At 39.3% G+C, this 130527-nt stretch overlaps 51 protein-coding genes across 51 annotated transcripts in view; 31 read left to right on the top strand and 20 right to left on the bottom strand.

The window, feature by feature from the left end:
* Positions 1-833, bottom strand: part of BATDEDRAFT_89569 (uncharacterized protein) — a 3259-nt gene extending 2426 nt beyond the window's left edge. The window contains exons 1-5 of the mRNA XM_006680011.1: positions 806-833; positions 581-653; positions 333-414; positions 224-242; positions 75-84 (exon numbers count right to left, since the gene is read on the bottom strand). Of these exons, the coding sequence (XP_006680074.1) occupies positions 75-84; positions 224-242; positions 333-414; positions 581-653; positions 806-818 (197 nt within the window). The 5' untranslated portion in view covers positions 819-833. The remainder of the gene's footprint in view (positions 1-74; positions 85-223; positions 243-332; positions 415-580; positions 654-805) is intronic.
* A 274-nt stretch (positions 834-1107) lies between these two features.
* On the top strand, positions 1108-6722 carry BATDEDRAFT_25875 (uncharacterized protein; the record flags this gene model as incomplete). The annotated part of the gene is made up of 17 exons (XM_006679841.1): positions 1108-1290; positions 1469-1625; positions 1735-1769; positions 1886-1993; positions 2136-2354; positions 2421-2523; positions 2617-2889; positions 2961-3073; positions 3175-3312; positions 3472-3557; positions 3621-3805; positions 4133-4267; positions 4358-4489; positions 4559-5046; positions 5081-5317; positions 5383-5550; positions 5655-6722. 17 exons carry the CDS (start codon positions 1108-1110, stop codon positions 6720-6722), a joined length of 3828 nt encoding a protein of 1275 aa, XP_006679904.1.
* Positions 6723-6844: 122 nt separating this feature from the next.
* Positions 6845-11189, bottom strand: BATDEDRAFT_25874 (uncharacterized protein; the record flags this gene model as incomplete). The annotated part of the gene is made up of 15 exons (XM_006679840.1): positions 6845-6910; positions 6993-7583; positions 7661-7953; positions 8031-8366; positions 8437-8516; positions 8592-8713; positions 8782-8987; positions 9042-9085; positions 9162-9639; positions 9706-9825; positions 9902-10278; positions 10340-10455; positions 10565-10709; positions 10805-10958; positions 11045-11189. The coding sequence occupies 15 exons, from the start codon at positions 11187-11189 to the stop codon at positions 6845-6847; spliced, it is 3273 nt and encodes a 1090-aa protein (XP_006679903.1).
* Positions 11190-11877: 688 nt separating this feature from the next.
* On the bottom strand, positions 11878-13300 carry BATDEDRAFT_25873 (uncharacterized protein; the record flags this gene model as incomplete). The annotated part of the gene is made up of 3 exons (XM_006679839.1): positions 11878-12303; positions 12373-12774; positions 12839-13300. The coding sequence occupies 3 exons, from the start codon at positions 13298-13300 to the stop codon at positions 11878-11880; spliced, it is 1290 nt and encodes a 429-aa protein (XP_006679902.1).
* A 559-nt stretch (positions 13301-13859) lies between these two features.
* Positions 13860-14838, bottom strand: BATDEDRAFT_25872 (uncharacterized protein; the record flags this gene model as incomplete). Its single annotated transcript, XM_006679838.1, has 2 exons — positions 13860-14231; positions 14290-14838. The coding sequence occupies 2 exons, from the start codon at positions 14836-14838 to the stop codon at positions 13860-13862; spliced, it is 921 nt and encodes a 306-aa protein (XP_006679901.1).
* A 950-nt stretch (positions 14839-15788) lies between these two features.
* Positions 15789-18299, bottom strand: BATDEDRAFT_12499 (uncharacterized protein; the record flags this gene model as incomplete). The annotated part of the gene is made up of 1 exon (XM_006679754.1): positions 15789-18299. A coding segment is annotated over one exon (2511 nt), but the record flags the coding sequence as incomplete, so codon positions are not given.
* Positions 18300-19865: 1566 nt separating this feature from the next.
* On the top strand, positions 19866-29485 carry BATDEDRAFT_33391 (isocitrate dehydrogenase (NAD(+)) IDH2; the record flags this gene model as incomplete). Its single annotated transcript, XM_006679904.1, has 6 exons — positions 19866-19886; positions 28046-28135; positions 28235-28346; positions 28451-28772; positions 28853-29108; positions 29228-29485. 6 exons carry the CDS (start codon positions 19866-19868, stop codon positions 29459-29461), a joined length of 1035 nt encoding a protein of 344 aa, XP_006679967.1. The 3' UTR covers positions 29462-29485.
* A 425-nt stretch (positions 29486-29910) lies between these two features.
* BATDEDRAFT_89566 (uncharacterized protein) lies at positions 29911-31479 on the bottom strand. Its single transcript, XM_006680010.1, has 6 exons — positions 31415-31479; positions 31136-31225; positions 30784-30911; positions 30462-30673; positions 30299-30386; positions 29911-30162 (listed from the first exon to the last, which is right to left on the bottom strand). The coding sequence occupies exons 1-6, from the start codon at positions 31473-31475 to the stop codon at positions 30013-30015; spliced, it is 729 nt and encodes a 242-aa protein (XP_006680073.1). The 5' UTR covers positions 31476-31479; the 3' UTR covers positions 29911-30012.
* Positions 31480-31713: 234 nt separating this feature from the next.
* Positions 31714-33096, bottom strand: BATDEDRAFT_89902 (uncharacterized protein; the record flags this gene model as incomplete). The annotated part of the gene is made up of 4 exons (XM_006680009.1): positions 31714-32097; positions 32187-32366; positions 32475-32576; positions 32770-33096. 4 exons carry the CDS (start codon positions 33094-33096, stop codon positions 31714-31716), a joined length of 993 nt encoding a protein of 330 aa, XP_006680072.1.
* An 853-nt stretch (positions 33097-33949) lies between these two features.
* BATDEDRAFT_33390 (uncharacterized protein) lies at positions 33950-35783 on the top strand. The gene is made up of 5 exons (XM_006679903.1): positions 33950-33985; positions 34050-34255; positions 34340-34439; positions 34735-35448; positions 35514-35783. Exons 2-5 carry the CDS (start codon positions 34094-34096, stop codon positions 35696-35698), a joined length of 1161 nt encoding a protein of 386 aa, XP_006679966.1. The 5' UTR covers positions 33950-33985; positions 34050-34093; the 3' UTR covers positions 35699-35783.
* A 1617-nt stretch (positions 35784-37400) lies between these two features.
* Positions 37401-38958, top strand: BATDEDRAFT_19977 (uncharacterized protein). The gene is made up of 4 exons (XM_006679768.1): positions 37401-37587; positions 37680-37779; positions 37944-38651; positions 38732-38958. The coding sequence occupies exons 1-4, from the start codon at positions 37441-37443 to the stop codon at positions 38914-38916; spliced, it is 1140 nt and encodes a 379-aa protein (XP_006679831.1). The 5' UTR covers positions 37401-37440; the 3' UTR covers positions 38917-38958.
* Positions 38959-39404: 446 nt separating this feature from the next.
* Positions 39405-41696, top strand: BATDEDRAFT_89563 (uncharacterized protein). Its single transcript, XM_006680113.1, has 3 exons — positions 39405-39460; positions 39826-40062; positions 40470-41696. Exons 1-3 carry the CDS (start codon positions 39422-39424, stop codon positions 41490-41492), a joined length of 1299 nt encoding a protein of 432 aa, XP_006680176.1. The 5' UTR covers positions 39405-39421; the 3' UTR covers positions 41493-41696.
* Positions 41697-42172: 476 nt separating this feature from the next.
* Positions 42173-43231, top strand: BATDEDRAFT_89753 (uncharacterized protein; the record flags this gene model as incomplete). Its single annotated transcript, XM_006680112.1, has 1 exon — positions 42173-43231. The coding sequence occupies one exon, from the start codon at positions 42173-42175 to the stop codon at positions 43229-43231; it is 1059 nt and encodes a 352-aa protein (XP_006680175.1).
* A 1094-nt stretch (positions 43232-44325) lies between these two features.
* BATDEDRAFT_1949 (phosphatidylinositol-3-phosphatase YMR1) lies at positions 44326-46165 on the top strand (the record flags this gene model as incomplete). The annotated part of the gene is made up of 6 exons (XM_006679703.1): positions 44326-44490; positions 44586-45003; positions 45074-45221; positions 45298-45444; positions 45628-45965; positions 46104-46165. Coding segments are annotated over 6 exons (1278 nt in total), but the record flags the coding sequence as incomplete, so codon positions are not given.
* A 1607-nt stretch (positions 46166-47772) lies between these two features.
* Positions 47773-51179, top strand: BATDEDRAFT_25860 (uncharacterized protein; the record flags this gene model as incomplete). The annotated part of the gene is made up of 2 exons (XM_006679837.1): positions 47773-48070; positions 48184-51179. The coding sequence occupies 2 exons, from the start codon at positions 47773-47775 to the stop codon at positions 51177-51179; spliced, it is 3294 nt and encodes a 1097-aa protein (XP_006679900.1).
* An 83-nt stretch (positions 51180-51262) lies between these two features.
* On the bottom strand, positions 51263-53409 carry BATDEDRAFT_35401 (uncharacterized protein). The gene is made up of 5 exons (XM_006679926.1): positions 52653-53409; positions 52363-52554; positions 52192-52293; positions 52043-52115; positions 51263-51963 (listed from the first exon to the last, which is right to left on the bottom strand). The coding sequence occupies exons 1-5, from the start codon at positions 53397-53399 to the stop codon at positions 51281-51283; spliced, it is 1797 nt and encodes a 598-aa protein (XP_006679989.1). The 5' UTR covers positions 53400-53409; the 3' UTR covers positions 51263-51280.
* A 215-nt stretch (positions 53410-53624) lies between these two features.
* Positions 53625-54472, bottom strand: BATDEDRAFT_17007 (uncharacterized protein). The gene is made up of 2 exons (XM_006679756.1): positions 54446-54472; positions 53625-54283 (listed from the first exon to the last, which is right to left on the bottom strand). The coding sequence occupies exon 2, from the start codon at positions 54225-54227 to the stop codon at positions 53679-53681; it is 549 nt and encodes a 182-aa protein (XP_006679819.1). The 5' UTR covers positions 54228-54283; positions 54446-54472; the 3' UTR covers positions 53625-53678.
* A 149-nt stretch (positions 54473-54621) lies between these two features.
* Positions 54622-55527, top strand: BATDEDRAFT_89756 (uncharacterized protein; the record flags this gene model as incomplete). Its single annotated transcript, XM_006680111.1, has 2 exons — positions 54622-54769; positions 54944-55527. The coding sequence occupies 2 exons, from the start codon at positions 54622-54624 to the stop codon at positions 55525-55527; spliced, it is 732 nt and encodes a 243-aa protein (XP_006680174.1).
* Positions 55528-55789: 262 nt separating this feature from the next.
* Positions 55790-57056, top strand: BATDEDRAFT_89757 (uncharacterized protein; the record flags this gene model as incomplete). The annotated part of the gene is made up of 4 exons (XM_006680110.1): positions 55790-56215; positions 56285-56355; positions 56464-56884; positions 56979-57056. The coding sequence occupies 4 exons, from the start codon at positions 55790-55792 to the stop codon at positions 57054-57056; spliced, it is 996 nt and encodes a 331-aa protein (XP_006680173.1).
* Positions 57057-57801: 745 nt separating this feature from the next.
* On the top strand, positions 57802-62047 carry BATDEDRAFT_35399 (uncharacterized protein; the record flags this gene model as incomplete). Its single annotated transcript, XM_006679925.1, has 5 exons — positions 57802-57923; positions 58444-58619; positions 58719-60975; positions 61059-61752; positions 61821-62047. 5 exons carry the CDS (start codon positions 57802-57804, stop codon positions 62019-62021), a joined length of 3450 nt encoding a protein of 1149 aa, XP_006679988.1. The 3' UTR covers positions 62022-62047.
* Positions 62048-62460: 413 nt separating this feature from the next.
* Positions 62461-64959, top strand: BATDEDRAFT_25854 (uncharacterized protein; the record flags this gene model as incomplete). The annotated part of the gene is made up of 3 exons (XM_006679836.1): positions 62461-62851; positions 63006-63294; positions 63390-64959. The coding sequence occupies 3 exons, from the start codon at positions 62461-62463 to the stop codon at positions 64957-64959; spliced, it is 2250 nt and encodes a 749-aa protein (XP_006679899.1).
* A 155-nt stretch (positions 64960-65114) lies between these two features.
* Positions 65115-66328, bottom strand: BATDEDRAFT_89901 (ESCRT-II subunit protein SNF8; the record flags this gene model as incomplete). The annotated part of the gene is made up of 6 exons (XM_006680008.1): positions 65115-65198; positions 65292-65366; positions 65465-65606; positions 65693-66009; positions 66145-66195; positions 66275-66328. The coding sequence occupies 6 exons, from the start codon at positions 66326-66328 to the stop codon at positions 65115-65117; spliced, it is 723 nt and encodes a 240-aa protein (XP_006680071.1).
* Positions 66329-66483: 155 nt separating this feature from the next.
* On the top strand, positions 66484-68030 carry BATDEDRAFT_30256 (uncharacterized protein; the record flags this gene model as incomplete). The annotated part of the gene is made up of 5 exons (XM_006679891.1): positions 66484-66647; positions 66739-67064; positions 67169-67225; positions 67327-67643; positions 68007-68030. 5 exons carry the CDS (start codon positions 66484-66486, stop codon positions 68028-68030), a joined length of 888 nt encoding a protein of 295 aa, XP_006679954.1.
* Positions 68031-69481: 1451 nt separating this feature from the next.
* BATDEDRAFT_30255 (uncharacterized protein) lies at positions 69482-70717 on the bottom strand (the record flags this gene model as incomplete). Its single annotated transcript, XM_006679890.1, has 6 exons — positions 69482-69690; positions 69840-69876; positions 69963-69989; positions 70068-70222; positions 70484-70487; positions 70550-70717. The coding sequence occupies 6 exons, from the start codon at positions 70715-70717 to the stop codon at positions 69482-69484; spliced, it is 600 nt and encodes a 199-aa protein (XP_006679953.1).
* A 1302-nt stretch (positions 70718-72019) lies between these two features.
* BATDEDRAFT_1998 (uncharacterized protein) lies at positions 72020-73495 on the top strand (the record flags this gene model as incomplete). Its single annotated transcript, XM_006679704.1, has 5 exons — positions 72020-72306; positions 72395-72517; positions 72587-72690; positions 72877-73103; positions 73199-73495. Coding segments are annotated over 5 exons (1038 nt in total), but the record flags the coding sequence as incomplete, so codon positions are not given.
* A 121-nt stretch (positions 73496-73616) lies between these two features.
* Positions 73617-75493, bottom strand: BATDEDRAFT_12346 (uncharacterized protein; the record flags this gene model as incomplete). Its single annotated transcript, XM_006679737.1, has 4 exons — positions 73617-74158; positions 74239-74625; positions 74695-75087; positions 75208-75493. The coding sequence occupies 4 exons, from the start codon at positions 75491-75493 to the stop codon at positions 73617-73619; spliced, it is 1608 nt and encodes a 535-aa protein (XP_006679800.1).
* Positions 75494-75812: 319 nt separating this feature from the next.
* BATDEDRAFT_25848 (phosphatidylglycerophosphatase) lies at positions 75813-76902 on the top strand (the record flags this gene model as incomplete). Its single annotated transcript, XM_006679835.1, has 7 exons — positions 75813-75903; positions 75969-76084; positions 76161-76256; positions 76323-76347; positions 76427-76455; positions 76539-76712; positions 76810-76902. 7 exons carry the CDS (start codon positions 75813-75815, stop codon positions 76900-76902), a joined length of 624 nt encoding a protein of 207 aa, XP_006679898.1.
* Positions 76903-79183: 2281 nt separating this feature from the next.
* BATDEDRAFT_89557 (uncharacterized protein) lies at positions 79184-80695 on the top strand (the record flags this gene model as incomplete). Its single annotated transcript, XM_006680109.1, has 6 exons — positions 79184-79289; positions 79360-79456; positions 80054-80166; positions 80247-80342; positions 80416-80421; positions 80530-80695. 6 exons carry the CDS (start codon positions 79184-79186, stop codon positions 80643-80645), a joined length of 534 nt encoding a protein of 177 aa, XP_006680172.1. The 3' UTR covers positions 80646-80695.
* On the bottom strand, positions 80647-83115 carry BATDEDRAFT_35397 (uncharacterized protein; the record flags this gene model as incomplete). The annotated part of the gene is made up of 13 exons (XM_006679924.1): positions 80647-80723; positions 80807-80876; positions 80953-80986; positions 81082-81280; positions 81369-81563; positions 81660-81727; positions 81795-81906; positions 81980-82055; positions 82118-82199; positions 82284-82349; positions 82434-82524; positions 82583-82924; positions 83014-83115. 13 exons carry the CDS (start codon positions 83113-83115, stop codon positions 80715-80717), a joined length of 1446 nt encoding a protein of 481 aa, XP_006679987.1. The 3' UTR covers positions 80647-80714.
* A 100-nt stretch (positions 83116-83215) lies between these two features.
* Positions 83216-83954, bottom strand: BATDEDRAFT_89898 (uncharacterized protein; the record flags this gene model as incomplete). Its single annotated transcript, XM_006680007.1, has 4 exons — positions 83216-83336; positions 83408-83562; positions 83668-83736; positions 83811-83954. The coding sequence occupies 4 exons, from the start codon at positions 83952-83954 to the stop codon at positions 83216-83218; spliced, it is 489 nt and encodes a 162-aa protein (XP_006680070.1).
* A 461-nt stretch (positions 83955-84415) lies between these two features.
* On the top strand, positions 84416-86785 carry BATDEDRAFT_89555 (uncharacterized protein). The gene is made up of 8 exons (XM_006680108.1): positions 84416-84569; positions 84705-84873; positions 85010-85117; positions 85240-85375; positions 85473-85587; positions 85658-85727; positions 85809-85882; positions 85960-86785. Exons 1-8 carry the CDS (start codon positions 84493-84495, stop codon positions 86522-86524), a joined length of 1314 nt encoding a protein of 437 aa, XP_006680171.1. The 5' UTR covers positions 84416-84492; the 3' UTR covers positions 86525-86785.
* A 345-nt stretch (positions 86786-87130) lies between these two features.
* Positions 87131-88890, top strand: BATDEDRAFT_35395 (uncharacterized protein). The gene has a single exon (XM_006679923.1). The coding sequence runs from the start codon at positions 87192-87194 to the stop codon at positions 88827-88829; it is 1638 nt and encodes a 545-aa protein (XP_006679986.1). The 5' UTR covers positions 87131-87191; the 3' UTR covers positions 88830-88890.
* A 436-nt stretch (positions 88891-89326) lies between these two features.
* Positions 89327-91884, bottom strand: BATDEDRAFT_19968 (dolichyl-diphosphooligosaccharide--protein glycotransferase subunit OST1). The gene is made up of 6 exons (XM_006679767.1): positions 91505-91884; positions 91205-91402; positions 90825-91073; positions 90344-90718; positions 89895-90153; positions 89327-89802 (listed from the first exon to the last, which is right to left on the bottom strand). The coding sequence occupies exons 1-6, from the start codon at positions 91864-91866 to the stop codon at positions 89350-89352; spliced, it is 1896 nt and encodes a 631-aa protein (XP_006679830.1). The 5' UTR covers positions 91867-91884; the 3' UTR covers positions 89327-89349.
* A 341-nt stretch (positions 91885-92225) lies between these two features.
* BATDEDRAFT_12422 (pre-rRNA-processing protein ESF1) lies at positions 92226-94777 on the top strand (the record flags this gene model as incomplete). The annotated part of the gene is made up of 5 exons (XM_006679742.1): positions 92226-92448; positions 92608-92690; positions 92808-93848; positions 93988-94066; positions 94308-94777. 5 exons carry the CDS (start codon positions 92226-92228, stop codon positions 94775-94777), a joined length of 1896 nt encoding a protein of 631 aa, XP_006679805.1.
* A 569-nt stretch (positions 94778-95346) lies between these two features.
* On the top strand, positions 95347-98919 carry BATDEDRAFT_89551 (uncharacterized protein; the record flags this gene model as incomplete). The annotated part of the gene is made up of 10 exons (XM_006680107.1): positions 95347-95596; positions 95691-95779; positions 95915-96066; positions 96182-96842; positions 96923-97027; positions 97102-97622; positions 97712-97974; positions 98069-98188; positions 98255-98329; positions 98436-98919. 10 exons carry the CDS (start codon positions 95347-95349, stop codon positions 98849-98851), a joined length of 2652 nt encoding a protein of 883 aa, XP_006680170.1. The 3' UTR covers positions 98852-98919.
* A 710-nt stretch (positions 98920-99629) lies between these two features.
* BATDEDRAFT_89762 (uncharacterized protein) lies at positions 99630-100474 on the top strand (the record flags this gene model as incomplete). The annotated part of the gene is made up of 2 exons (XM_006680106.1): positions 99630-100021; positions 100138-100474. The coding sequence occupies 2 exons, from the start codon at positions 99630-99632 to the stop codon at positions 100472-100474; spliced, it is 729 nt and encodes a 242-aa protein (XP_006680169.1).
* Positions 100475-100536: 62 nt separating this feature from the next.
* BATDEDRAFT_35392 (uncharacterized protein) lies at positions 100537-103246 on the bottom strand. The gene is made up of 3 exons (XM_006679922.1): positions 102998-103246; positions 102237-102681; positions 100537-102162 (listed from the first exon to the last, which is right to left on the bottom strand). Exons 1-3 carry the CDS (start codon positions 103228-103230, stop codon positions 100897-100899), a joined length of 1944 nt encoding a protein of 647 aa, XP_006679985.1. The 5' UTR covers positions 103231-103246; the 3' UTR covers positions 100537-100896.
* A 925-nt stretch (positions 103247-104171) lies between these two features.
* On the top strand, positions 104172-104921 carry BATDEDRAFT_89763 (uncharacterized protein; the record flags this gene model as incomplete). The annotated part of the gene is made up of 5 exons (XM_006680105.1): positions 104172-104234; positions 104316-104380; positions 104463-104571; positions 104664-104720; positions 104817-104921. 5 exons carry the CDS (start codon positions 104172-104174, stop codon positions 104919-104921), a joined length of 399 nt encoding a protein of 132 aa, XP_006680168.1.
* Positions 104922-110503: 5582 nt separating this feature from the next.
* Positions 110504-112521, bottom strand: BATDEDRAFT_35391 (uncharacterized protein). The gene is made up of 10 exons (XM_006679921.1): positions 112479-112521; positions 112347-112406; positions 112160-112259; positions 111928-112074; positions 111712-111827; positions 111538-111619; positions 111361-111443; positions 111113-111280; positions 110934-111046; positions 110504-110786 (listed from the first exon to the last, which is right to left on the bottom strand). Exons 1-10 carry the CDS (start codon positions 112500-112502, stop codon positions 110738-110740), a joined length of 942 nt encoding a protein of 313 aa, XP_006679984.1. The 5' UTR covers positions 112503-112521; the 3' UTR covers positions 110504-110737.
* Positions 112522-113156: 635 nt separating this feature from the next.
* BATDEDRAFT_30250 (homoserine O-acetyltransferase) lies at positions 113157-114938 on the top strand (the record flags this gene model as incomplete). Its single annotated transcript, XM_006679889.1, has 6 exons — positions 113157-113359; positions 113523-113914; positions 114005-114030; positions 114108-114386; positions 114558-114639; positions 114718-114938. The coding sequence occupies 6 exons, from the start codon at positions 113157-113159 to the stop codon at positions 114936-114938; spliced, it is 1203 nt and encodes a 400-aa protein (XP_006679952.1).
* A 70-nt stretch (positions 114939-115008) lies between these two features.
* Positions 115009-115402, bottom strand: BATDEDRAFT_89897 (mitochondrial 54S ribosomal protein YmL39; the record flags this gene model as incomplete). Its single annotated transcript, XM_006680006.1, has 3 exons — positions 115009-115046; positions 115114-115220; positions 115329-115402. The coding sequence occupies 3 exons, from the start codon at positions 115400-115402 to the stop codon at positions 115009-115011; spliced, it is 219 nt and encodes a 72-aa protein (XP_006680069.1).
* Positions 115403-115491: 89 nt separating this feature from the next.
* BATDEDRAFT_89766 (uncharacterized protein) lies at positions 115492-116429 on the top strand (the record flags this gene model as incomplete). Its single annotated transcript, XM_006680104.1, has 5 exons — positions 115492-115523; positions 115601-115635; positions 115699-115793; positions 115867-116181; positions 116292-116429. The coding sequence occupies 5 exons, from the start codon at positions 115492-115494 to the stop codon at positions 116427-116429; spliced, it is 615 nt and encodes a 204-aa protein (XP_006680167.1).
* A 318-nt stretch (positions 116430-116747) lies between these two features.
* On the top strand, positions 116748-117364 carry BATDEDRAFT_89767 (uncharacterized protein; the record flags this gene model as incomplete). The annotated part of the gene is made up of 4 exons (XM_006680103.1): positions 116748-116822; positions 116949-117011; positions 117088-117196; positions 117282-117364. The coding sequence occupies 4 exons, from the start codon at positions 116748-116750 to the stop codon at positions 117362-117364; spliced, it is 330 nt and encodes a 109-aa protein (XP_006680166.1).
* Positions 117365-117515: 151 nt separating this feature from the next.
* BATDEDRAFT_25830 (uncharacterized protein) lies at positions 117516-118746 on the top strand (the record flags this gene model as incomplete). Its single annotated transcript, XM_006679834.1, has 6 exons — positions 117516-117817; positions 117864-117955; positions 118017-118121; positions 118204-118312; positions 118386-118564; positions 118649-118746. 6 exons carry the CDS (start codon positions 117516-117518, stop codon positions 118744-118746), a joined length of 885 nt encoding a protein of 294 aa, XP_006679897.1.
* Positions 118747-119004: 258 nt separating this feature from the next.
* BATDEDRAFT_89769 (uncharacterized protein) lies at positions 119005-120555 on the top strand (the record flags this gene model as incomplete). The annotated part of the gene is made up of 1 exon (XM_006680102.1): positions 119005-120555. One exon carries the CDS (start codon positions 119005-119007, stop codon positions 120553-120555), a length of 1551 nt encoding a protein of 516 aa, XP_006680165.1.
* A 492-nt stretch (positions 120556-121047) lies between these two features.
* BATDEDRAFT_25828 (uncharacterized protein) lies at positions 121048-122602 on the top strand (the record flags this gene model as incomplete). The annotated part of the gene is made up of 3 exons (XM_006679833.1): positions 121048-121726; positions 121870-122081; positions 122171-122602. The coding sequence occupies 3 exons, from the start codon at positions 121048-121050 to the stop codon at positions 122600-122602; spliced, it is 1323 nt and encodes a 440-aa protein (XP_006679896.1).
* A 185-nt stretch (positions 122603-122787) lies between these two features.
* Positions 122788-125369, top strand: BATDEDRAFT_89770 (uncharacterized protein; the record flags this gene model as incomplete). Its single annotated transcript, XM_006680101.1, has 12 exons — positions 122788-123204; positions 123351-123538; positions 123630-123783; positions 123837-123950; positions 124052-124132; positions 124243-124305; positions 124438-124549; positions 124670-124697; positions 124771-124843; positions 124916-124994; positions 125078-125207; positions 125300-125369. 12 exons carry the CDS (start codon positions 122788-122790, stop codon positions 125367-125369), a joined length of 1509 nt encoding a protein of 502 aa, XP_006680164.1.
* A 139-nt stretch (positions 125370-125508) lies between these two features.
* On the bottom strand, positions 125509-127250 carry BATDEDRAFT_37113 (uncharacterized protein). Its single transcript, XM_006679959.1, has 3 exons — positions 126909-127250; positions 126223-126482; positions 125509-126116 (listed from the first exon to the last, which is right to left on the bottom strand). Exons 1-3 carry the CDS (start codon positions 127175-127177, stop codon positions 125614-125616), a joined length of 1032 nt encoding a protein of 343 aa, XP_006680022.1. The 5' UTR covers positions 127178-127250; the 3' UTR covers positions 125509-125613.
* Positions 127251-127824: 574 nt separating this feature from the next.
* BATDEDRAFT_89771 (uncharacterized protein) lies at positions 127825-129358 on the top strand (the record flags this gene model as incomplete). Its single annotated transcript, XM_006680100.1, has 4 exons — positions 127825-128025; positions 128379-128498; positions 128566-128628; positions 128759-129358. 4 exons carry the CDS (start codon positions 127825-127827, stop codon positions 129356-129358), a joined length of 984 nt encoding a protein of 327 aa, XP_006680163.1.
* Positions 129359-129467: 109 nt separating this feature from the next.
* BATDEDRAFT_89896 (uncharacterized protein) lies at positions 129468-129909 on the bottom strand (the record flags this gene model as incomplete). Its single annotated transcript, XM_006680005.1, has 3 exons — positions 129468-129624; positions 129687-129793; positions 129868-129909. The coding sequence occupies 3 exons, from the start codon at positions 129907-129909 to the stop codon at positions 129468-129470; spliced, it is 306 nt and encodes a 101-aa protein (XP_006680068.1).
* Positions 129910-130181: 272 nt separating this feature from the next.
* The window catches only part of BATDEDRAFT_89772 (uncharacterized protein), a gene marked incomplete at both ends in the record, with an annotated part of 1081 nt that continues 735 nt past the window's right edge, over positions 130182-130527 (top strand). Inside the window, 2 exons of the mRNA XM_006680099.1 lie at positions 130182-130267; positions 130331-130502. Coding sequence (XP_006680162.1) covers positions 130182-130267; positions 130331-130502 — 258 coding nt within the window. The remainder of the gene's footprint in view (positions 130268-130330; positions 130503-130527) is intronic.

The raw sequence follows: 130527 nt of genomic DNA, 5'->3' as shown, positions 1-130527 counted from the left end.
CGGATTTAAAAAAGTACAAAAGCTGGACTTAAAGATTGGTACTCGACTCATATATTTCATTAATCAATACTTACCAACCAGGGCCTATACAAATGTATCCCAAGCCAAGTTAAGAGTTATATGATGAATTAGTTTGCAATATCATGTCGCAAAAAATTGGTGACCACAGGCTGGCTGAGATAATACACCAATGGTATTCTAATCTAGAACATATAAAACATACCACCATTTAGCCAGACAACCTGAAAACCAAAAATCAAGTGTCAATAATCCCATTAATTAGGCTGTATTCAAAACAGTCGAGGCTACAACATTTGAAATGGAAACCCTACCAATTTGTCCTTTGATGGATTATGCTGCGACTGAAGTAGCCAAAAAAATGTCTGTGTATTATTAGACACTCCTGGAAGATGACTAATGAATATTTACAAGTTTTTCAAACAAATGACCATGAGCAAGTGAAAGTGGAATGCCGTGCAGTAGCATGTTTCCAAATGAAAGTCGTTGGTGCGAATTTGCAACCATTTCGAAATGAATAGCTGAAGGAATAATGCATTTTGATGTTCAACATGACCATTACCCTGCATGCATTTTGAATAGTTCAGCATCATCATCCGATAATCCCGGTATGGTAGGAACATAAAGGTCTGCAGCTATATTATGTCAAATACAACAAGATGGCTCAGCAAAAAGTTCACTCGAATCGATTATCTATGGCTTAATGATAAATATGAACCAACACAATGGCATGCATATTTATAGCTACCAAATAGCCTGCATAGTATCACAGCAAACACTATCTTACCGCTAATATTCATGGCTTTACAATAATAGTAACAAGGTTTGCAAAGTTGGTGGGGAGGTGAAGGATCTGAAACGACACGCTTTGACAAGGCTAAAACCTTGGAGAGCAAATCTACGAAGCTGATGAGCAGATACTAGATTGCTACTAACACTCGATTCGGATCTATTTTGACACACTATAAAAGTATTGACTTTCTAATCTTATCTTCCCAAGCACGTGATGTGAGTTGGAAACATTGCTGAATATTTGAATTGTAGATATGCTTTCATCATTCCAATACAATAGATCTTGAAGCAAAATCAATGTCGGTGCCAACACCAAGACAGAGTTTTGACTTGCCTAAAAATGTAGTAGAGTTTGAGCATCAACCTAAGCAATGTCACAGTGTAAGAGCAAAGTCTGCTTCATATGCGGATTTGTCGCCTTTTTTAAAGAAACCCTCACCAGACTCGTCTAGAATATATACACCTTCCATACCATTCAAGGTTGGTAAAAGTCATGTTGTTACTGATGCTTGACCAGTATATTGATTCGACTTTCTCATAGACCAAAAGATTTTATTCAATTATAATGCAAATCTTGGATATTAACGCCATTCATGGACATACTGATGGGGATAATTGCCAACACGAATATACTATTCATGTTAAACGCGCGTATTAGACTGAAGACTTGCTATCTTTAGCCATACCACAAAGTATATCACCATGTGGATTTTTACAGTCTTTAAATGGGATTGCACAACATCCTACAAAAAGAGCTGAATCAAAACAGGAACGACTGCTATATACTCGACAAGCATTTACTCCAACCACTCAATGTAAGATTCATTGGTGGGTGACTTTATACTTTATTGCCAAAAAATTCCAGACCAAATCAAATATTTTTCAATCCCAATGTTTATATATATTCTATTTTAATGGCTATAGATTCAAAAAAAAATGATGCGCCAATCATTACAGAGGTAACCATAAGTCGATAAAGTAGTGTCTATATAGTAATATTCAACAGTCAGATTGGACTTGCATTTCAACAGCTGAGTTGTGTCAAATTGAATTAAAATGGTTAATCATTCAATAGTATACCCCACAGATACCATCCAAATCTACTACAAGCAAACACGTTTTCGGGAAACGATCAGGAAAACTCAAATCCGCACGATTATCAGTATTTCGAGGAAAACCAACTGTAAGCATAATAATTTCAAACTACAATTTATTGATGGATACAAATGATGTTTGTATTTGAACTGGAAATCTATCAATTGAAAAACCACAAGTGTCAAAATCATAAAGCAAACATTTAATATTCATATCTCATGGGATGCTAGGAACTACACCAGAGTTTTGATCAAGAAGTTTTGACACCAAATACAAACCAATTCGCCAGTTTTAAACCAGAATCAACTCTTAAGCTTAAAAATAAACGAGCTATGACGGTTCCTGCTGCCATACCCCATAACACGGTTAATTCACTTATCAAAGAATCATTTTTGGTTCGAGCAAAAACAGCAGATCCAAATGATACTCAAAAGCAACTTAAACTCAAGGTGATATTGAGTAAACCGATTTAAAAGTGCGATTTGAAACCTCAACTCTAAATTTCATTTAAACAGGAAATTCGGGAAGGTGCTATTTTAAACAAACTTTTTTCGGATGGCGGCAGGTCTAAACTACCTGAACTTGGACTAGATTCTTTTAATCTGATTTTATCACAAGGTAGTATAATTTATCCTTAAACTACAAAAAACAATTTGTCATGTACATAGTAGTTGAATTTGCTTGTATTTATTCAATATTTGATTATTGCAGATGCGTTACAAAATGCTCCAACACCATGCCCATCCAACTATATTGCTCCAGAGTTGCCCAATATCCAGTGCAAAACTTTTGTAAAATTTAAATCATCTGAAGAATGCAACAATCAGTTAAAATCACACAAGCAGTTCATTATCAGCATGGGTCGAGTTACAAAATCAAGCGAGGCATACATGCATTTTTTTCAAGTCGTATCTAGTTTAATTCCAGATACACTGATATACTATTTCATTGACAGACTGGAGCATTTTTGTTTGGATTTTTTTGGTGGGATTAAAACACTAAAGTTTGGAATGTATGTGATATAGGATCGATTTATGACTGACATACAATTTTAGTTCAATGGGCAGAATGTAGTATAGAGAAAATTATTCAAATGTTGACAAGACCAAGAATACAATTTCATTTTTTGAACTCTGAACTGATGGATTGCATTACAAACTATAACGAAGTAAGTGACCAGCCAGTGCTTTTGTATTTTTAATCACCATGAAAAAAACCAGTCTTTTTTTCATACAAGTAATTTACCAAATGGCACGTTAAACAATACAGGTCAATTCAATCGTATCGGCTGTTGGGCAGCGATATAAAGGTCAAAATGCAAAATATGCTGCCGCATGCAAAGTTCAAGCAACATGGAAAATGTATATTGTTCGACGTGACTATTTAAACTTTATTAAACGAATTCGAGTAGGTAGAAGAATACTGCGAATGTGGAAAATTAGTCAATGCAAAGAAAGGTTCAAACAATTGTTCAAGGTATCTATAGTCAATATTGTATGTTGGCGGGTTACGATTGATTTCACTAACATCAAACGTTTGGGTACAAACTAAACTTTTCGAGCTTAGAAACGAATAGAAGAAAATATTTTACTGCATAACCAGCGTATTAAAGAGTTTAAATCAAACTGGGCTCAGATTAAAGCGCAAAAAAGGTTTGTGGCTAAAGTTATTTTTTACAATTTTGGTATGCACCATCTAATCTGATGCGTGCATAGAGTCATCGTGCATTTGCCATCCATGAGCTTTGGAACTTCATGTAATTCCAAGCACAATAATATGAGTGCGTGGCAAACAAGACAACTGGGACGATTAGTAGATATACTGGATCCAAATGTATCGGTTGTATATGTAACAACACTGATGCCAACTGAAGTAGAAAAGTTTTTTAAACAAGCAATTGGTAAATGTATTGATAGATATGTTCAAACCTATGCTGGTTAATATTTGCTAACCAAAGCAGATTTATTCAGAATATACTTTTAATTTGGCCGAGCTGGTGCGATCAAAGCGATTACTTTTGATATCACTCAAAAAACCAAACCATTTTTCAAATACTGTGTCGTTATCGACCATTCTAATGTGTAATCCAACGGCACTTTCCAAAATATCTGCATTCATCAAGGATATACCTGCATATATTGTTCCGGGGATATTTAGCTGGCAAGAGGCAGAACTGTCCAATGTAAACCAACATTTTTATTTCTACTGGCTGTGATTTAACTTGTAGCTTACACGCACTTTTCATTGTTCAAGTACCTTGATATTCCAGTATTTGGTTCACTGGAAGTATTTGCCGAGTTTTCTCACAAGCGCTCTACTCAACGAGATTTTATTTCCAAATGTCCACTTCTTTCTCCACCAGGTAATACTTTATAAAGTCGTATTCAAGTACAATCCAAAAGTAGAACACCATATGTTATAAAAGCTACTTAAATGCAATTTTATAATCCAGGTCTCAGTCATTTCAATGATGAATTGGACTTTTACAACAAAGTAAATGATCTGATGACTCAAAACCCATCAATATCTCGTTGGATTCTTAAAATCGACCACGAAATGGAAGGACGAGGATTGGCTTATTTCGGTAATTTTAAAGACTGCATCCTGTTGATGCAAGCTTAATTTTTGAACTACTCACAATTTGATCATGTAGATGTTGAAGATGTATTAGCACAAAATGAATTTCAAGCAGACGAGGATCCTGAAGAGTCTGAAACTCGTCGTTGGCTAACCACAAAAAACAAGGACTGTTTTAAACATTTTTTGAAGCCCAAGCTTTCTAATTGTGTTCGTATTTGTCGAAAGGATTTATGGGTGTCTTGGAATTGTTACGTTCAAGCTTTGATTTCATGTGGTGGCATAATTGAAGCGTGTCCTGTTACTGTCAATCCAGAGATAAACTGCATTGATTACCCCATTGTGCATGTTGTTATTGAGCCAGACAAGAACGTGAGGCTTGTTTCTTCGTCCTTATTGCTGGCTACTAATCCTTTTACGCAGTGGGGATCGATATTTCCACAGTATTCAGTTGGGCACCAAACGCTCATGACACATGTTGATCAGATCGCTCATGAATGTGCTGAACAAGGAATTTTGGGCCATGTAACTTTTGAGTTTGTTTTATGGAGGCATCCTATATCGGTAAGTGTCGTGCATTGAAATGATGCAGCTGTAGGCTTTGAACAAATTCCTTGGACTTATGGCTACAATGCTAACAGTATTTCAGTATGAACGAGCCATATGGTGTATAGCGGTAAAGCCATATTTTACTGAAAATCTATCACAGGCATACTATATGCTGTTCATGTCGTGCTGCTTGGCTGCTCATACTGATGGAAAAATATACTTTAATTTGAATTCGGCAAGATATTTGAACCTTCGTTACATTTCAAAAGTGCCATTTGTTGATATGGTCAGTATAGTGATTTATTGAAACTAGCTGTATATTTCAAATACTAATCAATTTTCAACTAATAGGATCAAGTTCGAAAAGCATCACATACAGAACATCTTGATGACGATTCAAATTACGAAGAGCGAGTTGGTATTTACACGTGCAGGTTTTCGCATCAGAATTTTGAGATCATGAGTACCCAACTATTTCAAAGCATGTGTATTGAATCGGGTATGACATTTGACAGCAAGGTAATCGTACCTGATCTAACCATTTGTTCAAGGTTTTATGTTAAAAAAATTGTTGATCGATACAAGTTAACACATTGATAAATTTTCGATATTACAAACTTTAGTGGAAAATTGGAACCCAGATTCCCTTGATTGAATCGCTTGGAAATCAAAGTTATCCCATGGTATGTATCAACAGAAGCCTTGAAACAGCACTCGAAACCATACTCCAAAATTATGTTATTATTGAAAGACGTCTATCAGGCACTGTAAAAGTAAAAAGCAATTTTATGGAAGCCTCGAATTTTTTGGCTACACTTTTGTCGAATATCCGGCCATACAAGTATGCTCACAAGCCTGCAATCATAAAAAACCTTGCCCAGTTAAGCGATCTTGAAGTGGTATTGAATCAGCATATTTTGCTTCCGTTGAGTCGCATGGTTGGAGTGATTAGCGATGAAATGAGTCTGACTCCTAAAAAATCATCAGCAAAAGGTGGTATGTCGTCAACAACCATCAATTTATTGAATGCTGGAGTTCCTTCCAAAGCGCTGGCTGGGTTTTATACAGATTTTGGACGCGAAAAACTAGACATCTCGGACAAGTCGAGTTTGCGAAATGCTACTCGAATCCCACCTGGATTACCAATGGATGAGTATATGGCAATCATGGAACATCTTGCTGGTATAGATGATGTATTTGATTCATCTATTACAATACCACTTGATCTGACCACACATGATATACGTCCTGCATCGGCGCAATCCAACCCACAAAACGTGCGTCCCTTTTCTGCAAATACTATGTCTGATTCATTCAATATCCCGACAATTCAACTTCAGTCGGTTCAAAGTGAAGACGTGAAACAAGTCGAATCAAACGTATCACAACCTCTTTCCCAAACTACTAATGATTCTATATTGCATCCAGCTTTTTCGGAAAGTCCAAAGAAATTGGCTATACATCCACACATAGTTTCACGCCAGCATGGTGGATCCAAAACAAACTCGCCAAAATTGACTCAACGAAAAAATCGCACTTTGGAGGTCGGAAGCCCAATGTCGCAGTTATCTACCACACTCCCTATTTTAAACTCGAATGAAAACAATGAATCCACTTTTAAACCCAAATCAAGCCAACGATCTATTCATAAAACAGACACTGTAATGCATACCAAGGCAAGCAAAAAATAAAATAGGTTTCTTACTGGCTCGAGTCAAAAAATAAAACAATTTCATTTAAAGCTTTGCACTCAGTTGTAAATTAGTCAAAGGTGTTTCTAATTTTTGTAAAGTAGATTGTTTTTTTAGTTTGATCAGGCGGGTGGCCATTTTATAAAGACGCATATACCATTCCGCAGTATAAACTCTTCGAGTATAGTCTATCATAGTATCACCTGATACAGTTTTAAACAACGATTGCCACAGTGGAGATTCTAGCAACGATACACAATCCATACTCACGTCAATGCTTTCAATAAATAAATCAGATATATGCTGCATGAGTCCAGGAAGCATGGCCAAGGAAACAGTATGCAACTGATCCAACAAAAGCATAATCAGTTGATTCCGTTGTAAAAACATTGCAGTTGGTTTGCTAGTAGCAAGAATACTTTCAAGTCGTGACTGGCTGGATTTAGACTTGGCATCGCAGGCCGTTGGTGAATCAGTATGTAAAGCATTGGGAGAATCTTGATGAATTTCGGTCAGTTGATGTATTGCATCAAGAAGCAAAGATATACATTTTCGAGATGCCGTTTCAGCCTGTGTCTCTAGTGCATATCTAGTAGGTAAATCTATACATCCTACATTGTACTTTGAAAAGTTTTTAGTATCTTTAAAATGTTCAACTTGTGTGTCACTTGCTGTTTTGAGATCCGTTTGTCCCGTATTATTTATCGGCATTTCAATGTGCAAATCGTGCTTGAACTCGTCCTTGTTTGTATAATTTCCGGTATGCATTGCTGGATTAGCGAAAAACGTTTCACCAAATCCTTTCATAGTAACATTGAAGCACAAGCACAATGCTTCATAGTCCATAAACTTTGGAAACAGCTACGCTCAATTTAAAAAAGACAGTTGGCTCACATATAATCTTCACCATTCGAATACAGCTTCAAAAATATGGATACCTTTAACAGAATGTCCGCGTAATCTGGAGCAATTTGACATACAAGCGACCGATGCAAAAAGGAACATTCAAACAATTTTAAATAGACCGAATGTGCTGAATCAAAAAGATCAAGTGCGCTTGCCGTAGACTCAAGTTCAGTAAAAGGCGGTGTATTCTTTTCTTGAAAAATATATGAATGCGCAATTGGGAGGATGCACGTGGAGATATAATCACCATCTAATGCTTTTATCAGTCGTCCGGCTAGCAGCAAATAAAACAATGACTGAGATTGTTCTATTGGAGATAGATTGGCTGTGATTGATAAATGGTATGTTGGTGAGAATTAAATGCAAGACAGCGTGTTTAACTAAACAATAGTGATGATTTACCTAAATTAGCTTTAGATTTAGGCGCACATATTTCCAAGGTTTGAATCGATTTGAATTGCGAGTATGACAGAATATCACAAAAAGTATCCATCAACTGAACCCACAAACTTACGCCATCGATTCCAAATTGCGAAATGATAAAATGTAAATTTGACATTGCTTGCACAGATACAGCAACTGTATCCAGTAAAACGTTGGGTATTGGTGTTTGATGCAGCATCCGATTTTGAAGGTATTCAGCAGAAATTGACCCAATTCCACCAAATAACGCTAGCATCAACATAATCGATCGCTGAAACTTTTTAAATATTATATCATAAGCTGCATTGCATTCCGCTTTACAATAAGAAACAAGTTAGTGTATGCAAATGTTCAAAGTGCAATGGTCAATAGAATCAAACCTTACCAGGTACTGTTTCTAATGTGTATTGGGAAAGTGGAAACTTTTTCCAATGTTCAAAACAATCTTTAGTTTGTACAAAAACTCTACATATTCAGATTTGAATTAAAATAAATAGTTACAAAATCAGATGTTTTGATTCAAGTGAAAACAGTAAATACCTGCTATAAAAATCCGACACTGTCTTTGTATCGCCATTTTTCCAGAGTAAACAAACACTCATACTCAAAGCTTTTGAAAGAGTTGAAGCATTAGACGCAGTGATTGTGCTATTTGAAGTTACCTATGTTTTAACCACATTAGCGATTGATATTACAAACAATCCCAATCAGATCCAAAATGATTGTCTACCTTTGAATCACCGACCATTTCTGTATAAACAGGCATGCATTCAGAATGTGTCAGTAGCATATCTAATGATAGCACTACCACTTGCTTAAAATTGGCATCAATACACATAGACTGTGCTAAGCCCAAAATGTCTTGAGATGTCGAGCCTCCAAACGCATTCATAGCTCTTGAAAATGCAAAAGATACTTTTTCGAGATTCGATTGGTCTACAAAATGTAGATTAAGTATGATCCATTTGGCTATTTCGTGAATATACATACTTGGAATACTTTCCCCGTTATTCTTGCCACAAACTAAAGCTTCCCTAAAAACGCATTTTATTTCACGTCATAAAATAAGTAACATCTCACAAATATGAATTTGATAAATTGTAAACTTACAGTAGACCAACCACAGCAAATAGTTCTCGTTCATGTAGCAGAAAACCAAGAGTATCGTCAGTTGGAGTCGCGTCGAGTTTACGGCAATCAATTGCAAGAACTGCTTCAATAATATCCAATGTCCATTCTAATGACAATTTTGGCTTGCACATTAACCAGCTTGTCCATCCATAATGTATATTAGATATTCGACACAATTCTGCTTCAAATACTTTTGTAATCGCCAACTCGGAAGACGTGAGCAATCTAACAAGTAGAACCAGTTCCTCAAACGATGGATTTTCGATAGAATCTAATGTAGAATGGTCTGAATGCAAAGAGCAAAAAAGTGATTTGAATATCTGTCGTTTGGATGGTTGATCACACTTGGGTATGAGAAGTACAAGTTCACTGAGCATTTCCTCGGTAGTATAAGCGTGTTTCAATACAATTGTTAGATCGTGTATTGCATTGAGTGAGATTGACTGTTTAGTTCGAGCTACATTAGAAATGATTTAGAAATTAAAAGTTGTAAATGAATAGCAATATGACATACTCAAATTACCTAAAAGTGCAATATATACTAAAGCAGCTCTACTGGCCAACACATCGAGTTGACGAGATTGTAGTTTTTGTATGCATGAATATAAAATTTGTCGTGCTTGATCAAACAACTCGTCAATATCTAATTCAAAACACAGCTCAAAATAAGTAAAAAATAGTGCTTAAATGCTTCATACGCAATTCAGTCTATTGCTTACCGGATCTACGCAATACGGTAAGAAATAGTATTAAAGACTGCTTTATATATCCAATTGTTTGATTGCTAGGGGAATTGATACCAGCCAAATGATCAAGAGTTTTAATCAAAATTTGAACAAAATGTGGATTCAGCCATACTACTGGTAGATCGTTTGAAAGTATTGCCAGAAACTCCAAGTTGGTATATGCTATAGCTGGATGAACATTAGCGTATTGTAAAACGGTGTAGTATGATGTAGCAAGAGCTTGACTGATTGTTTTGGCTGATTTTGGGTCCTTGTTTAAAAACAAACTAAGCTTTTCCAAGTTCAAGAATCCTTGCTGCTCATAGTAAGATGTGCGTATATTGTCTAATGCTGCATGTATGAATAGTTCCCTAAAAAAGAATCAGTATAAAATGTTGCCAAGTGGAAAGTACAAAATCCAACACAAACTACCATTCGTAAACTATAGTCGCGAAAAGTGTGTCTGGGCTCAGTCTTAGAGATCGGTTAGAAAAAGTCGACTTCCATGCACCAGGAGATAGTTTTGAGCATCGTATAATGGGTAAATCCTATAATCAAATCAATGGTTTGTAAAAACAAATGTATACCATATTCATCCTGGTAAGCTCTCGCAACTTACAGCCAATGCATCAAGATATATAATCGAGATAAACTTACGCTGTTGTTTATTCTTGATAATAGTTGAGATCGAATGGAATCGTCTAATCCGGATGATTTACCCTCATTGTGATGTATCATCAAGAATAAACTAATCAATATAAACTGCTCTGCAATAATCTGCGAATCTAGTGGAAGATTATTCCTAATCAAATAGTTTAGCAGACCAGAAACCAACTCTTTACAAGTATGCGGCAGTTGCACTCGGCCTAAATGCATTATCAATTCTCGGTATTTTACCATTTATCTATAGGCATTCCGTTTAAGATCATGATGGACACATTGGTAGCACTTGATAGCTGGTTCCAATCCAATGCTAGCAAAATCCTGCTGAATTGTGAAATTCGAAATGGGTTGGTCAGATACAAGACTCCTGGTGATCTGACATTGGCAACTGTTGTATTTCATCAGCAGTGAATGGTTAGTTTTTTGTAATTACAATTGTGTTTAGCAATATAGTCAATGGCAATTCTTTGAAACCTTCAATGGATGGAAATTGGATAGCAGTTTTTTGAGCATGACATATCAATGGCACAATCCGAACAAGTCGAGACCAAGTTCCGCTGGATAAAGCATCTAGTAACTGTTCTGGTAGTTTCTGTTTGAATAATTCATTTGTTGCCATGTATTGCTGTTATTTTACAACTGTATTCATGTAAAATGAACCATTTGTATTTATCTTGCAATCATTTTTGCTTCCAAATAAACAATTGGGTTTTCTATTACTAATTGGATTGCTTATTCCATTCTTCAAACATAGCGATCATCATATAACACACTCAAACTATAGTTTTCAACGAGATAATCCTACTTTTGTATAATCATATATCTATACTACTATTGTACAATCACTAGATTCATCCAGATGTTCTTGAACTTTGTTGTATTCTAAAAACTCGAATACGCTTGCAATTCAATCCAATCGACAAAGATGCATGTTTAGAAATATAACTATTGTTTCCATGCCATAATGTTTGATCTGAATGAAAGGAGAATTCAAGATTGACCGAGACTGATATAAATATGTTTTGTATATCGGTACCAATCCAACATGAAACTGGCCATTTATTAGACACTTATTTTACGTGAATACGGCTGTAAAATAAACCAAAAATACTATTGAAGCAATCAAGGAAATATATTTTATTGTTATGATAAACCTTATTGATAAGCTCCACAGATGGAGATGAAATAAGATTATTTTATATATGCTTTTTAAAATAAAATCATTTGATTTCCGCCAAATCTGCAAAGTTCAAATCTAGTGGGATATAAGTATATAAAGTTAAAGGATGCAAGAGATATTGAACAGGTTATTTAGATGAACGACCCTTGGAAAGACGTCGACTCTGTAGTGTACGAGTAGATGGTGTTGATGCATGACTAGCGCGAGTACTGCGAATGTGATTTATAGAGGGGACAAGAACACTCATGTTAGTCTCTGAACGAGCCTGTAAAGTGTTGCGCTGTGACGGTTGTAGTATAAATCTTGCCGGTGTAGATAGCTCTTCATTGGCAAGTTCAAGCGTCTCTGGAGTGACAACACCGCTACTAACCTCTGTGCTTTCACTTCTCTTTCGCTTGCTTGGTATTTGTGTAGTGATGGTATTTGCAAGCGTTGATGATGCGTCGGTCATTTCATCTTCCAGATCAGTATCTTGTTCGTCTAGCAAAGCCATATTTCGATCAAGCATGCGTTCAGCAATTCCAATATTATAATCCTGATTCTCGGTCAATATCTGGATAGTAGTGTCATTAGCGCATTCTACAAAGTTGACAGCTCAACAAGCACATCAAGCACATCATACCTCATATCGACAACTAGGACAAGTACAGCTTGTCTTGAGCCATGTGGAGATACAGTCTTGATGGAAGATGTGTCTGCAAGGCATACGAATGAATAGAGGTTTTTCAGACAGCTTAAAAGAAGGGTCATTCAAACCAGGCAGTAAATCTAAAGTGTGGCTTTCTTTCTGAACATCAAATGGCTCAGATTGGGATTCAGTCACTGGGGGAGTGGTAGATGATCGAGGAAAGTCTTCTTGACAAACAGCACATAGTTTATGCTTTAAACGACGTTTTTCTGATAGCGAGTGTAGAATGGGTAGAGCCAGGATTGAAGATTCAGCAGCTGGAGGCTGGCCTTGCAAATGCGGCTGATGACCTAATAGTCCAGCACCTTCCTGTACCATACGAGTCAGCAGCATGTTCTAGCGAATCAAGACATGCAGGTTAATCCAACTGCCTGATATAGGAATTCATTCAAATACTTACATAGAGTAAAGGAGCCATACTTTCTAGTGATTCTGAAATGAAAGCAGTCAAAAGAGCTCGTCTCCTATGTGGAAGTGGACGAAGGTTTGGCATATAAGGCATTCGACTCGTTTCTCTAACTGATCCCAATGAGAATGTAAATGGTCTTTCATGACCCAGAAAGTTGTCCAGCAGTCCTATAGTCAGTGGATTAGTAGCAGCAGTTTCTTCTTGAACAAGAGTACTGGCATCCAGACTAGTGGCAGGCCCTGTATCCAGTGTCGGAGTGTTGACATCTCCAAGCGCAGCAAGGTCTGTGACAGTCATATCTGCAAGAGTGTTGGCAGTGGTCTCTGTGGAAACAACAGGACCATGAATGAGCTCACCCAACGGCCCAGTGCGGACTATAAAAGAAATGGTCAATAGTAATGGCTCGTCAGAGTTTGCATCAGCCAGGTCGGCCAAGGCATTGTTGAAAGACATGACCAACTTGTTGCAACTTTTCGGTTAACGATAAAGAGCATAATTATGGCTGTAAATGAGAAATTGTCAGCAACCGTCAGTGCATCATGTTTTTTAGAAAGTATTTACAATCCATTCAATTACACTTTTGTGTAGTTTTACAACAATCAAGTTCAGCGTCTTGTAAAGGCTGGCAAGAGTTTTGCAAGTGCAAGTTTACATTTTACTGGTTTGCATTTCATCAAAAATGAGATGCAAGACTTTCCATATAATCCTGACTCGTGTAGAATGCAATGTGTAGTCAAGCGTACACGCACTCTCAACATCTGACTGATGGTTTACTCTTGCTGATGCATATTCTTTTTGGAAGAGCAACAAGATGAGTTGAGATGGTTAATGCGCTACACAAGACACGATTAGTAGATATTCTTGCTATTCCATCAGCAGACAATCTACCAATATTCGTAAAACATCCATCCCAAAATGGGGTTGAATTTTATGTCATTACACTCTCATGACTGTCGACAATCTCTTTATTTCATCTTCCTTCTCATTGTCGCTAGCCATGAATCATGCATTCTTAATCATGACTGTTTTTCCCAAAATATTCTTTAAATAGCTCATACACTGTCACACTAATCGCCATGCTAGGAGTTACCCATAGGATTCGTGCCCACATTCCTTTGGTAAATGCCAATGGACCTCGCTCTCGAGTCCATAATGTATGAATGACCTTCCATGCTGATTGTGCAGATGTAACCTGCACTCTGGTTTTCACAACATCCATTATATTGGAAACCCCGCCTGCAACTGCCCCTGCTGTAGAAGCACAGAGCAAATACCCACTAAACGATATGTCTGGGTTGGAACTAGTATCATCTGTCAAGGATTTCGTGCTAAACAACCGACACCAAGTTTGCTTGAATTGCTCATACGTTACAAAGTAGATCATCTATAAACCAGAGTTAAAACAAGGTTCCTTGTAGTCTAAACACCAACATCTCACTTACAGTATATGGAATAAATACAGCCTGAGATAGCAGGTATCCTCGATAGAACCCACGCATGCCAAATGTCTGGTAGATATCTTTAGCAAGTCTTAGGGTTCGACTTCCTTCTGATCGCCTTTTCTCATTCAACACATCATAACTAGCTCCAGTAGCACCTACTCCCATTTGAAGTTTGGTTTTGAGAACTTCCATAGGAGTCCAAAAGACACTTGAAATGCATTCGGCACCTGCACCTGCTAATGCATGTGTCCAGAGCGAGCTACTTCCACCCAATAATTCAGTTTCCCCCAATCGCAACTTCAATTCATCATATGTAGCGAGGTAAAGAGACATTCCAGGAACACTAAAACAGAGAGTCACTCCAATACCTCGAAAGAACACTGAAGGATGCTCAGAACCAAGAATCGAGGTTGCCGTACGCCAATAGGTGGAATGACTCGGTGAGTTTTGGATTCTTGTTTTGAGAGTATCAAGTGGATGAGTGATTGTTCTTGCGACAAGTGCTGATAGTGACGCATATAATAAATTGCTAAATGCATCGGATGACATGGGTAATCTTTGAGAGTATAAGACTGTATGGATCAAGAGCTAAACTTACAACCGTATTCACGTAAAATAAAATATCAAAATACATGATAAGCAAGTCATGTTTGATTGGTGCCAATTTTACTGGACAATATTGTTTTATAAACTTTAATTCACTAATTGTTGTGCTCATTCTTGTACAGAAATACAGAGCGAATGTTTACATTTCTGTTCCAACACATTCCACACATTCCACATCTTTTCAACCTTCAAACATTGGGTGATTGCATAAAACAGTTGCATTCCTGAAATGTTTTCTTGAATTGAAACGTATTTGCAAGTTTTTAGAATACAACAGAACTTGATAAAAAACAATCAATTTCCAGTAGTAAAATACAAGTATTCAACCATTATATATCCCAAGATAAATATAGAAAGGTGCTTCATTTTACGTGAATACGACTGTAAAAAGCTTAAACTCTAAGTTGGACAGTGCGTTTTTGAGGAAATCTTCTCATAAAATATCTTCTCACTGGGCCAAGTATGACAATACCCTCCCAGCACATCAATAACACCAGATTAATGACCGCCAATCCCCATACAACCATTCTAAAACTAAAGGGCATGACATTGTGTCCTGCCAGGGCAAAATACTGTTCGGGAAGCTGGAAATTAACAGTGTATCCAATTTCTGCAATCGCATCCTTGGTTCCACAGTTGATGTGAAACACACATCCAAGCCAGTTGGGATTTGCCAAGGTAATGTAAGATATCACGCCAAACACCAGACCGTAGACCATGAAAAATGGACGATTCATCATGAATCCATTTCGATATTTAGATCCAAGATTAAACGCTGCTGATGCATGAATGATTTGAAATGCTGTGATAAGACCAGTTACTTCGCCCTCAAAATTGTCTGCAAGCTCCCACCATCTACGCATATCGGCCTTGTTTCCGTCAAACTCGCTACATTTTAAAAACGATTGTTTGAAAAGTAAAGCAGTTGCAATCACCAAAATGATAATGTTGATGAAAATTTGACCAACAATTGATGCAATGGTTTCAAATCCAAGTAGACGTGCTGTTGGGCGAGAGTTTACCAATCGACGAGAGGGTTTGGACATGGTGAGTGCCCAACTGATGGGAATGGTGATACCATCAATCAAGATCCACATGGCTTGACTCATATTGACTACAAAGTAATACTGAATCAACCCAACAAATGCCAAAATTTCACCATACATGATCAAGTACTTGTACGAGGCAAAAGAAACATCCAGTGAACAACGAGCTTCTTTGAGGAGATTGACACACGAATGAATTGAGCGGTTACGAGATGAGAAATGGGAGACAACTGATGATTTTGCCTCGGAAAGTGAAACACCAGCATGAGAAGCCTTGAGTGCACCTGCATCGTTACCTCCGTCACCACACATGGCTGTAATGCAATGGGTCATATGCAGACGAACACATTGAACTTTATCTTCAGGGCTCATACGAGCAAAAACACGCGTTTCAAAGAGGTACTCGTTCATGAATCCATCGCGGACAAGCATATTGAATGCTTTGCCCGTGACAGCAAGTTCAACGGGCTGAAGACCAGATCTGGACTGACCAAGCATGTTTTCAAGCTCAGACCTACTAATACGCTTGTCACTGCCTACCAGTGTCCAGTGAACAGTGTCCTGACTCTTGTCAACATCACCAAGAGCAACAATAGGGTCTACTCCTTGCCAATCTTGACAAATCATGCCACTAGTTTGAGCAATATGAATGCCAGTATTGACATGATCACCTGTAATCATAACAACACGACAGCCACCTCCACGCAGTTCTTCCAAGGCAGTGACAGTATCTGGTTTAAGTTGGTTACGAAACAGCAAAAGTCCAACCATATCTGCACCATACTCAAACTGCTCACGAGTCCACGTATGCAAGTCTGCAGCAAGTGTTCCTTCTGGTAATTCACGTCTAGCAATTGCAAGAACATAGCATCCTGTACTCGAGTGACTCTTGGAAACCGCTTCAAAGTTGGCAGGAAGTGTAAATGGGTTGACTAATTCCTGCACCTTTTCAAACGATCCCTTGATATACACTGTGATTCTGTTGGTAACGGTATTCATTGCAACAACAGACATGTAGGCGTGCGAGTGAACAAATTCAAACCGTTTAAGAATATGCATGGTGTTGATGTTGTCGGAAATTCTATTGGGAATAATCATAGTTGTACTACCAGATCGTGTATCCAACACAGCTGCAGTAGCCTTGAACATTTCAATATCAACAAAATTTCCAACGTGCTGAGATCCAACCATTGATAGGGAATGACAGCAGAGCATGGCTTGTTTCATCTCATCGTCAAATGACTCAAACTCGGTTTTGACTACTTTAAACTCGGCCTTGTCTTTGTCAATTGCATGAGTGCCAAGGAAATCCAAACCTTCTTTGGTGAGCGTGCCAGTCTTGTCAAAACAAAACACCTTGACTTTTCCAGCAAGCGTAATGCGAGCAAGATCAACACACATGATGCCTTGGGCACGTAGACGATCCGCTGCAATGCTTTGACCAATAACAAGAACAGCAGGTAGCAATGGAGATAGAATTTGAGAAATTGTAATCATTCCATAAAACCAGGCATCGGCAGTGGCTGAACCTAGCATTGCCATGGACAAGAAAAGCATCACCACACCCCAAATAGCAAGCATGGGGATAACAATCTTTAGGTGCTCTAGAAAAATAAACGAAATGGGCATAGGATAAAGAATGTCCTTGACAAGACTGCCTTTGGAGGTGGAGGCACCAGTAGCAAGAATAATTGCCATGACCGATTCGCCTTCGACATCTGGACGAGCCTCTAGAATATGGCAGCCAGCAATCAATGTGTTGGTTTTTTCAGACTCTTCGCGATTATAGACTCGATCTATGTTTTTGATGGGAAACTTGGCAACAGGAAGAGCCTCGCCAGTCAAAGAAGACTCGTCAGCAACAACTTGTCCCTTGACAAGTACACAATCGACTGATAATTCGTTATGGGACGCTTCAATTTCAATCACATCACCAGGAACCAAGTTTGAGCAATCTACCCGAGTCCATATGCCGTCGCGGAAGACTTTTGCACGGCCATGAAAAGTGGCCATTTCAAGAACTCGTTGTTGTGACTTTGTGGATACAATAATCTTGACAATACCAGATGCAATAATAACAATGGTAAGAACAATGCCCATGTAATAGTAGGCATAGTAATACCAAATAAGAAGCATCATCAGCTGGTAAATGTAGAAAATGCCAGTAAACTCCTTGATGAGACCACGAGCAAATGTGTCGATTTTAAACACAATTTCGTTGGGTCCACAAAGCTCCACTCGACGCTCTGCCTCTGTAGATGGCAATCCATTTGCTTGTTCTTTTCCAAACACCAAGTCAGAACACTTTGGTCCGATATTAAATGAATATGGCTCAAATGATCCAGTAGCTGAATCCATGACATATCGAACACATTCAAACTCGATGTATTTACGACCATTGGTAGTGTATTTGACACGAGTGAGTTTGATGGCCCGATCGGTTTTTGTCATTCTCTGAAGGGTTTTTTCAAATCGTTGCATAAGAAGTACCCATTTTCCAGCGTCACTAAACTGAACAGCACAAGGAATTTCCTTTTCTACCAGCACATGGGTAGCACGAGTAAGTGGTGCACGAGTCTTGAAGTAAGTCTGAAGCCATGCAGAGTTGATTTGAAGGGTAACATACCAAATGGTCATGATATGCCATAATACGATAAAAATACGAGACAGATTATCGTGGTCTCCAAAAATCATTTGAGTGCCGCGATAACTGTACCCAGAAAATACTTGGTAATAGTCTCCAATGATGATTGACATTATTCCTAGCCATACAAAGCTTGAGATGACCACAGTAGCCAAAACCAAAGTGCCTAGCGGATCGTGCCGGTAGCCAGAAAACTTGATATTGCTAGGAGCGAGTTTAGCAGTTGACTTGAAAGAGGGAATTACGCTCTCCATTTCCAAACCGCTTTCAAACACTGTAGTTTGCTTGCTGCTACCAGATGTAGATATATGTGACGACTATTGCGTATAAATAGCAGTTCAAGTTAATATTGGACATTAGCCAAATAGTCGATCCAAAACGTGTATTTGCTTACAGTCGAACGAACGCTACGATAAATCTGAAACAAGACCAATATGATCGACTGAACAACAATAAAGCCAAAGAAAATAACAAACTCGGGTTCGTTCATGGCCAAAACCTTTGCAGTGAGCAGACACTGCTTGAAGAATGGGGTTGTGATGTTGGCAGGAATACTTCCAGTGTCCAAGCCAAGAGCAGTCGCACAGGCCAGTGCAAGGTCAGTGTCCCCAGCGGGGTTTTCATCCATTGTAGCAGAAGAGTTTGACCAGACCTTGACATTGACTCTGGGCTGGGTCGGAGAGCATGGAAACAAAGTGCTGCCAGAGGATTGCACAGGAGAGATGACTGATGCAAATGCATCGCTGCCGCAACTACAGACTGACGCCATAGATGCAGGACAGGCAGCAGAAAGTGAATTGCCAGCATGGCATTGGCCGTCTTGACAATAGAATTGACCAGAAGGACATGCTGCAGGCTGCACCAAGGCTGGACATAGAGCAATATCCTTGACACAGAGTACAGGACACAACTGCGAGTATCTAAGTGGCAATGGACAGACATTGCCGTTGAGATCGAATTGATTCACTAATTACAAGCAAATGCATCAGTAACTGATATATGCAATGGGTATATACCATGCTCGAGTCTAGCACATATTGATAAATGCCTGTCCATCAGCGAGGCTGATTTCTGGCAATTACAGTCGCGTGGATATTTACAAGTGGAGTCGATCACTAATCCAACGAATGGCTAGTCATTGCACTCTAAACGTAGTGGTATTGAATGCAACATGACAGTATACTATAGACTTACCAGCATGTAAAGGTTTGGCTTCTACATGCATAAAACCACTACCCAGTAAATCACAAACGAGCACAGTGAATATATAGGCGGTAGTAATGGATGACCCAAACCAGGCGGTGGCAGAGTTACCCATCAGCATATAGTCGATTATTAGTTTATTCTGGATATAAAAAGTAGCTGCGATAAATCAAAATAAGCGTTGGTTGTATTGGTCTACGAATCAATGATGGCGTCTAATTGTAGCCGTATTCATATAGAATGAAGTAATAAACAAGTGTCAAAATCCATAATAAGCCATCAGTCTCATGCTTGATTGGTTCCGATTCCCATCAATCTTACTGGACAATATTGAACCCCTTAAAAAAGTTCACTGGTCCTTTTCCTCCATGCTGATTCTTGCACAAAAATACAGAGCGAATGTTTACATCTGTTTCAATAATTCCACATTTTTCAAACTCCAGAACTAATATTTCAAGTGGACATTGCATGGCCGGCATAGAAACAGTTGTTGTATTCTTGAGACGTACGATCTTTGTTCTCTTGAACTAGAACACGAACGTATCTGATATTAGAATACAGCAGAGTTTTCAATAAAAGGAGTAGTCAATATCCAATAACAACGAATATGTAATGATTATTCTGGAACAAAATAGAGTTATTTAGCGTTTCGCAAAAACTTTGCGAAATATGCGAAATGAAATGGATTTTGGGATTGCAAAATAATTATTTTTTCGCAATCCTGTTTCTGAGATCACCTTAAATTACCATTCTATCACAAAAAGTAACTTCCTCTATGGGTGTGTATGAGCTGTCGTCAACGTCAATCGATCGACACGAGAATGCAAGCAAAGGGAAAAGGAAACCCGACGACAGTCATGACCATGCGTCGTCCTCCTTACCCTCAATCCCATGCTCTATTCCTTTAACAACCACACGTTTGTCTAAAGTCTCAAAGGCCAGTTTGGTGTGGCAGTTCTTTGACAAACCTGATGATATAAATGACCTTGACAAGGCGAGAATTCCCTGTAAAATTTGTCAGCAGCTCGTCAAGACAAATTCAAGAACCAACTTCAATCTTGTTGCCCATTTGGTGACCAAACATCGCGACGCTCTATCAGATGCAATGGATCAGTATTCCAAAGACTCCACAAGTATAAATTTGAAGGGTACAAAACTACAAAGTAAGATTCAAGACTGCTTTGAAAAAGGTAATCATTACATACTCGTATGATGCGTCATTATTTCTGCTGTCTGGAATATTAATATTGTATTTTTTGATGTAATCTATTTTCTTGTACTGACAGGGTTTACCCAAACAGAATTTCAAAACAAGCTACAGCGGTGGATCGTTGGTGACCATCAATCGCTTTTGATTGTTGAGAATCCCTATTTTCAACAAATGATGTTGTACATCAACAAGCATATCATTTTCAAGTCCGCCGATACTATATCACAAACTGTGAATCGTGATTTCGAAATTGCAAAAGCTGACGTTTATGCTCTTATCAAAGAAAACACATCCAAGATCTCGTTTACGACCGACATATGGACATCGCCAGACAATGTTGCTTACACGGCTGTCACTGCCCATTTTATTGACAAAAATTGGAAACTGAAATGCATTCTTGTGTTTAATGACAGCCACAGCGGCCAGAACATTGCGGCATTATTCAAGCAGATTGTGGAACCCATATGCGGTGATAGGAAATCGCTCATTTTAGGAATCTGCACTGACAATGCGTCCAACAATGAGGTTTTCATTCAAGAGCTCATCAATTCTGGTTATTTGGAATCTCCCGAATGTCATCATCGTTGCTTTGCACATGTTCTTGATCTTGCCGCCCAAGATGCACATCAAGAGATCAAGACATCAATCGAGACACTGAGGGAAGGGATTAAATTGCTACAATGTTGCCCCGCATCGATGGAACAACTGAAAAAGATCATGGGAGAATCTTAAAGCCAATCCTTGATGTCGCCACGAAATGGAACTCTACATTCGATATGCTGGTCACATCTTTGAAAATGCGAGGTACGTCAAGGATCTAGAGCTGAACTTCAAGAGCACTTTATGTATGCCAACTTGCAGTTAAATTTGCAATAACATGTTGTCTTTAAATTTGTTAATTAGGACCACTCATTCAAATCTTGGATCAATTGTACATGGAAAAGAAGATCCCTGACGTGCCGTCAGCGGGAGATTGGGACGACTTGACTGAATTAGTGCATTTCTTTCAACCATTTAAACAAGCCACAATGGAATGCAGCAGCAACAAGCATCAAACGCTGTCATACGTTATACCATGGTACAACGTGTTATTGGACCATTGTGAAAATGTCGTCAATGATTATGGGCAAAGATTAGACGCTTCGATTTCTGGAACTCCAGCAAGTCGTCGGATAATTGCCAATGAATCGCTTGCAATTAATGCATCCCAAATGAAGCTTGACAAGTATTTTAATGTTTCCAATAACCATTGTGTGATCGCTGTGGTACTTGATCCTCGACACAAACTTGAGTTTTACGACGACGAAAATCAGAATGCCCAAGAAAATGCTTCTCAGAAAGAAAAAATCAAAAAGGCAAATCCAAAGCGTCTATGCCGAGTACCACAATCAAAGTGGCTTGATGCAATTAGAGGTATTCAAAACGGCATTGGACTTGTCAGATAATCACATGCGTAATTACTTGTATTTAAACTTTGTCACGCTCATTTCATTAGAATTCGGATGCACTTACTCCAGCAAGTAGGGTTTTTAAAAAGAAAAAGTTGGCTCCTACTTTGCAACTCGAAGAGTATTTGAATATCCCAGTGGTGGATCCTAGGCAAGACCCATTGGAGTGGTGGAAACGTCGTGAATCGGATTTCCCCTTGCTTGCAAAAATGGCAAGGGATTATCTAGCAATTCCAGCCACATCTGCGTCCTCGGAGCACGCCTTTTCAAAGGCAAGGCATTTAATTACTGATTCGCGGACTAGACTGAGCGATCAGACAATCAGGGCTAGTATCTGCTTGGAAAATTGGAGTGAGGTGGAATTTGGTGATTTGAGTTATTCAATGGTACAGAACTTACATATGCAGATGGATTAAAAGGAGAAATGTTGGGTTACATATGAATTTATTATAATTGCAGGAGACGGTTTCCAAAGGATGGAGATTTGGAATAGGATACTCGTCTCGTTTTTAAAAAACGATATATGTGCGTAGTTTTTGCACGCATTCCGTAGATGTGGTCGTTGTTGATATTGTTTTTACCTCGGACTGTCGAAATATAGTATGATATATGTATTGTTTAGCATATTATTAAGCGAATTTTATGTAAACTTCACAAATTTGCAGTGAAATGAGTGTTTTGTATTGAATTGAATGCATCAAGCCAGACTGTCGTTGCGGACACAAACCAAAATATTTGTCAAATCAACAATCCTCACAAGAGAAACCCAAAAACAGTCGAATGAAATTTACGAGCATTTGACGCTGACTGCCAACAATTTCTTATTTTATCTCTCCATTCTCATTCTCATTGTCGCTAGCCGTAAACTGCAACATTCTACCATGACTAGCACTTTGACCATGAATGGTTCTGATAAAAACGGTGCTTTTCCTTCAGAACTGTTCGAGTCTGAAGTCGAAGTATCCCCTGGAATATTCTTAATAAAGCGCAAGACTCAATCTCCTCCTGCAGCCATTGCTGCCCAACTGCCTCATGTCTCTGGTACTGGATCTGTTGCTGGAGGTGTTATGCATGGCATTGTTACCCAGACGGACAATCTTGAGTTTCTGGCGCAAGAAGCTGACAGACTCAAGCATTCTGTCGAGCTATTATTAAAAACTAATGCTGAACTGAGAGAATACAGCTCAACTGATCCTGATTGTGCAGAGGCAAGCATGAATGGTCTCGATTCTTGTGTATTGTCACATCTCAGTCTTTACATGTTTATTGCATCTGGTTTTTTTAGAGTTGTTTCATCTATATAGCTTTCAAGCTAAACCAAAACTATTTCTAATCTATTCTATTGCACCACCAAACATAATCTGATTATCAGGCAATTCAAGAAAATGTTACAGTTATTGACAGACAAATGCGGATGATCAAAGCAATCAATAACCGATCCCAGCAGCTTATGGATATGCTGGAATCTGCAGACTCTAAAGCCACACCCCAGTCTTGCTTTACCTCGACACTTGGACAATCATCAACTGGACCTCAATTAACACCTGAAAATATGATGGATGAGCAACTTGATGCTACTGTACAGGATGACGATGAGGGTGTATATTTATAGTTTACTCTGTTTCACTGGCTCTAGCTTATGGAGCGGATCACCACAAAAATGATCAACAAATAAAGTGCCAGGAATTATTTCAGTAACCATGCTTGGAGTACTGTCAGAACCAACTTTTGACTATATCAGCATGGAGTCACATGAAAATTTGAAGCATTTATTCAAGCAGGTTTAATCCATTTCGGTAATTTGGTTTTGCTGCGCTTGTCCAGACGGTGGGCCTGCAAATAGACCTTTCATCATATTCATCAATGGATTGTCCTGCTTCTTGCGTGGTCCTTGATCAAAGTATGCTGCTGCAATAGTCTCTGCAATCTAAATCGCAACAGTCAAAAACTATACAAGATATGCAGACATACAACTCATGGCAAAGGATTTAAACTCATACCGTAAGCATGTATCCATCTTCACCAAGAACAGTTGTATAAAAGTGCACTAAATTCATATATAGATCGCCTGCTTGGCGATCGATGCATTCAATAGTCAGTTGTGCAAAATTCAGATATGCAGATGTGAATACTGGTAAATCTCGTCCAGACAGTCGCTGTGTTGATACAATCGCATTTGGATGATCCTCTACAAATATTTTCAAAAATGTAGACAGTGCTATTTTGGCATCGTCTATTTTCCCCATTACCAAAAGTCTACAACAAAACATTAGAATCGATGTTCAATACAGTTGAGCTGTTCTAATCTGGCAACTCACTGAAGAACTGCACGCGCAATTGGATAGCCTTGATCCATAGCCTCATCAACATGAACCCATTCAGCAGCCATGACTCCCAGGGCTTTTGCACTGTCTATATTTCCATGAACAAAGTGCGATTCGGCATCATAGTATCTGTAGTCTATTTACGAAATAGTAAGTAAAGCAGATTGCCATGTATACTAGATTGAATAAAGTCGATTACATAGTTACATACGCTGAAAATATTTAGATCCAAACATGTGATGAATCTGTGGATCTCCAAATGGATTGTCCTGGTGTTTGATTGACCATCTAAACCCACAACACTAGTAATATGAGTGTACGAATCGTACCAGTATGGGATAGCACTAATCAAAGAATAGAAAATAAACCCAACCTGGTGCAGAGTTTGGTGAATTGATCGCATTCAACGGCATCTAGTGGGAATGCTGCAAACACACTCAATATACAAGCTGAAACCATAGTATTGTTGCACATGAGTTAACACAATGTCCAAGCTCAAACCATTTCAAATACTGTAAACTCCTACCTCGATGAGCACTTGAAAGTGCTGGAGTCTGCTTGTCGAATACATCCAAAAGTCGTTCAAATAGATCAAGAGCACTGCCTGTCTGCTTGTGCTCCAGCATATTAAAAATGCCATTATGAAGCAATTCAATCGCTTCTGCAGTCTTCTTTTGCTTGAGATACCGCTGACAGATTGAATGATACATTTGATGGGCTTCATAATAGTTTCCCTCTGAAATTGTTGATCATGTAATGAGTAGCATGAAAACCAAATATGTTGGACACTACAAGTTGGTATAAGAGTATTGTATCATCAATGCTAGTTCACCTTGAACAGACTTGCTCAGTTTAAGCAGAACCTTTTGCACACCAACACTTCCTGACATTAGAGCGAGTAGATTGTTGCAGATGGGTAAAGTGATGTCAGCAATCAATATTCGCGAAAACTCGATCGACTTGCCATTCCAACAGACCAGCGTATGACGTATCAAACCTCGATAGTTTACTCAAAATAATCGATTGCATTCATTCATCACTAACTTGGTATGCATAATCCATAAATCAACAATCATATTAATGAAAATATCAATTGACAAAAACACACTCGATGATTGTTTATTTAACAAACCGCATATAGCCTATACAAAAGTTTAAAAACAGTTGGTTTAAACATCAATTCTTGCAATCGATTTACTAGCCAGTAAAATAACCTACTGAAAAACAGAGCTCCAGCGGCGCAAAACAAAGCTAATGCATTCCAAAAAGTTTAAAATGAGTAAAGGTCAATCTTGATAAAATACACTCGAGCAATACACATACGAAAAAGTGTCTTGAAAAGCTCCCATTGGATCGTCTCCATTTGTGTCTTGACAATAGACACTTCTGTATCTATTTTGGAATCTGCCTCTTTGATTCTAATTTCTTTGGCAGCCTGCTCATCTCGAATCCTGCCTTTATCCAAACTAAGTTCTAAACGAATACTTGATTGCATACGGCGAAGATCTTCAGCCATACGAACACGTAGTTTCTCTACCTCGATGTTTACCCGTCCAATATCTGCTCGAAGTAGAGCAAACTCGTTCTTTTCAATCAATTGAATTTCAGATCGTAGTTGGTTAAAGTCGACTCTGCTCATGTAGACCGACTTTTCAAATTCGGTTTTTGTGACGGATGTTTTGGACATGTTGTTGACACTAGTAAAAACAGTTGAGTTTTGACATGGCACTTGTATAAATGTTTAATCAGGATAGATACTTGCCTTTCGCCCACAACCTCTGAAAGTGAGCCCATGACAGCTTCAGCTGAATTCCTACGAAACCCATCTGCCTCGAGCCGTTGTACAAATTTATAAGTATCAAAATTGTGATAACTGCAATGAATGCGAGATGAGTGGATGGTTCTGGATTGGATGGTGTTGATACTGGAAAGTGTACTGTCGATATGAGGCTGCAACAAAGGAAAGGCTACGGCTCTACGGTTAGTAAAAGTGATTGACTGAGAGAATTTTCTGATGAATCTGGTCTGCATGGATGAATGTTGTAGCGAGTTGATTATAGTTGAATGTATTCATGTAAAACAGACCACTTGTTTTTATCTTGCAGTAACTGCTTTGAAATCAACAATGGCTAAATGTTTTTTGTTAGAAATTGGCTTGAATCGACTCGATTCTTTTAAACATTCATTATATGATGCATACAAACTAGCCATCTCATTCTTTACTTTTAGTATAATCATACATTGTACAATTGACAGATTCATCACGATGCTCATCAAAATCTTGCACTCTAAAATTTCAGATATGTTCTAGTTCAAAAAACCAGTGATTGCAGGAATGAATAGCTGTTTCCATGACAATTATCAAGACACAATGTTGTCCAGTCAATGGGGTTCCAATCATCATGAGACTGACTGTTGATCATGCATTTTGGCAACTGTTCGAGTCCATTTACGTGAATATAGTAGTAAAGGTTAGTAAATTCCTAGTCTGAATATTTTACGATAAGCCATACAATATCTGTGCATTGATGTAGCTTCTCTTGTGTAAATCGTACCAAATATATGAAACTCAAAATCTACAATAAATTGAGTGACTATCAAGAAATCCTTGTTCAAGACTCGTTCTAATCAGCAACAACTTTGAATTCAGGGTTTTCCATTTACTTTACAAATGTTTTGCCGATCTCTCAAGGTGCATTTTGCTGTTACTGTCCAGGCTTGAATGAATTCAATGCTTTAGAATGATAGGCTCACTTTTTTGAATTGGGCTGTATATCATTACAGCATTGAATAGAATTCAAACTAACCAACCACTTGTATTGGATTTACCATTTTCAACTTTGAATCATCCTATGTTATTGCATTCTAATCCTGACCTGAAAGCTTGCTTCCCAGCAGCCATTCCTGAAGAAAAGTCTCTGTCGCTCCCTTGCTACATCTGTAGAGGGTTCTTTCACTGCAGTAAGTTCATGTATTAGAAATTTATATCAACCAGGCCATGCTTGCACAATCTACAATTTCAGCAAGCAAAAAAACTTGCAAAACCTTGATTCCACTCTTGGCAATGTGTTGTAGTAATCCAATAGGAATATTTAACAAAGCTGGCTATAGTTGAAGAGTAAAGATGTGTGTATATCAAAGCGACGTGAATTTTCTGCCAGATGAGCTAGAAAGCGCATGGCCTGTATCTAGATGAAGATGAATTTATATACATCTCGACCCAATTGCAACTTTTAAGCTAGCTACTAATCCAGCTATTTTTGAATGTTATATAGGATGGAAAGCGTATTGTTACCATTATTCCAGGTGATGGTATTGGCCCAGAGATCTCTCGTTCTGTTCAGCAAATTTTTGATGCCGACAAGGTGGGCTTTCATGATTTCAAATTAAAAACTATGAATCTATATTTGATATTTATCTTTGTTTAAAACACCAATGTGGGTTTATCAAATGGCCATACCAAGGTTCCAATTGCATGGGAATCTGTCAATGTCACACCTATTCTCAAGGATGGCAAAACTACTATTCCTGAAGAGGCTTTGCATTCTATCAATCGCAACAAGGTTGCTCTTAAAGGTAAACTATGCTACAATTATTAATATCGAAGCTCCACATTTTGAGCCAACAGTTGTTTATATTTTTCATCCAACATCGACTGTTGCCTATCCAATGCAACATAGGTCCACTTGAAACACCTATTGGAAAAGGTCACGTTTCACTCAATTTAACTCTTCGTCGAACATTTGATCTGTATGCCAATGTTCGTCCCTGCAAATCCATTGTTGGATACAAGACCCCCTTTGACAACGTCAATACTGTGCTCATTCGTGAAAATACCGAGGGAGAATACTCTGGAATTGAGCACGAAGTTGTTGACGGTGTTGTGCAGTCCATTAAGCTGATCACTGAAGAAGCTTGTCGCCGCGTTGCTACGTATGCGTTTGAATATGCCAAGTCTATTGGTCGAAAACGTGTTACTGTTGTTCACAAGGCCACTGTTCAGTAAGCGAGTTGTCATTTCATACTAGAGCATTTCTAGTCTTTTGATCATCATTCTGACTCGGGATTTAAATCTATATTAGGAAACTCTCGGACGGTCTTTTTTTATCAGTCTCGCTTGATATTTCCAAGAAATACCCTGAAATCGTTGTTGATGATATTTTGCTGGATCGTATTTGTTTGCAGATTGTCCAGGATCCTACCCAGTTCAATGATACCGTCATGGTCATGCCCAACTTGTACGGCGATATTCTTAGTGATCTTGGCGCAGGTTTAATTGGTGGCCTTGGTCTTACTCCTAGTGGTAACATTGGTCAAAAGGCCAGCATTTTTGAATCAGTACGTTTTAAATTTGACGAGGAATTTATGTTTGCAAGCAAATGTCGTGTATTGACATGTGCTTTCTATGTTCAACTTTTGCTCCATGCACTTGAATACACATTCTGGTGTGATGTTAGGTTCACGGAACTGCTCCTGATATTGCTGGAAAAGACTTGGCCAATCCCACTGCGCTACTGCTCTCCTCTGTCATGATGCTTCGACATCTTAAGCTCAACAACCATGCCGATAACATTGAGCGCGCTGTTCTCAAAACCATTGCTAGTGGCATTGCTCGCACAGGTGATTTGGGTGGAAAAGCTACCAATTCTCAGTTTACTCAAGCTGTGATTGACAATCTCCAGCAGCTATAATAAAGTACTTGATTAGTCCTTGTCAATATCTTTTTTGTAAACTGAGATTGCTCGTTAAATGCGTCAACATTTTTAAAGCAGGTACACATTCTAATCAACCCATTTCATAATAGGGTATGGTTGATGTTGCTTTGGAATCAACAAGGGTTGGATGTGTTGCACTTTCTATTACAATTTGACTGCTTATCCAACCCAAAATAAACACACCATCCATCATATGATGCTTGCAACCAACCCATTCCTTTTCTTTCAAAATAGCCATATACTATGATCATCAGATTGATTCCTAATGCTCTCCATCAAACTCTACAAACCTCTGTATCCTAAAACTTGGATGCGTTCTAGTTCAAAAAACAATTATTGCACATGTCATGAATGCAACTATACATGACAATCACTGGGAGAAAAACCAATAAACCGACACATTATTTCGCGATATTGACTATGAATTTGGAATCTTATTTAGCGGTTTATTTTACGTGAATACGAGTGTATTCCATAAACAAAACTACTTGAATACCAGCCATAGCGTTTCCTTTTTTGTAGAAATCTTACTTGCGCTTCTTAATTTTGGGGGTTGAAACCTTGGTGTCCTTTTGAAGCGTATGACCAGAAATCCACTCGGGATCAAGCTCGGTGGAAAGATCAGACTTGGACTGAGATGGAGATGGAGCAGGACGTGGCTTTTTGGTCTTGACAATCTAGATCAATGTACCGGATTGAATATAATACAGTATTTTCAACAAGACATAGCATTGGATTCAGTATGCAATGGGTGTAGATGACTCGTTCAACACACTGATATAACATTACAGCAATCCAGCATCAATATTATACCTTGGAAGTGTCTTTATAAAAGAAAACAGTGTAAAATAGGTACGAAACCAAACCAAAGAGAGTTGTGCTGAAAATATACATCATAATACTGCAAAAACAAAGATTAAGTCTTGAACATCCAATCAAAATATGCTAGCTCCGTTCATATTACATCAAGCCACACCTTTTCAAATCAAACAACGAATCACTAAAGATAACCTCGACGGGAGTGTTCATGGCAATGATACGATAAGGATCATCAGAGCCGTGGAAATCATCGCAATCGAAAGCAATCTGAAGATTGGCTTTTTGTGCCTCGATGTCGGTAGCAAATACGTGGTTGTATGTAATGGGTTTGTTTGGCACAAGCGTAAAGGACAGATCCATAGAAGGAGACTGATCATACCAAAAAATTAAACCAGTCAATATCATGACTTGTTAGCAATAATCCACAGTTGATACTTGACTAGAAAGAAAATCTAATGAGATACAAGCACATCACATACCAGGGATACTTTTTTAGTAAAATCCTTGGGCTTAGTGTAAGTAGTAGTAACCTTGAATACAGTAATCTTTTCCTTGCTCAGGTTGGTCAAGGTGAACTTGACTTTTCCAGTTTTTCCAGAAGGAAAAACTGTAGATATATTGATTAAAATAGCAGGTTAATAAACACTCGGGCAGGATATATTCAAACCAAAAGTGTATTGATGGGAATTTCCAACATTGCTCAAGATACCAGGACATATGGAGTAAAGTCTGCAATGCAAGATAACCAATAGATGGCTCATTGTGAATCATGACAGTCTGACTCTATTCAAACATAGAGCATGCATAGTATCAAACAAATTCAAAACTTACTGAGCAGTTCATTATCTGGAAACTTGTAATCGATCTTGATGTCATGTTTTTCTCTGATCTCAGGATGAGTTTGTTTAACAGCAGAAACGCCTAGTCATGGAATGGAATAAGTGATGAGTAAGCATAATTTGGTAGTGATGCAAGTGGCTGTTGAAGAGTTGGCCATGGTGATGAGAGGCAGACAACCGACAAGATCGTCCATCTTTTATAGCTGGAGCAGCGCCTCAAGACGAATGCAAGACTATCCATTCAAAACAGTAGACAAAAGACAACACCTACAGGTAGACAAGGCAAGCAAAACAGCCACCAATGCAGTGGGCAATGAGCTAGAGAGAAGCATTGTCGTTTAGTTGGTCAAATCTAAAACTCGAATTCAACATTTGATTTATTCGGCCATCAAGTCTCAAAAATGATTCTTAATATTATTGTAAACAAAACTTTAATCGGGTTTGGTTGGAATCAAAGTTTGTCAGAATATGAAAGTCAAAAGACTTGAAATACTAAAACAGTGTCGGTCGATATAAAGCAAAAAACTAAATCCAATTGGGTTGCACTGTGATGAATAAAAGTGCAATCCATCACAGCTTGGAGCTGCAGTCAATGGTGTGACGATCAACAATATGGATCGCCTTGTGGAAAAGTGTATCCAAAAATTCATCATGCTCTAGAGTGCCAATGTCATTGAGTTTATGGTATACAGAAAACAGTATTTGCTTTTCTCGCTCAGAAAGAACAGTGTTCTTCAAGCTACGCTTTTTGGCAAGAAGATGAAGATAGTGAACTGCTTTTGTAGATTTAGGCTTTGGGGTTGCTGCTGCATGTTCCCATTGAATACGACGTGCTTCAGTGAGCAATCGATTCATTATTTCTTCTCCATCAACAGCACGACTACCATTAAAAACTGCATACACGTCTTGTACGGTCCTCGTGTCGTCAGAAACTGGTGCCAATTGCTCATCAATCTAACCCATAATTCATTGAAATATTAGATTCATCCATGAATAACGATAAAACAGAGAATAAAATAAGCTAGACTACAAAGATGGCAAACCTGAGCAAACACCGCCTTGGTAAGCGAGTTCATTTTTTCAATGTTACTCTGTTCCAAGAGAACAGATTCAAGCAGTTGCTCATTGTTTCTAATGGCTTGAGAGGAATAGCTGGAGATTGGAACAGTTGCAGTGGTATGTTGTACTTTTACTGGCGCTTGGTTAGAAGATTGAGCGGCAGTCTAGTATCAGATTCAACAGATTACAGCATTTAAATATCAACTATCCAAATCACAAAAACAACCTCGATCATCAGGTTTTTCAATGTGCAAGCATCAATCTATATCTACCTCGACTTGCATAGCGTAATCTAGCTCTCGATCCATCAACTGGGGATTACTAGGTCCTTCGTAGGCATAAAGTTCCAGCAATTCGGCAGGAGCCTCAACTTGCTAAAATGAGAATCGATTCATGGCACACGTTAGTAAGTCGACAATGTCAAGTCAATATACATTTGAACCGGGTTTTGCAACTATTGTACTGACAACCCTGAATTTCAAACTTGCTCGTTCACAAAGAAGGGAACAAAATAGGCTTGATGGATTTGAGTAACCACAATATCCAGAAGAGTGCACAAGAACTAACCAGGTCTAAAAGATGAGCCAAAGGCTCTTGGCTGTATGAAGAAGAATCCGATGCAGGGTACATATCTGCACTGTGAGAGATTTCCTCGGCAGTAGCTAGCTCGACAAACTCTCTATCAGCGGGTTTACCAATGTGAATGCTGTTGGCTGCAAAGTTATTTTTGGATAGCTGACTGTTAGAGTGGTGAGGAGTGGCAGCCATGATTGCATCCAAAGTAGAATCGTCTTGAGGAACAAACCATTGAGTTCCAATATCCTCGTGAATGCCAGTTACCCACTCCTCAGCAGCAGCAGCAGTGATGGTTGTCTTTGAATGTTCAGCAAGCATTGCTAAAAGTTGTGCAAAGTTATTTTGCTTTTCAAAGCAGTTTAGATTGGTGCAAAAATTTGTTGGTTTTCAGCAGCTGTCATTTCGAATTGCGATTGCAAAAACAACTGCTGTCTGTCTTGATATGAACAAGATTTGTTTTAATAATTCAACTCAAATAATGTATTTTCTCTTGACTGTTGATATAGTTTCTAATAAATCATCACCGTATTCACGTAAAGTAAGATTCCAAATCCATACAGTCAATATCGCGAAATAATGTGTCGGTTTATTGGTCTTTCTCCCAGTGATTGTCATGTATAGTTGCATTCATGACATGTGCAATAATTGCTTTTTGAACTAGAACGCATCCAAGTTTTAGGATACAGAAGTTTGTAGAGTTTGATGAAGAACATCAGGAATCAATCTGATGATCGTAGTATATAGCTATTTTGAAAGAAAAAGGAATGGGTTGGTTGCAAGCATCATATGATGGATGGTGTGTTTATTTTGGGTTGGATAAGCAGTCAAATTGTAATAGAAAAGTGCAACACATCCAACCCTTGTTGATTCCAAAGCAACATCAATCACTACAAAATAGTGTTCCATTTTACGTGAATATGGCTTGCTAATACTCCAAGATATCCATCAACTCCTGTATGTTTGATGAAATGCTGGGACAAAGTAGTTCATGAGAGTTTTTCGAGTATTATTTCAAATAGGGTTACATTAAAAGCTATCCATGTGCGATAAAGCCTAAACATTTAAATCTCCGCCAGCAGCACGTTGGGTCTGCTGGTCACGTATCACTGTCGTCATAACAAATACGAACTCATCAACAAAGTTTCCCTCATTGTCATTACCTTGGTTGAACCTTTGATATTGTCTATAACCTTTTCGTCTATACTAGGTGTGTTTTGCATCTATCCACCATGATTGCTTGAATTCACTAACATAGAGCATGAATTTCATAGCTACTACTGTCAAGTAACCTTTTAAACTGAATTATACAAGAATTATGCGCCTTGCTACTCTCTCTGCCGCCTCGATTCTTGCCTTTAGCCTGTCTGTTTTAGCTGTTCCATTTCAGCAAGACCAGGATCTCCTGCAGAATGACCCATTTGCTCGTCGTCTTATCTCCTTTTCCGAAGGACAATCACAATGGATGAACGAAGAGCAGGTATTGTATTTTCTAGCCTGGCAAATAAGCTTACGGAATATTCCAAAATGTATGGTTTGACTGATTTGATGGTTGTGCAAACAGATATTTGGTCTGTATAGATCCAATACCAAGTTTATTGATATCACTGATGGTGACATGGACAGCATCACCTTTTTCCAAGCCAGTACCACAACTAAAAAAGGTAGGTTTGTTGATGATAATTGTTTACATGTTCGAGGCCATATATCAAAAATGAGATGGATGCTGCTGGGCAGTGAATTTATTGACTGGGTGGAGCAGCCATGTAACACCAACCCCTCGACAGAAAGCCTATTTTCGGGTGACTGGCTTTTTGTCCATTCCCGACGGTGCTGGGCTGTGATGACTGCTTCTTGGTATCAGACCCTGGATTATCCTCCTTGCTGCCAATGTTGCCGTTGATGACACCAAGGGTTGCAAATCTAACTTTGCTAGTTCATTACCAATAATACTTTTAGACTATCCCTCGCTCCTTTCCCAACAGAGCAAGGTCACCCCGATCATCGATGCTATTTCACAGGATGGTATGAAGCAGTTTTTGACCAGCTTCAGTGGATTCAAAACCAGGTACTTTAGGTCATCTAGTGGTATTGAATCATCCAAGTGGCTACAAACGCAAGTCCAGGACCTGGCCGATAGTCATGGCCGAAACGATGTATCTCTTTCTGTAAAACAGTTTAAGCACTCGTGGGGCCAAGCATCGATTATTGCCAGATTTGAAGCAACTGGCTCAGCAAAAGATGAAAATGCTCAAGATATCATTGTTATATCTGCTCATCAAGACTCGGTAAACCAGTTTAATCCGTGGTTTGGTCGTAGTCCTGGTGCTGACGATGATGGATCTGGCAGTACTACTATATTTGAAGTATTGACTCGCCTTCTCAAGTCTGATTTTGTTCCCAATCGTCCAGTCGAATTCCACTGGTACAGTGGTGAAGAAGGCGGTCTGCTTGGTTCACAAAAAGTAGTTGCCGATTACATGAAGCGCAAAGTAGATGTCTACGCCAACTTCCATAATGACATGACTGGATACCAGCCAAAAAACAAAAAGCCTGTGATTGGTATCTCGACCGATTTTGTAGATCCAAAACTGTCTACTTTTCTCCAGCATATTGTCGAGGGATATTCCAGCATTAGCTGGGCTCCCACCAAGTGTGGATATGCTTGCTCTGGTAAGAGTCTATTCTGTGGAATTTCAAGATATGGCTGCCTTGTACTGATTGTTTTAAAACTATAGATCATGCTACGTGGAACAAGGCCGGAGTTCCCACTGTATTTACATTTGAAGCTCCCTTTGCCGATCACAGTCCATACATTCATACTTCTGATGATACTGTTGAACATATTGATTTTGGCCACATGGCTGAGTTTGTCAAAAGTGTGATTGGGTTCACTGTCGAGCTATCTCTATATGGTAAATAGTAGCGATCCGAATTTTTGTTACGACCATCTGTCAAGATCGAGTTTGGTTGGTGATATAGGGATAAATGAAAAAATGTCAATAACTATCACATTGGTGTATATTGGGTGTTTGAAAAAGGATTCATTTCATTCAACCACTTTCGGGCTCGGTCACTTCTTTTGCAGATATCGGTGGATTGTTGATTTGAATGATATGGGCATTTATTACTCATATTTTACATGCCACGGTAACAATCCGACTTGTCGGCGCGGCCAGTTTGCTAAATGATGTAATGCTCTCTTCAACTTGACAAAACGTCATTCATTGGATCTAACGGCAGTTGCTTGGTCTTGTTCTAATATGAGTTTTAATGTTCCATCTAGAGTATGATACTAACATAAAACAAGCGTGTACCAATTCTGCGGATAATTCATGTTTTGGAAATACTGCAACAGTAACTTGTTAATGTTATCCAAATGGTTTCAAAGCATGACGAAGTTGGAGTTTTCTGTACAACTCGAGAATAGACTCTCATTCTCGCTAGCTATATCAAAAGATACAGGGTCTATACTCGAGCCATTTTAATCACCTGTTCCAAACTGAACAAGCAACCAAGCAGTAGCATAGCCAATAGTAAAATGAACAAATGATTAGCACGCCAGCAAAAGTGCGATAAAGGCAATATTCTGGATAGTCTATTCACAGCCGATGGACAGCACAATGAAAGTTTTTATGCCAGTAAATTTTAATGCCTAGATTTAGTCCAAGCCATATATATTTGTAATGGACGCTGACCGGAGTCGAGGGTTTTTCTTGTGGTTGCATCAGTATTTGAATAATTTAAAGCAATGAAATTAACCCAAGCAGCTTTATCAAACAGCATGAACTGAATCGAGCCCTTGTATTAAAAATCACATGTAGAATAGCATATCGAAAATGAGTGTGTTCCTACTTTTTGTAGCATGGCATGTGCCAAAAAAAGCTTTTAAACATGCTCTAAATTACCATAGTTACATGCAGGTGAACTGGCATGTGCATCCATCTCGGAAGCTCTCGTAATATTAACGACATGATAATAAAAGAAAAGTCTGGGGTTTGCTTGATTTTTGGGGGTACTTGGACAGTTCATATCATCCTAGTAGTCAATGCTCTTGCATTTGTGCTATGTTGTGGATAAATGGCAGTATACTGCATTAATCTAATCCACTCAATCTCGAAACACGAAAAAGTGGACGGATCAATACCACACAAAGTACCCTATTATCTCCACTTGATAAATTTATCATTTGCAAATCAGTAGTCTATATGATGATCAGTGTATTTTAGTACTATTATTGTAGATATGCAATGCATGTCTTGAGCCAAAAATTAAAAGGGTATTTCCAGTGGCAAATAAACTGGACTGGAGCCTAAGAGATTTAATTAGTGGCTCCATGTGACGACCGTATACTACTGCTAAGAATACTGCTTGGATGATATCACATGTAGCCCCTAAAAATTATTACACTCTTTACTGATTGCTTATATCTATGAATCACAAGTAAAGCTTGATGTAGTATTGTCATACATGCGAAAAATACTCGGGATCCTGCATGAGCATGAATTCAATCCAAACCCACATCAAATATCAAGATATGACAAATTGGAGATGCCACAGTGGACTCGAAACTATAAATTGACATGCATTTACTTCAAAATATAGGACAAGTTTGTTTTATTACCTTTGAAATAGTATTTGTATCAAGTATTGAACATTCGTAAAATGGGATTTATAAATTTGATCAATCTGTCGCTTGCCTCTGTACTCGCATTCGGCATTGCTTGTGGATCTCCTATTAATGTCCAAAAATCTACCCAGCGTCTTATTTCTACTTCAGAAGGCCATTCTGAATGGATGACACGAGAGCAGGTAAGGAAACGATTGATTCTATTCATTGCCAATTTTGCTCAAATTTATACTGATGGTTTGCACAATTCATTTGGCCTATTTTGGTTTGATAGATTGGTAAACTGTATTTAGACCATACTCATTTCAAGGACGTCACTGATGGAGGTGTTAGTTATTTGAAGGGCAGTTCTCTTTTGGCTGCGGCTCCAAAAGGTTTGTAATGCTTGATTTGTTTTTGATACCAGTTGAATCTGTTGGCATTGTTGCTATTTAGTTTATCGAGATAAACTTTTGGCATTGTCTAATGGGAAGTTTTGTCCGCGTTAATAACATGGGCTCTCCCGTATTTACCCATTGATTGTGCTTGGTTTTTATAGTTTTCCCTAAAGAAACGGTTGAACAAGAAAAGGTCAAACCAATGATTGATGCCATCTCGCAGAGCTCAATGAAGGAATTCCTGACCAAATTCAGCTCATTCCACACACGGTATTACGAGTCCGAATCGGGTGCCGAGTCATCCAAATGGCTATTAGGACAAGTCGAAGCCATTGCCAACAGTAGCAAACGCGACAATATATTGACTACTGTCAAGGCATTTGAACATTCTTGGGGTCAATCCTCTGTGATTGCTAGGATAGAGGCTGCTGGCGCAAATAGCACTGACAAAGATATCCTGGTCTTTTCTGCCCATCAAGATTCAATCAATGTCAGGGATCCTTTAGAAGGTCGCAGTCCTGGTGCTGACGATGATGGATCTGGCAGTGCTAGTATACTTGAAGCATATACTCGCCTTCTCAAGTCCGATTTTGTTCCTAATCGTCCAATCGAATTCCACTGGTACAGTGGTGAAGAAGCTGGTCTGCTTGGTTCACAAGAAATAGTTGCCGATTACATGAAGCGCCAAGTAGATGTCTACGCCAACTTCAATGTTGATATGACTGGTTTCACTGCAGAGGGAGATACCCCCGTTATTGCCATCACTACTGATTTTGTTAGTACCGATCTCAATGTTTTCCTCCGAAAGACTATCGAGACATACGCTTCCATTAAGTGGGTCGATACCAAGTGCGGTTATTCTTGCTCTGGTAAGATGTAATTTTGGGCTGCTGCCTTTTGGTTTATCTGTCGTTTGATTCTTTTCTAACTTGCTCCATTATACCTTTAGATCACGCTGCGTGGAATGATGCTGGTATTCCAGCAGTTTTCCCCTTTGAAGCTCCTATGGGAAGGCATAACAGAGATATTCATTCAGACCGTGATACCGTTGACAAGGTTGATTTTGGCCATACTGCAGAGTTTACAAAGGTTGTACTTGGATTCGCTGTTGAGATGTCTTTAGCAAAGGTTTAGGATAAATGATTAGACCTGTCAAATGAATTGAGCTTGTATTTGATTTTGCTGTGCTTCAAGTGTTGGGTTTTACTAGTGATATACTGGGCGGTATCAATCCCATACAATGTAGGGGTTGACTTCACGATGGAGTTCCAGAAAAAATAGAAACAGGCAAACGTAGCCTGTTTGGCCCATAAAGCGAATGCTTGAATTAAACATGAAGCGTTGGTTGCAAACTTTCTGTAAATACATTGACAATATTGCTAGTCGCATCAGAAACCATTAGCATTACCAATATTATATCCAAACAAGTACAGCATGCTTGCATGAACCTTTCTCATTTCATGCACTCGAGTTTATAAAGTCCATTTAAAATCATCTGCGAGTGCAGGACTGGCCTGATGAAGTTCCCAAACAACTTGCTCTGGTGATGGCTTAACGCGACCACGTGATTACGCAGTATTTTGAATGCTGTTTTTAGAAACTTTTTATTCCAAAAAAAGGCGAAATTATTTAAAACTCTATGGGCCACTTGGAATGGATGCCAGCAACGACTGCTATGGTAGGACTATGCATTTGTGACTGTTTCTATCACCAATGTGTATGTTTTAGTCTTGGGCAGATGGTGTGTTATGGGTGGTTGAAACAAGGGTGAACTAAAGTTTAGTTGCCAAACTCCACACGGGCTCACAAGGCGGTATTTTCCCCATGGCTGCCAGTTTAAACCATTAGTTTATTGCTGCTTCTATGGTCTGGATTAGATTGGAGGTCATAGAGCCTTGTTTATATGCAACAAGGCTGGATATACCGTTGACCTCGCCAACTGCAACTAAATCATCCTAAATTGCTGATATGAATTTTTGAGCTGAATCAATAATTGTCAATTCATGATTTAAACCAACCATTATTCGTCTTCAACTATTGTAGCCGCAGTCTGTACGAAAACCTGGCCGCCGAGGTAGAAAACCACACTCATCATTAGCCTCAACTTTTGGTCCACAAATTACCTCGGACTCCAATCCAGCTGTTTCTGGTGCAAATTCCAATGCTTCTACATCAACTGCAGTATCTCCATCCCCATCAACGCCCTCAATGGCTGATACCATTGCAGTTCGCGAGAGCAGCCATGCAATTCAACCACCTGCTGCTCACATGCCTTTGGTGGTGAGTTTTTGTTTTTTGTTGATGTTTAACGAGCCCACTCTTGTACGCACTTATTCCTTCCCTAGCCCATTGCTTTTTGGGTAGTGACTGCTCTTTCACTTATCAACTCGTTACTGAGCCAGGGGTCTATTGATATACTATTATACACCCTATCTATTATAATCCTCAGCTATACTTGCTAGGAATAGGTTTACCATGAGCTCATTGACAGCCTGGTTTTGGGATAAAATTATTCGGGCTTGAACCGCCACAATGGGATTTCGGGCTTGATTTATGCACAATAATATGTATTGGCATGGCTTATTCCGAATCATTTTATCTGCTTGATCCTCTTGCATTTTTACCACTTCAAACATCCCATATGAGAAATCTATATTTACCCTTATTCACAAATGTCTTGTTTGTAGCCTGAATCTGCATGCGTGCCCCAGGGACTATCGCCTCCAGTTACTCCTCCTCCAAGCCATCTCAGTGATCAGTCTCGAGTGCAATCTTTGGACAGCAGCTTTCATCTCACTGTAATGGATAATGATGTCTTTGCATTCTATCAAGATCGTCCCCGCTCACTCTCTATTTGCACAACGGCATCAGATGTGGTTGATCCAACCATTGTATCTCCTTTGATGAACTCGCTCCCGGGGGCTCCAATGAATTCACTTTCGGATCATTATGCAGCGCTCTCCATTTCCTTGCTGAAACAAAAGCAAATTTCCTTGGGGTCACAAGATGCTCCAACCATTCGTATTTTGAAGGTGGATGCAGAACAGTCAAATCCAATCTCTACGTTGCCGATAGCCATTGGATCTACCGATGAGAGTTTATCGAGATCGTCGTCCATTGCTATTTCTGCACCCTCTTTTCGTCGTCGAAGTCGATCCATTCTTTCTACAAGCCCTTATCCTATTCATTCCCCACTTGCTGCTAGTCTTTCCATTCAGCCCAGATCTCCAAAACTATCTCACCTCAGCTCTCCACAGTCGCTACTTGCTGCACCAGCTGGAATGGTTCATAAAGCTTCTGTTGCAGCATCCGCCCCAACTCAAAAAACCCCATATATTTGTGTGTCTTGCGGGAAAAAGTACAAACATCCCAACTGCCTAGCAAAACATAAATGGGAGCATACGGACTATTGGAAAGAAACATCCAAATTGTCTATTTCCAAACATCAACAGGTGCAGCTTTTGGAAGCCGCGTCGGTGTTGATTGGGTTTGCAGTCGACCCTTTGCAGTCTTCTAATAGTGTTGATTCAAAACAAACAATGGAGCACGGAATGGGCAGTCCATTTGCTACTGCTAGCAATGATGACATGGACGATGAAACACTAGATGGAGATATGGATGAAGCGTCATCTTCGCTTGATATTGATATCGAGAAACTATCAGATGATGGAAATGATGGACTTGCTGCACAAGCACTAAATATAGTATAATAGCAAATGCGTTTTCAAACCACACTTGCTTTTCATATATCACACACCCCACCATTCCTATTATTATTACTCGACTATTTGCCTTTTTCATTTGTGAATTCTTTTACCCACTGGGCTACTTGAATGTTTTACACAAGTCTTGATTGAACATTTTGACCAACTCATGTGAAATCATTCCACCTTAATAAATCGTTTGTTTATCTGGAGATTGAAACTCGTTAGGTTTTCAATGATTGGAATGTAATTCAGTTTTTGGTGCTTGCATAAAATCGATTCAATCGCGCTTTCGGGCTTGGTTCTTGTTTGATCATGTTCTTTTACATACATTAGTAGATTGCTGATTTGAATGGTAGGAGCATTTATTGTTTATATCTTTTGTATGACAGCGACAAACTGATGTGTTGGCACAACCAGTTTTCAGAACAGTCTAATCTTGTTAATTAAATGTAGGACAATGACACTCGTTTGGTCTTGACACAATCTTTAGCATTTCATTTATAGTGTATTGCTAACCTAAACCCATTATGCAGTTTTACAAAGAATTCACGTTTTGAAAATGCTGCAATCGGAATGTTTCAAACTGAAAAAGTTGGTTAAAATGTAACCAGAAAAATAATTTTTCTCCTGTTTTCATCTCATTGTCGCTAGTTGTAAAATTCAAATTCCAAAGCTGACTTCAAATGAAAATAAACTCAGTGGCAAGCTGGACGGATGAAAACAAGAGTGCTTTAGCTTCGGTTGCAAAAGCGGAGCATATCATGAAGATGGCAACTGGAGCAGGAGGGTTTAAAAAGGAAGGCTGGGTAATGATTGTAGACGAATTCAACAAACTTACAGGCAACAATTACGATTATGGCCAATTGAAAAACCAATTCAATGCATTACGAGCTAAATACAAGCTGTTGAGGGCGATTAAAGATAATTCCAACTTTGGATGGGATGAAGAGTCCAAACTTCCAACTGCTTCGGATCAAGTCTGGGCCGACTTTATCAGTGTGTACCCTAGAGCTGCAGATTTGCGAACTCATCCACTCTACTGTTATGACGATCTGCATGTGATTTTTGCAGATGTCAAGTTGCCCGACAATTTGGCATCGTCGTCTCCAACACCTTCAATCGCTGGATCGCAACAGCCGACTCCGTATCATCACTCACCAGATCTGATGGTGTCTGATGCAGGCGATAAGGTGCTTGCATCGCCTTTAATGCTAAAAAGTACACCCAAAGCAGCCCAAATACCATCTCAGATCGTTACACCTGCTGGATTACCCAGCGCTGCTACCAAGACCACATCCAAACGCCGTTTAGAGTCTACATCTTCGTCAAAATCTCATACGCACGCCGCAGTGGAACAGTCTGCACGGAATCCAACTAGCAATGGCAGCATTCAGGATCAAGAAAACAATCCAGATCTCAATGATCATGACACATATTTTAACAAGCACAAACGGCATCAGTTTACATCTTCCTTGGTCAATGCTTTGCTTGAGCTCGCTCAAAAATCCGGCAGTATCTCTGAATCACTAAACTCTGATTCTTCACCACAAAAGCCAAGCGAGTTGCAACAGGCCATCATAAGTTTTGAAAAAGCATTCCAGACAGAGGTAGACGCATTAACTCGGTGCACCTTTATCCAACATTTGCGCGAAGAGAATGCAGCTGAAATGTACAATGCAATGCTGCCGGATACTCGTCGCGCCTATGTCATGTCCGTCTGTGATCTTCAGTTGCCTTTGTAATAACTGTAAGAACTATACTTTATTTTGGGTTTTTAAAATTGCAGCCCTATCGGATGTTTCAACAATGAATGCAACTATTACTGTTTTGTCGAATTTTAATCTAATGAATGGGTTTGAAACAATATTTAATTTCTTGTAGGAAAAGCATTAGAATCGATTCGTTTAGTAAAAGAATTGCTAATTAGAATCAATTCATTTAGTAAAGAATACAATTTCAGTTGAAACTTCAATTTTCAAAAACCAACATCGAGTTGATAGTTGAAGCTTTCTCAATGACTTCAACTACAAAAGTGGTGGGTATCTCGTACTAGACTGTAATACTGTTGAGATATTTAATAAACCCCACTTTGTCAGTCTCTTTAGTCAACTCTACAGAGTGCTTGTATTGATCCACTTTCAACATTTACTGCTATATTGGACTAGACTAATGGTCGCTCTTTTATCAATTATAAACCCTTTCTAGGAGATAGCCAATGTGCGTATTGAAAAGGGAAGGTCTCCTACAGCCTTTACTGGAGGAATCACCCTTACTCCCCATGTAATGCTGTTCAACCCATCCGCCACCAGTCTCGTCGATAAGGATCTGCAAACGGTACAGTGTCTTGGCATATCCTGTATGCTAGTTTTTAAATCTGTCTATATCTGAAAAGAGTATATTCAGTCAGTGGTAAAATAGTACTGGCATAAGGAGATACATTATAACTTGGATATACACAAGTGTTGATATGCTCAGCTGCGTTTGAAGGAATGCAGTGTTTGGTCAGATTCTTGATAACATCCAAAGTTATAAATCGCTTTTTAATCCAATGTGGCAATTTGCATATTTGGTTAGATCTGGCTGTCTACTATTGTATCCATAGATCGCAAATTTCCAACACCCGACGGTCTATATCCAATCTATATCACCCTTAGATATTTCCTGGCTCTCAAAATATATTTTGCACAAGATTTGGATGCTGCAACGGCATATACAGCAATGCAACGAGGCATGAACATAAGTAGGTATTTGTGGCTTTGTTGGGATTAGCCGTTTGACGTTTATCATCATTACCAGTTTTTAAAATATCAATCTTTGGAATTTACCTTGTTAAGCTTCATTGAATCAGGTGTTTGCATTTACATACAAAAAGGAACTTTCAGAACCACTTCCTTCTCGTGGTTGGTCCGTTTTTGATCCTAACATCGAGTATGCCAGTCGCATGGGAGTTGGGTCTACTTGCGCTTCATGGAGACTATCGACAATCAACCAAAATTATCATGTGTGTACTTTTGCCGTAATAGTGTTTGGTTCAGATTAATACCTGCCCAATGCAAATTTTATACTTGAAGGCTGACTGTGATTGCTGTTTGATAGTATTCACCCACATATCCAGCAATATTAGCCGTTCCATCTCGAATCAGCGACAATGTATTGAAGCATATAGGAAAGTTTCGAAGCAAAAGTCGAATTCCAGCACTAAGCTATATTCATCGCACAAACCAAATGTCTATTACTCGCTCAAGTCAGCCCATGATTGGATTAAAACATGCTCGATCTATTCAAGATGAAAAGCTTGTCGAAGCTATTTTTGCCAGTGCATCAACAGTCCCAAAGCCTGGGTTTACTAATCTTATTATTGATGCTCGACCAACCACAAACGCAATCGCTCAAACTGCAATGGGTGCAGGAACTGAAAGCTCTGAAAACTACAAGGGATGCCGAATTTCGTATCTTGGAATCGATAATATTCACGTTGTACGCGATAGTTTTAATAAGCTATTTGATGGTATGTGTTGTATCTGCTTTTCTAGTGCTTTATATATGCTCCAACTAAATATTTAACAACTTTGCAACGTGTTTAGCTTTTGTATCCCCTGAAACCACACATATTTCCAAATCTGCGTTGGATCGATCAGGATGGCTTAAACATATTCGCAATATTTTGGATGGCACACTACAAATTGTCCAAAGCGTCCACCTTCACAATGCACATGTTCTTGTTCATTGCAGGTATTATAGCAATTCTTTGTTATTTATTTTGTATTTTCAGGGTTTAATAAATCTACTGATTTCATGGGACTACCAGTGACGGATGGGATCGGACTGCTCAGCTTTCGTCATTGGCACAATTATGCCTAGATCCTTATTATCGCACTATTGATGGTTTACAGGTTCTTCTTGAAAAAGAATGGGTTTCCTTTGGACACAAATTCAAAGATCGCTGTGGACATCTGTGCCACGATTCACCATCACTATCTGCAGAAAGTGGTGTCAGTACTTATGGATCAAATACAAGCGCCGGTTCTGTTGGATCCGTCGCAAACAGTACCACGCAGATCATGGCCACTCAATTCCAAGTCGCCAGTAAAAGCGTATCGGCATCATTTTCAAGTGCCGCCAAGTCTTTTCTTGACAGTGGGAAAAAAAGCTTTTTTGGGATTTCATCTGGCTCGACATCTTTAGACTCTACTCAAAATATATCATCTGTATACTCATCCGCTGTGAGCCAACCGTCCATATTGGCATCTTCAGAAACTTTGACTCCAAATAATGTAGCTCCGAGAGAAATTTCTCCCGTGTTTCCACAATTTCTCGACTGTTTATATCAACTCTGGACACAATTTCCGAATCATTTTGAATTTGACGAGCGGCTTCTTGGATTTTTGTTTATCCATCTATACTCTTGCCAGTTTGGTACATTTTTGTTTAATAATGAGCGCGAGCGTCGAGAATTTACCTTGAATACAAGCAAGGGTGCTTCAAATGGCATGAATGACGGTTCTAAGAACGTTTTGTTGGGAAATAGTATAGGTGTTTCAGGAGTGGCATCCGAGCCAGGTGTAAACACTTCAAGCGAAGGGAACGACAATGCATGTATTCAAAACGCTACAGTGTCCATTTGGGACCACATTGCTGTTAATCGCGAATCTTTTTTGAATCCTCTGTACACTCCACCACTTGAAACATCACCGTCTGCTCATCCCAACTCTACGCAAACAGTAGATAAATCAGATCCCACCTGTCAGTCTCTCACTGCCACTCTCAATGCCACAACTCTTGACAATTCCAACTCTGGAGAGTCTTCTAGTGTCGATCCTTTATCGTGCGGATCAGGTACTGGACGCGTTAGTATGCTAGGTGTACCAGGCGCAATTAGTCAAGATCACAGTATTCTTTTCCCTTCCACATCCAACTTGAGGTTTTGGACTTCATTCTACATCAAAAATGGCCCGTTTCCTGTCAATCGTGCTAATCAGTCACAGCAATTAGCAAAACCTAAAACTGATGATCCGTTAGATATCAGCGTATCAAAATCCTCTGCAGGTTCCAGTGCTTTTACTAAACCTTATTTTTCATTAGATAGACCGTCTGCGTCCAGTGCGTCAATCCAATCATCTGGCCTTCTTGAAAGCATTGATACAGCTTCTAACGACCCCTTGTTTTCACCACTGATTCCTACATTGAAATCAGTGCGTCCAACCACTAGCTCACAGTTTGATGAATTGCCTATAACAATGGAACATCCCTATACGATGGGTTCTACTTCACTATCATCAACAGGATCAAAGCGAGTAAGCAGGCCGACCTTGTCTAATCCTTGGGCATCATCTACCAGGACAGAAAGCAACGATAATGGAACGCCGCTACAAACTGTTGATCCGACATCCGACATACCATCCAACTTTGTTTAGCCGTCTTAGTTTGGTTTATTTACAATCGTATTCACGTAAAATGGAACACTTTTGCAGTGACTTTAATTTTGCTTTGAAATAAAAAGTGGTTAAATATTTGTTGCGCTTTCCACTAGAAATTGACCGCACTGTTTCCTCAATAGAATTCTCAATTGAATAAACACACCGCCCATCATATGATGCTCACGCAATCCAACGGTAGTTTTGAACTGAGATTGTTTTTTGGCATAGCCATACATTGTACGATCACCAGATTCATCCATCACAATATTGGACTGGATTATTTTGATGTTGTGAATAAAGCACATGTTGTATTCTAAAAACTCGGACATATTTGTGTCCTAATAGTCAGTTTGTGGAAAGGGAGAATTGAAGATCGAGCAGGTGTAGAACTGACTTGAACTGCAATATAAACATTCGCGCAGTTATTTAATGTTCCACTTTACGTGAATACGGCTGCGAATACGATTTGTTTGGAAACGTGTCATCGAGTTTTAGGGTTGACTTGTCAAGGTATAGTTTCTATTAGCTTGGTGATTAAGCAAAGCATTAAATCCATTGCTAGTGCAAGTGACAAAGCTGTCATCAACTGATACAGTGCATACTTGACGAATACTGCTACCCTCAAAGGCAGGTCTTGAAGGTACGCAGTGAATTGCACAACGTTTTACTGATATAACAAGTCAGGCTTTTTAAACGCCGAATTTATCTGATTTTGGGCTGATTTCCATATGAAAATTACGATCAAAGCGGAGTTGAGTTTTCCGCTTCAAGTCAAGGTGCCACTATTTAACAGTTTTACTGTATTGAATTATGAATTTTGTAGATTGAAAGCAAACCATTGAATCTAGAAATACTACATTATACCAATGGCCAATGTGTCCTTCTATTCTGTCGATGCTGCAGTGGTGATGCTGAATAACACTCTGTTTATACAAGGAGAGTTTGCCGCACTGGACAATCTACCTGTTCGCGACCAAATTAAACATGACATTCAAGTTGATAGACGAAACAGTATTCCATCATCCATTATACTGCAAAATGTACCTCAAAATAGTTCAATTCCAAAAGTGCCTTTTAAAGATATTTCAAACTTGACCAGTACTCTGTCACTAGCACCTGTTCAGACAAACATACAAGAAGTTGTGTCTTTGGATATCTTTAGCAGTAAGTTTGTCATGGTTCTTGTGCTGATAGTCTATGATTTGGCAAGACATAGATCCTGAAAGACCAGTCTTGAACATTTGACTCTGTTTTTATGTAAATCTTGTTGTTGATAGATCGATTAAACTCTCGTAAACAAACACCACCAAGAGCGTTTCCAGTCCAATCACAATTTGGAATCAAGCCTGGTGTTGCTCAGTGTCGGTTAACCAAAAATACTACATGGAGTGTAGTGTGTTTACAGGTGAAACTCCCCGTTGAGTACACCCCTAGGATCGGCTGCACAATGCATCTTGTTGCCTCAATGTTAATATCAATCATGGGATGCGTGGTTCCATCTATAGAATCAGGCGGGCAAATAGTCTCGAGCAATAATTCCAGCATTATGCATCCGCAAACCAATACAAGCAACTTGAGTGTAGGTCAAGTATTGCAGTTTGTGAACTCTTCGGCGTACTCGCTTTCAGTCACTGCATCGACAGACTCAATGCCAATGATCGGTTCCAGTCAACCGTCATTACAACCCACATTTAATAGCACTCATTTGCATAGGTATCGACACTCGAGTGTTTGGGATCCGATTGACAATCGTGGAATTGTTTTTGGTGGAATAGGACCAACTGGTCCCGAAAACTCGATTCTGCTTTATGATCTAGCCACACAAGCATGGTCAATTCTACAGCCCATAAACGCAACATTACCCATATCTGATCATGCTTCATTTCTTGTTCATCCATACCTAATTTCATGCTTTGGTCAAGTTTATACTACTGTAGACAATCAACTATTGCCATCAGTCACAAATGCGTGTACAGTAACCGATATCAATACATGGATAATATCATATCCAGCAGTGCAATCCAACTCTCAATCATCTCACAATTTCACTGAAATAGATCTGATAAATACCACACCATCAGCACGAACTGGAGTCCGAAACGCAATGGTATTTATCCCCATACTCGACGCCTACCTCGTTTTTGGCGGTGGTGTATTGAGCACCAATTATACTGTCACCTCGGTGTTTAACGATGTCTGGTCGCTTCATATTCAAGACTTACCCGATACAATCTTATGGATTAAGCACATTCCAGATGGCGATGGTCCATCTCCTAGGCTCTATCATTCTGTTGCGCTCCTTGACAACGAAACCATCATGGTATGGGGTGGGATTGACCTACAATCTCGAGTTTTGACTGATGGAGCTTATTTTCTTAATTTTAAATCCTGGACATGGAGCGCGTCACCTATTCTCACTTTTCAAGAACCACTCACACCTGACAATACAACTCTACCTCGATCTACTAAAACTAATCTTTCATTATGGGCATTTCCGGGGTCTGCTGGGTATATTGCATTTGCAATTTTCCTCGGATTATTTGCAGTTATTATGGTAAAACTGGCCATCAACACAGCACAGAAATATAGCTCAAAAAACGTTCATTCCCAACCACTTCAGCGCCGATTGCGCAGTGTAAGCCGTGAAAGTGTGATCAGTTACAGCAGTATAAATAGTCAATTACACACTCGATTCTCTTCACAAAACGCAGAAACCGGTAGTTTACCGAGTGAGCCAACAAGGCCATTACGAGCACATGTTCAAAGCTGGTGTTTGGAAAACACGGCTCGAAATATTGTTGGTGTGATTGCTGGTGATGACGAACAAAGGTTGAAATCAGTCAATGAAAGTACACTAACGATCCCACCTCCATCTTTTTGTTGCGATAAGGAGCGACCCCACAGTTTGATCCAACTTGAAGACTGGCCGTTGGTAAAAATTAGTATTCCAAACTCTACTTCACTTTGTAGCAAAGAGAGTTTGGATAAAACACAACACATGATGGCTTCTAAATCAAAGGCAATTGCGTATCCATGTCCTGGAACATCACCTACTTCCGTTCCAGTGACTCCATTTGATAGTTTACAAAATTTACCCCCGCTGGTGTTTTCCGACGAATCTCGACGAGTATCGACTATTTTGCCATGTTCCGAATCATCACTTTCAAGTAAAGATTTCAGTGATAAATCAACTCCTGCTAAACCAAATACACTAGCCAGTTCAAACATACAAATTACTTCTGACAGTTCAATTGATTTAGCAATCCCGTGTTTACAAGATATGCTTAATACATCCCGCAACCATTGCCTTACAAAACCAACATACCATAGCCAAACTGAAGACGCTACGCCATCCGTTCGATCTATGCAATGGATTCCGTTTGAATATGGCAAGGAAAGCGGATTTCAAGATTTTGGTCATTTATCTACTCCAGCTGAATTTCCAGCAATTACCAATACTGAAACTCACTCTCCAGCCGTGGTTTCTCCTGAAAAGCGTCTAATTCAAACAGCATTGAAGCGTCTTAGTACTGTATTTAGCATTTCTTCATTTTCAAAAAAAAGTATGCCATTGCCATCTTTTGAAACTCTTCCCTTTCATGCAAATTCATCACCTAAATCAAAAGAAACTTCAGTTTGCTTTTCAAGCACTCAGCTTGCTACAGATTCAAATTTGAGTAGTCTTGAACCAGAGTTACAGCATATCTCATTACTCAATACCAACACGACAAATCTTGATCGAAAGCGACGGTTTAAAAAACCATTGCATATTCAAACTCAAGGACTTTTTAAAGATGAATCACTCGACAAATACACTCCCACAGATGCCACATCTCGAGCAACATCATTTTGGCAACACAAATCTAAACTTGTTTCGCATCATTCCACTATATTGATGTCCCCTTTTAGCGGACCCCAACGATCAAAGTCTACTGTATCATTGGTATCGCCTCATACACCGAAACATCCATTGTCCATGCTTTTTTCAATACCGCCCAGCTCGTTTGTGAGTAAACCAGAGTCAATAGCATCCACTTCGCCCCACTCAATGTTATTGTCCCCTTCAGTAGCTTCAATTGAAGTAGATGTAAATGATATACACGATGGAATTGGTCATGGACCCATGGTGATTACCACTGAACAGATGAAAGATGTACCTTGCAAAGGAATCATCACTGTGCTTGAGCCTCACGATTGCATCCATCAGCTACCTCATCAAAGACCTTATGTACGAGATACGTTGACCATTAGAAACACAGGTGTAGATCCATAGCTTGGCGTATACCACCTCAATATAGTCGTTTTATTAAATATATATTTGAATTTCACATTAAATATTTTCAGTTCATAACATATACGAGTGATTCATAACATTTATTTATGTACGTTTTCATCTGACAATGACATACGTGAAAAATCCGTTCCTGCACCCGACAAATTGAGCATGGGAACACCAGGACGAGAATATCCAACATGTTTAGGAGATGTATGCATGGAATTTCCCGACTGATTTGATACATGGATTGAAGTATGCAACATTGGGTTAGTTTGTGAAAAAAACAGGGGTTGAATAGGTTCCGATTCAGACAATTGTTCCAAGTCTGAAATCCCCTTATTGTCATGCATAGTGCCAGGTTCTAATGATGAAATCTGGTGTGAAAAGTTTGGAATCGTATGGGCTCCCAATGAACCACCCAATAAACTAGATGTGCGATCCATAGCCATGTATGATGTAGCAGGTACCATGGTATGCGTACGATCAGAAATCATACTTGACATACTGGATATGCTAGATCCGCTTCCTGATCGTGAACGTCCCATGTGTCCTACCTGACCATGAATCATAGATGTGAAAAGTCCATTGAGATGGGCGTTGGAGGGTAGACATGCTGGACGCACAGGCGCAGGTGCGTTGGGAATAACATGCGAACCCGATGAGCATAGAGATATGGTCGAAGGAGAAACAAGAGTACGCGGTGAGGAAGGAAGACGATGGTAAGCACGTTTAACTGAACGTGTTCCTTCAATTCGATCCAAAACAAACTCTGTTGTCGATACTAAGGTTGTTTAAGCAAATCCAAAACAATGGTTTAGTGATACGGGTATAGTATACTGATAGGGTGACAAATGGCTTACGTTTCCGTTTACTTCTTGTGCAAAGGAGCAGCGGAGATGATGGTGAGGTAGATTGCTCTCGCCTTGATAAAAACTAATTGAAATATAAAGGTTTAGAAAAGCACCATTGATGATAAAATAATATTTGATTAATACATGACAAAACATACGCTGCTTTCTGGATTAAGTTTTGATGTTTGAGAGTAATAAATTAGCGGATCTTTTAGTTGGGATACTGGTATAGGGGTACGAGGAGTAATAGATACGGTTTCCTAATCAAATTAAACGCAGATGAGCAAATCAAGCAGCAGCCTTGGACAATTTAAACATTTACACCATACCCCTTCAATGTAAATAGAAGATCCAGGAATATCTGGTGGAGTGACAGAACCCATTTGCATAGGTGATTGTGGATCTGCGAATATCTTGGCAACTTCAGTGTTTGTCACTCGTTCGTGTTCAATCTCGGATTCAAATGGCCTGGATTCTTTTTTAAGACTGTCCAAGATACGGTGAATGCTTTTAGGTGCAGGCTATATATGATTTGATATAATTTGAGAGATTTTAAATAAGCTTTTCAAAACATTCATGCCAATCAAATAGACATACAAGAGTCAATGCAAGGATTTACCGTAGATAGAATGCCGTTATTAGCAAGGCCGTCACCGAAATCTAGACTCATACGACGGTTTGCAGTAGGGGTAGTAGGGGCCGATGTTCTACTGAACAGAGCATATGATGTTTGACGACGGATTTGACTTTTGCGATTGATGCTAAACGGAGATTCATCCATTGAACCAATGCTCATGGGACTTCCTAGATCGCTACCTCCACTCATACTCTCACATCCAAATCCCACCATTTTAGAATATACAGGAGCCTCACAGCCAGCGTCAGTAGCAGAGGCATCAGTGATGTTCATACTCATATTTAATCTCAATCCACTTTGCTTCCCAGGAGTGCTATATGCACTGGTGGTGTTGCCATCAGCTTTGTATGAGTGGAATCTAGTTGATGCAATAGACAGATTGCTGGGAGGTAGCGGTGGTCTGTCGCAGTTTCCAAGGTGTATACTTTTACTTGAAGCAAACGGACTTGCTACAAGACTTGATGCCATGGACGACAAAGTCTGCAAGGAAGCAGACGACCCAGGACAGTTGAAGGTATTGCTGGATAGTTTAGTAGTTGATTGGTTAAGAGGGAGTCCAAGTGGAGTGAGCCCATTGTCGATGCTGCCTACAGACATGGCAGATGGCATTGGTGCAGCACTGCCGTCACCAAAAACAGACGATAGCTGTGTGTTCCCATACTGTTCTCTAAACCCTCTATCACCATCATCACTGCTACTACTGCTACTACTGCTGCTGCTAGAATTCATTGCTGTCAATATATCAAACAGTAAGAGCAGTATAACAATACTGGAATTCTTCAAGATGGATGAAACCAGTCGACTGCAGCCGATTGGTAGATCTTGAATCCAACTGTTTTATAGTCATGCATGTGCCACCATGGCATTCAAATCCAGTGTTGAGGATTTATTAGCCAATACGCTGCAGTAGGAATGCATTCGATGCAGTTCTATCAAGTGACTGCAAGTCAATGTCACATAACAGATACATACAGCACAGAAGCTAAATCGAGTATTTACTATAGATCTTCATTTCTTTCCTCCTCGTGCGACATTCACTAGCCAGTCTAGACCCTCTGTCAGTCCATCTCCTGTCTTGGCACTGCATTTAAAGATGGTCCAAGTCCTTGTTTTCAAGGCAGTTAGACCAAGAAATTCAGATACTTCTGTGACACTCATAGCACCCTCCATGTCTTGTTTGTTGGCAAACACAAGTAGCGCTGCATCCTTGAGCTCCTCTTCTTCCAGCATGGCCATCAACTCTTCTTTACTGGTACTAATACGGTCTCTATCTGCAGAGTCAATGACGTATATAATGGCGTCGGTATTCGCATAATAGCATCGCCAATAAGGTCGAATGGAGGTTTGACCACCCAGGTCCCATACTTGGAATTTGATGTTTTTATAAGTGACAGTTTCAACATTGAAGCCGATTGTGGGGATAGTAGTGACCACTTCACCGATTTGCAGTCGGTAGAGGATCGTTGTCTTGCCTGCACCATCCAGTCCAAGAATAAGTATTCGAACGTCTTTAGAGCCCCATAGCCGCGAGAGAAGACTGGAGAATATGCCACCCATAAAATATTATTTTCAAAATAGTTCTGGAGCTTGATTACGCTGACGAATGCCAAAGACTAGTAGTGTTGGTTAATAGACATGTCAAGGGTTAGTATTCCTTTTGTCTTGGCTGTCAGATGGTTCATTGATACTCGATAGTCCAGTCCAAATCATCAATGGTCTGTATATCTGCTGACAGCACATGCGTCAACCGTCTCCAATGGCAATCATAGACTTACCACAACCGATTAATGACAACCAACAACAATTTACAGCCAGGAGCCACTTGTCTTGAACTCGTTTTGTTTTTATACTTTCAAATAGACACGTGATTTATTGTGAAAATGGATTTGTTGGTTTTTTGTTGGTTTTTGAGCATCTTTTATACTGACTGGTGATATCTTGAGACCTCCAGATGCTTTCACAAGTAGCTAGAAGATGCCACAATGAAATATACAGATCAGTAACATTACAAGTCGGATACACCAACTCAGTGTTTTTTACTGCTATTACTAGTCAATTGGTAGGTGTTCGCAAGTATGCAGCTCCTAACCAACCAGAAGGTAACTCGATCAGCTATTCCCATCAACTCAGCCATTGTTATGCTCGTTAATTCATCCCGTCTGTTGATACAGTTGAATATCCATTTAATATGCTTGAATTTTACTGATCCTAGCAACTTTTGACAACCAAATCAAATTGGATTTGGTATCCATTACCCAATACCAATGTATTAGATTTAGAAAATGCTGAGCCGCTTTCACATTTCACCATCAAGCCAGCTCTCAAAAAACTGCCAGATGTGAGAGGTGTTCTACCCAAAGATATTGAACTTCCAAATGATCCGGGGGCAAATAAGACATTTCGAGTGATGATGCGAGCCATCGATCTAGAACACAGAGTTCGTCACGATCACGACGGACGAACCCAGCTTATAAGCAAATCCTCACCCAATGCTATTGTTCCTGGATCAATTGTTTTGATTGAATATGTTGCTTCTCGGACCATGGCTAAAAAACAGTATTTTGCTGGTGTACTGATGGCTATTCGTCGCAAAGGAATCATGTCAAGCGTAGTAGTACGTAACTATGTCATTGGAACGGGTGTGACTCTTCAGTTTCCTGTTTACTCTCCAATGGTACAGAAGATCAAGGTGCTTCAGCAGGCTGCTCCTGAATTTTTAGAAGAGCGATCAGATGATATTAGCTGGATCTTAAAAAAGCCGTGTCCTGGAGTAGACTATACAAAGATTGATGAAATGGTGGCTCGATATCGATCTGCTGAAGATCGTCTTATAAAACGTCAGCAACAGCATATGTAACCTGCTATAGTTGTGTGCTACTGACTTGTGATGTTTTGACTTGTAGTCAAACTCTTGAATAAATAAAGATGATTGAAGTTTAAAGCAAACCAATCGACTTTTTTCAATTCTTTACCGAATCTATTCGAGTGACTGTCATTGAATACTGATTGCAGGACTATTAGTGAGCAGCTGGTAAGCCAATACACGTGATTTGACTAATGAAGCGATTCCCAAAAAACTTTGAAAAAAAGACCATCCATCACTACACTCGGTCTGTTGAATGCCATCACAGATTGACGGATTAGTTGAGCAAGCTCAAAAGGCACTCGAGTCATGCGAGCCAGGACTAGCAATAAAGTTTCTTCAAAGAGCAATCCAAGTCATTGGCACGCCTAGTCCATCACATTCCATCCAGTCTATCGACCATGCAAAAATATACCAGCTTCTTGGTTGGGCACATATGGAAATTGTCAATACACTGACAAACGATACTCCAGATTGTGTAGATGTTCCCACAGAAATGGATTCAGCTAAACAGGCATTTCTTCATGCGATTAAACTTGCACCCAATCAGGACTATTCGACCTATTTATATCTTGGCCAATTGTCGATTGGTAAAGAGTCGATTGCATTTTATGAGCTAGGCGTTCGGCTGCTTGATTCTAAAATCATCGAGTGTAAAGATCAACAAGGGAATGATGATCATGTAGGTAGAATTGCTGTAGACATTGCTGATGCAAACTGATTCTAAATTTTATATCTTTGCAATCCTAAGCTGCAATCATTACAAAACAAGATGGGGTCTGCACTATGCTCCATGATTGAGATTTACATGACAGATTGCTGGTAAACTACTTTTTAGATTCAACTGTGTTCAGCACAATGCAGTTCTTTTATGTCGTGACTTTGCAACATTGTCTTACACAACTGCATGCAAACCAATTTTGAATATAGTGATGAGCCAGAGGCAGAGGAGAAATGTGAAGAGTATATACAGTATGCAATCGAAAAGAACCCAACTAATCCAGAAGTGTTCCAGACACTAGCATCTATCCGATTGTCGCAATCTAGACCTGATGAGGCCAAAGTATGTCTTGAAAAAAGCATGGATTTGTGGTATGTTGAACCCAATGACGACGAGCCTTTTGTTGCGGATCCTAATTGGCCAGCACATCCACTACGAATCTCATTGTCTAAATTACTGATGGAAACCAATCTTCACGAACGAGCCCTTGCAGTGTTACAAACGTGTCAAGTGGAGGATGATGAAGAGCCAGAAACATGGTATTTGTTTGGATGGTGTTATCGACAATTGTCTGAAAACCAGCCAGAGCTTATAGAAGACTCTAGTGCATGCTTTGATAGTGTTATTGGGGTATGTGATTCATTGTTGGATTGGTTTATTCAACGACTATTGTTTTTCAAGACCAGAATACTAACAGATATTAATGAAATTAAACCGACTTTAGCTAGAGAAAAGGTATCCAGGATCAGTGGATCCTGCTATGCTACAACATATTTCAGAGTTAATGAATGCAAGGGTTTAAATAGCAATGATATTGAAATAAAGGATTAAAGTAGTTTGCCATCAAGTGATGCTGCTAGCAATTCGGTGACTGGAAATACCCGAATTCAAAACGCGATCATGACTTTTCGAGTCTTGACAAAAGATTTGGGCTTGAAATATTTAAACGACGCCAATGTTGCAGTGATGCATGCCTTGAGAAGCTCATACAGATGGACACAGATGGACACAAGAAGAGTAACAAGACAATGGACAGTGCGTGATCGAGTCGAGTTTCTTTGATTCAACGATGCCAAGAAAACTTTGCATTTTGAGCGTGTCGCAGACGAATTGGGCAACAGTAAGCCAGCATCCAGACAGTCAATCAACATGAACATCACCATGACATCGCAACAGCACACCAATCAACTTGCAAACTGAAAGCACAATCAACTTTGTTCTTTTCCTTCCTACTTTCCGCTTTCAATTCCACTTTATACTTCAAGTCTGATATTCGGGCGGAGCTGACTGACCCTCTCTTATACGTTAGACCTAAACTCTGCTCTAACCTTGCCAACTAGAACAAAATATCTCCTTGACTCAACAGATCCTTTTTCTCTGGTCACATCAAAGACTACTTGGCTCTTTTGAAGATAGCCTTCATATTGGCCTTGCATCGAATACACATCAGTTCGTCAGTCTAAAACCATCTTCGCATACTTTTATATCGGCCCCATTGTGGCAAGGACAGTATTGAGCAACAATCTCGCTTCTAGCAGCACAAATCCATGCCACATATCAAGAGAACCCCAGTGGAATGCACTCCCCTTCCTCCTGCAGAGCTTCTCGCCGACTCAGATGCACCTGTGTTTTACATTGACTATACAGGAGAGGTTTTTTTAAACTACGAGTGAGTGTTCAGATTTGTATAATGGCTGCTATACCATGAGTGGTGGACTGAGGTCGTTGGCCTAGTCTGTCCATCGTATATTGGATTGCTGGATCATGGTTTCAGTCTCGATCATATCCTCTATTTCTTGCTATTCTTTACCACAATTTATGAAAATACTCTTTTTTTACTTTATCCTCCCAACATCCAAAGCCTTTAGATTCATGTATCAATCCAATATCGACTGTTTGCATCTATTCGCTCAGGGTTGTCTCGGTCTTGTGATCATCTTATATTAAACACTTTGTGTGGATTTGACAAACCCATGCCTTTGAAGTCAAAACATCCAATGCTCACGTCGAATCAATTGTGATCTTTTCCAACTAACTTTGGGCATCCTAAAACGTGATCTACAATTTTCTTTTTGCTTTCTCTCCATCGGCTCAGTCCTGACATCTTGCGATCCGTTGAATGTCTTGTCTTTCTTCCTTTTAATCTTCAGCGACTTTATTAATCCCATTTAAACTTTTTGCTATTTTAGTGATTATTTTGCCCGTATTAGTCTCTATCGCAAAAAAATTTGGTCATGCGAATTCACTGGAAAAAATAATCTAACGTTTAGTGAAGCTGTTGACTCGGAACGCAAATCAAAGCAAAGGGTAGAAGAGCGATTTCCGCGTGTATGGAATCAACCGGCTCTTGCTCTTATTCATTTCAGTATGTACAGTTGCTTAATTCTATCAACTAGAATATTCAACTCATTTAATCTAACACTGTCAATTGATTCTATCAAATCTTGCGATGGGCTATGCAAAGATCAAGCTGCACTTAATGAGCTCATTGATGAGCTATACGAACTATTCAAAGCAAATTTTTTTGTGGGTGAAACTGTTTTCATCTCCACAACCATTGATAAAGCAGTGTCTGAACGTGCCACTATTATAAGTGTATTGCCAGACTTGACACAATCTTCTCATACAAAGCCCAATGTAGAGGAATATGACAAGCCTATTGTTTTGAAAAAAGAATCATTTGCCGACACAGACTCGATAGCTACATCTACTGCAATATCCGCTACTACAGAATCTCCTATTCCAACTCAAGAAAGTGATGCGGCCGATCTTGCTTACCGTTCCCAATTCAAAGACCCTAGAACTGGAGTAATCCCTGATATAGTCGACATTGTTCCTGGAGAAAAAGCTTACTATCTTCTTGTTTCTAGCACACCCCAAAAAACTGCTGCAGTCTCAGTATCTCATTTCCGACGCGATCGATTAGCATTGTCAAAACAAACCTTTAAAAAATATATTCGGGAGGTTGCCATTAAAGATAAATGGATTGGAGCACCTTGGGTTGTTCGTCCAGAACTTGTTCAAAAGTTTAAACTTCGCACCACTCCGCCTAAAGAATTGCAACACGCTCTAGATAGACGTAATACCAAAGGCGACTCCAAAGTAGTGTACATGGGCAAGCAAGATCTCAAGCATAAATCTCTGCGAGAAGTAGCAGTTTCACTCCCTATTGATGATTTGGAGCTTTATCGCTATCGACTATTCCGCCAGCCTGCAGAAGACAATACTAAACTTCCAGTACGTCCTGCTCCGTCGTATGATTTTGGCACTATTCCGAGTTCTCATGTGCTACAACTTATTACTGTGTGGAACTTTACTTCTGCCTATGGTCCCTATCTGCATCTCTATCCATTCACATTTGATGCATTTCTTCAAGCCATCTCGACCACCAATACACAGAATACTCCTCCACTTCTCGAAGAACTTTTTTCCAGCTTAATCCATCTTGTTTGTGAAGAATGGTGCAAAGGAATAGACCCAAACACTGGAATCCACCCTGCAGTAAAACCATTTCCTGTACTTTCAGAAGAGTTCATGACGCCCAATGCAGCGGTTTCACTATCTTCAACAAATGCGCTCATGACGTCTACCATCATTGCATATCAGGCTTTAAATCCTGACGAACGTATTGCAATCGACCAGTGGTTTAAATGGCAGCCTGGAAATTGGTCTACATCTATCCCTACAAAACGACAACGCACAACTCCTGTTAGATCTGCACATACGCCTTCATATTCATCATCTGCAGAAAAATCTACAGACCGCCTTAAAGCATGGGAGGTAGCGCTAGCCGGTATTATCAAGGATTGCATGCACTCTGACACCGAGGAAATAGAAGCCCTCAAATGGCGCACACTTTCGTTGCTTTTGACAACTAAACCCTCAACATCCAAGTTAGATCGCAGTGATGTTGGTATCAATGGCCATAGCTTGTCTGATCCACTAGGAGATGTAGCTGATTCTGTTGTAACAGACCCCAATGATGTTGCAAATGATAATACGAGTGTCGTGGAATCTACCGATGACGTAAAGCAGAATGGTGCTAGCTCGGTTGAAACCAACGGCAATCTGGAAGATGTCGAAGACGATACATTAGATGATACGCTAGATGATATTGTATCGTACCCCGATATGGAATCCCTTAATGATACATATGTAGATGAAGGCGGCTCAGGCGATGATATTAGTCATAGAGTACGCAATGGTGGTTCATCTGACTATCGCAAACATCGTAAGATTTATGAATCTGACGAAGAGGATTGGACACCAGATGGCCGACCTGTATCTGCAACACGAAAGGGACGACATACTAGGCAAACAAAGTCCAAAAAAGTCCATGCAGAACGCTCCTCGCCATCAAGATTGGCTGCTTCCGGTCGACATCCTCGTACAAGTAGCGGACTACATCACTCTCCATCCAGTGTATCTACTCCACCAAAACCAACAACCAATGGCTCAGCAAAAAAATCAAAAAATAAGCGAAAGAATAAGGCATCGAGCGTTGTTGAAACCGACACTACAGCTTTTGAAGAGCTGTGTTGTGCAAGCCGTTGTGGTTTTGGTACACTTTCTGCTGCTGATAAGATTGCGATTTTGGCATATTTGATTGACGTTTGTCTCGTGGACTGCGAGCTTCTTAGGCAGTGTCGCGACAAGGCGATTGATGAGGCGATTGAACTGCGCAAGGAAAAGCGTGATATTGTCCGTGATCGAAAGGCAGTGTACGTTGTCTTGTATGATTTGGTCTAGAGAAGCACTGATTCAACTTTGATGTTTGTACTGATTTTTCTTTATAAATGTTTAGTGCGCAAAGTATATTAGAACTCGGCTTTTTGGCTGGTGAAACCTCGGTTGCGTTGACGTCTGAATCAACAGCCAAACTGGACGATGCAGATGATCTTGAATCAGAACATAGTGGCTCAGACACCGAAAAGTCATCAAGACAGCTTTCTCGTGTCCAAAAGCTTCGTGCCGAGCAGCTCAGGCGTGATAATGAAGAAAAACGACGTCAAGACGAAATCCAGCGCCAAAAAGAGCAATCCAAAGAACTCAAAGCCAAACAAGATGGGCGTCGCAAGCTGGAAGACAAGGACCGCCAACTTCATTGTCGCCAGCGAATCATTGATCATTTGCTGCGCATTCAGTATGCCATTGTAAGAATCAAACCCTTGGGACGCGATCGATATCATAATCGGTATTGGTGGTTTGATGGCGGATATGGAGCGTACCCGTTTTTTACTGTGACTCAAGGAGTAGAAACTTCCAAGGGCTCTGCTGATAGTGAAGCGGGTGTTTTGGATTTTGCTTCTGGATGTCTTTTTGTAGAAGAGTTTGGTGTGGAAAATATGATTGATGATAAATGGATCAAACACTGGAACGAAACCAGGGCCGAAAGCGAAGATCTTAAAAGTGCACGGCCGAGTGAAGGCGGTGTGATGCTGGATGCAAGGCTTGGTCTGTTGAATGGCAAATGGGGATACTATTCCACTCCAGAACAGGTGTGTTGGTTTTGTTTTTATCTTGTCAAACTGTTTGCTAATTTGGCTTGTGTTTGTGTTTTCGGTAGATTGATCAATTACTGGCATGGCTTGACCCACGTGGCATTCGAGAGCTCCACCTTTCTTCAAATATTAGCCATCTTAGCGATTTTATTACAGAAAGTATGCTTAAACGATCAGAGACACTCGCAACAGCAATATCGCTGGAAGTCAATGGCTCTGGCAGACATATGCGGCCCGAGTATGAAAATATATGGGCACAAGAATAAGTTGAATGAATAAGCAGAATTTATACATTTGGTCTATTGGTTACTGTTGGAGTATTGATTTTTGGTGGGCTTCTACTACTAAGCCTGGATTGGCATGATTATGAATGGGTCGACCCATCACTCAGCTATTTGATAATTGGAATGGGTAGATGCCCAAGGATTTGGTGCTTACATGATAGCTATAGCGTAGGAGTATATTTGTGTAGCACCCATCATGCTTGATATATTTTATAACATTGCTCATCCTATTCCTTACAAACACCAGATACCCCCCATCGCTATTGACAACATAGTGCGACGCGGTCCATGCTTGAAACGTGGCCCTACTTGGGCCAAGGTTTAATTGTTATTTTCAACAAAGACAATAGATTCAATAAATATCGCAATGACCTAAAGTTCCAGCCCTGTCCATTCAACTACACCATAACAAGAAACAATCATGTCAGATTGGCACTCAAATCCACTTCCAGGAGCTCGCCAAAGTCGCACCTATGCCGATACTTCGGATTCCATTGATGAAGATTGTGACACTACAACAAGTAGTCCTCATAGAATTTCGTCTCAACTTCAGCAAGATGGCAAAGCAAGCCTCACTCCACGCCAGCTTTCTGAATTTGTTATATCTAACCCTGTATCAAAGATACCACCATTTGAGTACTATCCGCGCCAAGTGCGCTCATCGTTGAAACACATCTCGACAAATGTGTCGCTGTCCAAAACATTGTTTACAACAGGCGAGGCAGTTACTGGCAAAATTGAGGTGTCTTGCACCAAGGAGAATGAACACACAAAAATAGGAAAAATTCATGTCTATCTTATTGGCATTGAAGGTAATATCTTGTGGTTCATGTAGCAGTCTATGTTTATATGTATCTAGCACAAGATATATGCATGCATGTTTCAAAAGTGCACGTTCTATCTAGTTTAGACATGCTTATTGTTTTATCGAGTCTATTAACACGCAAATGCACTGTAAACTCGTAGAAACATTCCCCCAAAAAACCAACAAACCCAATCAACGTTTGTTTTTATCGAAACGGCTTTTATTACAAGATGTGACACGTGCTCCAACGGATGCCGTGTATGCCAGCTCGCCTGATGAGAATGGCATGTGGAGAGCTAAAAAAGGCACAACAGTTCTCAATTTTTCAATCGAGATACAATCCGACACAACCAGTAACCCCTGGATCTATACTGAGCAAAATGCTGGTGTTATTTTGCCTAGCTCATACTGGAACAAAAGGCTAGGTGGAATTCGATACATTGTTGCCGGGTATGTCCAGCTTATATTGATCAAAACGTGTAGTACCCAACCTATTGAGTTGATGATGAACTCACATTTTTACTAAAATGATATTGCATATTTAGAGTTGTGTACCCAAAAGTTGAATCTAAAGATTGCTTCCCAATCGCTTCGTATCGCGATGTGAATGTAGTGGAATCAGCACATTTTCAGCTCCAAACACAATTCTCGTCCATGCTTCCACCAACATCTCCATTATTCAAGGAAATCAGCAGTGAAGTTAAACCCAATCTACTCAATATTGGAAAAAAGGGGAATGTCAAATTGGCAGCTTCTATTCGAGTACCACAAGCTGATAACTCTATTGACACGGGAACTTGGCTAAGTGGTGGAATTGGGTTTGTAGGGATTGATATTCAAAACGGTTCGGCTAAGCCTGTTACCAAATTGAGTGTGTCGCTTATTAGGCGTGTCAAGACCTTTTCTTACGTTGCTGCTCCCTCAAACAATCATGATCCTAATAGGCATATTGATGATGATAGAGGATCGATTACTATGCTTTCATTTGTTCGTACGGTAGTTTCACGCCGTAAGCTTGAAACGGCCAGCATTCCCTTAAACTCAGGTATTGCTACGCTTTCTAGTAAATTCCAAGGAGGCGGTTTCGTAGACGATAACGTCAAAAACGCACAAAACACAAAAGGATTCGAGATCTGGAGTGGTGTCAAACCTGGCGCATCGACATCTTTTGTACTTGATATAAATGTTCCCACAATCTCACGGTCTATTTCAAATGGTCGATTGATTGATGTGTCGTTCTTTGTTCAGGTAAAAGTCACGCTTAAAGGACAAAGCAAGATTCGGCTAGATTTTCCAATTACCATTCTTCATCCTGCTTCATTTTACACAAAAATGCCTGCTGTTGAACTGAATATTGCAGATATTGTTTCAAATGATGAATCAGCACAACAAGCACTTAAGCCTGAACAAAACCATTCAAAGTCTATAGAAATGAGTAAGGCTGAAGATACGCGCAACTGTGACTTGAATCAATTTGACGACCGTCAAGATACGTTTGTGACATCCTCTCGACAAAGCATTAGCGATGGATCTATACCCTCTGCACCACCCATTGCTGTTGCAGCGGATGAAAAACCATGTCTTCCCAACTCTCCCACCCACGGCAGTATTTACTCCATGCTGGATAGGGTCGATCACCCACGTTCTCGCGATGATATGCTCAAAACAAAGTCGTACACGACCAGCAAGGCTGCCACATTTGGTTATAGCTCAAACACACAATCGCCAGTTTCACTCAAATATCCTTCTTATACACCCACCGCATCAAAGTCGGGAACAATTTCGTCGCAGAGAGGAAGCAAATTCTCTCCAACTTCACTGTCCCGAATGAATGATTTCGACGGACTTGGACTAAACAGTGTTCCACTTCCTCCTTCCAACCCACCCATGCTGTCCATTATTAAGCAACAGAGAATTGGAGCAAATCAAACCGCTGCACTCGTCAAAGGTCCATCGGAACCTGCACCAACTCGTCGTCTTCCACCGCCGCCACCTCCCACTGTGCGTATCCCTGTCAATAATGATTTAAACAATGTACATTCGTTGGAAGGTGTACCGCGACTGGATCTTGTTCAGGAAATCGATAAACTGTTCGCGTGTGTGGCAGTCGAGTGAATGGCATCATTAAAAAATAGTCAACTACAGATATTGTTGATAGGAAGTGGATGAAAAGTATTGGAACCCACAATTCAAGCCTAAACATTATTTTTTATTAAAATTGAACATATTTAATCTTTGTCAAAGTGCATTGTATCCACAAGTTTATACATTCAGCCAAAAAACCCGGATACCCAATATGTATGAACTCGATCCTGTGTATCAATCCAACATATTCCATCTTTAAGCATGGTTTGCTGATTCAAAGATTTAAGCACAAGTGTTAGTTGTATTGAATGACTGTTGGCAGATAAGCTGCTACAGACTGTTTAATGAATACAATGACATACCAGTACTTTTGAAATGCGTTCATCTTCCCAGCCAAGATCGGATTTGACCATCTGCACACTAACATATCCTTTACTCTAAAAAATAAAGTTGGTAGTTTAGAATGGATTCAATCATATTTAGCCAATATTGTTGTGAAAGCGCATTGGATAGATGACATTTGGAAATAGCGTACCTCGGCAAGCGAGAGTACTTTTGTTGAATCACCATCCAACTCTCGAGGAACTGATTGTACCATACTTCGACTTCCGATTGTGACAATATCAAATCCGTTTCCAAGTGGTTTGAGTGCCTTGATACTCCGTATAATATCATCCCTGCGTGTATTCATAAAATTAGCTGTTTATATAAACTTATAAGCTGATCCAATACATGCTAAATCGATGAAACCAATCCAACATACATGGAAATGGCTTGAGCAGTCTTGCCTCGCATTTTAGTTACCAATTGCATGAGCTCGCCCAGATCGATCAGTCCTCCATTTCGTTCACGAGTAGCTAGACAAACCTCTGCAATCTGGACACCCAATTCATAGTAAAAGTCGCCAAACCCAAGAATGTCGGACCAAAAGCCTTTATTAGAAGCCAGCGGATTTACACCCACATTATTGCACATGCGTTGGAAATGCATGCGGAATACTGGATCTCTCTTGATGTCCTTTTTGTGTTTGGTAGCAAATTCCTCCAGATTAGTCTTGAATGTAGCCAACAGATTCTTCATCTAAGTATATGCAAGCAATGCCGACATAGTGAGTTCAACATGCAGCATCATAAAACAATCCGGTTTAAACGAAATAACTTGTCATCACAAGAACCGACTAGAAATACTTTATGCAAACAGCTGCATGAAATATACCTGCTCTAGTTGCTGTATGGCCAATGCCTCTCCTGCTTTTTGAAACTCTTCCTGTTTGTGTTCAATTGCACAAGTTGTATCAATAATAAATACATGGAGCTTAATTCATCCGTGCATAGCTTGCAAATACCTTGTTTCTAGTCTGCTGCTGCAGTCCATGAATTCCCACTCTTCTATAAGCCATTTAAAATCAAGTAATGTGCCAGCCAATTCAAGTCACTGATAATGGTCAGAGTCGAGTTAAACTTGATTATCGAAAATCTTGTTTGATTTCAACTTGCCATATTTGATTTCAACTCTATTCGCTTGGATTTACTATCAATCGTGTAAAGTTGGGTCATGGCATGGGATTTGGAAGAATGCATTAGTCGTGCACAGAAACGAGAACTTTTGCCAGAGAATTACATCAAAGAGTTGTGTGCCAAGGCCAAAGAAGTTCTAGTTCAGGAAGGCAATGTGCGCGAGGTTCAGGCTCCAGTCACCATTGTAGGAGATGTTCATGGGTAAATACTCTTTGTATGAATTCATCAAGTGGTGTGTCTGACCGTTTGATTGCACTTGAACTCACTATTCTATTCGATCCACTGACTGCAGGCAGTTTTATGACCTGTTGGAGATCTTCCGCATTGGGGGGTTTTGTCCAAACACAAACTATGTCTTTCTGGGTGATTATGTGGATCGTGGTTATTATTCTGTCGAAACCATCACATTACTGATGTGTTTGAAGCTCAGATATCCAGATCGAGTCACTCTTGTTAGAGGAAATCATGAAAGTCGCACTGTTACTCAGACATATGGCTTTTATACTGAATGCTTGGAAAAGTATGGTAGTGCCAATGTATGGTCGTATTTCACCGATTTGTTTGATTACTTGGTACTTGCTGTTGTTATTAGCGACTCTATTCTGTGTGTTCATGGAGGTAATTCCGTCACTATTCAGTATCAATGATTTGGAGTGTCTTGTCTTTAATAGTCTTGATTTACTTGAAAGCATACTAACCGGAAAACACTCTTTAAATCCCAGGTCTTAGTCCATCCCTTCATACATTGGATCAAATTAGAGTAATTGATAGATTCAGAGGTAGTGTTTACTGAAACTATTACATTTGAATAGATCTACACTACAATCATTTGACTTTGGTTAATCTAACTGACAAATCACAATTTATTGGAAAAACTTAGAAATACCACATGATGGACCCATGGCAGATTTGGTTTGGTCAGACCCATTTCAGTCTAGCAAACTTGATGACAGCGGTGGTTTTGCTATATCTCCACGAGGAGCTGGCTACGTATTTGGAGAAGATATCACACGTCGATTTTTGGAAATCAATTCTCTTGGACATATTTGCAGAGCACACCAGCTTTGTATGGAAGGATACCAAATACTATTTGACGACATGCTTTCAACTGTTTGGTCAGCACCCAACTACTGTTATAGAGTGGGGAATATGGCATCGGTACTGGAAGTAGGACCAAATTTGGAGCGCTTTTTTAATGTATTTTCTGCATGTCCCGAAGATCAACGCCATCCTGATGGAACCAAGCCAAAGGAAACATACGAGAGCTGGTTGCAAGACTTACTTTTGGATGAAAACGACAAAAAGCGACAAGACTTTCAAAAGACGTTTGATTCGGTCTCGCAAACACTTGCATTGGATGTTAATGACGTTGGTTTGGTGTCTGAATTCAGTGTTTCAAAGGCAAGTTTGGATCGTGTATTTAAAGCATATCTTAAAATCTGTATTTACTAATCCATCAACTTTGTGTGGAATAACATTGTAATTAATGCTGGGAATCTCGTTGGTGCATTGGATTGTCAAAATTTATTCTTGGGTTTCTGAATCATTACTCATCTACAGACACTTGCACAATATTTCACATAAATCTTTTTGAAACGAGTGTCTCAATTTGAAGTGAACTACTAGTGTTCAATAGTATTGACATTGTACGACAAGAAACCAAATGCATGAGTTTAGTTAGAAAAGTGGCTAAACCATCATTTAGTCACTACGTCCATCATCGTAATTTGGCATGTTCATGGGATGGAAATTTGATTGTCCTCCGCCGGATCCTTTGATTAAGATGCTCGCGTTTGGCTGAATACTTGGCATAGGAATCTTTGGAAAACTTATAGTGGATTGTGTTTGAGTTGGTTTCTTTTTTCCTATGTTGGGATTGCCAGGCATTTGAGATACTAGTCCTAATCCTGTTCCACTCACGACACTGCCGCCACCTGATGGAATGTTACCACCTTGACTGCTGGCTATACCGCCCGTTATTGGAAATGTGTTTCCGTGCTGTCCCATGCTAGATTGCATAGAAAACCCGCCCAAGTGACTTACATGGCTGGTTCCCATACCAGTAGTCATGTTGTTTCCGCAATTTGATGCTATGGGAAATCCAGAATTAAAATAGTGGGGTTTTGACTGCTGGTGAATGGGTGGAATTGTATTTGACATGCCATTTCTGTCGTTACAGTATATAAATTGCATACCAAGGAGTACTTTGTTTAGTACGCTGTATAACTATTAGGAAACTTCAAACTTAGCCAAGAGATTGGGTGTATTTGATACAGATACTATTGAATCATTCAAAGATACAAAGCCATCAGATTTAATACCTTTCATCTTCCAAAATATTTCGTTTTCCAGAAACTTGGCCATCGCCATCTTCTGGTTGAAAACGATCGCTTTTTCTTGACTGGGTGGTGCGTTGCTGGTCTGAATATTGCAAAGAAGGGTGCTGATGGTAATATACATTTAGTCGTGGTTGCAAATAAAAACAAATTTTCAAGCATCGTTTAAACTCGAGACAACAGTCCAAAGCATACCTTTTTGCTTCTTTTTTTACGTAACCGTTCCGACTGATCTTTGTCTTTTTCCATATCAATCACTTGCCGAATCTCTGCCTCGAATCTGTTTGAAAAGTTATCTTCTTGAAAATATGGATGTGCCATGAGCTGTTTGGTAGTGGCACGTTCGTCCGGGTCATAAATCAATGTTTGCTATTTACAAGTTCAAAATACATTGATTTTAGAGTATAGTTTGTATAGATTCTATCCATACAAGTTATATTTTCACCTGCAACCATGACATGGCCAATGAGGAAATATGTGGAAGTTTGGAAGAAAGCGGTGTCATTTTACCAATCTCTGGGATTCTGACGCCAACAAAAAGTGGATTTTTTAAAAAGATCTCCGTGTGTCGTTTGGTTAGTTGCCCTATGAAATTTAAAAATGCAAGGGTTTAGACCAATGTTTTGAATAACCGAGACTGGATGTTGTAGATACTAGATAGATAGTCTCGAGTGAATTACAAATAGTTTGAATGCATATTTACTTGCCAAGGCATTTCATGATTCGATAGAGTTGATCAATATCAGTGTCACCAGGATACAACGGTTGTCCAGTCAAAATCTCTGCAAAAATGCACCCGGTTGCCCAGATATCCACGGCTTTGCCATACTCTGTATCACCTACTAAGAGTTCTGGTGCTCGATACCATCGCGTCGCCACATAATCAGTATATTTGGCTCCGGGTCCAGCTAATATTAAACATAGTAATGAGTGCCATTTAAGTATGTTTAGACTTTTATCTTGACATAGTCAACATTGAATGGTTTTCCAAAGTGGTAAAGCACAATTTGTAAAGCATCAAATATCTCGCCTAATGTCCGAGCAAATCCAAAATCACAAAGTTTGACCACTCCATTAATCGACACTAGAATGTTCTATCATGATCCATTTAAAATCACAATTAGCTTGAATCGTATCTAGTATACAAAAAGCACTGTGCTGTCACCATAAGTGAATTCACCTCTGGTTTGATATCTCTGTGAATAACCTGTCATGCAATCAGTTTGAATTAAAATCGACCAAATCTACAAATTAAACAAATTTAAAATCAATTCGATACACTTACATTGTGTGAATGTAAAAAATCCATTGCTTTAAGTAGCTGCCACATGCATTTTCGAACAGTTCCATGATTACGATCATCCGAGAGGCCATTTGGATGCCGATCTAGATCTTCAAGAATCGTGTGATCTACATGTTCAAAAACCAGATATAATTTCCCTTTGCGTCGAAACACTTCAATCAAATTGACAATGTTTTCATTTTTGAGTTGCTTTACAGATTGAACCCAACGTATTCAACAATTTATAAAAACATGAAACACTACATGGTTAGATTTATATTTTTTAAAGCAGACAATGGATGTCTTGGTACAAATGAATGGTTTCAAACTTTTGTCAAGCTACTCGAGTATATAGTCCAGTTTTCTCGGTATGGGTAGAGATCCAAAAACAGTACATGTAGAATTTAAACCAACTCCACATTGCTAAAATATTTGATGACAACGATTCATAGTAATGAGCCATGTTTGAAATACGATGGGTTTACCTTGAGCATGCGAACTTCTCTCAATGCTGTTTTCCGAATCTGCAAGTCATCCTCGCTTTCTTTAAACTTTTTGATTGCAACAACTTGGCCAGTTTCTTTATGTCGGCATTTCATGACCATTCCATATGTACCTTCACCAATGGGTCCTATTTTCTCATAGTGCTCCATGATCTGAAAGGAATACAGGACAGTGTAATGTTAGATGTTGATAAATATGCTACAATACGAACAATATATAACTGCTGATAAAGTGTTTTATACGTGAAAACAAAGTTTTTAACTGAATATTTGCGAGTCGAGAGTAATATGGTGAATACCTCGATAATCCAGCTATCTCGAGTCGTATTTGTTGGTCAGACGCGACTTGATGCCTTGACAACTGTGTAGAATCCAATTATAAGGTGTAGCTACTATTGCTTTGATAGTTAGTTTACTGCGAGACTAAACAATAAAAACAGTCAATAACCTACTTGATATTGAATTTCAAACCGATTAAATTTTGGGTGTTTTTCAGAAATAAACTATGAATTGTCGGCTACTTTACCTGAGGAACTGGCAATCATGCTGGCAAAATTGCTGTTGTCCAGACGGCAATGTTTTCTCGAGATTTCTCAAGAAAACCTTGCATATCTCGATCGTTATTGTGTGGTGGCATTTGATGCCTATTAGCATTATACATACTTTAATATGGCTGGAAAGGCAACAAAGAAACAACCCAAGCAGCTGGCATTGAATCAACAGCAAAAGCTGCAACGGATGTCAGTGCAGTCGCTTTTTATAAAAACAATGTCGCCAAAGCCAACAGCTACTGTAACTGAAGACACCAGTATATATCCTGTTGAAGATATTCTTACTACAAACACTGGTTTATTCAATACTGAAAGTGTTCATAACAACCTTGTTCCGATTGGCTCTGCCTCGTCGTTTGGACATAGTCCATTGCATTCATTATCCAAAACTTCAATGGAAACACAAGACTCTGTTGAAATACTCCAAGATTTTGCAAGATTTGATTCGGACAATAATGACACTACTATGCAGTCAGCGGCTTTCCCCAATAACTGGCAGATAGTAAACGACCAATCGACTTGTCCGGTTTGCTTACAATTACAACCTAATTTATGTCTGGCAGAGCTTGAACAACATGTAAATGCATGTCTGGATGCACTTCAAAACATAAATGAACAGAGCGTGTCTGGCAATTCATATGTTACTATGCACGGATCAAATCCCTGTGCGACATCCAGCAATGAATCTGATCGTCATTTTGTATCATCTGTAAACACAGACGATACTCTGCCATCATTCAAGCAAAATCATGCATCAAGCAATTCGCCAGACCAAAACTCCACAACCTCATTCGCCACATCTACAAAAGCCTTTTCATTATCCTCTCAAATGCATCAACCATCTCCAATTCTTGAGCCAGTCAAACAGAAACAATCCGTGTCCCAATATGCTTTGGGTTCAAGCAAATGCCCGTGGTATAAACACATTTCAGAAACCAGTTTTACTGTGGACGCATTTTGCTATGGCGTTATTCCTGGATGCACAGCGTATTTTTTAACCCATTTTCACTCCGATCACTATGGCGGACTAAAGAAATCCTTCAACAGCGGACCAATTTACTGTTCACATATTACTGCAAATCTTGTTGCCCAGCAACTTGGTGTTGATCGATCAATGTTGCATACGATCCCTTTGAACACACGGACAGAGATTCAAGGAATTCAAGTAACGTTTATTGATGCGAATCAGTAAGTTTTACTATTATATTGTGTTGTAGATTTTAAATAGTTTTTGGGTTATCTTGACTGTATTGACAATGATACTATTTTCTACTAGCTGTCCTGGGTCAGTCATAATTTTGTTTGAGATCCCATCAGTTGATGCAATGCAAAACAATCGCAATGTTCTTCATACTGGCGATTTTCGTGTGCATTCGTCTCATTTTACACATCCATCATTGTGCGTGAATTCGGATTCGCCCATGATCATTAATCCTTCCCGAAAATCTAAATCAATACCAGATTGTAGTCTTTCCAAACCTTTGATCAGGCTTGATGAGATTTATCTTGACACGACTTATTGTAACCCAAAATACATATTTCCATTACAGGATGCGGTTATTGCATCCATATGTGAGCTTATCCAAGGTGCTGTATCTGGAAAATCAATCCAGTCCCTTGTGAATCGTTCTACCATGACAAAGTTTCTCAGTCCAGCATCAAAACATTCAAACTCGAGTTCAGAATTTTTAAGAAATTGGTTGACTGGTGACAATCTCCATCAATGTTCTGGAACAAACTCACACTACTTGACACGAGTGCGACCACCGCTTTGCAAAATACTCGTGGTTGTTGGGACATACACCATTGGCAAGGAAAAAGTGTTTCTCGCCATGTCCAAGGCTATATCTAGCAAGATTTATGCTGATGCGACTAAACGACGAGTACTGGCTTGTTTAGAGGATCCTGATCTTGACAGACTGGTTGTTTCTCAACCAGAGGAAGCCAATGTTCATCTATGCACCATGATGCAGCTTAACAAAACGGTAAGCTTTTGGTCAATTGTGCTGACATTGCTATTCGTAATTTGCTAATAGTGTATTGGTTTGATTTGATTATTGACCACTTTATGTGGATTTAGAGCTTAGAAGGAATGCTGGATAAATATAAAGGTAGGTTTACTAGCATTATTGCTGTTCGTCCAACGGGCTGGACTTTTCAAAAACTCAAATCGCCATCGCAATTTTCTATTGCATCTCTTAAACCACGATGGTTGTCGCCCAACATCACGCTTATTCCATTACCCTATTCTGAGCACTCTTCGTTTGAGGAATTAAAGTGCTTTGTACAAAAAATGAATGTCGACAAGGTCATTCCAACTGTAGGAATGGGAAGCGCAACCACTCGACACGCTACCTACCAATGGATTGAACAATGGATGAAAAAATGACTAAAAAGCTGGTATATCTAGAAATGACTGCCACGCATAGTATTGGAATAAATGAACTAACACGTAGACACCACTTGGATAAAACAATGAAAATGAAAATTGTAGTGTATTACTGAAAAAGGCGTTTCTCAAATGAATGCAGACCATGAACACCACCCTCGAGTTGGGCTGAAGGGCTACGCCTTTCAAATCTAATAATATCCTGAGATACATGCTCTTGAAGGACTTTGATTGATTTGACACCAATATCTTGAAGGCCATGTTGAAGACCGGCGTAGAGGTATTCAACAAACTTTTTGACACTACCCTTGTCAACAACAGCACCGGCGACACCTTGTGCAACCTTGACCTTGTCTTTTTCTGAAAAGTAGCGTTTTCCAGCGGCATCACCCTTGTCCATAGCATCAAGAGAACCCATACCACGATATTTTTTAAGTCGCTGGCCGTCATTATAAAAGTATTCGCCTGGCGACTCGGTGGTGCCAGCAAGAAGAGATCCCATCATGACAGCAGAAGCACCAAGAGAAATGGCTTTGATAATGTGACCAACATTTGAAATGCCGCCATCTGCAATAACAGGTATGCCAAATTGACGTGCATATTGTGCAACGCGATATACAGCTGTTCCCTGTGGACGACCGCAAGCCATGACTAAGAAATATACATGTCGTTATTTAGAGTGCATCAAACTAGATGCGTAGTTTTAAAATTGGCACTGTTAGATAGTTTACCTTCTTGAGTAATGCAGATGGATCCAGATCCCATGCCAATACGAAGAGCATCTGCACCAGCAAGAATGAGGTTACGGGCTTGCTCTGTAGTAACAACGTTGCCAGCAATGACGTCAATTTGAGGATGTGTTTTTTTGATATATTTGATCATTTCAATTTGAAACGACGAGTTGCCTTGACTCGAGTCAAGAACAACAATGTCTAAGCCAACAGCAACAAGTGCTGCCAGACGAATCTTGTCTTCATTGTGGGTAGAAATGGCAGCAGCACAAAGGAGCTGGCGGGAATCACGCTTGGATGCAAGAGGATGATCACGAGTCTTGATCAGATCAGATCGAGCAAGAAGAGCAGTAAGGTGGCCATTTGCATCAACAATGAGTAATTTTCCTAATATCCAGTCAATATTGTGAGCCAAATAGATTCAAGACATGCCAGCACATAAATACAAGCAATTACCTTTACGGGATTCTGACAAAATTCTATTTGCCTCTACTAAAGAGATTCCCTGATTTGCAGTAACCAAATCGGTAGTCATGATGTCTTTGAGAAGTTTTTGCTGGTCATTGTCACTCTGAAGAAAATCAATATCGCGAGAAGTGACGATGCCGAGAAGAAGAGAACCCATTTTGCCATCGGCAGTAATGGGGATGCCACAAAAGCCAAACTTGCGCTTGATATCGAGAACATCCTGAACATTGTGAGAGGGAGAAAGACACTTGGGATCAGTGATAAAGCCGTTTTCGAATTTCTTGACCTTGCGCACCATATCGCATTGCTCTTCTATAGGGCAGTTGTGATGAATGACACCAAGACCACCATTGAGTGCCATGTGGATTGCCATGTTGGTTTCTAAAATCCATATGCAAAATTAAAAGTAGATGCATGATCAGAAAGTCCAGTTTATAATAAAATTGAATTCAGCAGCCACATGTCATGAATTCCAAATGGCTGAAAAAATGAAAAAAATACCAGTGACAGTGTCCATGGGAGAAGACATGAATGGAGTTTTGAGAGTGAAACGACGAGTAATTCGAGTTTCTAAAGACACAGCAGAAGCGGGAAAGTCAATGTATCCAGGCAGAATAAGAAAGTCGTTGTAAGTTAGACCACCAGAAATCCTGACATCAAACAACTCCTTGGCAGACAAGCCATCTATAGTGGGCTGATTGATATCAATCTCAGTTTTTGATTTTTTAACATCTTTAACAACGGGATCCAATGCCTGTCTTTTGTTAACGGAGTTGTCACTGGCCATTGGCATTATTAATTGGTACGGCAAATGAAAACTAAAAAAAATATTGAATTTCAAGATTTGAGCTCAAGGAAAGCCGAAATTTAAACCAGTCTTCACGTGACACATATCTAGCCAATGAGCGTAGATGTTGATTCCACCAACCACAGACTGCAGTGAGATCTGGCTTGCATGAATATTGGCCAAGATTGGCAGCAGTAGAGATGCAGCTACTTTAGCTTTGAAACTTAGTACTACAGCTAAGCATTCGTACCATCGTGGCTTTATTAGTTTAGTCTGGAGTTCATTTCCCAGCTCCCGAGTGTAAACCACCACTAAATATATGGTTCAGAGCATCAATTTTGCTGGGCTGCGAGGTGTATTCTCGCTGCTGCGTCGGCCCTCCATGGCCATGCCCCACTTGGTTGTAGACGGTATGTTTTTTTTAGTGTAACCTAGGCAATAATGAATGCTAATTAACCCATCTGAATCTTGTTAGATATAAACTCGATTCCCTTTTCCAGTCTAAAACAAGCTGGATTCAAGGCTATTGCATTTGATAAAGACAATACTCTTGCTGCACCTTATGTGAACCAAATCCATCCACCTTTGCAGGTTTGTGTTCAAGTCAATCATGTCAATGTAATTTTCTTGATTATACTGTATGTTTACACTCGAACAATGTGTGTAGGATTCATGGTCGGATTGTCTATATACGTTTGGCTCAGTCAATGTAGCAATAGTATCCAACTCTGCTGGTAGCTCTGACGACAAGGATTACGTAGAGGTAGGCGATGTATTTGCATTATTTTGCGAAAGCGGATCTTAAATATGCATTTTCTTTATTATTTAGGCCAGTAAAGTAGAACAGGCTTTTGGTAGGTTTGATTGTGAACTAGACAATATACATCACTTGTATGATGGACACTAAGTGTTTTTACGATTGCTCAATGACAGGTGTACGGGTTCTTCGTCATGCAGAAAAGGTAATGTCTTGGCCAGTCCACAGACCCTATTCTGCTTGTGTTCCTCAACATTGGCATTAAATATAAAAATTTATTGTTTCTAGAAACCAGCCGGCGGTCAGGAACTAGTCGCTCACTTTAGATGCCAGCCACACGAGATTATATTCGTTGGAGATCGCATTTCTACCGATATTTTGTATGCAACTCGTATGGGTGCATATGCAATTTTGATTAACAGGATAGTCACCGAAAAGAATGATAATTGGATGGCAAAACATGTTAGTAATGTATCCAGCTGATGTTTCCATTGCTTGTCTTTTCCAAATGTCTACTATAGTCAATACTAATCAAACTGGGGAAATTGTTGATTATTAGATTCGCAAATTGGAACGTTTATTGCTCAACACACTTGAAAAAGGTGGATACAAGCCCAATCCGCATATACTGGTGGAACAACAAAATGGCTAAGTATTGAAATTGTAGAAATAAAACATCTAGTTGTAGTAATGTAGTTGACAAAGTTTACTGGTGTTTCTCCTGGTTATTGCAATGGGCAAGTCTGGTGCTCGTACAATGTATGGTTATATCAAAAAAAGCAGGTTTGAAACTATAGTTTGTATCTGCGATGAATGTTGTGTCTATTGAAGCAGTCAATCTCCAACAAGTGCAGCAAGTATTGAACCATTGTTTATTCCAAAGCAAAATCAAGGCGGTCACTGCAAGATACAAGTGTCCCATTTTACGTGAATACGGCTGTAAGTAAAGAATTAGGTAGCTTGTTTGAGCTTTTGCAGATCGCTCTCTTTTGAGCATACCAAAGCACGCAAGGTTTCCAGTTCTCGCTCCTTTACTTCTACTTCCCGTTTTAAGGAATTAAGCTCGTCCTCCTTGATCTATGAATTAAACCGTGAATGTGTCAAAATGCCCATCCTAATAAAAAATTACCGTTTAAGCAAATTCAAAGCTGACAACACATACCAAAACAAGCTGCGAGCTTGATCGGGATAAGATGGCTTCCGGAGTGCTCAGATTGGCAGTTTCAGTGGAATTTTCGCAAGAAAGAGCTTCCAGACGCTTTGCCACATCAGTAACAGAGGATCCTGATGCTGCAAGGGTTTCTGCAGCAGTTGGTAGCCCAGTTGAAGGTTGGGGCTGGGTTTGTGTATTTTCACTAACAGCGGGTAAAGCCTCAGTAACCTCTGGAATAGTAGGACTGTTATCTGCACTAGACTGAACTACGTTGGCAGCTTTATTAGCAGAAGCTGGAGATGAACTATCCTGTGATTGCCCACGAGATGGATGCCATGTCATTGGACGTGGACGACTTGAACTATCCGGTGTTCCGGGAGGCTAAACCCAACAGCAAAGTTAAAATCAACGAGCATAATTAACCAAAACAATATTTTCGGTCTAAATTTGGTATGCAATGTTTGAATATGCGTACTATTGGAGTCTTTGTATTGGCCACATGACTGTGAAAGGTTTGAGCCAACAAAAAGTAAAATAGTTTTATATCAAATGAGTACTGACCGATGAGTTGGTGCCTTCACTCGCCTTGAATCCATCCGAGTAATTTCCTTTGAGAGCAAACAACTGCTTAAAATGAGGTTTGCAATAAAACACTCCGTTTAAAGCAGCGTAGTTTCCCAACTATACAGATATTGCCATACAAAAGTTATGAATTCATTAGTTTTCACACTGATCAATCTGCTAGAAATAAAGCGTTTACACACGCCACCAATTATTACAGTCGTATTCACGTAAAATGAAAGGCATGGTAAACAGCCAGTCTTATGGAATGATTGGTGTCAGCTTACTGAACAAAAATGGGTGTGTACAGGTTTTGACAACATCAGAACAGTCTAGCCCAATCACTGGGTTGTAGCGAATGAATTTAGTTTCAAACTCGGTAATCGTATAATGTGGTTGTGCCAAATGAGGATTCCAATTCAAAACTGTAGTTTGATTGTATCCATGATGGACGTTGCGTCTATCAAAGCCGTCAATCTTCAATAGGAAGGCGTGCAGCACATATCCAACCACTGTCTATTCCAAAGCAGAGTAGTCTGCAAAATAGTGTTCCATTTTACGTGGATACGGTTGTAACACGCAAAATCAACCATCACTAGACGCGATATGTAGTGTCGGGTGGGTGTTATCAATCTCAAGACCGATACAATGATTAGTAGTCTTACTGAAAGGACTTTGGAGCAGTGGCCACAGCGTAGACATGTCTTATGAAACACCTATATACCGTATATACAGACAAAATATAAAGATTAAAAAGCCACCCTGCTGGCTAACAAACGCATTTGTAAATAGCATCCATCATACCTTGTCATCAGCACTAAGCCTATCCATTGGATAAACTACCTTGCTACAGATAGTACAGGCTTCTCGCTGGATCTCAGTTATAGCATTGGCATTACGCTAATTATAACAGTTAGCCATATTATCTACACATTATATCAAACAATTGACATGATCATACACACTATAGCATCCTGAACAGAAGTCATGGCCAGATTGTTTGGTTGATACAAACCGTCTATCTTGAGGCTGAAAACCTATCAAATCATCACGTGATGTAATTTCACTTGTTTACGATTAAACTGTCGACTAGATCTGACATTTACCATCAGTGTAGGAACAAAGTGTGTTGTTGGCTCACTATATCATGATGCATGCTATTCTAAAACATCTATACTTGATTACTGATTCTGTTTTTCTTGCTATATCTATGGATTAGATGCTCCAAGGACTATTCCCCAGCAGCTACATATCGTGCGAAGTCCAGGATTCACTAAAACCTGGATTTGTGGTCCGACCACTCCACCCAGATGACTATGAAAAAGGTAGGGTTATGCTACTTTTTATTAAACAAGGTCCAATCAATCTCACTTATTTTACTGGCTTCTCAAAAAGGGTTTCTTGAAACACTCGGGATGCTTACTACAGTAGGCAAAATGTCAAAGGGTCAATTTATGGAACGCTATTCCTATTTGAAGGCTCATAATCATGAGTAAGTGTATTGGATTTCCAATCGCTAAAAGAGCATTTCGTTGGCAGATTGGAATAGTACACAATAGGTATACATTTTACTGCCACATTCACGTAAAATGGAATACTTGTATTATTTTGCAATCATTGCCTCAAAATAGCAATGGTCAACTACTCGTTACGCTTTCCCACTACAACTTGGCATTTTCAATTCTTCTCTCAAACACAGCTTCCATCATATGACATCCAATCAAACTATAGTTTTGAGCTGAGATTGTTTTTTGGTATAGCCATACATTGTACGATCTCCAGATATTGGATTCGACTGTTTGGATGTTGCCAATTAAATCCAACTTTGTTGTATCCTAAAATCTCATACACTCGCGTTCTAGTTCAAAAAACAGTGATGGCAGTTGTGAAAATGTAACTGTTGTTTCTATGCCAATCACTAGAGCAGTGGATTTTAACGAATTCAGATGAGACAATACTGTCTAGTTAATTAACACTGATCATACCATGAGACTAGTTGTTCATTATATATTATGGCACTCTTATTTAGTGTTTCATTTGTGTGAATACGACTGTAAAAACAATAGCGAGATATTGACATTTTTTAAAGATATTTTACGATTGTGATTGAAGATACAGTCAAATCTTTGATTGTTGGAGCTGGAACCATTCTTGTAGAGCGCAAGTTTGTTCATAACAATGGCTTGGTTGGACATATTGAAGGTGAGATGTTTTATGAGTTTGAAATCTAGACATTTGGTCAACCTATTATTTTAAACTCATCACATTTCTTTTTATTAAAGATATTGTCACTCGTTCAGACTACCGTGGCATGAATCTTGGCAAACTTGTTATTGAAACACTCAAATTCATTGGGAAAAAGACCGGATGCTATAAAAGTATGTCTAAATTTGTTCATGTGCATATATTTGGTTTAACGGTGCAGTCTCATTAACTTTTTTTTGCATCTAGTTATTTGTATGTATTGTTACTTTTGATCACAGCTGTCAACACGGTTGTCCAATGGAATACGCATGCAGGCTTATTTACCAACCACACATTGCTAACCTTTGTCTTTTACATTAGTGGATTGTTCGGACAAGAACATTCCTTTTTACGTCAAATGTGGGTTCACTCAGAAAGAATACGAGATGGTTTTGTATATCCCTGAAAACGACACCCAGTCTGCTTCCAAGCTTTGATAGGGAAATGATGCTTGTTTTATTTAAAAAATAAACTCAACCCAACAACATGAGCCTTTATAGTTCATTCTAATCCATCTACATATCATACAGCATTGTTAGTTTGAAAACATAATGTTTGTAATGTACATGCCTAATAATTAAACCCTTCATTAGCTTACCTTGATGCTACTGTATATATGACACACAAATGCCAAGCTGCTCAGATAACCCATTGTTCCAATGCAAATACTAGATTGTAAATGAATGAGCAACTTGTGTCAATTCTGGTTTCAAAAATTCGTTTACAATAAAATCAAGATATTACCCAAGTATAAAGCACCCGACAAAAGTATATGCGACTGTAAATGGCGGGATTGTCAATAAAACAAGAGTTATTTTACATTGATTTACACAATCATTCCAAAATCAAAATGCAATCCATGTCTAAACTTACAGAACATGACTCCAGATATGATTTTATCAGAACTAAATTTAAATATATAATATAGGACAGAGTATGCGAAAATGTATAGTGTGGGTGATGCTCCAGTTGCAAATGCTCGCCATTGCCATTGATGATCTTCTGCACCAAGAGTCAAGTAGGTAATGATCACGGATATTTCAATGCATGTCAGACAAAAAAGAATGGCAATCTACAGTATAAAAAATTGGCAGTTTAAGCTTTCACTCTTATTCTACTGATATCACGCATACTTCAAATTGGCCCATCAAAACACTTACAATGCTCACATATCCAAAAAAGTGCTGGATATGATGCATCTGCCAAACGGTATCAAAAACAAACGATAGCTCAAAATAGACTACTGCAAACGGAAATACTCCGGCAATAAGAATGATTCCAACCGGATCAAGATACCATGGTTGTTGTGGAATTTGACGTGGGATTTGACGACAGCCTGTTGGAAATTTATATCCCTACCATGTGTTGAATATCAAAACAGTGAAATATCAAAGTGTAATCAGTTTAAAGTTGTATTTTGATTTAATCAGTACGTTTAAACAGACCGTTACCTTGTGAAGCGAGCCCATTCGAGAACCAATCCAGACCAGTGGTAGACAAACAAACACCCACACAAAAACTAGCATTTCAAATGGACTGATAAATAAACTTGCGTTGTAATCTATACATGCATGGCATTGGCATACTTAAAACTACAAACGTGCCAATTGGAATGGCAAACGATGATTTTTGCCACCAAACTGCCAGATTGATCAAAAACACAACGGTTAAAATAGTTGCTGGAATCAAGCATCCAGTCTAGATGTCAGCGATTGATGCAATGGTGTCAGTCATTTTAAAAAACAAGCAGCATATATCGCAAGCTACTTACCAATATGGCGATTCGTTTCCAAGACACTCCACGGAACGATTTATAAAGAATGGACATGGAGTATCCTGCCAAAAATCTATATACATATCATTAGCACACGCCAAAAACACAAGCAACAATAATGATTTAAAAGCTTACCCGCTGGATATATAAAAAACTAAACCACCGGTTATAAAGCCTCCATTTATGGCCGGTCCAAACAATCCAAACGAAGCAACAACTGATTGAGATCATAAATTAATCATAGCTCTTCAAATAGTTTACCGAAAAGTCCAATCAGCACAAAACCACACCCATCACCTACTTGCAGTAAGAATTGTAGCAATAATAAACTGAATGCTTGCGCCGACTAATGCTGCTAGAAGACCATCTACATTGTCAAGTACAATGTGAATTCAAAGTATATTGTTAAAACAGCTAGTATATAACTTAAATCGTGTATGCACGACTCAACTATTTTGTACAGAACGGAAAACATCGTTTTGAAGAGCTTTCCAGCCAATAGCATAATCCACTGTGTTTTTTTTGTTGATGTCGGTAGACACCTATTTAAAACAATTTCAAGTTAATATGATTTCTATCGCGCCAAAGCTTAAAATATACCTTTTGACAGTTGGGGTTTTCAATATCATTGGATTGTAAAATGTCTCGGCTAAGTGTATACAAAACGACAATGGCAACAAGCGCTGTCAGCATAAACACGAGGGTCAGCGAATTGGTTACAGAGTTCCATGTAACACTTTTTTGTTGGATAACTAGGTATCGATCCCAACGGTTTGACCAGCCAACCGACGTGTCCAATTGCCATGAAATAGAGTAAGACCACTCAATGTTTGTATGTCCATTTTCTGGGAGAAAGAAGGAAACAGCAGACTGTGGGTTTATATCTGATTGGCAGGCCCCACTAAAAGTTCTGACACTGATACACCAAGCAATAATATAATCCTGGTTAGTATAGAAAAATGTGCAGTGAAGCGATTTATTGCATTGCAACAGACGCGACTTTTGTAATTGCATGCAAGAGCGGAGTATACTTGCCTTGCTGGATAGACCTCAAATCCAACAATAACAACATTCCCTAAAGAGTGCTCGTTGTAGAGAATATTCAGTACCAAGTGGTTGTTGAGCTCATACATATCAAACTAGAGTCAAATAAACCGATTAGTAAGCCTCATAAGTTGAACTGTGTACTATTCTTTACATCAGTATAAACTAGCTTTATAGCAGATTTATGAGCTAATGTTGACTTGCCTTTTCATTGTAAGAGCCAAGAGGAAACCCTGGCTTGTAACTTTTTTTTGAAACTGCAGATCCAATATCAACCTTTACAGTAGCACCGGGTAAATCGTCGATAATCCTAAAAAGGAAATAATTAGTTATTTGAAATAGAACAAACCTATGACACAAGTCTATTTGTAAATGAATTACCATTCTACAAGGTAGTTTTCCTGAATCATTTGGCGTATAGTAGTTATATCTACTTGATGAACTGGCTTAGAGCATAACAATTTACAAGGTTTTTGAATCAATCCTTGAACCTCGATATCTGATTTAACAACCCGGTCGCCATGCAATATTTGATCCTGTAGCCATAATTGTTTGATATAAATGCCAATATTATACGATTTTCAGTAAGCTAGATCCAGTATTCCTTGTCAGATAGATTCATGCCATTTCAAAAGTCTTACAATATTAAGTAATTGGCGCGACAACTCAGCTGGTGAACACACAAATGGGAGTTCGTCATAAGCAAATGGCTGAGATATAGTAGATAAAAGTCAGAAATAGGTATTACAACAAAAAGTTTTACAAACCAGTAGAGTAATCTAACCATATTCCCATTATTCGAAAAGACTTTGTTAAAGTAAACGGGGATAGTCTCGTTGGTTTCATAGATCCGAGCAGCTCCGCTAAATGCACCGAGAGTTTTTTGAACAAGATAAAATAAGCCTAGCACAGAAATGATGTATGGCATTTGATTAAAAGGTGTTTGTTCTCGATAACAAGTATTTATCTGAATATTGGAGATACTGTTGCGATAGATGGCAACTATTGCTCAAGTGTAGATATAATTATTTGATAAAATTGAGTGAATCTATTTGATGTTGATTTGGCGGCTCAAATTTGCAGTATCCATGTGGCAATGGTCAAAGCCAATTTAAATCATGAGTGTTTCGGGCCATCACTTTGCATATAAATGCTTTAAACTATCAATTTGTATGAGCCCAACAGTTTAAATCTAGAAAATTCAAATGAATTTAACTTTGGATTGACTGTTTAGATATTATTAGCTGGGTAGATTTACAGCCGTATTCAATGATATTGCCTCGAGTCGGTACATAATACATGTTGAACCCTAACATCAGAAGCCATTTTAATTGAATAAATCCTTGCATGGTTTACTATTCAAACCACTTCAAAAACTTGTACTTGAATCTCAACTATTCAATACTTGCTTTGGCTAATAAACAGGAAACAACCACATCTTGAATACTGCTCACAATTTATACTCCATGACTGTCGACTTTGATCGATTTGTTACTCAACTTCGGCACAAGAATGGAGCCGACCTGACAGCTCAGCTCAAGGCGTAAGAAATACCGCATGAATGATACTTGCTCCAGTTCTTACAAAGAACCAATGCAGTTGAACAGTGCTACTTGTGTTCTAGTTCTAAGCTGTTATCTGGCCAATTTAATCATATAAATTACTGTTTTGCTAATAGGTTTTTGACAAAGTTCAGTGAGCATCCCAACATATTGCAAGGGCAACGAAAACTAATCAGCTCGTTTTTAGAACATATATACACCGAATCTATCACACATGCTGCGTTTCAGGGAGATACAGAGGATGACCCTGTTGATGTTGAAAATATCCAAGAAGGCTGGGAAAAGGTAGTTGCAAACTAGAGAATGTTTTTCCATATCTGGTCCATGTTACAGCAGCCAAATTGGTATCACTAGCCAAACTATGCAGTCTTGTAGACCTTGAGAGTATAATTGAGTTTCTAATCTTGTCAATTTATTCCAGTTGGTCATGAGCAAGGTTTATGATCGTGTATTTTGTGCAGCAAACACAGATGAGCATAAATCCAACATGATTCTAGAGAAAAAGTTTGAAACGTTTGGTTTTATCGAAGTAAGTGAATTGGTAGAGTTTAAACTAGACTGCTTGGTATTAGTCTCACGTATCGATTGATGGTGTACATAACGTGTGGTTTCTGACTGGGATTATACAACTTGGATTGAATCAAATTACAGGAAAGACACTTGGATATTGGATGTTCATTTAATCTGAGTCTTGAAGTAGCACAGGCTGAACTGCTGCGTATAAATGGATACAAGTCGCCGAGAGATAAGCTTGTTATATTGCAAAATGTTCTCCAATTGGTTGTCGGTATGTGATGTATTGATTAAGGATGACCACACTTGTTCTACATTAGAAGCCACCAGACCTTATTTCCAATTGAATTAACCCTGACAATAAACAATAGATCTGATCAAGCGGAACGATCCAGAAGGCGACAATGCTGGAAACGACAATCTTTTGCCTACATTGATTCTAGTATTTATTCGTGCCAAGCCTCCGAAAATGATTAGCAACATCAAGTAAATATTTTAATGACGTTTTACAAATGGAATGTTTTGCTAGCCGATACGTGATGCTAACACTAAACAGATATATTATGCGTTTTCGAAATGCACATGAGCTTGAGCAAGGATCTAATCAGTATTGTATTACAAATGTGGTATGTTGCTGAAATTGATATAATCTAGTCTTTACTAGTTTTGTGCTGATATGACATGCTGAAACTATTATTTACAAATAGATGGGAGTGATTTCATTCATTTACAACATGAATGCCAAGTCTCTTACTCTGACCGAAGAGGAGCAAGAGAAGATGTAGGTGACCATGTCGTCTGTCGAGTCGCCTTGTGTTTGATTTTAACTGGCGACTATTGTTTTTATGGTTTATCAAGGGGCGTGTCGTTGCAGAGTGTTCAGCTTCAACAACAGCAAGAAAGACAACAGTGGGGAAGATCCACAACAAATGGGGCCAAAGAGTTTAATCGCATTGCGGGTCAGGTCTCTCAGTTTTTTGGAAGTATTTTCAAAGAGGTCAAGACAATGGGCACTCAAGCAGCAGAGGATCTTGCGGGACTAGTCAGTTCAGAGTATCCTGCCGTGTCACCGTCAGAAAGTCAAAGTTCACCGACTGCATTACCAATGCTTGATAAAGTGTCAATCGATAGTTCTACTCGTGAGTATCCATTGCAAGACTACTCCCATCAGCCCATTAAATCTCCACAAGAACAGGAATTTGAGTTGCAGCTTGCCATGGCACTTTCGCTTTCTGAAAAGGAAACATCTGGCTCAATGACTATGGATCATCTGAACCCCGTCATTGACACATCGATTGTTGGGGGCGACTCAATGGAGCATGGAAATGACTCGCCCAGTCTTGAGCAGCATCTTCAGGCGATTGACGAGGCGGTAGAGCGACGCAAAGAGCTAGAAGCTTCTAAAAATCTTCCAAGCTCGTAACTGTTCTAATATCTATATATTTCTAGTTACTAGGTACAACAACTCCAACAAACTTTTATAAGCCATTGATTCATAAAACAATTGATATTCATTTGGTAACTCCAGCAAATCTATCCAGATCGCCGACATATCTTTAAAATGAGACGTTTAAATCATGAATAAACTAGTTGGTTTATTCATGACTTGCAAAATTAAGCTTTTTCAGCTAGCGAATCTTGCTAGATAACCAATTCATAATAAATACTATGCTTTGCAAACAGCTCTGCATGCATTCCTTGTCATATATTGAACTAAAAGCAATGTACTAGCAATTATTTTTACAACACTTGAAGATTGAGTTTGTCGATAAACTGGACAGTTTTTCTAACAATCTGATAAACAGTACAATAACGAGCAATAGCAAAAGTTGATTTTAGACCCAAATAAGGTTACAGCCGACTTGTAAGCACATATTTGAAAAGACCAAAATATGATTATTTTTTTAAAACATTGCCGAGATTCTAATGCGAGTTTAATTCGTGTAGATTGACATGATCGATAGTGTGAGCAATAAACTTGGTTGAACAAGACTTGAGATTACAAATTTAAATCAACATTTTCCCTTGAAGCAGCCAAACAGCAAGCATTTACAGTCCAATCTTGAATTTATTTTACACTCATCTACTGCATGACTGCCCTTCTGCAAGTCCGTCAGGATCCTCAAAAAGGTCGTTGTTTCTTTACCAGTGCTTCTGTTCGTGCAGGTCAGATTGTACTTGAAAGTCATGCCTATGGGTTTGTGGTGGATACCAAATCACTCTTGGTGGTGTGTTCCAATTGTCATCAACAGCCTGTCTTGGTAGACGGAGTGGCAGTGGAACAGCATCTACGTGAGCCATTGCCTTACTCTTGTTCTTCTGTAAGACAGTCGCACGTACATGCCAATTCTTCAAATTCTCCCATGAGCGGATCTGGTGGTTCCGCCTTATCGCCAGATACAAAAAACCCCGCTGTTTCAGACCTGTCCAATATCAATAGTTCGGATACAAACCCCGTTTTGGACTCGACCTGTTGTAACTTGCTGCGTTACTGCTCGCTTGCTTGTGCTCATACCGACTATGAACGCTTTCATCGTTTTGAATGCGATCTGCTCAAGGAATGGCATAGCGATCCAACTCATTACATGTATCAGGCATCTGATTATGTTCGGGACTATTCTCGTTTAATGTTGCGAATTATTACCCGTTCTGGTTGGGAATCCTATTATCGACTCATGGAACGACTTCATCGCGACCCTATGGTCCAAGCAGCCGAGCATAATCATCATGCTCATTCCCATGTAGAATCCCATAAATCTCACGACAAACACCATGATACGCATCGTAGCAAGCATCACGACGCAGTTCAAGTGCCTTGGATTTATCCATTCACCTTTCAAGACAGTATCTGGCCTTTGTGCGATAATGTGCGTCTTTTTCCACACGATCGATTACAATCGTTCAAGCCTTTGGCTGCATTGTTGACTCGGTTTGCTAAAGATCATCCACTTCATCCTGATCTTCCTGATCCAGAATCTGACCTCCATGCATACCTAACCGACCTTGGCATCACTTGCTCCCCATTAGAATCATTAATGATGTTGTTGATTTGCAAAGAAGAGTGCAATTCGTTTGGTGTATACACGTTCAATTATACTGGTTCAAAAACTGAACGGCAGAGTTATGGTCTTGGTGTCTATCCAAGTGCCGTGTACTTTAACCATTCGTGCAAACCCTCGGTTGGCCACGTTGCTCGAAGCCTTCCAGATACAGATGTGACTCGAAGTGGATCGGCTACTAATCTTGCCAAACTCACTGATACAGGCATGTCTATGTTTGGATCTACTATACTGTTTTTTGCCACTAGAAATCTTGAACAAAACGAAGAAGCAATGATTGCGTATTTACCCCTTGAAGGCACGCTCGAGCATCGTCAAAAAGCAATCAAAGATATCTTTTACTTTGAATGCAACTGTGAAAGGTGTTTAGAGGAAACACTAGAAAAGAATAAGTCGCCTACTGCAGTACAGACCGATATCACTGCATCTGCCATGAAGGATCAAAAGAGTCCATTGCATCAAACCATTGAAACGTTTGGGCTTTGTCTTTGTCGTGAAATAGGGTGTCATGGCTGGTTAGTTCCTGCTCATCTGTCGCATATGGGAGGTTTAAAAAAGAAACCGAGCGTTTCAGCCAATCATTCCAACGACACGAACACCAGTACTGGTTCCGAGCCAGATTTAAAAACTGTGTGGATCTGTGAGGGATGTGGTCATGAGTCTAGCTAATACTACTGAATACTGCAATGATTGCCATGTCAATAAATATCGACAAAATTTCTTTCCACGTACTAGTATTATGCAGACAATTCTTTGGTATAAAATGCTGTTATTACCACTTGAATTTAGATGAACAAACCTTGTGGAAGGTTTGAGTGTATTGACAGCTGCATTGACGTAAAACACAAACCACTAAACACATGTTCACATCATAGGTTGAGTAGATTGTACACTTGTTCAATCTCTTTTTTACAACCATTAAACTATTTACGTGTAGTAGAAAGACGAAATGGCTATTTGATTATTGCTGATTCTAAAGTAGCTACTGCAAGATAGTGTTTCATTTTGTGCGGATACGGCTGCAAATGCCAATTTGTTTTGACAAGTTATAATTACTTGATTCCATAGCTTGGTACGGTATCCAACAACTGTTATTCTTTTTCAATCGTGTCTCGGATCAAGTTCTAACTTTATAATAGTAAACTCAATATACACATGAAGCAAATACTAAAAGGAAAATATATTCACTTTATTCGCCTACATGTTCCAGTACACTTGCAATTCTGCAACAGAGAGCATCCACTTTGGCAAGAGACTGATTGATTTGTGCATTCATGGCACGCTTTTTAGCTTGATCTGACCCATTGCTGGTGTCTTTGATAAAGTTCTGAACTTCTTGCTGCATGGTTCTGGCCACTTTGGTGCGTTCCTTCAAAAGGTCAATCAATTTTTGCACAGATTGTCCAAAGCTCTTATCAATAAGCGTGGCAAGAGTGGCAATATCATCAAGATTACGATACATGTCGGCAGAATCCTTGTCTGCCGTCTTGTAAACTTGATCCAACATCTTCAGATTACGCGTAGATTTGAAATGCTCAAAAGCATCACTCACATCAGTAAATCGTCGACTATCCATTTTTACAATTTCAGATATCTTGATTCGATAAATCTCAAGACGCTCCTCTTTATCCTTGGCAACATCCTATATATCCCAGTATATAAAACTGTCAGCTATGCATACCCAACATGGTCAATGCATCAAGTAATTAAAGAGTAATTTCCAAACCATCATACCGGGGAAATCGAAAAGTCCAAACGAGAGTAAATGATGAAAATGAAAAAGACTCCCAAAGTATAAACGAAAACAACAAAAGGTTTCTGTAACAATCGCATTGTGTCGTACGAATATGTGATTTGAACCACACCCTCAAGATCGTCTATCAAATTTTTTGTTTGAATGGTCACAGCTGGACGTCCAGTAGAATCCAGGTATGAAAAGATGACAGATTCTGAAATCTGGTCAACATCCAGCGATGTAGCCACCTCGACATTGCTAAGTTGTACAAGTGTGTAAATAGTATAGCATGACAAGAATTAAAAGTATCAGTAAAACACAGCTAAATTATTCAAGACTGCAATGTATCCAATTCAGCCACAAGGATACATAAATGTTCAAATCTGTTTACTAGAAGCAGACTTGGCGTATCTTGCTGTTCATGCCAATGTTACAAAGCAGATCTTACCTGGCACCTTCTGGAAGAACAGCAACAAGTTTTGCACTAACCGCAGTGATATCTTTAACCGACGACTTGAATGGCAATTGCAAAACAAACTTATTAGCGCTGATTTTTTTCAAAAATGATTCAGCAGAAACATCGTAGCCATGAAACCAAGAATATCTCCATCCACCGAAAAGAGGGTATCGAGGCTGAATCCATAGCATTGATGATTCACGATCGTTACGAAAGTGAGAAGTAGAAACGTTTCCGATTGTATCTTTGAAAAAAACGTTTCGTGCACCTTTTGGTAATATTGCAGTGAGATCCTTTACGACGTTGGTTTCAGAGTGAGCTTGGGCACTGAGTTTAAAGTCGATACGAGAAAAGTGATCCTTGAGTCTAGTGGCAAAAAACATTTTCAATTAGTTTTACAGAACATGTTGATATGCTTTAGAGCAAGACTACAGCTGTTGTGCTTGAACAGATCAACACAATAAAAACTTACTCGGCACCCTTATGATGCAATTCGTAATCCTCTTGAACAGCAATATTACCACCCCAGTGACTCACTTCGACATACTTGGTGTATTCCTTTGCAAGAAGTACAGCCTGAGTATCGGCATAATGCACATACAGAGGTGATCGCGAGAGAGCAGGAACATTGAGATATGGTCCATATATGATTGTTTCATCTTTTCTAGTAACCGGTTTAGGACTCTTGGTATATGTAGAAGGTTCTTTACGGTTAGGTAGCCTAATAAGATATTGATAAAATACATTCAGATGCGGTAATAAGATCGACATCAAGTTAATTTCAAGATTCCAACAATTGGCTTGATCCAGCCAGACAACAGAATAATTTGTTAATATTACGAATTAACATACTTGACAGTAGTGCGTTGCCTGGTAGACTTGTAAGGAGTCAAAAAGTGAGCATTGCCTTGAATTTCATACAGCTGAGGTTCCAACTGCTTGATCTTGCGAGGATAGGGAATCACATGTTTTGTGTAGATGCTCTTGACATACAAAGTAGTTTTTCCAAGCGTTGTAGCGGGGAGAGTGACAGTGTAGTACTGCAGATGGCTGATGCATTAGATCCGTAGCATGACAAGATGATAAAGCAATTCAAGATGATATTTAGAAACAATACACATGACAAACATGGATGATCATTGATGGACATACTCATGAGCAACATCTTTGCGAATAGCCAGTAATTGACCCTTTTTGTTCTTGACACGGACTTCAAACAAGGCCAAAACCTTGTTGGAGGCTTCTAGCGGCTGGGCTAAATAAAAGATAGTTTCGGACTGAGTCTGCTTGTTGTCAGTGGGCTGAACAACAATGGTGGTTTCTTGACGATAAATGGTTCTGGTCAGATCAATAATATTATTGACCGACTCGAGAACAAACAGCTGCTGCGATTTAGAAACAGCTGGAGGAGGCAGAAGTAGATCCATGGGCATCGAAGCATCAAGTTGAGAAACAAGAGATGCTGTTATGTGCGAGCATCCCAACAGGGCGAGAATAAGAACTGGAAGTTGCATCGTGATAGCAAACTCGAGTTTACAAAAGGAAAGAAATTGCAGATTCGAATTGTCGATTAAATTCAATTTGATAATCAAGTTTTTAATAATATTCAATCTTTTAACTCGACTTTCTTGTATTCAAACTCTCAAATACGCTCAGGTTTAGTAATGATCGCATAGTTCAACAATTCAATTCTACGTAACAATAACTTGATATTTCATAAAAACGGAGTTGCACAACTACGAATCTACTCTAGTTAATGTTTTACGTGAAGACACTAAATCTTGGCTCGTTATGCTCGACTCTACACATGGTCACGTGTTAATAATCGGACTGCAAAAAACTTTCAGATTTTTTAGTTTTCATTATTGCTGTAATGACCCAAGACAAGAATCAATCAAGGCAGCGCACTACTGAAAAGACTGCAAAGTCTTCAATTAAAAAGACTCCACAGACAATTGTATCAGACCCTCGTTTCTCTCGTATTCATAACGATCCACGTTTTATTAAACCAAAAAAGGATGCTTCAAAAATCACCATCGATAGCCGTTTTTCTGGGATGCTTTCCAGTAAAGACTTTGGCTCTTCTGGAAAAGAACGTAAGTTGATTTACAATCTCAGTAAAATCTTCTTTTTATTGGGACTGGTGTAGAATCAATGATGCTATTAAATCTCTCATGGGAACCAAAATAATTTGTTTTTATTCAATTCTTTTGTTAATCTTTATTCTGGATTTTAAACCCAACTTGAATTTCTAGCAAAAATTGACAAGTATGGTCGTAAAAAAACCACGACACATAGCAAAGAGCTACAGCAATTTTATAAACTGGATGATGCAGATGTTGACCAGCATGTCAAGGTTTTCAAGGATAAACTGAATGAATCTGCTGATTTGGCAGACACTTTAAATACAGATAGTGATCACAGTCTAGATACAGGAAATGATCTCTTGGATCAGCAAGACGATGCATCTTTATTATCTGAAAGCACAGTAGGAAGCAAGGATGCTATTCAAGGATATGATTTGGCTCGTGGAGAGGGACTCGCAGATTCATCCTCTGACGAAGATGACAGCGATGGTCCGTCTGTAATGAGACGAAACCATCCTAGCAACAAAAACTTTGATGCGGAAGAGGCTATCGACATTGGGCCATACGCTGAAGAAAATATTCCAATTGGAGATGAAACGCGCCGGTTCGCCGTTGTAAATATGGATTGGGACCATGTAAAAGCCAAGGATCTTTTCAAAGTATTTGATGCCTTTAAACCAAAAGCCGGAACACTCTGCTCAGTCAAGATTTATCCATCCGAGTTTGGAAAAAAGCATATGGAAGATGAACTGTTGCATGGCCCACCAGCAGATATTTTCCGTGATGCCGATCAGTCAATAGATGAACCACTTGTTCAGGCTGACGATGGAACCGAATTCAACACTGATCGTCTTCGCAAGTATCAGATGGAGCGTTTACGATACTACTATGCAGTGGTTGAATGTGACTCGGTTTCTACAGCACGTACTATTTTTGAAACATGCGATGGTACCGAATTTGAATCATCTGCCAACTTTTTTGATCTTCGCTATGTACCAGATAGCATGTCATTTGACGATGCACCTACTGATGTTGCAAGTGATGTGCCAGTGTCGTATCAACCTGCAGAATTCGTCACACAGGCACTTCAACACTCTAGCGTTAAACTCACATGGGATGCTGAAGATAATGAGCGCATTCGAGTTACACGACGTAAATTTACAAAAGAAGATCTCAAAGATATGGATTTTAAGGCATATATCGCATCCTCTTCCGATGAAGAGGACAATCTTGGCGAAGGCAAGGATGCAGATGCACTACGTGCAAAATATCATGCTCTGCTTCAAGGCGATTCTGATAATGATGCATTTGGACGAAAAGATGAAGAAGACAAGGAAATGGAAATCACTTTTGCACCTGGTCTTAGTGAAAAGGCTGCTAATCAACTTGAACGCAAAAAAGAAATAGCTGTAAGTACTTGACACTCTTAAACATTGACTGTTGACTATGATCATGCATACAATAGAAGGTGATAATTTCCAACACTCACATATTTTTGCGATTTATTTAAAACACCACTCAATTGCATCCATTACATAGGCTCACAAGAATGAGACTGTGTTTGAGTCTTATCTTCGAAAGCGCAAGGAGAAGCGCAAGGCTAGAAAGAATGCTGACGCAACTAAAAGTTTGTATTGACATTGACTAATGCAGTAGTTTACTTGTAGTGATTTCTAACACTCTTGACATTTTTTAAATCATTCAGACGATTCATCATCTGAAGAAGACGACATGGCAGATCGACAAGACGATCCCTTTTTCCAACAAGATTTTGGACCAGAATTTGAAGAGCGTAAGTCACTTTATATTTGATTGTTGTTGAAACAGCATCCATTATGTCACTTTTAATCACAATCTTATTTTCTCAGCCAAGAAAAATGGCTCACTCAATACAAACAAACATGGCGAGTCCGAAGACAAGAAGAATCGCAAAAAGCTTGCAGCAGAAAAGGAAAAGTCGCGAGCTGAACTGGAACTGCTGCTTTTGGATGAAAACCAACTTCAATCTCGTCATTTTGACATGAAAGCAGTACTAAAGGATGATAAGCAAAGCAAAAACAAAAAGTATAACAAGAAGAAGCTAGCTAAAAAGGATTATGGCGAAATACAGCAAGATTTTGAAATAGACGTGGCAGATCCTCGTTTTGCTGCAGTAGTTGAAAGCCACCAGTTTGCAATTGATCCCACAAATCCTCAATTTAAAAAGACCAAAGGAATGGAAAAGATGTTGCTTGAGCGTCGTAAAGTGCTAGAGAACTCTGAAAACTCAAAGACTGCAAATCAATCGACAAGTAGAAAAGTTGATGTATGGAAAATCTTGAATTGCTATTTTGACTAATTGTGGATCAAAGCCAGATATTTAACCATGATTTAATATGTATTGCTTTATTTTGCTGAATATTTAGAGCAACGAAACGACAAAACCTTTTGGATCTGCAACAGGCTCGGATCTATTGCAATTGGTAGAAACTGTCAAGCGCAAAAACGCCATAGCGACACAAGGCAGTCAAGGAAAGCGTCGAAAACAATAATCTTTTGCCTTTTCATAAATACTAGCTTGATTTCATGCAATGTCTAGTTCAAATATAAATAAAATGGCAAGATCCATGCATTTATGCGAGCTGTTTTGATGCATTGCAGACTTGCTCCAAGGATGAATTGCTATTATTTTATCCAGTGTTTGAGCAAACAGTTTTTAAATTTTAGATTATGCTTTTTGGCAGTTGAATCTGCAACGAATGGTTTAAGCAGACTGCAAATCCCGTCAGAATACTACAAGATGAAGGAAATTAAGCAAACTGACATTATCGAATCTTGCACATTTCCTTCATCTTGGACGTTGTGCTGCCTATCGGATCTTGCCAGATATTTTCATTTCATCAATAGCCAAACTTTGGAGTTTCCAAAATGCCATTTGAACCTCAGTTTTCATGGGAGTCGACCGACATGGTCTTGCAATATCGACCTTGTGGAGGTGGAGAGCATTTGGCATCTACGCCAGTCAGAGTTGTTCAGGAAAGAACGTCCAGCAATGTTGCAAGATCTCTCATCAATGACAATGCAATTCCTGTTTATCTGGAGCCTCTGTTCATGTCAGCCCTGGATACACTCATCAGTCATGCACATGTCCTGGAAGAAGATGCACAGATAAATCTAGGTATAAGCTATACACACCGTCCTAGACTAGCATTGGCTCTTGTACAACCCATCAAGTCTGTCTACTAAACTATGCATTTATTCACTGTCTACAGACCAACCACAAGAAGAATTGATGCGTCATGTAAATGAATGGGTTGATGTGTTTGCTAGACACCGAGCAGCATATTCCACAAGAGTGGAGGTACGTTTCCAGTTTATTTTATTGAATACAGAAAATTAATGATCGAGTCGGGAATGTATTCAACTGCATGCAGTCTGACTCGTTAGTATCGATGTGTCTGTTTTATTATTGCAATCCATTCATCAATCCATATAGCCAGTGTTTTTAAAGGCTTTTCAAACTATCGTCAACAATCCGGTTTCTTCAGATGTATTTGACACGTTGCTTCAGCTTGAAGAGGAATACGCACAAGCTGTAAAAGAAATCTGCCAATCGATGAATGAAGATATTCAAAAATTGGAGAATGTGTAAGTTGTCCTTGTCTTTTAGACTGCGCAAGATACTGGTCACACATTGAGTAGTATTTTAAAAAAATTGAATTTTAATGCAATCGACATTTTTCTATTTACTAAACAACCATAGACAAGTTAGCGAGGCTATGCAGCGAGGTGTGGTTGAAGGAAGCCGAGAATTTCACGAGCTGGCTATAGAGCAAGTTGATGATTTGACTATGCTTCGCGCAACATGGGATAGCCAGTTGGAAGATCTGTATATGCATCAACGCCAAGAATATCGAGACTTTGTAGTCAAAATTTACGAGGAAATGCTAGAAAGAGCAAACTCTAACGCAGAGAAACTTCATGAACAGCATCAACTCACATCATTTGAGAACTCTATAGGAGACATGATTATTTTTAAAGCAATCAACCGTTTTGAAAAACGTCCGTCAAAGGAAATATTAAATATTGTTTCAAAAAACGAAAATATGCTAAAACAAAACTTTAACTTCCAGCCCAGCTTACCGCAACCAGCGCTCAGATCTGAAAATGAAGCAATTCAAAGCAGCGCTCAACCAACCAGCTTTAAATTGAAAAAAACTAACGATTCTGAAGATATTTTGCACAATTCTCCAGATTCCATTGCAAACTCACTTGTATTGCAGAGTCAAAATGATAATTGTTATACTGAAACAGCCGAGCTGTCCCAGTCAATTTTATCACCATCGTTTGATACTATTCCCGACATTACTGTTCAATCACAAGCTGTGGATGCAACATATACATCCAATGCACCTGTTATTGAGGTTAGTTTTTTTAAAAACTCTGATTGTTTTACTCATATCTAACATACTAGTTTAAAATTTGAATTGATGTAAACTTTAAGAATACTCAAGAGCCTGCAATAAACAATGCGGAAAAGGAGTTGTCTGAAATGGGGTTTGAGCTGAATCAGATACGAGCAGCACTTGAAATCACTGAAAAAGACACGGTAAGGTGGGTTGTGCAGGTCTTTTGATTTCTAAAGTACTCATTTTCTGTTATGGGTGCGTTGAACAATTTTAGGAACGTGCAATCATTCTTTTGTTGGAGAATCCCAGATTGGTAAGAGAACACATGAGAGCAAAGGAAACGCTTGCGTGCGAAGCTGCCACTCGTAAACATGCTGACCACGAAGTGCCGGCACTTCGTATGAGAGGCTCTAATTCCTTGTTGAACCTGAAAGGAATGGATAAGGATATCCCTAATCCACTATCTTTTTTGATGGCAGCATCGACCTCACAGGCAGAGGTAGATACCACCACGTCAGTCAAGGATCAAAGAGTAGAACTGGGAATTCGTACTTTGAACAAATCTCGCCATAAAAGTGAACAGAGTTTAAGCGGAAAGCGCTCTTTTTCATTTACACGACAGCTTTTTCAAGGCGGACAAAGCAATAGTTCAACCGACGGGGTGTATGGACCTTTTTCTACATCGAATCAGGACAGATCCAATTCTATATCCAAGCCGGGTGCCTTGACACTGAATCGGGTTGGGAGTTTTTTTGAAAAAGCCATGGATGCATTTCGAATGGATGATGAGCAAAAGTAAGTCGGCAGTTTCATTACAAAGTTTTAAATTTTGAAAAAATAATGTTTTCTGAATTATGCTATTTTTAAATCCATGATTGTTGCAGAGTTCAAGAACCAGAGGAAGCACAAGTCGACATGTCAGAATCATTCACCATCTATTTTGGAACACAGGTTCGACTCATGTTTAGTGTCATGCTTCAAACATACTGCGATCACACCTCAGACCTTGCTTCGAATTCTGCTCAAGAGCTTGCACTACACGCACAAATGTGTAGTGCACTTTATTCACAGAGTGTTTCGGGCATGATTCTGTTGCTTCGATCTAGCGACTTTGCGAACTACTCGCATGGAACCACAGCTAATAAGGGTAGGATGATGGTTTACTATTTAGTTTTGTGGCAACGCTTTTTGGATAGTATGGATGATGCTTACTTTAGTATTGATTCAACTGTTATATTAAGAGCTGATTCAAAAGTGCAAAATGTCGACTGAATTCCATTTTGATTCGATCGAAAGACAGCTTGAATCAATCAGTGATGGACTTCCCTGTGATGAAGCTGGTGTTCCGATACTTCAAGAAGGTACCATGATTGGTTAATTTACCAAAAGTGACTTTGGCTAAACTTGCTTTTTGATTCATGATGTAGGCGATTTTTTTGTTACAAAGCACTCCAATCTTCCATCTGCACATGTAGTATTTCATTTGATATATGATGATTCAGGTCAGTTATTGCATCCACATGTGATGACTGTTGTACACAACAGCATTGTACCACAATAGTTAATATCCATACTGAGTATATATTTTATTCATGTTACGGTTGTCAGAGTTGGCCATGAAAAGTGATTTGAGCAGTCGATCTCCACTTATTGCCGGATATCGAGCAATTTTACAAACTGCACAACTCTGCAATGTACACAACTTGATCATTCCCATATTTCTTCTTCCAGACAGTCAGATCATCCAACCCTATCCTCATACAACACGACCGTCAGTTTCGACATGGAAGCCCAAACTGCCAGATTCTATTCTTATCAAGCGTGCCGAAGTGGTATTAAGGCACACCAAAGGGCTACTGACTGAACAAACTCGATTGCTCAAACATTTGGGTGGGTCATTATCTGCCAAAGTAGACAAGTATTCGAGATCGTTGGTGTTTCGGATGCCAAATGACTTGCCACATGTACAGACTGTATTTGCAGATATAAGAGAAAAGCTTACTGTTGTATTTCGAACATCTTGAATCATGTATACGACATGATGGATGAAGGCTGCATTGCGATCGTCAATAAACCCATATTTTGTTTTATATTTTGTTTTCGTTGTATGATCGTATTGGAATATTGGTTTGCATTAGCTTTGACACTGTTGCTCAAATAATCTTCAAACTTGGTATCAAGCAGTCAACAACATGTGTGGAAGAACAGTGCTGGTTTTGGTTGGTTTTGATGCACTACAATCATCAATGGATTGACATGGTTCAACACTAACACTTGAACATGGTATTTGTATAGGACGAGGATGACATTCAAACCCAGACAGGTGTTGATACATGGCACAACAATCAGCAATATCGTCCGTCTTATAATGGCAAGTTAGGATCACAGCATCAACCCTAAGAATTCATACGTTTAAATACATGAGCCTTGCATTTCAATATGTTGAATCATTAACTTGTAATGTAGTGTGTCCAACTAGAATGCAGCCAGTGATTCACAGACATACAGACAGTCATAAACCTGTATTAGACTGCATGGTAGGCTTCAGTTGGGTTGATGTGTAATATATGGTTTACACTGCTGATCTAGAACTCGAGTGGATCGTATTAAAATAAGCTAGCTAGCAAATCAAATCATCTTCAATGGTTGATTCATTAACTTGCATTTCAATCCTTATTGTCATTCACAATATTTTGTATATACCAGAAATGGGGTATCAAAACCCAACCCAAAAACAACTCGGAATCATCACGCTTGGTCATCAACTGTCGAGATGATACGCTCATGTCGTCATATCGTCCCATGTTTAAGCAAGTCCGAGATTCAAACAGATGCATTGTTATCGCACAAGGTTACTACGAATGGCAACGTAAAACCACTAGCCAACCTTATTTTATCAGTCTGGGTACAGATTCAACTCCTGACACGGATGAGCAAATCGGTATTAAAGCAAATCAGAGTTCCACTAAGCTTATGTATATGGCTGCAGTATGGATGCCATCCAAATCATCAACAGAAACACCTACTTATGCGCTTGTCACAACTCCTGCTGCTCCATCGTTGGAATGGCTACATGATCGTATGCCAGTGATGCTGCAAACTGAGGCAGATCGTGCACTCTGGATGGATCCAAGTATAAAATTCACCAGTGATGTCGCTGCATTAATGCGACCAATGCATTCTGGACTTGTATGGTGAGTTTGTTGTTTGGATGTTACAGGACGCTCCATCTTGAATGGTCCTGCATTATGGTTTGTAGTTTATTCAAACTAACTTGGATTTGTTGTGTATACAATTCAATGGATAACAGGTTTCCAGTCTCGACGATGGTTGGTAAAATTGAAACAGACACTCCCGAATGCATCAAAGCCATCACTGTTGCAACACCCAAAAAAATAGAATCGTTTTGGACTTGTCCGCCTTGCACAGATACAGACAAGATTCACTCCAGATCGCTCGTGTCTGATTTGGCAGCGTCTGATACAACGTATTCAACTAACCGGAACATATGTAAAAATAGTCCTGCAAAAAAACAAAAGCTTGTTCATGCGTCATCCTCCAAATCAAAGGCCAAAAAAGATCCCATGACTACCAAACGTATTACAGATTTCTTTGGTAAACCCACTGCATCTCTACAAGACAAGTAAGCATTCTAATAAGATATTGCCAACCCAATAGCACTAAATAAATAAAAAATTAAACTAGAATTGACTGTAAACCAACAAGTATTATTTAAGGTGGAGAGTAATGAAAACCAAAGTGTGGGCCTCTCTCCGAACGATCACCACACAATGTAAGTGTGTGACAATCATGATAAAAATAGCATACGTGCGGGTGTTCGTGCTTAGCAAGAGGTGGCGGGTAGTGAGATAAGGATAGTAGGATGAGAGATGATGAAAGTGGGGATTGAAAGCACAGCACAAAAAAAATAATAAAAGACGAAGACTAAATCGACGTAATTAGCAAAAACTTATTAAAGATGATGGAAAAAAAGTCGATTAACAGAAAGATGACAAGACTAAAATAAAAGGCAAAACAACGCAATAACTCAGAAATCATCGCAACCCATTTAAAACCAACTACCATTAGAGTTATTGTTGCTGCTGGAGTTATTTCCATAGCTATTGTTGTAGACATTATTGCCTCCAGAAGGGCGTGATCCATGACCATTGGAGCTACTGTTGCCTCCTTGCTCGCGACGGTAATCAGTTGCACCAAATCTAGCACCGCGTCCACGATTACCACGACCGCGACCACCACCAGATCGGAAACTACCAAAATCGGCTTGCTCACGACAGTGGTTGAGCCAGCCTGGAATTTCTTGGTTGGCCTCTTGAAGAATTTCTACAAGCTCCTTGACAATACCCCTGTTCTGCTCCATATTGAAAAAAGCGGTGGCTTTTCCTATATTTCCAGCACGACCAGTACGACCAATACGATGCACATAGTCGTCAATATCACTAGGCAAGTCAAAATTGACGACATGAGTCACGTTGGGGATATCTAAACCACGAGCCGCAACTGCAGTAGCAACCAAGACAGGGGTTCTTCCAGAACGGAAAGACTGGAGAGCAAATTCACGCTCCCGTTGAGTACGATCTCCATGAATAGCCGTGGCGGGAAAACGTTGATCTATCAAAAAGTTGCAAAGCATATCTGCACCACGCTTAGTTTCCACAAAGACAAGAGTCAGGTTTGCAGCAGGATCTGGGCTCTCTTGAGCAATTCCAGCATCAGTAGCAAGGATATCAAGTAGTACGGATCTTTTGTCTACGTCCTCCACCATCTCGATATTTTGAGTGATGTTCTCAGAGGTAGATCCAACACGGCCCACTGCAATAAACACATAGTCGTGTAAAAAATCACGAGCAAGCATTTGGATATTTCGGGGGAAAGTGGCAGAAAACATGAGGGTTTGACGATCAGTAGGCATATCAGCTTGCTGAACAATTTGACGAATTTGAGGTTCAAATCCCATATCAAGCATACGATCAGCTTCATCAAGAACCAGGTATCGAATAGAAGCTAGAGAAACGCGGCCTCGTTCCATGAGATCAACAAGACGACCTGGAGTAGCAACCAAAAGTTGACAACCACGCTCAAGATCGCGTAGTTGATCACTAATGGGAGTGCCGCCATAGGCTACACAGGGACGAACCCATGAACGATATGCAAACTTTTTTGATTCTTCATAAATCTGAATAGCCAGCTCTCGAGTTGGAGCAAGTATAAGAGAAATGGGTAAAATTTTGCTGCGACGATCTGTTGGAGTGTCACTGACCGTTGCACCATCTGAAAAATTCTGACTAAGAATAGGAAGTAGAAAAGCAGCAGTCTAGAATCAAAAACAAGTATCAGTATAAAGTTCAAAGTTGGATTGTGATCAACAACGCCTTTGTAGATACACACCTTTCCCGAGCCAGTTTGCGCACAAGCCATCAAATCACGACCGGCTGTAACGATAGCTACAGAGTACCGTTGGACGGGAGTAGCATTGGAATAGCCAGCAAGCTTGACGTTTGACTTTGCAAGAGGGTCCATGGTAGAGTCTTCAAAGCTGTGAATTGGCAGTGGAGCAGCATTTCCAGAAACTTCGACAGGGATATCATCGTACCTATCAAAATTAATGCCCGAATTGTGTTGATTGCCATAGAGTTTTGTCTCCAAGCGAGGATCACGAGCCTTTATATCTGCACGGGAGTAGAATTCATCACTGGGATCTTTTTGGTACTCACGACGAGACGAGCCTCCAAAAAAAGCACCACGATTACTTGAAAACGGGCGAGAAGGACGTCCACCTGGAACCTCATCGTTGACATTCCAACCGGATGATCTTGGTGCATTGTTGAATCCACTGTATACAGAGCAGTAGCAGTGTGCAGCAAAGCAGGTTGTCAAACGCATTAAAAGCACCAACAAAAGGCAAACCACCCAAAGAGCAATACAGTCGGCATTTAAACCAAAGTATAATCAACAGTTAGTAGCCATTCTACAACCGTTTGGCTGAATATTGCAGCAATACAGTTTGACAAGTAGCAAGTCGATTATTATTTTAGAGAACATACGAACTGCAACCAGTTGGTAGGAATGCAATCCACACTTTTGGCTGAATCTAAATACTACAGTCCATGAGCACGACACTTGTTTATAAAACTTGAAAACAAACGTACCGATCATTCTCATAGTTGTTTCTGCCACCGTGGTAAGGTTTACTGGCTGTTCCATCATTCACCACTTTACTCTGAGCACCACGACCGTTTGATCCTGGTGGAGTAGAGACGTTCTGTTTACCTCTCAAGTGAGGAGGAACGTAAGCCTTCTTTACAGACGGCTCTTCTCCAGAGCCATTGGGAGCAGAGTCCGACATGGACAGTGCAGCGAGTTTCTGATTGATGTCCGCCATTGAATGTGTGAATTCGTTTGAAGAAAGGAAGAAAAAAGAAATTTGCGCTTTTGGAGTGTTTCAAGTCTACAATTTCCAACAATTGAAATGATTCGATAATTTGATTGTCGTGTAATTTGTATTAAATTACACGAGTGTCTCATGAAACGATTAGTGTCTCACAACTCTTTAGTTGAACAGTCTCACGACTCTTTAGTTGAACAGTCTCACAACTCTTTAGTTGAAATACTCTTGTTTTCTTGATCTAGAATGTATATAATGAAAATCCAACAAATATGAGTTTGGTTACATCAGGAATGAATCTGGTTTCAACCTTACAATGCAAAGTTTCACTCAAAGACAGTCTCAGTTTATATGATGGGTGTTTAAAGAATTGATAATGCTCGTGCCAATTCTAACAAGCGCAACATTCGATTGTTTATTCCCAAGCAAAATAAAGACCAATACAAACGTGTTTCATTCTACACATGGATATGGCTGTAATCGAACAAGTTGGTAACAAGTTGGTAACAAGTCGGTAACAAGTCGGTAACATTGCTGTAAATCGAGTCGTTTAAATTTTTGTAAAAACTTGATTTTTATACAATTCTACAATCTCATATTCAAAGCCAACCCTCTGGTGTGATAGAATCAAGCAAATACACTATGAAACCTGTAAAAGGTATATTGGAGCATTCACTTGCATTAGACTTGACCACTTTGCTTCCTGCTTCCTGTATACTCAATCCTTGATAAAAGTCTAATCACTACTTGGTCATCCAATATACTAATTCAAGCATGAATGTGTTGCAGAATTCACCAAAACAGTCTCCAATGATGTGCATGCCTCAATCATAAAAACTCAGCATAGGCACTCACAGAATAATGGATTCTTGAATGATCAACCAAACCCTAATTCACATTCTACATTGAAAAAACACCAGAACTACACTAAACCGTCCATGGATGCATCAACAAACTCTGCACCTCAAAAACAAAAGCGTTTTCTAACTGCTAAATACTTGGTAAGGTTACTAGTCTGATTTGTTGTATCACTCGACAAGATTGCATTGTTCCCCTAACCCGTCAATACTGAAATACAATAGCATGTCGGTTACAATCAAGGTAGAGATTTGGGCTACAAACAAAAGCCGTTCAAGTATGTCAAAAAGTAAGTTTCATTGGATTATATACACCATAGATACAAATTTCTAATTTCCAGCTCCGAAATCCATTTCATTTGAAAATCATAGGGAGTTGTGCAAACCCAAACCAAATCCATTCCTCAAAGCTGAGAATAAAAATCGGATCGAGCTTGAGAAGAAAGAGGCTGAAAAAGAGGCAGCTTGGCTGAGAATGGAGGTTAGTTACATGATCTAATATTCACATTGTGTCGGTTTAGATGTTCATGTTGACACGACCCTGCTGTATATCGTAAACCTATTTTCAATTAGGCTGCTGCTGCTAAGCTCGCGGAACATAAAAACTTGAAGGATAAACATCTTTTACAGGTATAAATACAGTTTTATTGAATGGAATCTTGACAAAACTATCAACACTAATTTTTCTATTTAATCTACTTCAATTATAATGTACCATCATCTTAGCGCCAGAAAACAAAGATATTCCTTGGGAAAAAAACTTTGAAAGGCCAACCTTTGATGGTCAACCAAATCAAGCATTTGGTAGGAAAAGTTTACAAGAGTTTATAAACAGTTTGGATTGAGCTCGAGACTTGTCTTTACGACTGTATCCACGCACAATGGAACACTAAGAATGAGTATAATAAACAGTCAGTATCTTGAAATCACTCGTGTCAAATTACTCGACAAGATTGAATCACTCACAGTTATCGACAAAAGTGATGAGAACCGAGTAAGAACCGAATGAGAACCGAGTAAGAATCCAGTCAAACAAGTGAACAGTGAAAATAAATCAAAAAATCGTCAACAGTCATCAGTGTCATCACGTGTATTTGAAGTGTTCATTCAACCACTTTTATGTGATCGAGTTTGATTGCTTTTGCTATTCCCATCACCAAACTCAGTGTCGTTTTACAGTTTGTGGTAGGATATTCAATGTAAGGTTTACATTGTGTGCAAGTTCGTGTTGTCATCAAAATGAGATATGCAAGACTTTACATACAATTCAAACTCATGCATAGTATAACGCATCAAGCTCACACATCACTCGTATCGTATTTGATTTTTCAGACAAGCAACTCGACATCAACTGGCATGCATTTATCATTGACAATCTTGGTAAAAAGCGTGGCAGATATATAGTCATGTTTGGCATACAACAGAATTGCTCAAAACCAGCATATCTACACGACTGAATGCAGCTGTTTAATCAGCCGGTTCCATTTTTGAACGGATACTAAACCGACCCTGTAACTGTGTGTCCACGCAATGAGTGTGCAACAGACCGAGTGTCGGTCTGTTTGCTCAAAACATTACCAAAAAACACACCTGCTGTTTTGCAAAAAACGTCAAACACATCAAAAAATAATCCGTTACAATACATGCCATGCAGCATGTTACATATGTCAATAACAAGTTGCTCGATCATATGCAAATGGTTCGTGTCACTGTAGTCATGTTTGTTGACCCAGCCAAATCAACACATTGTATGTCAATACTTTACAATCGATTGGTTGTGCAATATGGTTAATAATGGACGTGCCAATATGCTATGCTTGATCGACAGCAGTTGGACAAGCATTTTCAGCGTCTTTGGTAGTCGCAACATCCATGGCAAGTATAAATCTACATAACATCGTGAGAACACAAACGCGTTCATCAGGTCGATTACATCACTGACAATCAAACGGCTTGCGTCTGCAAACGAAACAGCACGCTCAACTGCGTACCTATTTGCAACAAGCTGGACCGTTGCGCCGTGTAACTGCTATGTTGGTTTGCATATTTGACAAAACTGCATTGTCATCACTCGACAGTGGTTGTCCGCAGGTTTTTCGCGCATACTTTACCCATATGGCACAATATAATCGACTGGGAGCAATGGTCATATATTGTAAAAGTCGTATAGTTTGTCATGTGCGCATGTATAGTTTGTGTTTAGCAGCGATGGTGTGTATAGATTCAAGTCACGATCTACAAGATGTCATACAAGACATTACGAGTGCGGAATGGCATCCATTCAAACCCTGCGTTATCAACATAGCTTATTGTATGACAACATTGTGCGAGAACGTGCTGGCATATCACATCGACACGTCAAACGCCTGCAAAACAACCAATGACCCATCCAACTGGTAGCCAAAATGCTCCGAGTTGTACCCTGCAATGTGTATGGGCAACCAAGCACATACGGTCGCTTACAGATCATCATTATATATGTGGTTTTGCATAACTCGTATAGCTTGCATAACTCGCATAATTCGAACCCACATAGTCATGCTGCAAACCTACAGTCAAGTGCATGGTTGATCAAACTGACCAAACTGATCAAACCGATCAAACTGGACAATCGTATTTTTAGATCGACAAACATTACATCAACAAATGATGTTTTTGTGGCAGTAAAATGTCAGGCGCTGTTTTGATGTGTCAGTCAAATGCAAACCGAGACTCAACAGGTATGAAACTGATCCAGCACCACATACATAAACCGGTCGTTCAACTGATACCACTGCTGCTATCCAGCTAAACACAGTTGATCGTATTTGCGGCAGTGTCCATGCAATTATTAGTTGACGCACCTCCAGATCGTCAACTCAAAAAGCATCAGGTTGCACTAACTGAAACCAACAAACTGTGGGTTTGAACCACTGATCATACAATCGTCTCTGGTGTTGTAACAAACACGCTTGGTATAACTTCATGTCATATACATGCTAGTTGTGATTGTCACAACAACAACAAGTGTGTTGATGATCCTGCTCACCTGCGTCAATATCGATGTCAATATCGATGTCAATATCGATGTTACTGTTGCAGTTACTGTCATTCCAGCCATCGGTATCTACAGAAAACACGGATGCGTAAACCTGTCTCGCCCAACCATTTCGTCAATCTCGAAACGGATACACGCATGAATGATGGTCGCAATTACCAAAACAGAAACAAACCTGACTACACAAGAGTGTGTTGGATCAATCTTGTTAATAAAATTCATCAAACATCAAGACACAAGATAGTATCAAAATATGTCATACGTATTCAAATATACAATGACCAGTTGATTCATTCGACACAAGTCCAAGTGTTTGTATATTACCGAAACTGGTAATGTGTTGCATTTTCACCAAAAGCTGATGGATATCCAACAATGTCATGATTTGAACATGGTATCCACAACTTCAGATGCGGTATTTTGAACAATCAGCAATCAGCACCAATAACCATGTCTGTAATATAAACATTGACATGAGTGGTCAAGCTGTCATTATACCTGATAGATCCACTTGCAACATATCCAGTCAACAATGACAACAAACACACACGAATCCTGTTGTAGACATCCATCATGACAAACAAGACCTTGATTATGATGCATGTATTTGCAAATCTATCAGTGAGAGTCTTGGCATAATCAATTGACAGTCCATATCAGATTGGAACCAGTTAACTTTTGAACACAGGATTCAGTATTAACCACATGAACAGTTGATCGTATACAATAACGGAAACCATAGACTCGTGTAGTTGACAGATACTTGACAGTGTTGCAATAATACATGCATTGATGCAGTCTGCGACAAGTCAAAAATGAATGAAATCAACGAATGTAAACCTTGTTCAATTACACTGTTAAACTATCAGTTGTATTCACGTAGAATAGAACTCGTGCAGTGATTTTAATTTTGCGTAGTAGTGAATAATAGTCGAGTATTGGTTGTAGTTTGCTATTAAAGATTGAATTTAATGAACATTTTCAATTCAATAAACACAGCATTCATCATATAATGCAATCGAACCATTTTTCCAAATTTTGGCATAGCCATACATTGTACGATCACAGATTCATCCATCACAATCCAGATATTGAGTGCGATTGTTCTAATATTGTCAAACTCATGTTTGTTGTATTTTAAAGTCACCGATACGCCAGTGCTCTAGTTCAAGAAAACAAAGACTGATACAGAAATGCAATCGTTGTTTCCATGTCGATCATTCGATGCTATAGTGTTTAGTCTATGAAAGTGGAATTACTGAAACTGTGATGTGAATACCCATTCAGTTATTTTATACCCAAACGAGATGGATGAGAAAGAACAATAAGTATCAAAAAAGGGTTCAAATAGCACAATGCTGACCAATCAAACCTGAGATGGCTGCTTATTATGTATTTTGTCACCTCCGTTTGGTGTTCAGTTTTACGTGAATACAGTCGTAAAAATAACCAATCAGCTTTTTCCACTCAATTCGCTTTAGCGCTCTCCACATCAAATAACTTGCCAACTATTTTTGCAAATATTCCTACTACTTATACTCCTTTGTTAATGGACACCGACCATATCCAGGCCGATGTCGACTCTGGTGAAAATAATAATACCAATGCCAACCCCAATCCACCTCCTACTAGTGGAAAAGACTACTATCAGGTATTTGATTCGAGCGTCTTCATTATGGAATGTTTGCTTATTTACTCCAATATCAACTACTGTTATTCACTATTGGCACTTGTAATGGAAATATCATGTTTAGCTACTCGGTATAGAGCGCAATTCCGACCAGGCCGCCATTAAAAAGGTTTGACTTTTCAATATAGCTCATCGATGCAATCAGTATTTCATGATGAAATGGCTGCTCAAATTGGCTATAGTCATCCTTTAATATCACTACCAACTGCATTTCATTCTTGTCAGAGTTTCTTTCATAATCGCCCTTGAATGGAAAACGTCCAGTTTGGTCCTTGATTATTTTGGTGCTTATAACTGTAACTGTATCGTTGGTACTGACTCGGGCTTCTTTGGACTTGCTATTTGTCTAATACTTTTGAACATTCAGGCTTATCGACGAATGGCTCTTCGTTTGCATCCAGACAAAACTGGAAATGATCCTGCAGCTGTAGAGCGATTTCAACTCGTTCAAAAAGCATACGAAACCCTAAGTATGCCATTTGATTTTCTACGCATGGCTGGCATCTATTCCCTATGGTCTTAAATACTAACTTGCAATGTTTATGAATATATAGGCGATGAACGCAAACGCACTGTGTACGATACTTATGTAAGTTGGGGGTTTGAATGCTGGCCGAATTCCAATCACCACTGCAAATATCTTGAAACATCCACGACTGCATGTTATACTCTGATTTTCAACTGTTTATTCATTGTCCTGCCACTTGAATTCTAAATCTCACAATCATGTTCAACATTATCTGCTTTACAGGGAGAACGTGGTGCTGCCATGTTTGAATCCATGAGCGAATACACTCCGTTTGTGGACCCAGATATGATTAAAGCAATCAATGCTGTATTTTTGGGCGGCAGTCTTTTGGTTGCACTGCTTATCTTGTTTCCCTCGTTTCTTTCCTTGCGTGCCGATGGTCGTGTGCAGTGGTCGTGGGTTGCCGTCTTCTCTCCTCTCTTTATTGTCGACGCTGTCTTTATGGTACTCATAATGAGATCGCAGATGCCAAAACCCCGTGATCCGCGTGAAGGCATGGATGATGATGACGACGATGACATCAAGGCCGAGGAAGACGCGAGTTCTAAAAAGACAGAACGTGCTGGAAAGGCTGCGTTGATATCTTATTTGCTTTGCTTTACAATCTTGCAGATCTTGATTGCACTCAAGTTGGATGATGTCATCACTGCTGGATGGTCTCAAGTTTTTATCCCATGGTACATTATGGAGTTTGCGCATCTGTGCATCAAAACACTTTCCACTGTTGCAGAAATTCAGTACAACAAAGCTCTTGCAGCTGCTCATGCTCGTCGCCAAGAAAATGATCCAGAACTGCCACAATTGCCCAAGCCTCTACTACTTATTATATTTGACAAATTTGCACCAACACTATTACGATTTGCTCAAATCATACTACTCTTGCTCAAGTTGGATGGCACACTTTCTGATGTCTCTTGGTCACTTATTTTATTGCCAGTCTGGCTTATGGCTGCATTCAACATTATTTCATTGGCTATATGGGCTGCCCGTGGAAAAAAAGAATCCGGCAAATCCAAGGAAAAAACCGAAGAGTTTAACAGGACACTCACCATGCGCATCATTGCTTTGGCCATATACTTTATTCTATTCTATACTGGCGCAGGGCTTCTTGTTCAGAGACTTTCTAATCCAGATCGAACAACTCCATCTACTGCAGTCATTCTTATCCCTGTGTTTATTATTCTTTCAATTTTATTATGCTGTTTCTGCTGCTGTCTTCCTGCCATGTTTGCCATGATGCGTGCCCAGCTCAAAGAAGAAATGATGCAACCTGAGGATTCTGAATCTGCGCACAAGCCTGCAGGCAACAATATAAATATGCGCATTGAAGACGCAATCCCTAAACCCTTCAAGAGCGGTGCAAGCAGCTCGGACACTATTTAAGCAGATGCCTATTGGACAACTGATCCAGAGTTTTGCTCATTTGCGTAAAGAACAAATCTAGTATGTGATGATATAATAACAATCGAGTTTTCCCATCTTGGTTAAATTTTTTGATTTTACATGTGATTTTATGATTGCAATATTTCAAGTCATGATATTGTAAAGTTCAGCAAGAGAGATAGTGCTGACATATGCAATACCTACATCCATCTACAAATCGTTGTTGTATTTCCTTGAATAATGTCTTGTGGCTCAATTCGATTGGTGTCGATTCCTAACCCTTTTGTAAGCTCTAGTCCAAACTTGACATTATGCACCTATTTCCCAACATGCATCAGGCCATGTGTTGATTTTTCAGCTCAAAATACTAGTCTGTTGCTCACCTTGTGCGCTTCAGTAGACGGAATCAAATGGTATTTGCTTAGTGGAACAAAAAGATTAGCTAAAATTCCAATCAATATGATAGCATGTACACCATCATCTAACATGGATAGATCGTTGGCTTGGATATTCACCATTGCAAGATGCATATTGACAAATCCAAGTAAAAGCTATTTACATTTTAAATAAATATATTAATCAGCTGAACGGTTTAAAACTTTTGATTAACATGGTTCGCGTATTAAAATACCTCGGACAATTCTTTAAATTTTTGAGGTGAATCTACCAATACATCAAATGCATCCATTGCTACTGCTGGTGTCGCATCGCTTGCTGAGATGTCATATCAACACGGTTTTCTATCAGTAAATTATATTCATTGCAAAATGTAAACAATGTAGATTGTCTCCAGTATGGATTACTTTACCTACTACAGAATCCTCCACTGTCGGTATATCTTGGGTCAGTTTATGCACGGTTGTTCGCGTTTTTTCTGTTCCATCAATAACCTGAGTTTGAAGATGTGTAGGTGAGTCGCACATTCCATCTTTATGAAAATATATACAATGCTAAATTAGTGACTGGTTGAGCTTTAAATTACCTGTTTTTGAATGATTGCAATCAAAACATTTGGCGGGAGCGGAAAGGGACACTTTAACAAAGTAGCCAAATCCACCAAGAAACAAAGTAATGATGAGATATCTTGAGCCAAAACACCTATATAATATTCAAAAAATAAAACAGAGTTGGCGTACTAATCTCATGTGTAGAAACTGCATCACAATGATAAATACAGACCGTTGGATTCGGTACTCACCTTTGAGTGTCCATCTGCCTTCAACTTGTGACATGCCAAAATGTCGGTCTACAAATTGAACCACAAGCCCCATAATAAGCTGATAGTTTTTTAAAGTCACTGCTACAAGCGATCCCTTTTCCACAACTTCTTGACCAGTAATTTTTTCTATTCAAACATAGTGATGGTTGTAGCTCAATGGTTTGCACTACTTTATGAAAACATGTTTGAAATTAACAAATATTTAGAATACCCAACAATGTAGCCAGCGCGGTTCCAACAGTGAGCTCAAATAAATCTCGCACAACCAGCATATCTTGATTGATGTAAGAGTTTATCCATTGCTTTAGTGACTATATTATTTATAGTTTAGATATATGTATCCACATGATACAGCAGGATATAGTAAACTTGTTTATAAGATTGAAGCTTTGTCTTGCCTGCATTAGTCGTCTAAACTGCACATCAGCTAAGTCTCGTCCATGGTAGTTCAAAGTCAGCTCAAATAGATAGATACTTGTCAATATTCAAGAGTAGACTGGTAATTGTTATATATCCAGAACTTGGTTTACCTTTGGATGCTTCGTGGATCTCATAAACCGCGTTGTCTGCCATGGCAAGTCAATATAAACTAGCCAGGTGCAGACTTTGACAATCTTGATATAGTAGTCGATATAATCACGTGAGACTAACTGTGGACTGGCTTGGATCGTGCTCACCATTTACAGCCATATTCATGCAAATGGAACACTAAACAAGTGTCAAAATACATAATAAACGGCCAGTTTTATATGGCGGATGTTGTATTTATTGAATTAAAAATGCTCATTAAAGTCGATTCTTGATAGGAAAGCGTAATGAGTGTCCAGTCATGGTTTATTCAAAAGTAGAGAGTTGATCACTCCAAGATAAATACCACAGCTCCATTTTACGTGAATAGGACTGTAAATTTTATTATACTTGTTTTCATTACAAGATATGCCCAATACATTTTCAAAATAGAAATGTCTTTAAAGAAATAATCTAGAGCATTACTCACCCTTCAATTCAAAGTATTTTAGGGCGAGTCTTGGATTTAAAAACGAACTTGAACTAAGCAATTCAATCTTTATTCACTTCATCTATGCTTTCAAATACTATTTCCTCGACTGCTATTAAAGGTAATTAATTTATTGCATGATAGATTTTACTGAAAAATAAGACAAATATGCATTGACATTTTAATTGAACAAGATACATGCACTGCATCCATGCCAAATCCAATGCAATCTTCATTTGCACAGTTGGTTCATAATCAGAACATAGTAGTGCTCGACTCATTTAAGCTTGAATCTGGAATTGTGCTGGAGCAAGTTCCTGTTGCCTACAAAACATGGGGCACGCTGAATGATGCTGGAACCAACGTGATGGTTCTGTGTCATGCAATGTCAGGATCCGCTGATGTAGAAGACTGGTATGATGGCTTGTGGATTATATTTTGTCAATCATTATATTGCCTGTTGACTGGCAGCCGCTTTTTAGCATGTCGTGATTAGAAATCGAGATGGATTACTAATCACGATTAATCACGACTGAACTTGAAAACTCACCCCTGACGATTGATCGGATCCATGCAGGTGGGGACAACTTTTAGGTCCTGGTGCACCATTTGACACTAGCAAGTTTTTTATATTTTGCGGTAATGTGCTTGGATCGCCATATGGTACCGCATCTCCATGCACAATCAACCCAAAAACTGGTTTAAAATATGGTCCAACATTCCCGTTGACCACCATTCGAGATGATGTCAGGCTGCACAAATCCATCTTGGATCTTCTTGGTGTTCAACAAGTGAAATTCTGTATTGGTGGATCAATGGGTGGCATGCAGGCTCTGGAATGGGCACTGACGTTTGGACCCGAATATGTGAGGCATATTGTTCCAATCGCTACTTCTGGCCGTCACTCGGCTTGGTGTATCAGTTGGGGCGAGACACAGCGCCAAGCCATCTACTCTGATTCAAACTACTGTAAGTGCATGCTAAATCACTTTGATAGCAACTGCATGTATGTGATTTTCAAGTGCAAATAGTCTAATCACTTTGGCTGTATTTTTATAGGCGATGGATATTATACTGATGATTGCGTAAGTTTTCTCAACCAAGTGGCCATGCAGATCAAATTCATGATACGCTAATTCATTTTGTGTGTTGCTCGTGGTAGTCGCCAAAGGTAGGACTAGCAGCTGCAAGGATGGTTGCATTGTTGACGTACAGAGCACGCAATTCATTTCAAGCGCGGTTTGGAAGAAAGGTTGTGCCAAAAGTCAGAGGATTATCTAAAACAGAATTAGAGCACAACGAGGGAAACAAATTTAGAATCCATGATTCAAATGATAAGCATGAATCACATGCTACTTTATCATCCAAAGAATCAGAGCCGTCTGTCTATTCGGCGCAAAGCTATATGAGATACCAGGGCGACAAATTTGTTTCAAGGCAAGTCTGCAGTCATATTCTCATTCACAAATGGTTGATGCATGAAAAAATAACGATAAAAATGCTCTGTAATTGCAAGAGATTGCTTACTGTGCAAATCTGCGTACTCTAACACCTGTAAATCGTGAATACATTCAGATTTGATGCAAATTGCTACATTGCAATCACACGCAAGCTGGACAATCACGATATTTCTACTGGTCGAGATGATTACTCTGCTGTACTTGCCTCGATAGTTCAAGACACTCTTGTTATTGGTAAGATGGGTCAACTGAAATAGGTGCTGATTTACGTTCATACCACTGGCTTAACTTCAAATCTCACTTTTCTAAAAGGAATCGAAACAGATGTCCTGTTCACTGTCGAAGATCAACATGAATTGGCTGCAGGAATACCAAACTCTCAAGTTGTGATTGTGCCATCTGAAGAAGGTCATGACGGATTTTTGCTGGAACTCGATCATATGCGCACACTTCTCCAAGATTTTATCCAAAAATGTGCACCTGAAATGGTGGAACTCAACCCCAATGCACAAAAGAATACCAATCAACCTTGATCAAGTATATTTGAAGAAAGCGATGATCTACTTGTATGGTGATACTAAAGTGAATTGCTTATCTGAGATTTTATTTTTTGCCTTCAATAAAAAGAACATGCTGGTTGACTAAAAATGTAGATTAGTTGGTGAATTTAGCATAGTATATCATAAATTACGCATAGCATACACTCACCCACAGGATCATATTTGCGCAATTGAAGTTTGGGAAGTGTTCTTCTGCGGGTAGTTTGGTATGTGAATCCAGTGCCTGCAGTGCTAATAAGTCGCACAACTAGTGTTCTAGATTACAAATTCAATCAGATAGCGGTGAGTATATCAGCCATTACCACCTTGATAGCACTGTCAACTCGCCAAAAGACTCAAGATTTTCTCTATGCAGACTCTTACCTTGCCTTTGCCTTTTTGGACATTGCTTCAACGAGTTTGATCTTTTTGGGATTGAGAAGTGGATTTGCAACCATTCAATTGACCAACTGAATTTGCACGTGATTTAAATTCAGATTAAGTTTCACAAAATTGCATTTGCCCAGTAATCAACTTACGCTTCATTATGGACGATTTTGACTCTGTACTTGTAGACTGGTGAGTCCTTTTATTTAAACTTGAGTCTGTTTTTCTATTTATCAAATGGTTTTTTACTTATAAATGTTTTTGAGTAGTCTGCCCTATATTGATCCTGACTATGACCCAGCCAGTGAGTTCATATTTGTATTCAACTCCAATACCATATCCTTTAAACTAATGCATGTGTGCGTAGTTGTTGATGCTCTTGTCAATGCAGAGCTCCAATCAAGTCGTATACCTCGACCCACTTTAGATCTAATAAAACTAAACGAAACAGAACTATTTAAGGTACATGCTATTCACTCCAAATACATCAATATAAGCCTTGGATCTTGAACTCTTTTAACCATTATCAAAATAGGACCATCCAGCATTGGCAGGGCTTTTAGATCAAGTTGCAGCGGGTATCAAGATGCAAGCTATTGATACCACGAGATTCCGTTTGGAGGCTCCAACTGATGAGAACGAGTGGGATGCAGCTGTAAATAATGCCCGTGCACAACTCGAGCATCAAAGCCAGCGACTAGTCAATTTGGAGTTAGTGACGAGAATGGGTGCCAATGCGTGGCGAATCCACAACTATCAACTCGAGGCAGCAATAAAGAATATGAAATCGCAGTTGGAATTGTGCAATGAACGGATCGAGGCAGTAAACAAGATTCGTAAAGCTGATCAGGTGTGTTTCTATTTGGTTGGATTAGATCATATTGAATCCAAGATCAACTCTATTTGTATATTTGGTCGCTCATATAATTTTGGATCACGATCCGTCATTCCAAACTGTAGATGCAAGCACAACCTACTCTTCGAGCACTATCAGAACGCTGGACTGAACTGATTCAAAGTACAATTGCTGTTCGCATGGAAAACCAGAGACTAGATGCCCAGATTAAACAGTTGCAATCACAAGCACCATCTAAATAAATTCCCACTATTTGCTTGCATTGGAACAATACAAACAGCTTGTTTAAATTTATTTTATGTGCAAGTGTTTAGATGTTTATGGTCAAGGTTAGTTGCACATTCTGATCAGATCCGACTTGCACTGTCCTTGAGTCACATGCATCAGGATGATACTCGATATATATACGTTTGTTATAGGCACAAGCTTGGATTCAACGTACTGCAATTTCAACGAAAATTGTAGTAACGAGTTGACTCGATTAAAATCGGAGTTTAATATCTAGTCTTACAACACCAAGAATGACTGATTTTACAGACTATGAAAACTTCAAGCCTACCATGACCAAGGATGAAGTGCTAGAATGGTTTCAACGCCGACTCAACCGTCCACCTGAAGTATTTGATGTCTATCAGGTATTTTAAATTTATTCAAGATATGGTGTGATGAATCAGGAATAATAGGATATGTCGAGTATCTATTTCATTCGTGATGTAGTCATCGAAAACGTAGTATTGATATTTGCATGATATACTGGTTAGGTGGCCAAAGACTTTTACCAACTTGGTGCATATTCACGAGCATTAATATGCCTTCAGCAATACGTATGCATTTAAAGTTTGCAAGTACCAAGTTGATTGTCAAGTACCAACATATATTTTGGTTTCATGGTATGAATAGGTGACTCTTCCAGGAGCAGCTCTTGCGGGACGACACCTTCTTGGTTACTGTTATCTCAATCTAGGAGAGCCCGAACATGCACTGCGAGAGTTTAAGAAATGTGTTAAAGGTAACAAGTCAGATTTAGCACATGAAGAGTTGATTGTAGGAATTCAAACATGATACTTGATGATTGATAAACCCATATTGTATAGAGGGATATAATGATGACTGGCAGCTTGTTGTTGAGCTTATAATGGAAGTGGAGGCAAAACGACGAGAGACTATTGATGCTTGACAGGATGAGTTTTAAACATGATAATAGTTTAAATTGATATAGAAGAGAAATAAACAATCGTTTGGATTGGTATTAAAAGTGGGATCAAGTTTAGTGGATATCGTTCAAGACTTTGTTGATTGCAGAAATAAGCTTTCCCAGTCACCATAAAATGACACTCTTCAAAAAAACTCCAATACGATTCAGTAAAGATAATCTACAAGGTTTGATACTGATAGGTCAAGTGGATCGATGCTATATTGCATGTATCCTTCCTTTACATTCAGCAGTGGTCGACCTTGAGTTGCAAATCAGTTGGCAGTCGAGTCATTGCGATCTTTTGGTCTTCATTGATCAGCATGCAGCCGACGAGCGCATTCGTCTTGAACAGCTCCTACATGAGCAGCCAAAAAGCGACATTGACATACTCAAATCCCGGGCCTGCAGGAAAGTCACTCGATCCAGTATGCATAAGTGATAGACAATGGTAAACTAATAAACTATTGCATTCATTAATTAGATCTGCAATCAAGTTTGGGGATTATCTATCTCAATCAAGCTGCTCCTTCCTATTGAATAGTCTTTCCAAATGCAAGTTTCCCTTTCAATGTGGTAGGTAGAGTAATGGCCTCTGCACCACAGCATCCATACCAATACTAAAACACCATTCTAGCGCATGGCCGACCCACCATTTCCCCGATTGGATATCTTCCCAGTGCTTCCAACTCGAGTCTTGAAAAGAATCCAACCTTTTTGTATCAACATATTCAAATGGATGGTATCTACACGTTGAAAACAGGTTGTGTAGGTTTAATAATGCTATGCATGGCTCAGGACAAATACTAATTCATACTTGATAGCTGTGAAGCCTGGTACATGCTTTGTTTGTAACAAGGAGTCTCAAAATGTCCTAACAAATGGAGCTGGAGATTGGTTTTATGTATGCATCTCCCATACCAGTGACCGAAGGTATAGTCGGGATATTTTCTAGCAAGTATTGACAAGTCTAAATACTCCAAACTGAATCTCTTGAATATGGTAGTTTTTGTCGACCAGAAAAAGTATCCCTGCCAGCACCATCCAAGCCGAATCCAGAAAAAGTAGAGCCCAAGAGTGATGCCGCATCCAAAGAAACTGACTCCAAGCCAGCTGAAAAGACTCCAGATGCACCAACTCCTTTAAAAGAATCAAACCAGTTTACACTAACATCCAACTTTGTCTGTATGTCAATTCTAATATTGATTGTCATGATCAAGCATACTATGTCTATATTAAACACTTGTGATTTATCCAATATCATGACAGATCTAAGACAAAATTATCACAAGAAACGAGAACAAGCCAAAAGTGCCAAAGCTATTTCATCTCAACTACCATCTGTGCCAAGACGATCTGGATTTTAAAATTAGCCAATGATCTGGGTATTCATATGTGAATACGGCAAAAACACTCGAGCCAAGATTTAAAATAAACAATTATCATGGAATCCAATAGATATGATTTACGGCTGTAGATATAAACAGTAGGTAAGAAAGAATTGCTTACAAGTACAATTGCTGCAAGTTCAAGTACTATCGAGAATCGAATCTGCCAATTATATTCAAGTATTTAAAAAGTTGTCTTGAACCCAACATCTTGTCGAATTATAGCAAATCACTTACATGGACCAACCACTCGTAAATAAGAAACACCTTTTGAAGCCTAGACCAGCAGCCTTGATACACAAAGACAGCAGACCTGTAGCATTTCTTTCCGTAGAAAACAGCCCTCAAGATCCTGAATCCAGCACCGATAAATCTACAGAGCCTGCAGATGAACTAGAGTCGGACATTTTAGAAGATGACAGTATCGCATTGGGGGAAACTACAGGATTACCAGACCTTTCCATTGAAGATGTTGCTAAACTTCGCACAGAAAGTCTAGAAAGACTCAAGAGTACATGGGAGATTATCTGCTCCAAGTATGGTCGCTCGTTTGAAGGAGAAAGCGATGAGATTGACCTAACTACTGGCCGAATAGTTATAGACCGAGGATTTCTCAAACGGTCCCACTCAAAGGCTATTGGGCATTCCATTCCGTCCACATTGTTAGCAAGGGATATGAAACTAGCAATAGATTCATTAGAGAATGAAAATACACATGATGGTCTTGGCCCACATGTTGCAACGGAAGACCCACACTTAGATCCACTCACTTCACACCCTATACCAACCACCTCGTTTGGCGCTGGCATGGCCAGTGCCATTACAAATATCACTAAATCATCTACTTCTAGTTTACCCACAGAATCTCAGGCAGATATGATAATATCAGAATTGCTCTACGATGACGATGCATTTGATCGTATCTTGCTGCCACGCTCAGAAATTTACAGATCCATGACTACACTAAATTTACCATTTGAAGATCTGGATAGTAGCGATGAAGATGGTTTGCTGGATATGTCAGATTATACATCCGAGACAAGTGGAACGTATACGATTGATCTTACAGATGATATCAACAATAATAGCATAGACCCGCTTGTATTACAGGATTCACAGCTATCTCCATTCAATCAAGCTGGAAATGCATCACTACCAAGAACAGATCGTATCATATCAGCGTTTGATCAAAACCTTTCACACTCTTCGTCTCCATTATCGCGCTCTATTTACATGGATAACCATTATGACTTGGATCCATTGACAACTCCTACTAAAATGATACGTAGATTATCACCCATTCGCCAAGAATACTGGAGCATGGACACGCAAGCCATGGCACAAAGAAAAAATCCTCGCTATAGCCATCGAATGCGTTCTTATCACAGTCCAACTCGGCGATCGCATGCGATGTTGCCTCGGAATCCATCACTGGGGAGACGGGATTGGCCCAACCAGCATATTGAAGATGCATCACAGCATCAATGGATAGATTTAAAGAATACTTTTGAATATCTATCTGATTTTGACAGCCATCAATTCGAAGAGCACGTACCAATTCACCAGCAATTACCTGGACATGCACCACACAGTCGTCAACATACTGAGCCACGCTCAAGGCATTATACTTCAAGACTCGAACGAGTTGATCATTGCTGGGATACAATGTCTCAACATGATGTTTACCAGTCAGAGTTAGATACCCAAGTACAATTTGAAACACCACGCCAATCTCGGATGCAGCACAATATACAGTTTGATCATTATGTAGAAAATGAATGGGAATAGTGATTGATGTTGGACAAATCAATAGTATATTTATGGCATATTTGTGTTTTTTGAAGACTCTTTTGTCGCATTCTTCAATGTGTAAAGCTGACCTATTGATTAACAGAGCAGATAGTACCGATTCAAGAGTCAATGACTTGAAAGTGATATACAGGTATCTTGGAAATATCATTATGATTTAAATGGATGGTTCAATGTGAATCAGCGTACCAAGTTGTTCAGGTGAAAAAGTATCGAGTTGAGATCCATCCAACCTTGTCCCCACATTGATCGAGTTGTCTGCTTTAACCGATTGATCGAGCTGAGTCTGTAGAGTAGTTTTATAGGATGACCAACCTTTTATAAACCCTGGCAGATATTTTGGTTGTGCATTTCGATGGCGAGCAAACTCTTCCCAAATATATTTGTTGCCAACAAATCTAAGTGCTTAATGAATTAAATATTCAAAGGCATTAAAAGTTCTGATTAGACTTGTACTTGAATATCGATGCTATGCAAGGTCAGCGATTCCAAAAGGAAATGAATGCTATTGTAGTGCATGAATACATGTCCAAACAACTATTAAAATCAACGAGTATAAATAAACCTGGTGGTAGTTGTCGATGCAGTCTTCGAATAGAACGATACAACTGTAAAGCATCCGGTAGTGTTGATATGTATCCAGACATGATGGTTATCAAACACTTTAACAGGACAAGTTTTATACCGTGTTCACGTGATGGTTGCAATGAAGCGTATCGATCATGTATTTCTACACTTGACATTATTCCAGCAATGTACGTGTTAGAAGCTGATTCCACTACAGCCGCAGAAAAACATCACATTGTACGTCTGATTGGTTCTATTCCAAAAGTTGACTCGGTCATCAAACTGATTGGGCAACTGCTTAGATCGAGCTGTTCAACGACTCCTTGCTATATGACACTCGTAGACAGTGTTTGTGTGCTACTCCGAGATGATGAACACAACTCAAAACCTACAGATATACTTTCAATTAAACCATCGCAAGTTGTTTTGATATCCATGATTGGATGTGATAAAAGTATGATAAACGAGAATGACGGAACTGCCAATTTCTGCATGTTTAGTGCAGATCCTAATGAGCAAAAACAAGCTATTCAGATGCTACTATCGACCATCAAGTTGGCTATGCAGCCCTGCAATGAGCCATGTATGAAACTCTGGTGGTTTATACATTATATACTTTGATTCTGATTTTTAAATTGCAAATCTACATTAATATTGTATTTATCCGCTGTTTAATTCGACTAACGGGTATGATTTTGATTTTTATGCAACCCTTGCCAACAATAGACCAAAGTATTACCATCCATGGATGTCCTTTAATATACAAGCCTTTTGTTGATACTCTTGTTAGCTACAAGTGGAAATCAGACGTATATCACATGTATGTCACAAAATCACCAATTAATAAATATAACGTGGCGATTGGTGATTGCTGGGTAGATGATACAACCGGTGAAACGTTTGTTATTGATCATATCAAGGAGTCTGATATTCCGGCAGTAAGTTTTTAAAATGGCAAGATTAATGGATCGATTTTTTTAGTGATTGTTGAACCAATGTTCATAAATTGTTTATTATTACAATTCAGATCATGCTGGAAAGAACTGTCGATTATGGCGTTGACTATGTCAGATTTGCAACTCTCGAGTATCCATTGTCACAACTCAATTGTGTGATTCGCGTTTTTCCTAAAGGTGTCGATCCGGTGTCAAATCCTTCATTAGGAGTACCAGTATCGTGGGCTGCCAGTCATCATGATTTTCAAATTGGCATGCTTGCCACTATCGATTCATATAGAAGACGCAGTCTTGCAGCTAAATGCGTCGAGGTTGTTTCTCAGCTGCAACTTCATTTCTTGAAATCCAATTTTGAAACTTTGTTGGGTGATTCGATCCTAAGTTTTGGATTTGTCAAGGAAGGAAACGATGCATCCGCTGCTGTGATGGAACAGTGTGGGTATTCGAGATACGAGCAAGACCAATTCCAATGGCTGGGTGTAAATGCCATGGATATCGAGTAGTTTATTTCAAAAGCGTATCAAACATTTGTAATAAAGTCTGGATCAAAGACTGCTTTATATGATGACAATGACATTGGAACAAGACGGACTGAAATAAATGCAAGTAGATGCTCACTGTTGATAAAAAGAAATCTCGGCTCGAGTTTCGACTCGACGTCTTGGATTGCCATTCATCTATTCAGATAATGAATGATAATGACCCTTCTACAATCAGACTTGTTCAGATGTGCGCTGCACCGACTAACCCGGATATAATAAAGTTGGAGCACAATGACACTGATGTTATACAGCCAGCCAATGCTATGGTAGTGGATGAAAAAACAGTATATCCAGTCCTGCCACCCAGCTCTCACTCGGCCAAAACCATTACAAAGACGTCTGGCAAGGTAGCTCGTACTACTATTGCTACATGGGAATCCACAGCTAAAAATGATATACAGGATGAGGATACTGAGTCGGCAACATATGCATTAAAGAATGGCAAGTTGCCAGCAAAAGGACAGAGTTCCACTGCATCCATTGAGGATGTTGAAATGGAAGATGCTGAGCACACTACAGAAACAATGACGATCGATCTGCTGCCTCCTCAGATTGCTAGCGATGTGAGTATTCCATTGTGGTTTTGTCCATGTGTGCATCAGCATCTAGTATAAGCTAGATTGCATGTCACCATGAGTGCAAGTTCTTTGTGATGGTCATGATCTGTATTTACTATAATATCAACTTGGAATGCTATTTAATCCAACAGCTTGTTGCTGAGAAGCTTAAAAACAACAAGGCATTACAGACTGAACGAGAAGGACTTGTGTCGTTTCGAGTAGTCAAAAACGATGGAACAGACGAGTCGATGATACTACTCACTGGACTGAAGAATATTTATCAGCGGCAGCTACCAAATATGCCAAGGGAATATATTTCTAGACTGGTTTATGACAGGTTGGTTTGAACATATGATGTCTACTACAAGTATTGATACAGCATGCATGATTACTGATGCTTCGTGTCGGTTTATTTTATGAAATGCTAGAAACCACCACCACATGGCAGTTGTGCGTCGTCCATTGATTGTTCTTGGTGGAATCACGTATCGACCCTTTGACAAACGAAACTTTGCCGAGATTGTATTCTGTGCAATCACATCGACAGAACAAGTACAGGCACGTAATGCCATCTTGTTATGGGTGATAATGTAAAGATTAGGCTTTTTAATCATGCTGATTTCTTGAATATACAGGGCTATGGATCCCGGCTTATGAGCCATGTAAAGGACTATGTGCGAGAAGCATACGATATTTGGAATTTTTTAACCTATGCAGATAATTATGCAGTCGGATATTTCAAAAAACAGGTTTGCATTTAATCATATATCATTTGTAAACAAGATATTTGACGTACAATCGAGTCACCCTATTGCTAACTTTTCTACTACTCATGATTCTGAAATACAAGGGATTTACCACAGAGATCACTTTAGAGAAGCGATTATGGGTTGGATACATTAAGGATTATGAAGGTGGAACCATTATGCAGGTAAATAATATACCTGAATTATATCCTGATTAGTCTTTCAATAGATACACACTATATACTTGGTTTCTATTGAAAAGGGTTGTGCATATACTTATCATTTTTATTAAAAGTGCCATATGATCAAGAAAATCAAATATCTGGACGTTGTAAACACAATTGTTGCACATCGATGGGTAAGTGTTGCCACATTTATTCAATTTCAGAAAATAGTGATTGTATCAGCATAGCTTTAATACGATGGGGTTTAAACTAGTTTCTATAAAGTATATTGACATATTTGACTTGCATGTCATGGTTGTTTATAGGCAGTATTTAAAAAAATCAAAGAGGCAAGCAAGTCAAGCATAGTTTATCCCGGAATCAAAGATTTTAGTCAAGAAGTCGAGCATATAGACCCAATGTTCATTCCAGGACTAAGTATGAATTGGATTGATAAACTGTATCAACACCAACACGTGCAGTCTATGTAAACCATCTTGTTGGTGATTGGATATATGTTTATAATAACATTTACTTTACTACTATTTCCATCTCTAGAGGAGGCAGGATGGACTCCTGGATTAGTGTATGTTTCTTACTTTTATGATTTGAAATTGGTTTGATGGGCTGACAAGTGCTCATCACATGTATGGTTTTAGATCGACACGCCCACCGCCAAGAGAACGAAGTATGTTGCATATATTTATGAAAAAGATGGTGGTTGAGCTCAAAGTAAGTTGGTTTGTTTTTGTTTGAATTGCAATTGCAATTGAAATTGGGACTTGCTGATTAAATGTATACTAGGAGGATGATAACTCATGGCCATTTCTTGAACCTGTTGCTGGAGTGCCTGACTACTATGATATTATTAAAGAACCGATGGGTAAATGGATTTATTTTGAAAATAATAGAAATGTCAATCTCCGTGTTGTAACCATGTGCCTATATTTTAACTGATGAATGTAGATCTTGGAACGTTGGAAAAGAATGTTGATAATGACAAATACACACGCTCAGATCAGTTTTTTAAAGATGTACTGTTGATTTTTTCAAACTGTCGCATATATAACGAAGATTCGTCTCCATATGCAAGATGGTACGTGATACAGTTTTGATTTTTGAATAACCTGCTTATTATGTGATGGGTTGCAATTCTAATGGATCTGTTTTGTTTGATTGCACAACTAGTGCTGTTCGAGTAGAGAAATGGTTTCGAGATAGATTCAAACACCTCAAGGCTGAAATGCGAATTGAATAAAATCATTGAATACTACCGATACCGGTGTAGTGTGTAATACCGATTGTTTTCATCATCGGATAGGTTTTGACTACAACATAGATGCAACGAATACGGCTATAAAGAACAAACATGACAGTTGTACAAGAGATTTCAAAATACTATGTCATAAAGTTGTCAAACATTTATTTTAAAAATAAAGGACTGTGACTTGAATAAGCAAGCAGTGTTGATTCCAACATAAAGCAGGTTTTCAAGATTAGATTTAAAAGATAAAGATGCCACCAACAAGGGCAACGGTGCCAACAATAGTCATTACTGTCCAAGCCGACTCCACTGATCGCAAACTGAATGATTTATGTGAACCAGTAGTAGATCCAGCAGATCCAGTTGAGCTGGTGGATGTGGAATTAGCGCTTGGGGAACTGCCAGAAACGAGGTTAATAGGTGGAAGTCCCTTTCCAGCTACGCGATCCCAAAAGCCTTCATCGTAAGCAGCATAGCCAAGGCATTCATCGATGGGCATTGGCTTATATTTACCCGTTCCAGCAAGAATAGCATCAAGAGCTGGACCAGCTTGTGGTTCAGTGGTAGCAAACAGATCGTGTTCAAGGGAGATGACAGGAGAGCTTCCAGCATTAGCTTTGGCACCAAACTTTACTGCAACATCCTTAGCTCCGGCAGCATCGGCTGAATCCACATTCCATTCAACAATGATAAGACCCAAGTTGTGAAGAATTTTACGAATGCGTTCGTCAATATCACCAACTAATAAAAATATTTGAATGGGGGTAAGTTAAGAGCAACTCTTGCCAAACATATCAAAGACACGATTCAGCCTTTACAGCTTCAAGTGTAAACTGTCAGCACTTACAAGGTGGACGGAAAAAACGAGGAGTAACGCCGATTACGTCCTTGATAATTCGAGCATTGTAAATAATTTCAGCGACAAACTGTTCATTAGTGACAGCAGTGGAATTTCTGTGTGACCAAGTATGTAAAGCAATATGGTGGCCAGCTTGGTATGTGCGAAGCAAAACATCGGAATATTGAAGCACTCGAGATCCAACAATAAAGAAGGTAGCTTTAACCTTTTTAGCGGCTAACACTGAAAGTAGATTATCAGTGTAAGGACTAAATATGTGAATACAAGGTTGCGATTTAATAATGATTAGCAATAATTTACGATTGACAAGGCAGTATCAATGTAAGCAATACATAATAGACAGCTAGTCTTATGAAATGATTGATGCCGAGTTTACTGGACAAGATTGTTTTCAAACTCTTTGACAGTTTGACAGACAACAGTCGAATCCAATCACTGGATTGCAATGAATGAATTTGACGATCGCACAATGATGGCTATGCCAAAAGACTTGTTCAAATCAAAGCCATCGTTTGGTTTGCATGATAGACAATGCTTTGAAAGATCGAGAATTCCAGTAGGAAGACGAATATTTAAGCCTTGTCATCCAAAGCGAAATAGTGGCGGTGACTAGAGATAAATTGCCAGTGATTCCAACTATACGAATACACGGCTACAATGGAATGCAAACCTACCCAGGCCCATCGTCATACGAAAGTCCCCACATATTAGCACTTGGGCAAGTAACGATATCTGCAGACCAGTTTGGCGTAGGAAGTCCCAAAGCATTGACAGGAATGTTAGGAATGTCCTTTAAAATAGTGTTAGACCAAGTAGCATTGGCAGGAGCGAGTACATCTGGAGCAGGATAATCGGTGGCTATAGGAACGGCAGCATTGATAGCAGACGATAAAGTTAAAAAGACAAAGGACGCAGTGATTGAAAAGATGGAAGTAGGATGCATTGTGTTACAAGGAAATGAATTTAGACAGGCCAAGTGATGGTTTAAAACAACTTTTGAATGGACTGGATTACAGATTGGATTGGGGTGGAAGAGTGAGCTTGCGTGAAATTACTGCTTATACAGCCATGTTCATGTTCATATAAAATGAAGCAATTTTGCATCTTAACACTGCCTCAATTTTGCTTTGGAATAAACAATGGCTGATGGATTGCGCTTTCTGCTAAACTGTTTCAATTGAAATATTTAAAATCATCAAGCAATTCCCAACAAGGTTAAAGAATATTTCAATTGCAACATTACTATTTGTTAAACAGTCAAAAGATCATGTTTAATAAATTTGTTGAGTCTACAAGACACAGTGTTGACTATTGTATTTAATATGAATTATTCCATGAGATTGGTAGTTTATTATGTATTGACACTTGATTTACGTGAATATCCATGGAATATTTATACAATATTTATACAATATTCATGTAGTTTTTATACAATTTTAATTATCGATTAAAATTCAATTGCAACACTCGATCGAGTGATTTGGTTGCAACTTACAAAATATTGTTCAATGCATTTTACCTGATGGTATGTGAATTTCAATCTTTTTAAACACTTGTTGCCATCAACAATTAGTAAATCATCCCGTTGTGATGACATCTCAACTACCTCCTAGCTTGCTGAGGCTGTTTGCCCCTCGGCCTGCTCTTCCTTATATGCCTGCATTGGCTGATCCAAAAACTAAAACTGCTCCCATCTATACCAGTGTCAGTTCGTTCCTGCCGCTATGTCGAATGGGCCATGATCCTGACTATATTGCTACCGAGACTATGGAAGACAGAAAGAAACGGCTGGTATGCCTTTATCAATCATGGTTTCTATTCATTCTTGATATCTGGATTTTATTGTATTTATCGCTTGAAAGTGACATTTGCGGAACATGTCTGAACTCTGTTCAAGGTCTTGGTTTGAGCAAGATCTTTGGTGCACTCTGAATCTATTGCATGTGTGAATACTGGCTCAGCTGATGTTACAGTTGTCTTGAATCATCTGGATTTGCATTCATAATGTGATGCCTAGTATTTTGATCTATACAAAACATTAATCTAGAAGAGCTTTACATCATGTTCATTAAATATTGCAAATCGTGTACTCTAATCCTTTCTATACATACTGATCGTTTTTACGTTTGATCCTGCTTATAAAGGCGGCAGAAAAGGCTGCAAAAACTGCTGCTGCCCTCCAGGAAGCCATCGATGCGTGGGATCCTCACAAGGATGAAAATGCCACTGCTGAACCATACAAGACTTTGTTTGTTTCTCGCTTAGTGAGTCGTGTGCTCAAATGACCATGTCAAGTTTATTTTTAATGGTCTGATCTAACCCTTATCCTAGTCGTTTGATACTACAGAAAAAACACTCAAGCATGAGTTTGAAGCTTTTGGCGAAGTCAAATCAGTCAGTCACTATTCACTCTATACCTTTAATTCAAACCCACTACCCCACCGTAAACATATTGTTTGTATGGGGTTGGTGGACTGGTGTTTTGTAATATCTTGCCAACTTATTTTCAATTCATGTTTTCTAGGTTAGCATTGTTAAAGATCTTAAAACAGGCAAACCACGAGGATATGCATTTATTGAATTTGAGCATGAACGAGACATGAAGATTGCATATAAAGATGCAGAAGGTCTTAAAATTGATGGACGACGTATCTTGGTAGATGTTGAGCGTGGGCGAACTGTGCCCGGATGGAAGCCTCGGAGACTTGGAGGTGGATTGGGTGGGACACGAAATGGGCTTCGTCCTGCAACTACAACTACTGCCGAGTCTGCAGCAGGACCACCATCCCGTAATGATTATTCTTCTTCTGGTAATGGTGACTTCAAGGACAGAGATCGTGATAGAGGCAGTTATCGCCAACGGGACTCTCGTGACACTGGTCGAAATGACGATTCACGTAATGGGGGCCGTTACGACGACTATCGAGGTGGAAGTCGCTATGATGATCGTCGTGGATCTCGTACTAATGGGCCTTCAGACCGTTACAGAGACAAAGATCGCGACCGTGACAGAAGCGACAGCTACCGAGGCGATAGAGACCGCAGTGACAGAGATCGCGATAGGCGCAGGTCTCGGAGTCCTCGTCGCAGAGATGAAGGCCGGGAGAGCAGTCGCAGATACTAATCAAATATTTGGACTATTCCAACATCAAAAAAAATGGTATATTGGTATTCAACAAATAGGTTTACTTTGACGCTGCTCTTTATAGTGAATCTGGGAACAGTTTTGTATTTTATTTTGGCACATAATTCTCAAACTCTTGTGGAGTTTTTGTAACAAGACTGAGAGCATGAACACCACTATTGATTTCCTGATCGAGAATTTCATAAACTAACTTGTGTCGCTGTACCAACGACTTTGAAGCAAATGCATCGGATACAATCACAACACTAGTCATTTATTCACAGGTTAGCAATGGATTGAAAGTGTGAGTTTGAACATATCGATTTACCGAAAGTGGGTTTCTGTACTCCTCAGACCTTTAGTGCCAGCATGGCCTTTGTGTTTAGAACTGTCATCCACAACTTCGAGTTGGGTAGGAGCCAAGGCTTGAGTGATCTAAATATCATGGTTGGTATCCGAAGCCTGTTAGTCAATCCATTGAATTGAAATACAAACATCCTGCTTGCTACCTTTGTCTTGATGGCATGCAATACTGGGCCCGGTTGGTCCATGAAGGAGTCTAAAAACTTTGTTGGAGATGTAACGTAGTGTCTAGAATAACTGACAGTCTTGCTGTAAGGAATGGAAAAGACAGACCAACAAGAATGTGCTCTACACACAGAACGAATGGCTGCAGTCTTGCTGATATTGAATGTTGTTTGACGGAGCAGCTGGACAGCAGATCGTTGCATTCAAATTTCTTTGAATTTGCAAATAATTCAACAGAAACTTTTCGAGTTTTCAATTTCTCGAGTTGAATACTTTTTATTCTAGAAACTTGATTATGGCATCGCAGATTCCAACAGACACTCGATTGCCACATGTCAAAACACCTTTATTAAGCAGTCTAGAGAGTCTGCAGGAAATCAGGTATATGCACTGATGCATGTCCAATTTACAATCATCCAGATTCTAAATAGAAATATATTCCAGAATACAAACTGCATTGCTAGAGTCAACAGAGACTCAGATTGTAGAGACTACAAAAAAACTGGATCACACAACCAATCTTCTTTCAGAAACATGTGCAGAACAAATGCAGCTTTTGGATGAGCGAGTCATGCTGATGGACCAACTTAAAATCGTGCAGCAAGACTACGAAACAGTAATGTCGAAACTTGCACCTCTAG

The sequence above is a fragment of the Batrachochytrium dendrobatidis genome (assembly GCF_000203795.2).
Source record: "Batrachochytrium dendrobatidis JAM81 unplaced genomic scaffold BATDEscaffold_8, whole genome shotgun sequence".
Lineage (NCBI taxonomy): Eukaryota > Fungi > Chytridiomycota > Chytridiomycetes > Rhizophydiales > Batrachochytrium > Batrachochytrium dendrobatidis.
The sequence above is the reverse complement of the archived record's forward strand: the minus strand, read 5'-3'. Positions and strand labels throughout refer to the sequence as shown.

What these genes read in the sequence shown, in the direction of transcription:
- BATDEDRAFT_37113 (XM_006679959.1), bottom strand. Translation starts at nt 127,177, where the DNA reads ATGCATCCTACTTCCATCTTTTCAATCACTGCGTCCTTTGTCTTTTTA. An exon ending in TCGTATGACGATGGGCCTGG is followed by an intron (nt 126,483 to 126,908) that starts GTAGGTTTGCAT and finishes TCACATATTTAG; the next exon opens with TCCTTACACTGATAATCTAC. An exon ending in TCGTTTTTTCCGTCCACCTT is followed by an intron (nt 126,117 to 126,222) that starts GTAAGTGCTGAC and finishes TATTTTTATTAG; the next exon opens with TTGGTGATATTGACGAACGC.
- BATDEDRAFT_89566 (XM_006680010.1), bottom strand. Translation starts at nt 31,475, where the DNA reads ATGCTTCTCTCTAGCTCATTGCCCACTGCATTGGTGGCTGTTTTGCTT. An exon ending in TTACTAAAAAAGTATCCCTG is followed by an intron (nt 30,674 to 30,783) that starts GTATGTGATGTG and finishes TGGTATGATCAG; the next exon opens with TCTCCTTCTATGGATCTGTC. An exon ending in TTTATAAAGACACTTCCAAG is followed by an intron (nt 30,163 to 30,298) that starts GTATAATATTGA and finishes ACATTGATCTAG; the next exon opens with ATTGTCAAGACCAAAAAGCC.
- BATDEDRAFT_17007 (XM_006679756.1), bottom strand. Translation starts at nt 54,227, where the DNA reads ATGGGTGGCATATTCTCCAGTCTTCTCTCGCGGCTATGGGGCTCTAAA.
- BATDEDRAFT_35401 (XM_006679926.1), bottom strand. Translation starts at nt 53,399, where the DNA reads ATGAATTCTAGCAGCAGCAGTAGTAGCAGTAGTAGCAGTGATGATGGT. An exon ending in ATAACGGCATTCTATCTACG is followed by an intron (nt 52,555 to 52,652) that starts GTAAATCCTTGC and finishes AATCATATATAG; the next exon opens with CCTGCACCTAAAAGCATTCA. An exon ending in CTTCTATTTACATTGAAGGG is followed by an intron (nt 52,294 to 52,362) that starts GTATGGTGTAAA and finishes TAATTTGATTAG; the next exon opens with GAAACCGTATCTATTACTCC.
- BATDEDRAFT_35395 (XM_006679923.1), top strand. Translation starts at nt 87,192, where the DNA reads ATGACTGCCCTTCTGCAAGTCCGTCAGGATCCTCAAAAAGGTCGTTGT.
- BATDEDRAFT_19968 (XM_006679767.1), bottom strand. Translation starts at nt 91,866, where the DNA reads ATGCAACTTCCAGTTCTTATTCTCGCCCTGTTGGGATGCTCGCACATA. An exon ending in CGCAAAGATGTTGCTCATGA is followed by an intron (nt 91,403 to 91,504) that starts GTATGTCCATCA and finishes CTAATGCATCAG; the next exon opens with CCATCTGCAGTACTACACTG. An exon ending in TGGACTTTTCGATTTCCCCG is followed by an intron (nt 89,803 to 89,894) that starts GTATGATGGTTT and finishes TGGGATATATAG; the next exon opens with GATGTTGCCAAGGATAAAGA.
- BATDEDRAFT_33390 (XM_006679903.1), top strand. Translation starts at nt 34,094, where the DNA reads ATGCGCCTTGCTACTCTCTCTGCCGCCTCGATTCTTGCCTTTAGCCTG. An exon ending in AATGGATGAACGAAGAGCAG is followed by an intron (nt 34,256 to 34,339) that starts GTATTGTATTTT and finishes TTGTGCAAACAG; the next exon opens with ATATTTGGTCTGTATAGATC. An exon ending in GTGTGGATATGCTTGCTCTG is followed by an intron (nt 35,449 to 35,513) that starts GTAAGAGTCTAT and finishes TTAAAACTATAG; the next exon opens with ATCATGCTACGTGGAACAAG.
- BATDEDRAFT_35391 (XM_006679921.1), bottom strand. Translation starts at nt 112,502, where the DNA reads ATGAGATCCACGAAGCATCCAAAG. An exon ending in AGTTTAGACGACTAATGCAG is followed by an intron (nt 112,260 to 112,346) that starts GCAAGACAAAGC and finishes TAAATAATATAG; the next exon opens with TCACTAAAGCAATGGATAAA. An exon ending in CGTCTACTGAAGCGCACAAG is followed by an intron (nt 111,047 to 111,112) that starts GTGAGCAACAGA and finishes GTTGGGAAATAG; the next exon opens with GTGCATAATGTCAAGTTTGG.
- BATDEDRAFT_89563 (XM_006680113.1), top strand. Translation starts at nt 39,422, where the DNA reads ATGGGCCACTTGGAATGGATGCCAGCAACGACTGCTATG. An exon ending in TGCCAGCAACGACTGCTATG is followed by an intron (nt 39,461 to 39,825) that starts GTAGGACTATGC and finishes CAACTATTGTAG; the next exon opens with CCGCAGTCTGTACGAAAACC. An exon ending in CTGCTCACATGCCTTTGGTG is followed by an intron (nt 40,063 to 40,469) that starts GTGAGTTTTTGT and finishes TCTTGTTTGTAG; the next exon opens with CCTGAATCTGCATGCGTGCC.
- BATDEDRAFT_19977 (XM_006679768.1), top strand. Translation starts at nt 37,441, where the DNA reads ATGGGATTTATAAATTTGATCAATCTGTCGCTTGCCTCTGTACTCGCA. An exon ending in AATGGATGACACGAGAGCAG is followed by an intron (nt 37,588 to 37,679) that starts GTAAGGAAACGA and finishes TTGGTTTGATAG; the next exon opens with ATTGGTAAACTGTATTTAGA. An exon ending in TTTGGCTGCGGCTCCAAAAG is followed by an intron (nt 37,780 to 37,943) that starts GTTTGTAATGCT and finishes TGGTTTTTATAG; the next exon opens with TTTTCCCTAAAGAAACGGTT.
- BATDEDRAFT_35392 (XM_006679922.1), bottom strand. Translation starts at nt 103,230, where the DNA reads ATGGCGGACATCAATCAGAAACTCGCTGCACTGTCCATGTCGGACTCT. An exon ending in AACAACTATGAGAATGATCG is followed by an intron (nt 102,682 to 102,997) that starts GTACGTTTGTTT and finishes CTCTGTATACAG; the next exon opens with TGGATTCAACAATGCACCAA. An exon ending in CGCAAACTGGCTCGGGAAAG is followed by an intron (nt 102,163 to 102,236) that starts GTGTGTATCTAC and finishes TTTTGATTCTAG; the next exon opens with ACTGCTGCTTTTCTACTTCC.
- BATDEDRAFT_89555 (XM_006680108.1), top strand. Translation starts at nt 84,493, where the DNA reads ATGACTGTCGACTTTGATCGATTTGTTACTCAACTTCGGCACAAGAAT. An exon ending in AAACGTTTGGTTTTATCGAA is followed by an intron (nt 85,118 to 85,239) that starts GTAAGTGAATTG and finishes ATCAAATTACAG; the next exon opens with GAAAGACACTTGGATATTGG. An exon ending in AGTATTGTATTACAAATGTG is followed by an intron (nt 85,728 to 85,808) that starts GTATGTTGCTGA and finishes ATTTACAAATAG; the next exon opens with ATGGGAGTGATTTCATTCAT.